The sequence below is a fragment of the Protomyctophum parallelum genome (genome assembly GCF_964188405.1).
Source record: "Protomyctophum parallelum genome assembly, chromosome: 6".
NCBI classification, from domain to species: Eukaryota; Metazoa; Chordata; class Actinopteri; order Myctophiformes; family Myctophidae; genus Protomyctophum; species Protomyctophum parallelum.
Window position 1 is genome coordinate 53112861 of NC_139701.1, and position 144179 is coordinate 53257039.

Below are 144179 nucleotides of genomic sequence, written 5' to 3' on the forward strand. Positions count from 1 at the left end.
TAATTAAAATATATCATAAATGAATACTAAAACCAGATATAATCATTAAGGAAAGTTTATGCATGCACTACATGTAAACTCTTCATTTCCATTTTTCCAGCCATAAAGTTGCAAAAAGCAAAGTTTTTTTTTAATCATTTGGGGGCCCCGACAAAACGATTTGGCGACCCCCAGAGGGGCAGGGCCGGATTAACACCTCTGAGGGCCCCTGGGCACTGAAGCTCGAAGGGCCCCCCCTTCACCCGTGTGAAACATTTGCAACTGTTTTTTGGAGCCGTTTTATGCCGTTATAGTGGCCTATTTCCGGTCGCCTACCCCCCCCCCCCCCCAGAGTGACAGCCAATCTAGCGCATTGTTGCTGCTTTACACACACAATTTGCACTTTTCAGCTGCCCTTCTCACCAACAAATGCAACAATAAAACAATATTTTTAGACACCATTTATTTCATTCGGATTAGCAGGGACATTCTCTGTGAAAAAAATAAAAAAAATTACCCTTTTCTTTTCTTTTTTAGGGGCCCCTGGTGCCCAAGGGCCCCTGGGCACGTGCCCAAAGTGCCCATATGGTAGATCCGGCCCTGCAGAGGGGTCACGAGTACGACCCACAGGTTGAGAACCCCTGTCATAGGGCACAGAGATGTATATTAAAAAGATGATCGTAATGTACTGGAAATAAGGTTACATAATAAGAAAAACATAATTTCTTCCCCTTAGGCCAAGTAAAGAGTCCTGCAGATTATTTCAATTACATGGTTTATTGCAAATTTTGTACAGTATACATCCATTTTAAGTTATATTTTGTCCAGGGTTTGTCGAGTGGGCTGGAGTTAAGATGGCTGGCCCAAGACAGTAACGGCTCCAGCCGATTGGACTGCACCATGTCCCCTTTGCATATGGCAGGGGTTTATTATAATGTGAATGTATTTTTCGTATTAGAGTGTGAAGAAAAGTATTTTTATATTTCAGTTTCATTGCATTTTCTTTAGTCAATATGAGTCAGTGTAGTGGATTATATTGTAGTGATTTGACTTGATTTTTGTCAAGAGTGCCAATGCAGCTATAGTGACTCCTGACCAAATACCCACGAGTCATGACGCATTGAATATCATGATCCAAACTAAACTCACTCCACGACAGATCGGACTCGAGGTCCCACTTCGTAGGCTGCCGGCGAATGGCCTAATTTCATGTAGTGTTAAAAAGGTTCAGATTAGCGATAGTCAGGATTGGGTATGCCTAGTGTGGTCAAGTTTCTAAATCTACAGGTGATTTAGTCGACTAAAATTTATTTTGGCGGGCCTTGTTGCCGTCATAATTACTTATTTTACACTTGCTGAAAATAGCCGATCTACAAACTCACAACGCGCCACGCTGCGAGCTTTTAGATCTGCTATTTTCAGCATGCAACCAAATGACTTATACTGGATCTGTACCACTAGTCCCTTCCTAACATTTTAGTCTAGTTTTTGTTGACGAAATTGTCAGTATATTTAGTCTTAGTTTTAGTCACCATAGCATAGTTTTCATTTAGTTCTCTTCAGTGGAAAAAGGTAGTCGACGAACATTTTTCATCTTAGTTTTAGTCGACAAGTGTGCACTTCAGTACACTCACTTGGATGTTCTGGTGACCTCCACAGCTGAAAAGCCAAAACAGGAGTAAAATATTAGGCATTCTTAACTTTTTAAAGAATGACTAATGTGTACACTTTGAACAATCTAGATCAGTTAATAAAATAATATCCTCAAATGGATCAGAGACCTGATTCGGAATCATCACATCAAGATTGTCAAAGAAAACTGTCAAACAGTCAAAGAAAACAGAAACCATTTAAATGGCCATTCCTACCAAAACTGAAAACACCACCTCTGTGGGTGAGTTGCAAATCACATTTCACCAGCATCCTATGAAATACATTTGCCATTAAACATGGTGCAGTTTCAAGTTCATATGTATTCATTTATATGGACAGGATACCATCAGCTAGGAGCGAAAGACTTTAGCAAGTTGTTCATCACAATGATCAGCTGAACTATGCGATCATCATCGTATCAAGAAACAAGTTTCCAAGCGCTTGAAAGTGATAATACCTACCAAAAGGCAACCTCTGGGGACCTTCAGAATCCTGCAACAGATTTCTACAATCAATACAGTGCAGTGATCATCGACTGGCTAATATAGACAGGATTGATACATCAGCTAGGAGCGAAAGACTTAAGCCAATTGTTCATCACAGATATCAGCTGAACTATGCGATCATCATCGTATCATGCAGCAACACCCTACAGTTGAAAATTCGAAACTGACCTTCATATAAAGGAGTCCCGGCCTTCTAACTGGGGAGACAGTCACCATTCTATAGAAGAAATAAAATTAGCTTTGCATCCAATTAACCATGTACTGCATGCTTGTTTTAGTACAGGCTATCAGAATGGTTGGCGTTTCCTCAACAATGGTCAGATGTCCCTACCAACACTTATATTCATCATTTAAGCATGGATAATCATTGCAATGGTTGTTGTATGGGCCTTAGCTTGTTGGCTAGTTATGTCTATTGGGTGAGGCCTGCAATTAAGACAGTGAGTCGTCTAAAAGCAAGAATCAGCAATAGGAAAGTTAGCACTACCCGGGGAAATTACCTGCTAAGATTCACTTCACAAGTCATTCCTAGACCGTCGTCTGCAAAATGAAACCAAAATGTTTGGTAAGAATTAGACTACACCTAAAGTAACATGCAAGAGTTGTGTAGCATCTACTGCCATCAGGAAAACAAACATCTTTCATAATTTTCAGAGAGATTCCCATTGTTTTAACAAAATCATTGACAGGTTAAGTACAGGCCAAATTAAATATCCTCATAATTACCTGTTTTGGATGCTTCAGCACTTCTGGTTAGATTCTGTAAAAATGCATAATAGGTTAACTGAATAACACCTTACTCAGTGATCACTCAATTACAAGTCACAAGTGCCTCAGAATCTGAGAAATTGCATGGTGGTAAAAATTCATCATCTTTGTCAAGAGTAGCAAATAATTGCCATCATTGTAGCACAGACCATTTTTAGCCTATTGTGACCATCAAGTAATACATACCATCAACCATGAGTCTCCTCACATCTTCAATACCTAAGGAAACTTGTTTAGTAAACAATCATGGATAATGGTAAGTTAAAGGGACACTTCAACCCTTTTGCAACCAGATGTTATTTTAATGTTTGGGAGACAAGAAACACTTCCCTGGGGTTTTTATTTGGGAACTACGTGTTAATAATTTTTATACACTACTACTTTTTATATAAAGTAAATCAAACATAAAACAATTATGCTGATATTCAAATAACAGAAAATACATCACAACCATGGTTATAAAAGGACAAATCAAAACATCACCTCCTCAGACACTGGCACCTTCTTGACCAACAACAGTAGACTGACTGAGTCAATTCTCTGCAGCTATATATACCCCCCATGGCCCCTCCCACCAGACAGGACCAATTCATAGGGGTTAACATGATCCACAACAGGTCAAATCATGTCAAAAACACTTTTTCATGAATTTCAATTCATTTGAGCTTGTAAATCTTCTCTTTCTCAAGTCTCTAGTTTTCCAACGTCCTTTTTTAGAGTTCAGTGTCCCTCATTGACAAATAATCCTCCCTATCCACAGACACAAGTTGGTTTGGCCCAAATTGGCCCAATTAGTGTCCAGCTGTGCTTCTCCCTATTTAAAGTCACAGAACCCAAAATGAACATGTTTGATGGCTGAACAGTGAACATAAATGGTACATTTATATAGCGCCTTTATCCAAGGCGCTTTACAGAGATTGTGCATTACATTCACCCATTCACACACACATTCATACACAGATGGCAGCGGAAACCATGCAAGGCACCAACTAGCACATCGGGAGCAATTAGGGGTTCAGTGTCTTGCTCAAGGACACTTCGACAGTAACTCTGGGGGAGTCCGGGTTCGAACTGGCAACCTTACGGTTACCATCCAGGCACTCTACCCCTGAGCCACCGCCGCCCCTACATAGATGCCCTGTTTCCAGACCTAAGCGCAAAACAGTTTTGAGCCGTGGACAGAAGAAGCTGTGCGGCGTGTGCGCAGCTGGTTTTTAGACTGGTGGATGGGAATTAAGCTCCACCTCCGCGGACGATTGACGCGGAGGAGAGCGCTTCCGGGAATCTGGCCGTCGCGCAAGTCGTCTGCGGAAGTGGAGCTTCTTTTCCATCCACCATCTGTCTTAAAAACCCGGCTTTGAAGCTGTGTGCAGCCGAAAACGTGCGCGGCTCTTTTGATAGTGTGGCAGCACCCATATGGTGTTTTAGTTTGTCCATACCCTGACAGGCATGTAGGGAACACATTTCCAAGAAGAATATACAGCCAGTAGAATATTAAAGTAAAACTATAGTGGCTATAGGCTATTATGGGTAATGTACACTACAATTTCACAATTTACAATTTAGGCATTTAGCAGACGCTCTTAATCCAGAGCGACTTACATTAAGCAAGAACAAAAAAGCATGGGAAAAATCACATAAAAAGCATTTATCATGAAACATGCGTAAGCTATAAGAACGTAACAGTGGAATATCTATATAATGAAACTATACATATAAACTATACATATATACTATACTATGCTATACATATGTACTATGATGTGCTATGACTATAGCATATGGTCGAATATGACATCAAGGCATTTAATAGCAACGCAAGCAGTAAGTTGCTAACCCGGTACTCCAGTATCGCTTGTGTCCCTCAAATGAACAGTTTGGATCTGGTCGCCCTATGAATACACCAATAGAGCGTCGCAGTCCCGCCCCCTACCAGGGCCCAGGAAATGAACAGTTTGGATCTGGTCGCCCTATGTGGTGGAAAAAAGTACTCAATTGTTTTACTTAAGTAAAATTACCCATACTGCAATTTAGAACTACTAAAAGTACGGAATTTAACATGAGTACTTGAGTAAAAGTACAAAAGTATCTGCATCAAAATGTATTTAAAGTACTAAAGGTAAAGGTATACCCATTGTGCAGAATGTGCCATTTGACAAAATCTATTGAAAATAGCAGATCTACAAGCTCACCAATGCGCCACAACGCTATTTTCAAAATGTCCGAAATGGGTGGAAGTGGTAACTAGTAACTAAAAGTTTTCAAATAATTGCAGTGGAGTAAAAGTACAAATTCTGGCTCTGAGATGTAGTGGAGTAGAAGTAAAAGTACTGATGAAAAGTATAAATACCTCGAGAGGAACCCCGAGAAGATAAGAGTCCAGCTGGACTACGAGGGAGGACGGGTGTCCTTCCACGACTCTGAGGACATGACTCACATCTACAGCCACAGACATGTGACGTTCAGCGAGAAGATCTTCCCCTACTTCGCCGTGGGAGAAGCCGCCGACGCTAAAAGCACTGGCCTCAGCGTGTGTCCACAGGACAGCCGGAGGGCGCTAGAGAGCCTCTACCACTCTAAGGGCCTCTTCAGACGGGCACCCACCACCCAGCGTCGGCGGCTACCTTCCCGGGCCGCGCCTCGCATACCTATCCCATCTATGACCTCCCCACCTATCCGCTCTCGTCTCATTGAATATTAATGACCTCCCCACCTATCCGGTCTCCTCTCATTGAATATTGATGACCTCCCCACCTATATCCGCTCCCCTCTCGTTGAATATTAAGCACCTGAATATGGAGCACCTGCTCCATGGATTACACTTCAGTAATGGCCGCGCCCAGGGCACCCCTCTGTGGATTTGTCTATACGTTGACTGTCATATTTAAACTTTTTATGTTTTTTTACCTTAAATTGATAATTCCCCAATTTATCATACAAGAACGTTGCACCAAAGGAGTGAAAATAGCAGATCTACAAGCTCGTAGCGCATTGTGAGCTATTTGTAATAGCTGTGTGTCACTATTTATTAAAAAAGAGCCCCAATCACATCCCACCATACCAACGCCATGGACTCTGTTTTGGGCAGTTTTTAGTCTAGGTTGTCTTAGGTCTTCTCTGCAGGTCTGGATCAGACTGCAATTTACAATTTAGGCATTTAGTAGACGCTCTTAATCCAGAGCGACTTACATTAAGCAAGAACAAAAAAGCATGGGAATACATCACATAAAAACATTTATAAAGAAACATGCGTAAGCTAAGAAAGTAACAGTGGAATATCTATATAATGAAGCTATACATATAAACTATACATCTATACTACTATGCTATACATATGTACTATGACGTGCTATGACTACATACAATGCAATTATAGTGCCGTCTACATAACATGCTATAAGTCTGTATCAAATGCTATCTAAGTCTACAGAAATGCTATCTAAGGGGGTGGGGGAAGTGCTCTGGGCACCGATGAAACGTCACAATGAAACACCATGTGATGTGGACAACATCTAATGACCCAAAGCTCACAATACAAACTGAGTTAGTGCTCTGTGTTGAGTATTCTGTTGCTGCTTTTGTTCATTCCATTAAATTAAACAAACAAACAACTGTCATTCCTTCGACCGGGTCAAACCACACAGCTTCCATCAGTGGAATTGCATTTCTTACCAAACGTGCATAGTATTACATTTTATGGGGGTTTTTTTTCTGTCATATGGCGAAGCATTGTAGTGAAGGTCATTGCAACAACCACCGATTTAAATGTGAAATTTTTAAACGAGGCCGCCAAATATTCTAAACTTTCTGCCGGGTCAAACAAGGGTTATCACATGACGTTGATCCCTCTCCCCTATTCGCTCAGACTGGAACAATGACGTATGTGACGTGTAGGCAGAAGAAGAATAGACTGCATTGGTTTCAGGTGTGTGTGAGTGCATGGGCAGTCCAATGCTGTTTTATGTAAAAAAAAATAACAATAAAACAGTCAGTTGGACTTTGGCAGTTTGGCACGGGATCAGAGCACCACGTCTTTAAGATATAGACACTCTTGGATCGTTGCAGCTATAGTGCCATATAATCTGCTTCACGAGTGGACAGTGCAACAGACGGCTGCTTTTTGGTTTTTTCAATAAATCAATGTGCCATTTTTGGATAGGCTAATACAATAACCAGTAGTAATTTGTCTGTCATTATCAGCCACCCAATCTGCATCACTGTATGCTTGAATACCCAGTGTTTCACACTTTCTGTAACACAACTCAACTCTGTCGACTGTACCTTTAAGATACCTCAGAACATGTTTGACTGTAACCCATTTCTCATCAGTTTTGTAGTCTTGTGATAGTTTGCTTACAATAAAACTCAAATCGGGTATTGTACAAACGGTCAAATAAATGAGGCTACCGACTGCCTCTCTGTATAATCTGACATCAGTCATCATGTCGGCATTATGAGTATAGTTTATGTTCACTAGGTGTTGATCTAGGCTTGCAATCCTGCATTTGAAACCTATGATTTTTTTCACATACTTGGCTTGAGACATTTTCACAGTTATCTGGTTAAAATAAATACCTAGAAAATGTCTAAGTTTGCCCAAATCCTTCATTTTTAACCTTGATGCAAGCTTGTTCTTCACATCTCAGAGCATTTATCACTCAAATCAAATCCATCATGATCAACCTACATTACCTTTAACAGTCACCTGTGTTGTGAACAGTGGTACATAATTGTTATAATTATATCTACTGGTCACTCTGTTTTGACCTGTCATTCAGATTTTACAGAGGCCAGTTTCGAATTGCAGCCATCCGTAGGTGCCCTTTGAGAGCGGTTTTGAAGGAGTCAAGGTATTCACATGTCTTAATGACTGTTGGTAGGGCGTTCCACATTTTGGTGGCATAGGAGCGAAAATAATTTAGTCCCTTGTTTGTGCCGAATCTGGGTTGTACATGGTTTGTTGCACTCGCTCTGGTGTTGTGGGTGTGGACTTCGTTTACATTAAGGAAGTATTTAAACAGGTACATGGGTATCTTGGTGGTGTATCGAATCTTGTGGACCAGACCATTGCAAGATGCTGTACTCTGTCGTCGACCCTAAGCCATCCCAGCCTGTCAAAGTGGGCAGGGGTGAGGTGGGTTCGGGGGGTGAGGCCAAGTAGGAGCCTGACCAGTTTGTTTTGGGAGGTTTGGAGCCTTGTTTTAAGGGCCTTTGAGGTGCTGTGGTACCAAGAGGTGGATGCATAGTCAAAGAAACCTTGTACGAGGGCTCCTGTTAAGGTCTTCAAGGTGTTTTTGCTGACCAGTGAGGAGATCCTGTAAAGGAATCTTGTTCTTTGATTGACTTTTTTGATTACGTTGGTGGCCATTTTATCACCGGAAAGATTGGCCTCCAGGATGGACACTAGCTATACAAGATATAAAGGCATTAAATTGCCTGTTCAAAGCCGAGTCTAGGACAAAAAGATCTCCGACTTAGGTATAAGACACCGGGATTTAAGGTGAGAAATTACAGTGAAGCTGGAAAGGAAACACTGCAAAACAAGGCTTTACTGTAGGTGGGTTAGGTGCACACACAGTACTATACAAACTTACAGGCTGCATGCAGTGGATAGGAGGTATTGGAATTCATGGTCAATGAGTAATGGGAAATAAAAGGGTCAGAGGTATTACGAAGATGTTCGGTGCTTGGTGGACATTAACCCATTCTGAGCGGGAACCCCTTGGTGTTTTAAGCATTATAATTTAGCCATTGAAAAATAGCAGATCAACAAGATCGAAGCGCAGCACCGAGTGACCCGCTACAAGCTTGTAGGTCTGCTATTTTTCAATAATTGTGACAATGTGGCACAAATCTTTGAATAATATCCTTCCACAGCGAACATTTTTAACTCAAATCTTTGATTCTGGGGGGGGTCCCTGGAACATCAATTGGGCAGGGGTTCTCAACGTTTTTGGCTGGGGACCCCGGAAATGCTTTGGCCATGTCTCTCACCGCCCATCCCGCCAAATACAAAATGACTAAAAATGTATTAGATAATTAAAATATATCATAAATGAATACTAAAACCAGATATAATCATTAAGGAAAGTTTATGCATGCACTACATGTAAACTCTTCATTTCCATTTTTCCAGCCATAAAGTTGCAAAAAGCAAAGTTTTTTTTTAATAATTTGGGGGCCCCGACAAAACGATTTGGCGACCCCCAGAGGGGCAGGGCCGGATTAACACCTCTGAGGGCCCCTGGGCACTGAAGCTCGAAGGGCCCCCCCTTCACCCGTGTGAAACATTTGCAACTGTTTTTTGGAGCCGTTTTATGCCGTTATAGTGGCCTATTTCCGGTCGCCTAACCCCCCCCCCCCCCCCCCCAGAGTGACAGCCAATCTAGCGCATTGTTGCTGCTTTACACACACAACTTGCACTTTTCAGCTGCCCTTCTCACCAACAAATGCAACAATAAAACAATATTTTTAGACACCATTTATTTCATTCTGATTAGCAGGGACATTTTCTGTGAAAAAAAAAAAAAAAAAAAAAACCCTTTTCTTTTCTTTTTTAGGGGCCCCTGGGCACATGCCCAAAGTGCCCATATGGTAGATCCGGCCCTGCAGAGGGGTCACGAGTACGACCCACAGGTTGAGAACCCCTGTCATAGGGCACAGAGATGTATATTAAAAAGATGATCGTAATGTACTGGAAATAAGGTTACATAATAAGAAAAACATAATTTCTTCCCCTTAGGCCAAGTAAAGAGTCCTGCAGATTATTTCAATTACATGGTTTATTGCAAGTTTTGTACAGTATACATCCATTTTAAGTTATATTTTGTCCAGGGTTTGTCGAGTGGGCTGGAGTTAAGATGGCTGGCCCAAGACAGTAACGGCTCCAGCCGATTGGACTGCACCATGTCCCCTTTGCATATGGCAGGGGTTTATTATAATGTGAATGTATTTTTCGTATTAGAGTGTGAAGAAAAGTATTTTTATATTTCAGTTTCATTGCATTTTCTTTAGTCAATATGAGTCAGTGTAGTGGATTATATTGTAGTGATTTGACTTGATTTTTGTCAAGAGTGCCAATGCAGCTATAGTGACTCCTGACCAAATACCCACGAGTCATGACGCATTGAATATCATGATCCAAACTAAACTCACTCCACGACAGATCGGACTCGAGGTCCCACTTCGTAGGCTGCCGGCGAATGGCCTAATTTCATGTAGTGTTAAAAAGGTTCAGATTAGCGATAGTCAGGATTGGGTATGCCTAGTGTGGTCAAGTTTCTAAATCTACAGGTGATTTAGTCGACTAAAATTTATTTTGGCGGGCCTTGTTGCCGTCATAATTACTTATTTTACACTTGCTGAAAATAGCCGATCTACAAACTCACAACGCGCCACGCTGCGACACGTTGTGAGCTTTTAGATCTGCTATTTTCAGCATGCAACCAAATGACTTATACTGGATCTGTACCACTAGTCCCTTCCTAACATTTTAGTCTAGTTTTTGTTGACGAAATTGTCAGTATATTTAGTCTTAGTTTTAGTCACCATAGCATAGTTTTCATTTAGTTTCGATTTAGTTCTCTTCAGTGGAAAAAGGTAGTCGACGAACATTTTTCATCTTAGTTTTAGTCGACAAGTGTGCACTTCAGTACACTCACTTGGATGTTCTGGTGACCTCCACAGCTGAAAAGCCAAAACAGGAGTAAAATATTAGGCATTCTTAACTTTTTAAAGAATGACTAATGTGTACACTTGAACAATCTAGATCAGTTAATAAAATAATATCCTCAAATGGATCAGACCTGATTCGGAATCATCACATCAAGATTGTCAAAGAAAACTGTCAAACACTCAAAGAAAACAGAAACCGTTTAAATGGCCATACCTACCAAAACTGAAAACACCACCTCTGTGGGTGAGTTGCAAATCACATTTCACCAGCATCCTATGAAATACATTTGCCATTAAACATGGTGCAGTTTCAAGTTCATATGTATTCATTTCTATGGACAGGATAGGCTACCATCAGCTAGGAGCGAAAGACTTTAGCAAGTTGTTCATCACAATGATCAGCTGAACTATGCGATCATCATCGTATCAAGAAACAAGTTTACAAGCGCTTGAAAGTGATAATACCTACCAAAAGGCAACCTCTGGGGACCTTCAGAATCCTGCAACAGATTTTTACAATCAATACAGTGCAGTGTTCATCGACTGGCTAATATAGACAGGATTGATACATCAGCTATAGGAGCGAAAGACTTAAGCTAATTGGTCATCACAGATATCAGCTGAACTATGCGATCATCATCGTATCATGCAGCAACACCCTACAGTTGAAAATTCGAAACTGACCTTCATATAAAGGAGTCCCGGCCTTCTAACTGGGGAGACAGTCACCATTCTAAAGAAGAAATAAAATTAGCTTTGCATCCAATTAACCATGTACTGCATGCTTGTTTTAGTACAGGCTATCAGAATGGTTGGCATTTCCTCAACAATAGTCAGATGTCCCTACCAACACTTATATTCATCATTTAAGCATGGATAATCATTGCAATGGTTGTTGTATGGGCCTTAGCTTGTTGGCTAGTTCTGTTTATTGGGAGAGGCCTGCAATTAAGACAGTGAGTCATCTAAAAGCAAGAATCAGCAATAGGAAAGTTAGCACTACCCGGGGAAATTACCTGCTAAGATTCACTTCACAAGTCATTCCTAGACCGTCGTCTGCAAAATGAAACCAAAATGTTTGGTAAGAATTAGCCTACACCTAAAGTAACATGCAAGAGTTGTGTAGCATCTACTGCCATCAGGAAAACAAACATCTTTCATAATTTTCAGAGAGATTCCCATTGTTTTAACAAATCATCATTGACAGGTTAAGTACAGGCCAAATTAAATATCCTCATACTTACCTGTTTTGGATGCTTCAGCACTTCTGGTTAGATTCTGTAAAAATGCATAATAGGTTAACTGAATAACACCTTACTCAGTGATCACTCAATTACAAGTCACAAGTGCCTCAGAATCTGAGAAATTGGTGGTAAAAATTCATCATCTTTGTCAAGAGTAGCAAATAATTGCCATCATTGTAGCACAGACTATTTTTAGCCTATTGTGACCATCAAGTAATACATAGCCTACCATCAACCATGAGTCTCCTCACATCTTCAATACCTAATATTAAGGAAACTTGTTTAGTAAACAATCATGGATAATGGTAAGTTAAAGGGACAATTCAACCCTTTTGCAAACCAGTTATTTTAATGTTTGGGAGACAAGAAACACTTCCCTGGGGTTTTTATTTGGGAACTACGTGTTTATAATTTTTATACACTACTACTTTTTATATAAAGTAAATCAAACATAAAACAATTATGCTGATATTAAAATAACAGAAAATACATTGCAACCATGGTTATAAAAGGACAAATCAAAACATCACCTCCTCAGACACTGGCACCTTCTTGACCAACAACAGTAGACTGACTGACTGAGTCAATTCTCTGCAGCTATATATACCCCCCATGGCCCCTCCCACCAGACAGGACCAATTCATAGGGGTTAACATGATCCACAACATGTGGACATCAAATCATGTCAAAAACACTTTTTCATGAATTTCAATTAATTTGAGCTTGTAAATCTTCTCTTTCTCAAGTCTCTAGTTTTCCAACGTCCTTTTTTAGAGTTCAGTGTCCCTCATTGACAAATAATCCTCCCTATCCACAGACACGAGTTGGTTTGGCCCAAATTGGCCCAATTAGTGTTCAGCTGTGCTTCTCCCCATTTAAAGTCACAGAACCCAAAATGAACATGTTTGATGGCTGAACAGTGAACATAAATGGTACATTTATATAGCGCCTTTATTCAAGGCGCTTTACAGAGATTGTGCATTACATTCACCCATTCACACACACATTCACACACAGATGGCAGCGGAAACCATGCAAGGCACCAACTAGCACATCGGGAGCAATTAGGGGTTCAGTGTCTTGCTCAAGGACACTTCGACAGTAACTCTGGGGGAGCCCGGGTTCGAACTGGCAACCTTACGGTTACCATCCAGGCACTCTACCCCTGAGCCACCGCCGCCCCTACATAGATGCCCCGTTTCCAGACCTAAGCGCAAAACAGTTTTGCGCCGCGGACAGAAGAAGCTGTGCGGCGTGTGCGCAGCTGGTTTTTAGACAGCTGGTGGATGGGAATTAAGCTCCACCTCCGCGGACGATTGACGCGGAGGAGAGCGCTTCCGGGAATCTGGGCCGTCGCGCAAGTCGTCCGCGGAAGTGGAGCTTCTTTTCCATCCACCATCTGTCTTAAAAACCCGGTTTTGAAGCTGTGCGCAGCCGAAAACGTGCGCGGCTCTTTTGATAGTGTGGCAGCACCCATATGGTGTTTTAGTTTGTCCATACCCTGACAGGCATGTAGGGAACACATTTACAAGAAGAATATACAGCCAGTAGAATATTAAAGTAAAACTATAGTGGCTATAGGCTATTATGGGTAATGTACACTAACATTTCACAATTTACAATTTAGGCATTTAGCAGACGCTCTTAATCCAGAGCGATTTACATTAAGCAAGAACAAAAAAGCATGGGAAAAATCACATAAAAAGCATTTATCATGAAACATGCTTAAGCTATAAGAACGTAACAGTGGAATATCTATATAATGAAACTATACATATAAACTATACATATATACTATACTATGCTATACATATGTACTATGACGTGCTATGACTATAGCATTATGGTCGAATATGACATCAAGGCATTTAATAGCAACGCAAGCAGTAAGTTGCTAACCCGGTACTCCAGTATCGCTTGTGTCCCTCAAATGAACAGTTTGGATCTGGTCGCCCTATGAATACACCAATAGAGCGTCGCAGTCCCGCCCCCTACCAGGGCCCAGGAAATGAACAGTTTGGATCTGGTCGCCCTATGTGGTGGAAAAAAGTACTCAATTGTTTTACTTAAGTAAAAGTACCCATACTGCAATTTAGAACTACTAAAAGTACGGAATTGAACATGAGTACTTGAGTAAAAGTACAAAAGTATCTGCATCAAAATGTATTTAAAGTACTAAAGGTAAAGGTATACCCATTGTGCAGAATGTGCCATTTGACAAAATCTATTGAAAATAGCAGATCTACAGGCTCACCAATGCGCCACAACGCTATTTTCAAAATGTCCGAAATGGGTTGAAGTGGTAACTAGTAACTAAAAGTTTTCAAATAATTGCAGTGGAGTAAAAGTACAAATTCTGGCTCTGAGATGTAGTGGAGTAGAAGTAAAAGTACTGATGAAAAGTACAAATACCTCAAAATTGTACTTAAGTACAGTACTTTGTTACTTTCCACCACTGGTATCCTAACAGCAGCCAGTGTTGTTTTTGTCTAAAACTATGACTAAATATACTGACATCAACAAATAAAAACTAGACTAAAATGTAAAAACAGTCATCACGATAAGCATCAACGCCCACCAAAATACATTTTAATCGACTAAATCAAATGTAACCCATCACGCATTGAAAAGTCATCAGCTCCGTTGTGCTAGAAAGCTGTGTGTGTGTGTGTGTGTGTGTGTGTGTGTGTGTGTGTGTGTGTGTGTGTGTGTGTGTGTGTGTGTGTGTGTGTGTGTGTGTGTGTGTGTGTGTGTGTGTGTGTGTGTGTGCGTGCGTGCGTGTGTGTGTGTCAGTGTTGTTTTTGGCAGCACATTTTTATTTTAGTTTTAGTCATAGTCTCTTGAATAGTTTTCCAGGTCATATTTTATTCACCTGAAAAAAAACCTATAGCTAAAAACCTAGCTAAAACCGGTACTTTCAATGCGTCAACACCGCCCCTCCTCGTCTAAATACCTCCTAAATATAATCTGCATGCTGTAGTGTTTAGATGGTTCTGTTATCACTTCTCCTCTGCATGTTGTAGTGTTTAGATGGTTCTGTTATGACTTCTCCTCTGCATGTTGTAGTGTTTAGATGGTTCTGTTATGACTTCTCCTCTGCATGTTGTAGTGTTTAGATGGTTCTGTTATGACTTCTCCTCTTCATGCTGTAGTATTTGGTTCTGTTATGACTTCTTCTCTGCATGTTGTAGTATTTAGATGGTTCTGTTATGACTTCTCCTCTGCATGTTGTAGTGTTTAGATGGTTCTGTTATGACTTCTCCTCTGCATGTTGTAGTGTTTAGAAACTTTAGATGGTTCTGTTATGACTTCTCCTCTGCATGTTGTAGTGTTTAGATGGTTCTGTTATGACTTCTCCTCTTCATGCTGTAGTATTTGGTTCTGTTATGACTTCTCCTCTGCATGTTGTAGTATTTAGATGGTTCTGTTATGACTTCTCCTCTGCATGTTGTAGTGTTTAGATGGTTCTGTTATGACTGCATGCTGTAGTGTTTAGATGGTTCTGTTTTGACTTCTCCTCTGCATGTTGTAGTATTTAGATGGTTCTGTTATGACTTCTCCTCTGCATGTTGTAGTGTTTAGATGGTTCTGTTATGACTTCTCCTCTTAATGCTGTAGTATTTGGTTCTGTTATGACTTCTCCTCTGCATGTTGTAGTATTTAGATGGTTCTGTTATGACTTCTCCTCTGCATGTTGTAGTGTTTAGATGGTTCTGTTATGACTGCATGCTGTAGTTTTTAGATGGTTCTGTTATGACTGCATGCTGTAGTGTTTAGATGGTTCTGTTATGACTTCTCCTCTGCATGTTGTAGTATTTAGATGGTTCTGTTATGACTGCATGCTGTAGTGTTTAGATGGTTCTGTTATGACTTCTCTACATGCTGTAGTGTTTATATGGTTCTGTTATGACTTCTCCTCTGCATGTTGTAGTGTTTAGATGGTTCTGTTATGACTGCATGCTGTAGTGTTAGATGGATCTGTTATGACTTCTCCTCTGCATGCTGTAGTGTTTAGATGGTTCTGTTATGACTGCATGCTGTAGTGTTTAGATAATTCTGTTATGACTGCATGTTGTAGTGTTTAGATGGTTCTGTTATGACTTCTCCTCTGCATGTTGTAGTGTTTAGATGGTTCTGTTATGACTGCATGCTGTAGTGTTTCTGTAATCTAATCTAATCTTGTGAACATTCAGGTGTACACTTGCAGCAGGCAATCACACTATTTGATTGCTTGCAAGTTCTCCACATGATCACAGAGTGGGTTGCCCAATTAACTTCCATGAGTCAATCTCCTCAACCCTGCTATTTCCCTCTGCCCATGCTGCATATACTGAGAACAATACTCTGAACAATTTCTGTGACTAATGACAGGCTCCTGAGGTGACCTCATCTTGGACCCTTTTCATTTCACGGTCCATAATGTATTCACATTTGAGCCACGGACCACCATTTGATGGGATTTAGCCTCTCAGACCCAAAACTAAAGAATATTTTGTTGTCGTTGGATAATTCCCTTCCATGCCGTATTGAAAATGTTATTTTCCTAAATCGTATGAATGATATTGCTTATTCAAAGTGGGGTCCGGGGACCCCAGCAGTCTTTCAGGGGGTTGCAGGGGGTCCCCAGCAACATTTACAAATATCATAAAAAATCTAGCCTATTTAACCACTACAAGCACACAACATGTCACTATAATGGCACAGATCAGCGTTACCCCCCGAACCCACCTCACCCCTGGCCACTTTGACAGGCTGGAATGGCTTAGGGTCGATGACAGAGTACAGCATCTTGCAATGGGTCTGGTCCACAAGATTCGATACATGCACCAAGATACCCATCTGGTGGTGGGGGGTATTGACGACGTTTCGAGCCAAGGCTCTTCATCTGGTCAAAAAAATAGTTTTGACCAGATGAAGAGACTTAATTGGTTCGAAACGTCGTCAATAAATTTATCTTTTGGAGCATATGAGTGTGCGGGTTCCCTAACTCTTTTCACGTTTATAATCAATACAGAATGGAAATGTGGACAAAAACGTATATCCAACGATAACTAAATATTCAAATGTTGTGCCTTGGACTGGGAGTCTAAATCTCATCAAATGGTACTATAGTCTGTGGCTCAAATGCCCAATAAATAATGGGCCTTGAAAGGGTTGAAAACCACCATGGTAACCATGAATCCATGGAGCGGTGCATGCTCTGTAGGCCAGGACAGTGTCTAGCTGCATGCTTAATGTGACACCTCATCTATGGCTGCGCCCAGGGCACCCCCTCCGTGGATTGGTCTATAAATGGTGCATTTATATAGCAGCTTTATCCAAGGCGCTTTCATTAGTGAATTACATTCACACACACATTCATACACCGATTGCGGCGGAAGCCATGCTATATAGGCACCAGCCAGCACATCAGGAGCAATTTGGGGTTCAGTGTCTTGCCCATGAAGGACACTTCTACATGTAGACAGGAGGAGGAGGAGCCGGGATTCGAACCACCGATCCAGGGATCATTGGACGACCCGCTGTACCTCCTGAGCCACAGTCGCCCGTCTATAGGTCACATGATGACCTGCACACCTGTTTGTGTCATTCCTACAGGCTCATACGACGTGTTCAGAAATTGATTGATTGATTGATTGATTGATTGATTGATTGATTTATTAACAGTTTTCAGTACATTTCAAGTACAACTCAATAAAAAAAAAACTATTAAAGGAGAATTCTAAAAGATAGACATACTAAAAGGCTTTCTTACCTTTCTTTGTAGTTGTTACGTCCCCACCAAAGAGGTCCAGGTGTTATTTTGTGCAAAAGCTCCTTATTGGCTATTTCCCCTACCATAAGCCCTAAATGAATTGCATTGAATTGATGGGTGTTGTGCTAATTCGCTTATTTCCATTGCTCAAAATTATAATTTCTTTGTATATACCATCTCTTCATAATGTAAATAATATCCCAAGTGGCACACTTTACTACTTCTTTCGATGGAAATAAGCGAACTAGCATAACACCACATAGCCCCATTCAATTCCCATTCAATGCAATGCAATTCATTGAGGGCTTATGGTAGGGAAAATAGCCAATAAGGAGTTTTTGCACAAAAAAAAACCTGGACCTCTTTGGTGGGGACGTAACAACTACAAAGAAAGGTAAGAAAGATAAGAAAGCATTCTAGCATGGAATTCTCCTTTAACTGTGAGTGGACGACACCATAAAGCATTACACTTGTTTACAATAGGGCCAACCATTTTCAATTCATAAATTAAAAGAAATACCGCACCGGAGCGCACTCGCCTATTAGTTTGCATTTCACAGTGCGCTCAGTGCGCTATTTCCGAACGCGCCCATAGTCATGTGTGTGTCTGACTGGAAACACTGCTCATCCTGCACTGTAGCAACGCCTCGGCACAGTAACTTAAAGCTGCTATAAGCAATGATATGTCAACATTTTAATGACCTCAGGTCCGTTCTTGTTTAGGGGTTTCAGTTCATAAAGTTCCACGTTTGAATGCTCCAGGTGTTTCCTATCAGCCAATCAAGTGATTACTAGCAGCTTTGTGCTTGGTTCAGCCACAGTAAAAGAAGGCAGCTTCTTTTCAGTTTGATGTCCATCCTGGTTCTTTATGTCCTTGAGAAGCAACTGTTTTTGTTTAGTTTTGTTTTTGTTTAGAGGACTGTTTATTTTTTTTTACAGCTGCTGTTGCTAGTCATGGCTGCCAGTTCCTACCTGATGATGTGTGGGAGTTCAGACTGCTCCAGACCGTACTGAATAACTGCTAGCTTACATAACATGTACATTTTTGCTGTATGCGGGGGATGGGGGGTCTGTCGAAACACTGCCGAAAGCCGTACTACCATGCAGCAAGGCACCAACCTGCTCAATGCTCATCAGGAGCAATTTGGTGGTGTGGAGTTTGGTGTCTTGCTCAAGGACACTTCGACACCAACTCATGGGTTTCGAACTGGGAACCTTCCGTTTCCCAAGCAGTCACTCGGCCCCCGAGCCACTTCTCAATCTGTTCAACAATTATAATGAGGGTCACGGAAAATGTGCCACAATCTGTACAATTATACCCTTTCTCACAAGTGTTTTATGAATGCTAATATGCTCGTTCTGTATGAAATATAAATGTATAAAGTCAGCTCGGGAGACATGAGAGATAATGCTACTCTAATAGATCTCTAGATAATGCTAGATTGTTCTCCTTTATGAACCCTCATCATGTGTCTCTTTAGAACATAATTTACAGTGAAACATTTGCCACAAAGTATACAACTGTAGGGCTTTTCCCCTGTATGGGTCCTCATGTGTCTCTTCAGATCAATATTCTGAGTAAAGTTTTTTCCACACACTGTACAAGTATAAGGTTTTTCCCCTGTATGGGTCCTCATGTGTATTGACTGGTGACTAATTTGCCGGAAAACTTTCCCACAAACTGGACAACTGAATCGCTTTTCCCCTGTATGGATATTCATGTGTCTTTTCAGACTTCCCTTCGTATTAAAACATCTGCCACAATCTGTGCACTTGAACCCATTCTCCCCGATGCGACTTCTTGTGGATGAAGTTTGTTTTACTGATTTCGGGCCCTGGGACCGCTTGTTCCTCAACGCCGTTTGTCCTTTCTCGTCTTGCGTCTTCGGTTCTTGTAAATCAGCAGGAGCCTTGCCGCTTTCCTCCCACTCATCGCTGTGGCGTGGAATGGGGAGGTGGACGCCACAAGATGATTGTGGCGCTCCATGGTCCATGTGTTCAGTTGAGGTGCTGGCTACAGGCTGATCTGTCTCTCCGTTTTCAACACCATCTTCACATTTCACTGCCATCAATGACAATGTTGACACGTCAGCAGCCTCTAGCCTTCGAAGCAGCTCATCTTCACGTTTCACTGCTGCTATTGTCAACGTTGCCCCGTCAGCCTCCTCTGGTCTTTGAAGTAGTTCCTCGTGTTCCTCTTTCACCCGTGGAGGCTCCGCTTCCTCCTGGACCAGACTGGAGGTCGTCGCCTGACCTTCAGGTGAAACCTCTTTACACACAGGGAGGTGCAGGGAGTCTGCACAAAAGAGACAATGGGAGAAAAACACGACATGATTAATTTGGAGTGGTTCCACAATTGTCGTTTGGTTCTATAGCGTTCAAATGTACTGTTATATCAAGATAAATGCTTGATTTCTCATCCCAGAAATAAGGTAGGAAGTCTGCACGCCGTTCTTTAAGCTCCCAGTAGTTTACATCAGGAATCAACGTTTCGACCCCTCCGGGTCTGCACCCGTCAACATTTTTTAGATGTGCGTGCTTCCCGTTTTGGATGTTCTCTCTGATTTTTCATCAAAAAGGAAAGGAAAGGTACTATGTTTACCCAGGGTAACTGGACTAAGGAAAGGAAAGGTACTATGTTTACCCAGGGTAACTGGACTAAGGAAAGGAAAGGTACTATGTTTACCCAGGGTAACTGGACTAAGGAAAGGAAAGGTACTATGTTTACCCAGGGTAACTGGACTAAGCTCAAGAACTTGTTTACAGCCAGGCCCTGCTCATAGAACATTTCATGGTAGAGGTTCAATGCCTTGTCCAAGGGCACTTCAGCGGTGGTAATTTTAAACGTGCCGGTCCGGGGATACGAACTATAGCGACCTTCCGGTATCAAGACCGCTCCGCAAACCGTTCGGCCACCGCTGCCACATCACCACACACCCACCCAAATGTTGGTTGACAAAATCGTCCACTATAAAACTTTCACAGTCGTAGATTTTTCTATGAGCTTGTAGATCTGCTATTTTTTAATAGCTAAAGCATAACATAGTGCTAACACCAAAAGGGGTTTTGCCCAAAATGGATTAAACAAAGTTTTCTAATAGGCAGTTTGTCTGATGAATAAGTATACTCCCATAAAGAAATTACAACTACAACGTCATTTCAGCAAAGTAACATTTAAAACCCACTGTTAACCCATATTGTTGTTGTTGCTTGACAGTGTTTAAATGTATAGCCTTTAAGAACCATTTTAGACTGTTTTCAAAATAACCTCATAGCTATGTGAAACTAACTTTTTGCAGTGTGTTGCATTTACCAACCTGCTCCTCCGTGCAATTGCACGGGTGGTTTTAAAACCATTTCCAGTAGTCTGCGTTGGTGCTCATTCTCCTGCCTGGAATGAAGCGCTTTGTCCTCGACGTACTCCGTTACAATTCTTCCGACAATCCCAAATATCTCTTCAGCAGCTGCAGATAGTCGCTCGTTGACCAACGACTTCAGTGTTTGTAGTAAATCCATGTCTTAATTAAAGCTCTCTATGTCTTTAACCCTTCAAACTCACTATAAGTAATACAATGAAACAACTATTAAAAAAGGTTCTATAAGTATCTTCAGAAGCTGTTCAGACTGAGGAAGATTTTGAAAACCTATACTAGGCTATTTCTAACCCAGAAGACATTTAGCTCTTAACAAGCTTGAGAACAAGTTAAAGTGTCACCACATTCACACGGACCGCCCTGCTACTTACAGATGTGGTCTGATGGCCAATCAAGAGTGAGGGATACTGTACAATGAACATCTGCCACCCCCCCCCCCCCCCCCACACACACACACTTTAAATCAATCTGGGCCGTCGCGCAAGTCGTCCGCGGAAGTGGAGCTTCTTTTCCATCCACCATCTGTCTTAAAAACCCGGTTTTGAAGCTGTGCGCAGCCGAAAACGTGCGCGGCTCTTTTGATAGTGTGGCAGCACCCATATGGTGTTTTAGTTTGTCCATACCCTGACAGGCATGTAGGGAACACATTTACAAGAAGAATATACAGCCAGTAGAATATTAAAGTAAAACTATAGTGGCTATAGGCTATTATGGGTAATGTACACTAACATTTCACAATTTACAATTTAGGCATTTAGCAGACGCTCTTAATCCAGAGCGATTTACATTAAGCAAGAACAAAAAAGCATGGGAAAAATCACATAAAAAGCATTTATCATGAAACATGCTTAAGCTATAAGAACGTAACAGTGGAATATCTATATAATGAAACTATACATATAAACTATACATATATACTATACTATGCTATACATATGTACTATGACGTGCTATGACTATAGCATTATGGTCGAATATGACATCAAGGCATTTAATAGCAACGCAAGCAGTAAGTTGCTAACCCGGTACTCCAGTATCGCTTGTGTCCCTCAAATGAACAGTTTGGATCTGGTCGCCCTATGAATACACCAATAGAGCGTCGCAGTCCCGCCCCCTACCAGGGCCCAGGAAATGAACAGTTTGGATCTGGTCGCCCTATGTGGTGGAAAAAAGTACTCAATTGTTTTACTTAAGTAAAAGTACCCATACTGCAATTTAGAACTACTAAAAGTACGGAATTGAACATGAGTACTTGAGTAAAAGTACAAAAGTATCTGCATCAAAATGTATTTAAAGTACTAAAGGTAAAGGTATACCCATTGTGCAGAATGTGCCATTTGACAAAATCTATTGAAAATAGCAGATCTACAGGCTCACCAATGCGCCACAACGCTATTTTCAAAATGTCCGAAATGGGTTGAAGTGGTAACTAGTAACTAAAAGTTTTCAAATAATTGCAGTGGAGTAAAAGTACAAATTCTGGCTCTGAGATGTAGTGGAGTAGAAGTAAAAGTACTGATGAAAAGTACAAATACCTCAAAATTGTACTTAAGTACAGTACTTTGTTACTTTCCACCACTGGTATCCTAACAGCAGCCAGTGTTGTTTTTGTCTAAAACTATGACTAAATATACTGACATCAACAAATAAAAACTAGACTAAAATGTAAAAACAGTCATCACGATAAGCATCAACGCCCACCAAAATACATTTTAATCGACTAAATCAAATGTAACCCATCACGCATTGAAAAGTCATCAGCTCCGTTGTGCTAGAAAGCTGTGTGTGTGTGTGTGTGTGTGTGTGTGTGTGTGTGTGTGTGTGTGTGTGTGTGTGTGTGTGTGTGTGTGTGTGTGTGTGTGTGTGTGTGTGTGTGTGTGTGTGTGTGTGTGTGTGTGTGTGTGTGTGTGTGCGTGCGTGTGCGTGCGTGCGTGTGTGTGTGTCAGTGTTGTTTTTGGCAGCACATTTTTATTTTAGTTTTAGTCATAGTCTCTTGAATAGTTTTCCAGGTCATATTTTATTCACCTGAAAAAAAACCTATAGCTAAAAACCTAGCTAAAACCGGTACTTTCAATGCGTCAACACCGCCCCTCCTCGTCTAAATACCTCCTAAATATAATCTGCATGCTGTAGTGTTTAGATGGTTCTGTTATCACTTCTCCTCTGCATGTTGTAGTGTTTAGATGGTTCTGTTATGACTTCTCCTCTGCATGTTGTAGTGTTTAGATGGTTCTGTTATGACTTCTCCTCTGCATGTTGTAGTGTTTAGATGGTTCTGTTATGACTTCTCCTCTTCATGCTGTAGTATTTGGTTCTGTTATGACTTCTTCTCTGCATGTTGTAGTATTTAGATGGTTCTGTTATGACTTCTCCTCTGCATGTTGTAGTGTTTAGATGGTTCTGTTATGACTTCTCCTCTGCATGTTGTAGTGTTTAGAAACTTTAGATGGTTCTGTTATGACTTCTCCTCTGCATGTTGTAGTGTTTAGATGGTTCTGTTATGACTTCTCCTCTTCATGCTGTAGTATTTGGTTCTGTTATGACTTCTCCTCTGCATGTTGTAGTATTTAGATGGTTCTGTTATGACTTCTCCTCTGCATGTTGTAGTGTTTAGATGGTTCTGTTATGACTGCATGCTGTAGTGTTTAGATGGTTCTGTTTTGACTTCTCCTCTGCATGTTGTAGTATTTAGATGGTTCTGTTATGACTTCTCCTCTGCATGTTGTAGTGTTTAGATGGTTCTGTTATGACTTCTCCTCTTAATGCTGTAGTATTTGGTTCTGTTATGACTTCTCCTCTGCATGTTGTAGTATTTAGATGGTTCTGTTATGACTTCTCCTCTGCATGTTGTAGTGTTTAGATGGTTCTGTTATGACTGCATGCTGTAGTTTTTAGATGGTTCTGTTATGACTGCATGCTGTAGTGTTTAGATGGTTCTGTTATGACTTCTCCTCTGCATGTTGTAGTATTTAGATGGTTCTGTTATGACTGCATGCTGTAGTGTTTAGATGGTTCTGTTATGACTTCTCTACATGCTGTAGTGTTTATATGGTTCTGTTATGACTTCTCCTCTGCATGTTGTAGTGTTTAGATGGTTCTGTTATGACTGCATGCTGTAGTGTTAGATGGATCTGTTATGACTTCTCCTCTGCATGCTGTAGTGTTTAGATGGTTCTGTTATGACTGCATGCTGTAGTGTTTAGATAATTCTGTTATGACTGCATGTTGTAGTGTTTAGATGGTTCTGTTATGACTTCTCCTCTGCATGTTGTAGTGTTTAGATGGTTCTGTTATGACTGCATGCTGTAGTGTTTCTGTAATCTAATCTAATCTTGTGAACATTCAGGTGTACACTTGCAGCAGGCAATCACACTATTTGATTGCTTGCAAGTTCTCCACATGATCACAGAGTGGGTTGCCCAATTAACTTCCATGAGTCAATCTCCTCAACCCTGCTATTTCCCTCTGCCCATGCTGCATATACTGAGAACAATACTCTGAACAATTTCTGTGACTAATGACAGGCTCCTGAGGTGACCTCATCTTGGACCCTTTTCATTTCACGGTCCATAATGTATTCACATTTGAGCCACGGACCACCATTTGATGGGATTTAGCCTCTCAGACCCAAAACTAAAGAATATTTTGTTGTCGTTGGATAATTCCCTTCCATGCCGTATTGAAAATGTTATTTTCCTAAATCGTATGAATGATATTGCTTATTCAAAGTGGGGTCCGGGGACCCCAGCAGTCTTTCAGGGGGTTGCAGGGGATCCCCAGCAACATTTACAAATATCATAAAAAATCTAGCCTATTTAACCACTACAAGCACACAACATGTCACTATAATGGCACAGATCAGCGTTACCCCCCGAACCCACCTCACCCCTGGCCACTTTGACAGGCTGGAATGGCTTAGGGTCGATGACAGAGTACAGCATCTTGCAATGGGTCTGGTCCACAAGATTCGATACATGCACCAAGATACCCATCTGGTGGTGGGGGGTATTGACGACGTTTCGAGCCAAGGCTCTTCATCTGGTCAAAAAAATAGTTTTGACCAGATGAAGAGACTTAATTGGTTCGAAACGTCGTCAATAAATTTATCTTTTGGAGCATATGAGTGTGCGGGTTCCCTAACTCTTTTCACGTTTATAATCAATACAGAATGGAAATGTGGACAAAAACGTATATCCAACGATAACTAAATATTCAAATGTTGTGCCTTGGACTGGGAGTCTAAATCTCATCAAATGGTACTATAGTCTGTGGCTCAAATGCCCAATAAATAATGGGCCTTGAAAGGGTTGAAAACCACCATGGTAACCATGAATCCATGGAGCGGTGCATGCTCTGTAGGCCAGGACAGTGTCTAGCTGCATGCTTAATGTGACACCTCATCTATGGCTGCGCCCAGGGCACCCCCTCCGTGGATTGGTCTATAAATGGTGCATTTATATAGCAGCTTTATCCAAGGCGCTTTCATTAGTGAATTACATTCACACACACATTCATACACCGATTGCGGCGGAAGCCATGCTATATAGGCACCAGCCAGCACATCAGGAGCAATTTGGGGTTCAGTGTCTTGCCCATGAAGGACACTTCTACATGTAGACAGGAGGAGGAGGAGCCGGGATTCGAACCACCGATCCAGGGATCATTGGACGACCCGCTGTACCTCCTGAGCCACAGTCGCCCGTCTATAGGTCACATGATGACCTGCACACCTGTTTGTGTCATTCCTACAGGCTCATACGACGTGTTCAGAAATTGATTGATTGATTGATTGATTGATTGATTGATTGATTTATTAACAGTTTTCAGTACATTTCAAGTACAACTCAATAAAAAAAAAACTATTAAAGGAGAATTCTAAAAGATAGACATACTAAAAGGCTTTCTTACCTTTCTTTGTAGTTGTTACGTCCCCACCAAAGAGGTCCAGGTGTTATTTTGTGCAAAAGCTCCTTATTGGCTATTTCCCCTACCATAAGCCCTAAATGAATTGCATTGAATTGATGGGTGTTGTGCTAATTCGCTTATTTCCATTGCTCAAAATTATAATTTCTTTGTATATACCATCTCTTCATAATGTAAATAATATCCCAAGTGGCACACTTTACTACTTCTTTCGATGGAAATAAGCGAACTAGCATAACACCACATAGCCCCATTCAATTCCCATTCAATGCAATGCAATTCATTGAGGGCTTATGGTAGGGAAAATAGCCAATAAGGAGTTTTTGCACAAAAAAAAACCTGGACCTCTTTGGTGGGGACGTAACAACTACAAAGAAAGGTAAGAAAGATAAGAAAGCATTCTAGCATGGAATTCTCCTTTAACTGTGAGTGGACGACACCATAAAGCATTACACTTGTTTACAATAGGGCCAACCATTTTCAATTCATAAATTAAAAGAAATACCGCACCGGAGCGCACTCGCCTATTAGTTTGCATTTCACAGTGCGCTCAGTGCGCTATTTCCGAACGCGCCCATAGTCATGTGTGTGTCTGACTGGAAACACTGCTCATCCTGCACTGTAGCAACGCCTCGGCACAGTAACTTAAAGCTGCTATAAGCAATGATATGTCAACATTTTAATGACCTCAGGTCCGTTCTTGTTTAGGGGTTTCAGTTCATAAAGTTCCACGTTTGAATGCTCCAGGTGTTTCCTATCAGCCAATCAAGTGATTACTAGCAGCTTTGTGCTTGGTTCAGCCACAGTAAAAGAAGGCAGCTTCTTTTCAGTTTGATGTCCATCCTGGTTCTTTATGTCCTTGAGAAGCAACTGTTTTTGTTTAGTTTTGTTTTTGTTTAGAGGACTGTTTATTTTTTTTTACAGCTGCTGTTGCTAGTCATGGCTGCCAGTTCCTACCTGATGATGTGTGGGAGTTCAGACTGCTCCAGACCGTACTGAATAACTGCTAGCTTACATAACATGTACATTTTTGCTGTATGCGGGGGATGGGGGGTCTGTCGAAACACTGCCGAAAGCCGTACTACCATGCAGCAAGGCACCAACCTGCTCAATGCTCATCAGGAGCAATTTGGTGGTGTGGAGTTTGGTGTCTTGCTCAAGGACACTTCGACACCAACTCATGGGTTTCGAACTGGGAACCTTCCGTTTCCCAAGCAGTCACTCGGCCCCCGAGCCACTTCTCAATCTGTTCAACAATTATAATGAGGGTCACGGAAAATGTGCCACAATCTGTACAATTATACCCTTTCTCACAAGTGTTTTATGAATGCTAATATGCTCGTTCTGTATGAAATATAAATGTATAAAGTCAGCTCGGGAGACATGAGAGATAATGCTACTCTAATAGATCTCTAGATAATGCTAGATTGTTCTCCTTTATGAACCCTCATCATGTGTCTCTTTAGAACATAATTTACAGTGAAACATTTGCCACAAAGTATACAACTGTAGGGCTTTTCCCCTGTATGGGTCCTCATGTGTCTCTTCAGATCAATATTCTGAGTAAAGTTTTTTCCACACACTGTACAAGTATAAGGTTTTTCCCCTGTATGGGTCCTCATGTGTATTGACTGGTGACTAATTTGCCGGAAAACTTTCCCACAAACTGGACAACTGAATCGCTTTTCCCCTGTATGGATATTCATGTGTCTTTTCAGACTTCCCTTCGTATTAAAACATCTGCCACAATCTGTGCACTTGAACCCATTCTCCCCGATGCGACTTCTTGTGGATGAAGTTTGTTTTACTGATTTCGGGCCCTGGGACCGCTTGTTCCTCAACGCCGTTTGTCCTTTCTCGTCTTGCGTCTTCGGTTCTTGTAAATCAGCAGGAGCCTTGCCGCTTTCCTCCCACTCATCGCTGTGGCGTGGAATGGGGAGGTGGACGCCACAAGATGATTGTGGCGCTCCATGGTCCATGTGTTCAGTTGAGGTGCTGGCTACAGGCTGATCTGTCTCTCCGTTTTCAACACCATCTTCACATTTCACTGCCATCAATGACAATGTTGACACGTCAGCAGCCTCTAGCCTTCGAAGCAGCTCATCTTCACGTTTCACTGCTGCTATTGTCAACGTTGCCCCGTCAGCCTCCTCTGGTCTTTGAAGTAGTTCCTCGTGTTCCTCTTTCACCCGTGGAGGCTCCGCTTCCTCCTGGACCAGACTGGAGGTCGTCGCCTGACCTTCAGGTGAAACCTCTTTACACACAGGGAGGTGCAGGGAGTCTGCACAAAAGAGACAATGGGAGAAAAACACGACATGATTAATTTGGAGTGGTTCCACAATTGTCGTTTGGTTCTATAGCGTTCAAATGTACTGTTATATCAAGATAAATGCTTGATTTCTCATCCCAGAAATAAGGTAGGAAGTCTGCACGCCGTTCTTTAAGCTCCCAGTAGTTTACATCAGGAATCAACGTTTCGACCCCTCCGGGTCTGCACCCGTCAACATTTTTTAGATGTGCGTGCTTCCCGTTTTGGATGTTCTCTCTGATTTTTCATCAAAAAGGAAAGGAAAGGTACTATGTTTACCCAGGGTAACTGGACTAAGGAAAGGAAAGGTACTATGTTTACCCAGGGTAACTGGACTAAGGAAAGGAAAGGTACTATGTTTACCCAGGGTAACTGGACTAAGGAAAGGAAAGGTACTATGTTTACCCAGGGTAACTGGACTAAGCTCAAGAACTTGTTTACAGCCAGGCCCTGCTCATAGAACATTTCATGGTAGAGGTTCAATGCCTTGTCCAAGGGCACTTCAGCGGTGGTAATTTTAAACGTGCCGGTCCGGGGATACGAACTATAGCGACCTTCCGGTATCAAGACCGCTCCGCAAACCGTTCGGCCACCGCTGCCACATCACCACACACCCACCCAAATGTTGGTTGACAAAATCGTCCACTATAAAACTTTCACAGTCGTAGATTTTTCTATGAGCTTGTAGATCTGCTATTTTTTAATAGCTAAAGCATAACATAGTGCTAACACCAAAAGGGGTTTTGCCCAAAATGGATTAAACAAAGTTTTCTAATAGGCAGTTTGTCTGATGAATAAGTATACTCCCATAAAGAAATTACAACTACAACGTCATTTCAGCAAAGTAACATTTAAAACCCACTGTTAACCCATATTGTTGTTGTTGCTTGACAGTGTTTAAATGTATAGCCTTTAAGAACCATTTTAGACTGTTTTCAAAATAACCTCATAGCTATGTGAAACTAACTTTTTGCAGTGTGTTGCATTTACCAACCTGCTCCTCCGTGCAATTGCACGGGTGGTTTTAAAACCATTTCCAGTAGTCTGCGTTGGTGCTCATTCTCCTGCCTGGAATGAAGCGCTTTGTCCTCGACGTACTCCGTTACAATTCTTCCGACAATCCCAAATATCTCTTCAGCAGCTGCAGATAGTCGCTCGTTGACCAACGACTTCAGTGTTTGTAGTAAATCCATGTCTTAATTAAAGCTCTCTATGTCTTTAACCCTTCAAACTCACTATAAGTAATACAATGAAACAACTATTAAAAAAGGTTCTATAAGTATCTTCAGAAGCTGTTCAGACTGAGGAAGATTTTGAAAACCTATACTAGGCTATTTCTAACCCAGAAGACATTTAGCTCTTAACAAGCTTGAGAACAAGTTAAAGTGTCACCACATTCACACGGACCGCCCTGCTACTTACAGATGTGGTCTGATGGCCAATCAAGAGTGAGGGATACTGTACAATGAACATCTGCCACCCCCCCCCCCCCCCCCCCCCCACACACACACACTTTAAATCACTGCAATTCAAATGTAAATGAATCATTCCCAAATGGTATCAAGTACCGTTTAACAATCAATAGGGGGAAAAACTACCTCGCCTTGTCCAATGTTTAATTGTAATGTGACTGCAGAACAGTGTGAGTGTGTGTGCGTGTGTGTGTGTGCGTGTGTTAACTAAGCTTTAGTTAACCTTTCAAATGTTTAGTTACTAAACAAAACAACTGTTGTCCAATAGAGCGTCGCAGTCCCGCCCCCTACCAGGGCCCAGGAAATGATTCTCCGTTAATTTTCCGAACAAATAATAAGAAAGAAGAAAAAAACACTTTTTTTGTTGTTTTTCTTCTTTGTAATTATTTGTTTGGTCTACAATATTGTGTTTGTTGTCATGAGTTGTCACGACTCGAGTTGGCTTTGTCCGCGGCGTAACCGTCTTTAAATAAATACCTTTTGAAATGTCTATGGGAGAAATGCATTGGGAATCATTGGGCCCTGGTTGGGGGTGGGACTGCGACGCTCTATTGTTTGTCTAGTGTGCGAGCACACCCTCTGATTGGCCCATCAGACACACCCTCTGATTGGCTCATCAGACACACCCTCTGTGAGTATTTAGCAGGGCTCTGTTGAGCTGATGTGCTATTGCGCTTAATTGAGCTGATTAAGATCTAAACATCCCTTTCCTAGAATAGTCAGATATAGATTTTGCTTTGACATATACATTACTTGATGTACTAGATTATTAGAAGACATTGTGTTTTTACTTTTAGTGATTTGAAAGTTTGGTGTACAGTCAGACAACAATTGCGGAGGTCTTTCTTAATCGAGCAACTCCACAAAGCCCACCACCTGCATCTGCGGAAGAGATATTTGGTCACAGCAGAGAACGAGGACGAAGCTTTGCACTCCCAAGAATGCAGGAATTTGACCGACAACGCAGACTACCGGGTATGGTTTTAAAAACAATGTGTGCATTGTGATACAGATGTGCAGAAGCTGGTTGCTGCATAGTGCATACAGTCCAAAACTGAGTGTTTTCATGTATACCACAGTCTATGTATAGTGATATATTACAATGGATGTAGATGATAAAAAATCAGTTTGAAACATATTTAACACATAACATGTGGTTTGTCATACTATGATGTTACTTTAAAGTACCATGTTGATACTCTTCATTATGCATGATGACAATGGTACTTTGACATGAACAAATCACAGATGAAGTTAATGCAACATATAGGCCTAATGACTTTCTCTCATTTTATCCTTTCCCTAGACTCTCTGCAGGCTTCCTTTGAACCTCTGGGCCAACACCTCCCTGTGTGTAAAGAGGAGGTTTCTTCTGAGAGGAACCTGATCGGTCTGGCCCAGGAGGAACCACGGGGTCCACAGGTCAAAGATGAAGAAGACGGAGAGGAAGATGCAGATGTGGAGGACCGTGGAGCATCACAACCGACTAGAGATGAACAACTCCTCTTCTCAGGGAATATAACGAACCACAACAAGTGGGAGGAGACCAAGGGAGTTCAGGCAGCTTTAAACGCTCTCAAATCATGCAAAAGAAGGAACGCGAAGCCTTTGAGCAACAAACTGTCCTACTTCCAGGAAGTGAAATCGTCAATCAAACGATCCAAATCCACGAGGGGTCAAAAACATGTGAAGAAAAGCAAGAGATGCAAGACGCCAGTTAGTTGTAGAGTTGGTGGTGAATCTGTGCGTGCTATGAACACCCACATGGAGATTCATACGGGGAGAAAATCTACTGCGACATCTAGCCGATACAGATGCAGGATTTGTTTTCAGGCATTTAAACACAGGGCAGAATACTTCCCCCACTTATTAAAGTGCATCCACTGCCTCCACGGCAAACTCTACACCGGCGTATGAATGAAGAGATGCTCATACATTGTTACGTTATTATAATATTCCATATCATTTACATTGGAATATTGGGTTGACAATACTATAGTGTCCAGCTCCCAAAACATGCTGTAACACATTATCTTTTTCTGGTTTTGTGAGCTAGTTTTGCAACGTTTTGATTACTTTATTCTCTTAATTGTACATACATTTGATTTTGTTTATTTGTTTATTTTCTTATGTCAATACGCCAATTAAATAGATTTAATGAAAATTGAGAATTAATTTGTGGGCTAGTTTTGCTAGTTTGACATAGCTCTCTTTACACATTAGCCTACTTTATTCTCTTAATTTTTTTATTATGTCAATACGCCAATTGAATTGATTTAATGATAATTGAGAATGAATCTAGTATATTATGCATAGTGATACTATAGTAGTGATATGGAAACACAGGTTTGGACTGTATGCAGCAATATATTACATAGTTCCATGTTTTAACCAGACTATGCCTAAAGTGCCCCACGCCATTGAGAAAGTGTGTTCAGTTGATGTCCATTACAAACTGTACAATATGAATAAATTGATTTTTATTAATTGTTTTATACTGTATTATTACATTCCCATACCATTACATTAGAATATTGTGTTAATCGTATTAGCAGGAAACCATGGAAAATGTATATTTCCATGGCAAATAGATTGCAAAAAACACATGCATTTAACAGCTATTTCTTCAGTGTTTGACTCTCAGTTACTCTCATTAATTGCTGGGTGTGCTTGACACCTTGTATTTAATTACATCTGAATAGCAAAGCTATATAGACCAAGCACTCAGACAATCAACACGTAAAAGTGTTGTCTGCATGTAATGATGGTGGATCATTTGCAATTGCTTGGTCAAATAAACCAGTGGAGCTGAGTTTTTCATACCAGTGTTGCAGACACTATTTTTCCTCTGGTCTATAGGTTTACCATTGAGTTTCACAGAATGATGGGTCATTGCAGTCTGATAGCAGTACCAGACAATACAATAATTTTCCTATTTGCATGGCATGGTAAACAAGTGGTGTCATTTTAAACAGCAACAAACATGAGAGCATTCAGTTCCAAACATTTGCAATCTGCATTATCTGAGATAATAAACCCTGTTTTTTTTTTTTAGCTGTTTCTGTATACTATGAAATGCACTTTGTGTATTTTAAGATTAATACACAGATGGATGAAACCATGCAAGGCACCAACCTGCTCATCAGGAGCAATTAGGGGTTCAGCGTCTTGCTCAAGGACACTTCGACACCAACTCTGGTTCGAACTGGGAACCTTCCGTTTACCAAGCAGTCACTGTGCCACAATCCGTACAATTATACCCTTTCTCACAAATGTGACTTATTGTGGATGGAGTTTGTTTAATAAAGTGTTTAATGAATGCTAATATGCTCGTTCTGTATGAAATATAAATTGTCAGCTCGGAAGACATAAAAGATAATGCTACTCTTCAACTAATAGATTGTTCTCCTTTATGAACCCTCATGTGTCTCTTTAGAACATAATTTACAGTGAAACATCTGCCACATAGTATACAACTATAGGGCTTTTCCCCTGTATGGGTCCTCATGTGTCTCTTCAGATCAATTTTCTGAGTAAAGTTTTTTCCACACACTGTACAACTAAAAGGTTTTTCCCCTGTATGAGTTCTCATATGTACTGTCTGGTAAAACTTTTCCCGGAAAACTTTCCCACAAACTGGACAACTGAATCGCTTTCCCCCTGTATGGATAGTCATGTGTCTTTTCAGACTTCCCTTCGTATTAAAACATCTGCCACAATCTGTGCACTTGAACCCATTCTCCCCGATGCGACTTCTTGTGGATGAAGTTTGTTTTACTGATTTCGGGCCCTGGGACCGCTTGTTCCTCAAAGCCGTTTGTCCTTTCTCGTCTTGCGTCTTCGGTTCTTGTAAATCTGCATGAGCCTTGCCGCTTTCCTCCCACTCATCGCTGTGGCGTGGAATGGGGAGGTGGACGCCACAAGATGATTGTGGCGCTCCATGGTCCATGTGTTCAGTTGAGGTGCTGGCTACAGGCTGATCTGTCTCTCCGTTTTCAATACCATCTTCACATTTCACTGCCATCAATGACAATGTTGACACGTCAGCAGCCTCTAGCCTTCGAAGCAGCTCATCTTCACGTTTCACTGCTGCTATTGTCAACGTTGCCCCGTCAGCCTCCTCTGGTCTTTGAAGTAGTTCCTTGTGTTCCTCCTTCACCCGTGGAGGCTCCGCTTCCTCCTGGACCAGACTGGAGGTCGAAACCTCTTTACACACAGGGAGGTGCAGGGAGTCTGCACAAAAGATAAAATGGGTGACATGAATTAGGCCTATTTGGAGTGGTTCCACAATTGTCGTTTGATTCTATAGTGTTCAAATGTAATGTTATATCAAGATAAATGCTTGATTTCTCATCACAGAAAGAAGGTAGGAAGTCTGCACGCCGTTCTTTAAGCTCCCAGTAGTTTATTCGGAAATGAGGAATCAACGTTTCGACCCCTCCAGGTTTTCATCAGGGAGACCCTTCCTGATGAAAACCTGGAGGGTCTGCACCCGTCAACATTTTTGAGATGTGCGTGCTTCCCGTTTGATGTTTTCTCTGATACATTGTTATGTTATTATAATATATTCCATATAATTACATTGGAATATTGTGTCCAGCTCCCAAAACATGCCGTAACACACAGATGCTTATATTATCTTTTTCTGGTTTTGTGAGCTAGTTTTGCTAGTTTGACATAGGCTATAGCTCTGTTTACACATTACTTTATTATCTTAATTGTACATGTTTTTGTACTTGTTTTTTTTTTAGTTTTTTTTCTAATGTCAATACGCCCATTGAATAGATTTAATTAAAATTGAGAATGAATCTAGTATATTATGCATAGTGATACTATAGTAGTGATATGGATATGGTTTGGACTGTATGCAGCAATATATTACATAGTTCCATGTTTTAACCAGACTATGCCTAAAGTGCCCCACGCCATTGAGAAAGTGTGTTCAGTTGATGTCTATTACAAACTGTACTCAATATGAATACATTGATTTTCATTAATTGTTTTAGCCTCTATTATTATTACATTCCCATATAATTAGAATATTGTGTTAATCATATTAGCAGAAATACAATACAAAATTATTACACCACAACATAACTTGACAGTGCATTCCACCCAAAAGTCATCTTGCTTCATTCCCAGTAGATGAAGGGTTTGGGTACCAAAGGTATGGCTCCCCCATATCTTGCAAGTACGATTGAACCCTAGAAACCCTCCCGCGCACTCAGATCAGCCAACGCAGGGAAGCTGGAAGTACCCTCACTAAAAACGCCGGGACAACGCTCCACACGTCCCAAACTCTTCTCCCTTCTGGCTCCAAAACTGTGGAATGCACTTCCCATTGCAGTCAGAACTGCAGCATCACTCCCAATCTTCCGCCGTAGTCTGAAAACCCACCTTTTTAGACTCCATCATGGCCCATAGCACTTACCCTACCCCCTTAGATAGCATTTCTGTAGACTTAGATAGCATCTGATACAGACTTATAGCATGTTATGTAGACGGCACTATAATTGCATTGTATATAGTCATAGCACGCCATAGTACATGTACTGTATAGCATAGTAGTATATATATAGCTTATATGTATAGTCTCATAATATAGATATTCCACTGTTACTTTCTTAGCTTACGCATGTTTTATGATAAATGCTTTTGTGATGTATTCCCATGCTTTTGTTCCTGATTATTGTAAGTCGCTCTGGATTAAGAGCGTCTGCTAAATGCCTAAATTGTACATTGTAAATTGTGTAGGTATTTCATCAAATCACCATGAGATATTCATATTTCCATGGCAAATAGATGTGAGAAAGAACAAAACACATGTATTTGCATACACAGCTATTTCTTCAGTGTTTTACTCTCATTCATTGCTGGGTGTGCTCAGACAGCACTCATTGTTTTATCTGCATGTAATGATGGTGGCTCATTTGCAATTGCTTGGTCATGGTGAACAAGTGGTCAGTACAAGTACAAGTGGTACAGTATCGGGACATCTCTTGTTACAATTAACAAGAGATGTCCCGATACTGTATCGGGTCATATCGGTATCGGCAAATATGCCAGAATGACCACTGATCCGACACAGGGATAAGGGATGTGGAGTTTGCTTTTGAGTTGCCCAAACTGCAAGTGTACATTTGAGTGAGGAGTCTGCTATAAACACAACACGAGATATATAGCTAGATAGCTATAAACACTATTCCCGGTCGGTGGACTTCAAAATAAGACCTTCATTGTTTTTCTATTAATATAAATATTATTCTCTTATCGGTATTCTGTATCTGCTAACACAGAAATTGTGGTATTGGGATCGGAAACGAAAAAAGTTAATTGAGACATCGCTAATTTAACCCTTGTAATAAATGCATAAATACATTTTTTAGCCGGTTTGTGTACTATGAAATGCACTTTGTGTATTTTAAGATGGGATACTTTTGATATAGTTAGCATATATTAAAGAGGGAATCTTGAAAATACAATAAAGTGGTAGCACACGCTAATAGCCAAAGTGCCTATATTTTATTAGGTAGCAGCGTAACTGAGTAAGACATGAATAGCTCTATAGGTGAAGTTAACTTTTACCAGTCACTTTAAAGTGAGATATCTGTACTTTTAATCAAGTATGCAGAAGATGCTGTTTCATGTGTTTGTTTGCTTGATTAGATGTTTTAGTACGTTACAATGTTTTCTGTAGAGATGTCCCGATACTGTATCGGAAAAGTATCGGTATCGGCACTTATTTGTCATATCGGGTAGGGATGCACCGATCCGGCTTTTTGGCATTCGATACCGATTTCGATACATGGGGGTCCAGTATCTGCCGATACAGAGTACCGATCCGATACCCCCCACAAAGAAACGTAATAACCTATTAAGCTGTATGCCTCACTGTGTGGAGTCTGGAATCATTATTTCGTGTAAGGCAACATCAAGGCTTGACTTAAACATTACTTTCCCAACTTTGTAAAACAAAATGTAACAAACACAGATATGCACTGAATTATTTATTAAATAACTGTGCAACAATTAGACCAGGTTAATGTGGGCGCAGGCTAGCCTGGCTGCATTCCACATGTTATACTGTCAATACTACACTGCTGTGTCACAGAGGAGGTAGAGTTGTTTTCATACTGTAATTACACATAATTATCGGATCGGATCGGATCGGATAATGGATCGGCCACCGATCCGATACCCGATCTAGAATTTTAGCCTGGATCGGCGCCGATCTCCGATACGAGTATCGGATCGGTGCATCCCTAATATCGGGTCAATATCGGTATCGGCGAATATGCCAGTCTGCACCGATCCGACAACAGGGGTAAGGGGTTGACACTATGGCAGGTAAAATAAAATGTTGGTGCATGTGGAGCTTGCTTTCAAATTGCCCAAACTGCAAGTGCACATTTGAGTGAGGAGTCTGCTATAAACAGAACACGAGATACATAGCTATATAGCTATAAAAAAAACACGAGATCACAACACTGGTATCGGTACTCAGTATCGTATAGGCTAATACAGAAATCGGGACATCCCTAGTTTTTAGCAACAATTACATCAGCATGGGACAAGGTGAGATGACATAGTCAGATGTTTAGTTTTTAAGTTGATAATAATGTTGTACTTGGTTTGAGTAGTGAGAGCTAAATGATAATTTAAATTTGCAGTGATCTGGAGGGTTAAGTGGGGGGCAGTTAAACAACTCGTCCAGTTTTTCTCTCTGATTGGCCCACCAGACCACCCTGTGTGAGTATTTAGCAGGGCTGTGTTGAGTGGTGATAGTTAGTGCAGCAGAGGATAACACAGCGAGAGGAACCACATCATTTTCTGCTGTACTGGTTATTGGCTAGATTTAAAATATGGATTTACTCCGGACACTGGAGTCCTTCTTAGAGAGACAGCGCCCTGCCTTCTTGATCGAGCAACTCCACAAGCCACTATCTACGGCTGCTGCTGAAGAGATACTTGGCATCGCTAGATTAATCACAGCAGAGTACGAGGAGGAAGCGCTGAGCTCCAAGCAGGAAATTGACCGCCAACGCAGACTACCGGATATGGGTTTAAAACCGAACATCACATTTCACAGAGCAGGTTGGTACTTTTATATGATTTGAAGATGCAACCAAGTAGTTAATATTTTGTGTACAGCTGCAAAGGATTGCTAACTTGAAGTTAGTTTTACAGATCCACAACAGTCTATATTACAGTGGATGCTTTGAGAAACAACAGAAAAACTATCCCAGTATTTGACTGGGATATATACATAGTTTTTCTGTTATGTTATGTTACTTTGCCCAAAATGAGGAAAGATGTGGTAACAAATAATATAGGCATATTAAGTTGTAATGAAACATGTAATAACTTTCTCTCATTTCATCTTTTGTCTAGGATCTCTGCAGATTTGTCAGAACTTGTCAGAACTACTGTCAGAACTATCTCCAGACCAACACCCCCCTGTGTGTAAAGAGGTTTCTTCTGAGGAACCGGAGAGGAACCCCGGTCTGGCCCAGGAGGAACCACAGGTCAAAGATGAAGAAATCAAAGAGACAGAGTCTCTAGTCGTCACCACCTCAACTGAAATGGAAAAACAAGCCAATGCAGATGACTGGGATCGAGTATCACAACCGAGGACTGATGACCAGTTCCTCTTCTCACGAAATAATATAATGAGCTGTGACGAGTGGGAAGAGAACAGACAAGTTCAGGTAGCTTTGAACGCACTGAAATCACGCAAACGAAAGAATTTGAACGGACAAATATTGCCTTTGAGCAAAAAGTCAAAATCCCAAACCATGAAGATTTAAATTGTGAAGAAAAGCAAGAAGAGATACAAGATAAGCATGATACCAGTTAGTTGTACCATTTGTGACAAATCAGTTTACGATATGAACTCCCACATGGAGATTCATACAGGGAGAAAATACTTTCGTTATAGATGTCGGATCTGTGCCGAAGGATTTCAACACAAGGCAGATTACTGGCCCCACTTGTTAAAGTGCATTCACTGCTTTCACGGTGCACTGTACACCGGCATGTGAATGAAGATCATGGAATATTGGTCTTGCTTCATAAACACAACTCAACATTTACCACGCAATGCATGTACTTATGTTTATATTATGAAATCATACTACAATTCGTATGCATACATGGGGAAATGTTTTAGTTGTTCATATTCTGATGAAGTATCAAGTATGTACTATTTCAAACACCTGTACTTTACCCCCAAAATGCTATAGGCCTATTGCAAGTGACTGCAAAATGCATAATTGCTACTTTTTCTAATAATTGTACATATTTTTTTTGTTTTTTTACATTTATTGTAGTTTTTCTCGTGTCAATACAGTTGATTTGAACAAAAACAGGCTGTTCAATTTCATATTGCAGCTCATATAGCTAGTGTTTTTGTCTGTTGTTACAAACTACTCAGGAATATGAATAAAGAGATTTTAAATTAACTGTTATTGTTTTGTTATTACATTACATTTGAGTCTAACCTTATTAGCACACAACAATACAGATTGTATTATCACACTACAATATTAATTTTTCAGGGAATAGCTAGAATGCTTCATTTGTAATTGCTTGCTCGTTATCCTAGGTTTACCATTGAGTTTTAGAGAATGATTGACCATCGTTTTAGTGCATTATAATCTCCCTGGATACATGGCGTGGCAAACAACCATGTGATAACTCTAAATCAAACTTCACTATGATTGGAAATCCATTATGTGATCAAACACTGGTTTACAGCTCAAATAATATGCAGGAGATGCATTTTAACTGATTTTCATATCATTCAAAATGGCATGTGATCTAGAGGCCAAAAGTCAGAGCACAAAACTTGTTCTGTATGAGACGAGGTTTCATTGCCGACGGTCAAACGGTTCATGAGCTATGCACGTTCAAAGTTTGCATTTTCAATTGAGTGCTATAGCGCCACCCTTTTGCCAATGGTTGTGGGCTTCGCATCCTAGCTCACCTCTACCATATTCCAAGTTTCGCGAAAACCGACTGCACGGTTCAGCCAGAAGTGCTATTTTTGGCGGAAGGAGAAGGACTGCTTGGTCCTTTAATTATTACACAACAACATAACTTGACAGTGCATTCCACCCAAAAGTCATCTTCCTTCATTCCCATGTAGATGAATAGGGTTTGTGTTTCTGTAGGTATTTCATCAAATCACCATGGACTATTTATATTTCCATGGCAAATAGATGTGAGAAAGAACAAAATGTATTTGCATAAACAGCTATTTCTTCAGTGTTTGACTTTACGTTGAATTACATCTGAATAGCAAAGCTATAGACCAAGCACTCAGACAATCAACACGTAAAAGTGATGACTCGTTGTCATTGTTTTGTCTGCATGTAATGATGGTGTCTCATTTGCAATTGCTTGGTCTATAGGTTTACCATTGAGTTTCACAGAATGATGGGTCATTGTTGTAGTGTGATTGCAGTAGCCTATCATACATTACAATACTTGTCCTATTTACATGGCATGGTAAACAAGTGGTCATTTAAAGTTGCAACCAGAGATGTTCCCGGTCGGTGGACTTCAAAATAAGACCTTCATTGTTTTTCTATTAATATAAATATTATTCTCTTATCGGTATTCTGTATCTGCTAACACAGAAATTGTGGTATTGGGATCGGAAACGAAAAAAGTTAATTGAGACATCGCTAATTTAACCCTTGTAATAAATGCATAAATACATTTTTTTGCCGGTTTGTGTACTATGAAATGCACTTCAACTCTTAACGAGCTTACACTTAAGACGGAGGGTGGAGGTTGGAGGTGAGATTTATTGCAGATGAATTGATTACAGTATGGAGCTGGGATTGAGTGAATGGACAAAGAAGTGACTGACAGTATGATACAGAATGATAACAGAATGATGACAGTATGAGGAGGAGACAGTGGAGGAGCTTTGGCGTGGGCCCCCTGGGGACGGACCAGAGCCTCGGTTCGGATCCTGCCTGGCGGAGGCAGGGGGGGCTCTTGAGCCTGCCCCCCTGGGGCCGACCTGGTGGAGCCTGCTGCTGGGCGGTCGTCGGGGAGGTGGCGGGTACCTGAACGGAAGCACAGATGAGCGAAGGGAAGTGAGGACCGTTTATAAAGGGGTGCGGACAAGGTAACGCAGATCTGATTGGAGCGGACGGATGATGGAGCATTACAGCTCTAAGTTGAACTAACGTTAACAACTAAAACTTCAACTCTTAACGAGCTTACACTTAAGACGGAGGGTGGAGGTTGGAGGTGAGATTTATTGCAGATGAATTGATTACAGTATGGAGCTGGGATTGAGTGAATGGACAAAGAAGTGACTGACAGTATGATACAGAATGATAACAGAATGATGACAGTATGAGGAGGAGACAGTGGAGGAGCTTTGGCGTGGGCCCCCTGGGGACGGACCAGAGCCTCGGTTCGGATCCTGCCTGGCGGAGGCAGGGGGGGCTCTTGAGCCTGCCCCCCAAAAGGAATTAAATAGTGCGCGCCTGGAGGAATGGTGCAAACGTCTGGAGGAAGGAGTAAATTAAGGTTTACCTGGAAGGGACTATACAAACGATGTTGGAGAGATTCCCTCGACGAGCCGGGGCCTTTAGCGAGAAGGGATCCGTGGGAGAGTCAGGAAGGCCCCGCGCCATTGGAGCCTCACGACGGCTGGTGCCGCCGACATGGGAGCCTTTGCGGAAGGGGCTTGTGGGAGAATGGTTAGTAGGTATGGTTGGTAGGCGAACAGCCCGATGGTTAGCGAGCCTCTGGATGGTTGGCCGGAAATCGTTTGCCGGCGGAGTCTGTTTGGGATGAGAGTAAGGTTGGTTAGCATGGCATGAATGAAATGTGAATGGAATGATTGTTTAGCAGGCGTCCTCTCGACAGAGGGCAGTGAGTGAGAATTTGATTAGCAGGCGTCCTCTCGACAGAGGGCAGTGAGTGAGAATTTGATTCGCCTGGCGGGACAGGGAGACTCCCGACGGAGGAGGCCTGCGTGGCCGGAGGACGGGTCGACCGTCGTTTTGGAGGAAGTGAGTGGGCGTCCTGGAGAGGGAGAACATGTTTAGAAGTGGGCAGAGGAGGAGGTACCCGCCACCCGACACATCCACCAGTCAATGTAGGTACCGCGCTGGAAGACACCATGGACTTCTGGGCATCGAGCACGGAGGCGGAGGAAGGTCTGACGTAGGAGGAGAAGGCGGAGGACGACCAGTGGCCCGAGGCTTGCAGGATCAGGACGGAGACGCCGCTGGCAGCAGCGGTGGTGGCGGCTCCGATTCTCAGGGAGTGGCTGGAGTATAGCGGTCAGGAGGGAGACCACATCTTAGGAGCAGCGAGCGGAGATGGGAGGCGAACTCTCTACGACGACCTCAGACGAGCCCTCCAACGACGACTCCGGTCATCTCGGTCCTTCGTACATCTGGCCAGCTCCTTTGTGCTTCCGCACCGGTATCTTTCTTTAGTGCGTCTGCCTAGGAAGGTGTGGGACGTCCTCTCGATCGACGCCCAGCGTTGGTTCCCGCGGTGCGGCCTTGGCCGGGAGTTCTCGATGGCGGTGGCAGTGACCAGCTAGTCTCCTCACTGCTATCTTCTCTGTTATACTTGGTAATGGCCCGTACGGATGCTCGTTGGTGATGTGCTCATCCTGGTTGATGTCAAGTACCACGGAGACATCCTGGTGCAGCACCCGTCCAGGGATTTCCGTGGGGCGGAAGTGTCCGGCATTCACGGCCGAGGAGGAGGACGGTCTCCGCAGTAGCAGGGAAGAAACTGGTCTTAACGTGGAGGGGGAGGAGCACGGAGGAGAGGTACCTGACCACGGTGCCGGACTAGTAGACGCCATGGATCTCTGGGCATCGAGCGAAAACTGGGCGTCGTGATGTTTGACGAACGCGGCAGACCCGAGGGGAAAGGTTTGACGAACATAGGTTCTTGGGCTATGGCTGACGCAGTGGACGTGGAACCGAAATTATTAATAGTGATATGGCCGACTGCGGGAAACTATTCCGCTTGGAATTCCCCCCCAAAACTGAAGTGGGAGCGTAGCACGATGGCCTGAGCTCTCCGAGCAACGGAGGCTGTGAATAGGTTATGGCTTAATCCATTTAGGCCTAAGGCGGATTCTAAAAACGCCTCTGAATCCTGACCTAAGGTTTCTGAAAAACTTCAAATATTTATAAAGCAGCATCGAAATTTTACATTTGAATACTGTACGTACTGTATGGGTTCCCGGCCTGAGGGGGTAAGATACCGATAGGGGTTCCCGCCCGGAAATGGGTTGAGGTGAGTGGTTTGAGACGTTGAGTGGGTGGTTACCTATGAGTTTAGACATTACGGCGCAGTTGAGACGTTGCGGTGCGTGGCTGTCGAGCTTAGCTGGTGCAGTGCATGGCTGCCAGAGAGATTAGCTGTTGCAGTGCGTGGCTGCCGACTGAGTTTAGCTGTTGCAGTGCATGGCTGCCGACTGAGTTTAGCTGTCGCGGTGCGTGGCTGCCGGCTGGGTTTGGCTGCTGCAGTGCGTGGCTGCTGATGGGATTAGGCTGCGTTGGATGGCTGACGAGTTCAGCTCGGTGGGGGTCCGTGTTGAGGCCTAGCCGGGAACCTGGCCTTCCAGGCATGCGTGAACAGTGCTCGTTTCCCTGATGATCGCCGAGCAGGTAGCTGGACAGGAGGGGCACAAGCATGGAGTTAGTATGGTCGGACCGACGTGGCAGTTGGAGTGAGAGTAGAATATTAAGACTTAATTGACGGGAGAAACAATGCAGTTGACGGGTGAGTAACAGAGAAAATCTTAATTAGGTACGGCTCGGTGAGCACGGTCTCGCCATCGAGAAGGTCGACATAGGCGGACCTGAATCCTGAGAGAAGACAGACTATGCGCCCACTGCGCGTGAATGAAGTGGAAAGCGAGCTACGCTTTCTAACCATGTGTTGAACCGAGACATCAGAGACACGTACTTCCCACGGATTACAACTGGAGATTGAGAACGTGACCCGTGGCGAAAAACTCCCATATCTGCTGGGCGAGGTACGACAATGTGCAAACGCGGCAGCAGATTTGAGATTTGCTGTGAAAGGAGAGGAATACCAGATGGAACACGGCCGCCCTGAAGACAAGCCATTTGTGTGTTTGCACTATACCTGCGTCGAGTTAGCGTGACTGACGCGTGCTCAAGTTAACTAGGTGGTGAAAGGTCAAGTGAACGAGCGGTGCCGGCATGAACATTAAATGCCGTGAATGATAGGAACAGAGTGGCGTAAAGAGGGACAATATGGCAAGCATTTTCCCTTCATTGACAATGTAATAATGGAGCGTTCTTGAGGGTCTAACGTCGATCAGGGGGTTAGACATGGAATGAAAACCCGGGAATAAACCACGTAAAATGTGACTTATTGAGCTGATAGTGGGAGCTCCGACCTGTAAAGCTCACGGCTTGTAGATCAGCTATTTGAACGTGTTCACACTGACACACGCCTCTCTTTTCTCTCTTCTTCTCCTCTTTTTACTTTGTTTCTTTTCCTCCTCCTTCTCTTTTTTCTCTTTCTCCCTTTCTCTCTTCTCTCTTTTTCTTTTTCCTACGATTACGCTCAACATCTCATCACGATCCACATGATTGAAGAAAGAATCTGGAGCACTAGTAGATTGCCAGGGCATGAATGAATGGGGCACCGAGTTGCCATGTTGGAGGAGACAAGCGCCAGGTCCGCAAAAACAAGTCACGAAAACTAACTTGAATCATTATGAAAACGATCCGACAGCGTCAGATAATTTACCAACATGTAACACTGAGGGTGCTTCGAATGAACCGTGGGTTTAAACAACGGCGTCCACCTGGTAAGTGATTAAATAAAACAAGCCTGAGACGCTTATAATGAGCGGACGTGGCAACCTGACGGCACCGGACATGCTCAGAGTAGTCTAGGAGTCTAAGATACGATAGTGGTGACGCTAGTGTAGCGCCGGCCGCAGCTAGAAGAAAATGCAGGCTTTAGACTCTCTTTATAAGGATAGATGACGAGGAGTTTATCATTGGAACGCCACCGGTCGCTCCGTTTATTATTATTCCATCCAACAGCTCATCACAGCCAACACTGGCGCATCACAACACTGCGTCATCAAAGCACGCCAGCCTTCAGGCAAAAGCAAACGATCCTCGAGCCTACACTAGAGTTGACTCTCGTGGCAACAATGGAATGCGGAAGTGCTCGTTCTATCTCGGGGGAAAGTTCCGCCAAGGAACAAAAAGTTTGGAACTAGACAAAGCGTGTCGCCACTCTACACTGTGGACGAACTAAAACGCCGTGTATGATTTTAGACCTGCAGCCTGATCTATGCTACGTTCACAGGATGACCAGTAGCTTACTGCCGTGAAAGCAACGTTTAATGCATGATCGCCCAGACGCCACCTGAAGCAGTGCGAGACTGGTGGCATGAGGCATTAGCAGCAGTATACACTATACAGCATAAGCAGCCTTGTAACGGCAACGCACGACATACAAAGCACTGAGCAGCAGCAAGCAAGCAGGGTAAAAAGTGGCTAGTGCGGAGGCAGCATCGGAACGGAATCGAGATTAGGCTGTTAGCAGTTACGTTTGTTTTGAAGGTTGAACCATTCAGGTGGATAAATAGCAGTGACGAGCAATTAGAATGATACTGTATCTGATGGAGGCATGCAGGGCCTGGGACGCTGGCGAAACACCCGACGGTGAGTCCTGGGATGAAAGCTGCGGCCGTGGAGGAGTTTGTTGACTCTTGAACTTGGATGGAAATGACGAATGAAGAAGGTGAGCTGTGAGCTCTCGAACGTGTCTGTGTGCTACCTGAACGGAAGCACAGATGAGCGAAGGGAAGTGAGGACCGTTTATAAAGGGGTGCGGACAAGGTAACGCAGATCTGATTGGAGCGGACGGATGATGGAGCATTACAGCTCTAAGTTGAACTAACGTTAACAACTAAAACTTTGTGTATTTTAAGATGGGATACTTTTGATATAGTTAGCATATATTAAAGAGGGAATCTTGAAAATACAATAAAGTGGTAGCACACGCTAATAGCCAAAGTGCCTATATTTTATTAGGTAGCAGCGTAACTGAGTAAGACATGAATAGCTCTATAGGTGAAGTTAACTTTTACCAGTCACTTTAAAGTGAGATATCTGTACTTTTAATCAAGTATGCAGAAGATGCTGTTTCATGTGTTTGTTTGCTTGATTAGATGTTTTAGTACGTTACAATGTTTTCTGTAGAGATGTCCCGATACTGTATCGGAAAAGTATCGGTATCGGCACTTATTTGTCATATTATCGGGTCAATATCGGTATCGGCGAATATGCCAGTCTGCACCGATCCGACAACAGGGGTAAGGGGTTGACACTATGGCAGGTAAAATAAAATGTTGGTGCATGTGGAGCTTGCTTTCAAATTGCCCAAACTGCAAGTGCACATTTGAGTGAGGAGTCTGCTATAAACAGAACACGAGATACATAGCTATATAGCTATAAAAAAAACACGAGATCACAACACTGGTATCGGTACTCAGTATCGTATAGGCTAATACAGAAATCGGGACATCCCTAGTTTTTAGCAACAATTACATCAGCATGGGACAAGGTGAGATGACATAGTCAGATGTTTAGTTTTGAAGTTGATAATAATGTTGTACTTGGTTTGAGTAGTGAGAGCTAAATGATAATTTAAATTTGCAGTGATCTGGAGGGTTAAGTGGGGGGCAGTTAAACAACTCGTCCAGTTTTTCTCTCTGATTGGCCCACCAGACCACCCTCTGTGAGTATTTAGCAGGGCTGTGTTGAGTGGTGATAGTTAGTGCAGCAGAGGATAACACAGCGAGAGGAACCACATCATTTTCTGCTGTACTGGTTATTGGCTAGATTTAAAATATGGATTTACTCCGGACACTGGAGTCCTTCTTAGAGAGACAGCGCCCTGCCTTCTTGATCGAGCAACTCCACAAGCCACTATCTACGGCTGCTGCTGAAGAGATACTTGGCATCGCTAGATTAATCACAGCAGAGTACGAGGAGGAAGCGCTGAGCTCCAAGCAGGAAATTGACCGCCAACGCAGACTACCGGATATGGGTTTAAAACCGAACATCACATTTCACAGAGCAGGTTGGTACTTTTATATGATTTGAAGATGCAACCAAGTAGTTAATATTTTGTGTACAGCTGCAAAGGATTGCTAACTTGAAGTTTTAGTTGTTAACGTTAGTTCAACTTAGAGCTGTAATGCTCCATCATCCGTCTGCTCCAATCAGATCTGCGTTACCTTGTCCGCACCCCTTTATAAACGGTCCTCACTTCCCTTCGCTCATCTGTGCTTCCGTTCAGGTAGCACACAGACACGTTCGAGAGCTCACAGCTCACCTTCTTCATTCGTCATTTCCATCCAAGTTCAAGAGTCAACAAACTCCTCCACGGCCGCAGCTTTCATCCCAGGACACACCGTCGGGTGTTTCGCCAGCGTCCCAGGCCCTGCATGCCTCCATCAGATACAGTATCATTCTAATTGCTCGTCACTGCTATTTATCCACCTGAATGGTTCAACCTTCAAAACAAACGTAACTGCTAACAGCCTAATTTCGATTCCGTTCCGATGCTGCCTCCGCACTAGCCACTTTTTACCCTGCTTGCTTGCTGCTGCTCAGTGCTTTGTATGTCGTGCGTTGCCGTTACAAAGCTGCTTATGCTGTATAGTGTATACTGCTGCTAATGCCTCATGCCACCAGTCTCGCACTGCTTCAGGTGGCGTCTGGGCGATCATGCATTAAACGTTGCTTTCACGGCAGTAAGCTACTGGTCATCCTGTGAACGTAGCATAGATCAGGCTGCAGGTCTAAAATCATACACGGCGTTTTAGTTCGTCCACAGTGTAGAGTGGCGACATGCTTTGTCTAGTTCCAAACTTTTTGTTCCTTGGCGGAACTTTCCCCCGAGATAGAACGAGCACTTCCGCATTCCATTGTTGCCACGAGAGTCAACACTAGTGTAGGCTCGAGGATCGTTTGCTTTTGCCTGAAGGCTGGCGTGCTTTGATGACGCAGTGTTGTGATGCGCCAGTGTTGGCTGTGATGAGCTGTTGGATGGAATAATAATAAACGGAGCGACCGGTGGCGTTCCAATGTTAAACTCCTCGTCATCTATCCTTATAAAGAGAGTCTAAAGCCTGCATTTTCTTCTAGCTGCGGCCGGCGCTACACTAGCGTCACCACTATCGTATCTTAGACTCCTAGACTACTCTGAGCATGTCCGGTGCCGTCAGGTTGCCACGTCCGCTCATTATAAGCGTCTCAGGCTTGTTTTATTTAATCACTTACCAGGTGGACGCCGTTGTTTAAACCCACGGTTCATTCGAAGCACCCTCAGTGTTACATGTTGGTAAATTATCTGACGCTGTCGGATCGTTTTCATAATGATTCAAGTTAGTTTTCGTGACTTGTTTTTGCGGACCTGGCGCTTGTCTCCTCCAACATGGCAACTCGGTGCCCCATTCATTCATGCCCTGGCAATCTACTAGTGCTCCAGATTCTTTCTTCAATCATGTGGATTGTGATGAGATGTTGAGCGTAATCGTAGGAAAAAGAAAAAGAAAGAAGAGAGAAAGGGAGAAAGAGAAAAAAGAGAAGGAGGAGGAAAAGAAACAAAGTAAAAAGAGGAGAAGAAGAGAGAAAAGAGAGGCGTGTGTCAGTGTGAACACGTTCAAATAGCTGATCTACAAGCCGTGAGCTTTACAGGTCGGAGCTCCCACTATCAGCTCAATAAGTCACATTTTGCTGTGGTTTATTCCCGGGTTTTCATTCCATGTCTAACCCCCTGATCGACGTTAGACCCTCAAGAACGCTCCATTATTACATTGTCAATGAAGGGAAAATGCTTGCCATATTGTCCCTCTTTACGCCACTCTGTTCCTATCATTCACGGCATTTAATGTTCATGCCGGCACCGCTCGTTCACTTGACCTTTCACCACCTAGTTAACTTTCAACGCGTCAGTCACGCTAACTCGACGCAGGTATAGTGCAAACATACAAATGGCTTGTCTTCAGGGCGGCCGTGTTCCATCTGGTATTCCTCTCCTTTCACAGCAAATCTCAAATCTGCTGCCGCGTTTGCACATTGTCGTACCTCGCCCAGCAGATATGGGAGTTTTTCGCCACGGGTCACGTTCTCAATCTCCAGTTGTAATCCGTGGGAAGTACGTGTCTCTGATGTCTCGGTTCAACACATGGTTAGAAAGCGTAGCTCGCTTTCCACTTCATTCACGCGCAGTGGGCGCATAGTCCGTCTTCTCTCAGGATTCAGGTCCGCCTATGTCGACCTTCTCGATGGCGAGACCGTGCTCACCGAGCCGTACCTAATTAAGATTTTCTCTGTTACTCACCCGTCAACTGCATTGTTTCTCCCGTCAATTAAGTCTTAATATTCTACTCTCACTCCAACTGCCACGTCGGTCCGACCATACTAACTCCATGCTTGTGCCCCTCCTGTCCAGCTACCTGCTCGGCGATCATCAGGGAAACGAGCACTGTTCACACATGCCTGGAAGGCCAGGTTCCCGGCTAGGCCTCAACACGGACCCCCACCGAGCTGAACTCGTCAGCCATCCAACGCAGCCTAATCCCATCAGCAGCCACGCACTGCAGCAGCCAAACCCAGCCGGCAGCCACGCACCGCGACAGCTAAACTCAGTCGGCAGCCATGCACTGCAACAGCTAAACTCAGTCGGCAGCCACGCACTGCAACAGCTAAACTCTCTGGCAGCCATGCACTGCACCAGCTAAGCTCGACAGCCACGCACCGCAACGTCTCAACTGCGCCGTAATGTCTAAACTCATAGGTAACCACCCACTCAACGTCTCAAACCACTCACCTCAACCCATTTCCGGGCGGGAACCCCTATCGGTATCTTACCCCCTCAGGCCGGGAACCCATACAGTACGTACAGTATTCAAATGTAAAATTTCGATGCTGCTTTATAAATATTTGAAGTTTTTCAGAAACCTTAGGTCAGGATTCAGAGGCGTTTTTAGAATCCGCCTTAGGCTAAATGGATTAAGCCATAACCTATTCACAGCCTCCGTTGCTCGGAGAGCTCAGGCCACCGTGCTACGCTCCCACTTCAGTTTTGGGGGGGGAATTCCAAGCGGAATAGTTTCCCGCAGTCGGCCATATCACTATTAATAATTTCGGTTCCACGTCCACTGCGTCAGCCATAGCCCAAGAACCTATGTTCGTCAAACCTTTCCCCTCGGGTCTGCCGCGTTCGTCAAACATCACGACGCCCAGTTTTCGCTCGATGCCCAGAGATCCATGGCGTCTACTAGTCCGGCACCGTGGTCAGGTACCTCTCCTCCGTGCTCCTCCCCCTCCACGTTAAGACCAGTTTCTTCCCTGCTACTGCGGAGACCGTCCTCCTCCTCGGCCGTGAATGCCGGACACTTCCGCCCCACGGAAATCCCTGGACGGGTGCTGCACCAGGATGTCTCCGTGGTACTTGACATCAACCAGGATGAGCACATCACCAACGAGCATCCGTACGGGCCATTACCAAGTATAACAGAGAAGATAGCAGTGAGGAGACTAGCTGGTCACTGCCACCGCCATCGAGAACTCCCGGCCAAGGCCGCACCGCGGGAACCAACGCTGGGCGTCGATCGAGAGGACGTCCCACACCTTCCTAGGCAGACGCACTAAAGAAAGATACCGGTGCGGAAGCACAAAGGAGCTGGCCAGATGTACGAAGGACCGAGATGACCGGAGTCGTCGTTGGAGGGCTCGTCTGAGGTCGTCGTAGAGAGTTCGCCTCCCATCTCCGCTCGCTGCTCCTAAGATGTGGTCTCCCTCCTGACCGCTATACTCCAGCCACTCCCTGAGAATCGGAGCCGCCACCACCGCTGCTGCCAGCGGCGTCTCCGTCCTGATCCTGCAAGCCTCGGGCCACTGGTCGTCCTCCGCCTTCTCCTCCTACGTCAGACCTTCCTCCGCCTCCGTGCTCGATGCCCAGAAGTCCATGGTGTCTTCCAGCGCGGTACCTACATTGACTGGTGGATGTGTCGGGTGGCGGGTACCTCCTCCTCTGCCCACTTCTAAACATGTTCTCCCTCTCCAGGACGCCCACTCACTTCCTCCAAAACGACGGTCGACCCGTCCTCCGGCCACGCAGGCCTCCTCCGTCGGGAGTCTCCCTGTCCCGCCAGGCGAATCAAATTCTCACTCACTGCCCTCTGTCGAGAGGACGCCTGCTAATCAAATTCTCACTCACTGCCCTCTGTCGAGAGGACGCCTGCTAAACAATCATTCCATTCACGTTTCATTCATGCCATGCTAACCAACCTTACTCTCATCCCAAACAGACTCCGCCGGCAAACGATTTCCGGCCAACCATCCAGAGGCTCGCTAACCATCGGGCTGTTCGCCTACCAACCATACCTACTAACCATTCTCCCACAAGCCCCTTCCGCAAAGGCTCCCATGTCGGCGGCACCAGCCGTCGTGAGGCTCCAATGGCGCGGGGCCTTCCTGACTCTCCCACGGATCCCTTCTCGCTAAAGGCCCCGGCTCGTCGAGGGAATCTCTCCAACATCGTTTGTATAGTCCCTTCCAGGTAAACCTTAATTTACTCCTTCCTCCAGACGTTTGCACCATTCCTCCAGGCGCGCACTATTTAATTCCTTTTGGGGGGCAGGCTCAAGAGCCCCCCCTGCCTCCGCCAGGCAGGATCCGAACCGAGGCTCTGGTCCGTCCCCAGGGGGCCCACGCCAAAGCTCCTCCACTGTCTCCTCCTCATACTGTCATCATTCTGTTATCATTCTGTTATCATACTGTCAGTCACTTCTCTGTCCATTCACTCAATCCCAGCTCCATACTGTAATCAATTCATCTGCAATAAATCTCACCTCCAACCTCCACCCTCCGTCTTAAGTGTAAGCTCGTTAAGAGTTGAAGTTTTAGTTGTTAACGTTAGTTCAACTTAGAGCTGTAATGCTCCATCATCCGTCTGCTCCAATCAGATCTGCGTTACCTTGTCCGCACCCCTTTATAAACGGTCCTCACTTCCCTTCGCTCATCTGTGCTTCCGTTCAGGTACCCGCCACCTCCCCGACGACCGCCCAGCAGCAGGCTCCACCAGGTCGGCCCCAGGGGGGCAGGCTCAAGAGCCCCCCCTGCCTCCGCCAGGCAGGATCCGAACCGAGGCTCTGGTCCGTCCCCAGGGGGCCCACGCCAAAGCTCCTCCACTGTCTCCTCCTCATACTGTCATCATTCTGTTATCATTCTGTTATCATACTGTCAGTCACTTCTCTGTCCATTCACTCAATCCCAGCTCCATACTGTAATCAATTCATCTGCAATAAATCTCACCTCCAACCTCCACCCTCCGTCTTAAGTGTAAGCTCGTTAAGAGTTGAAGTTAGTTTTACAGATCCACAACAGTCTATATTACAGTGGATGCTTTGAGAAACAACAGAAAAACTATGTATATATCCCAGTATTTGACTGGGATATATACATAGTTTTTCTGTTATGTTATGTTACTTTGCCCAAAATGAGGAAAGATGTGGTAACAAATAATATAGGCATATTAAGTTGTAATGAAACATGTAATAACTTTCTCTCATTTCATCTTTTGTCTAGAATCTCTGCAGATTTGTCAGAACTTGTCAGAACTACTGTCAGAACTATCTCCAGACCAACACCCCCCTGTGTGTAAAGAGGTTTCTTCTGAGGAACCGGAGAGGAACCCCGGTCTGGCCCAGGAGGAACCACAGGTCAAAGATGAAGAAATCAAAGAGACAGAGTCTCTAGTCGTCACCACCTCAACTGAAATGGAAAAACAAGCCAATGCAGATGACTGGGATCGAGTATCACAACCGAGGACTGATGACCAGTTCCTCTTCTCACGAAATAATATAATGAGCTGTGACGAGTGGGAAGAGAACAGACAAGTTCAGGTAGCTTTGAACGCACTGAAATCACGCAAACGAAAGAATTTGAACGGACAAATATTGCCTTTGAGCAAAAAGTCAAAATCCCAAACCATGAAGATTCAAATTGTGAAGAAAAGCAAGAAGAGATACAAGATAAGCATGATACCAGTTAGTTGTACCATTTGTGACAAATCAGTTTACGATATGAACTCCCACATGGAGATTCATACAGGGAGAAAATACTTTCGTTATAGATGTCGGATCTGTGCCGAAGGATTTCAACACAAGGCAGATTACTGGCCCCACTTGTTAAAGTGCATTCACTGCTTTCACGGTGCACTGTACACCGGCATGTGAATGAAGATCATGGAATATTGGTCTTGCTTCATAAACACAACTCAACATTTACCACGCAATGCATGTACTTATGTTTATATTATGAAATCATACTACAATTCGTATGCATACATGGGGAAATGTTTTAGTTGTTCATATTCTGATGAAGTATCAAGTATGTACTATTTCAAACACCTGTACTTTACCCCCAAAATGCTATAGGCCTATTGCAAGTGACTGCAAAATGCATAATTGCTACTTTTTCTAATAATTGTACATATTTTTTTAGTTTTTTTTTTACATTTATTGTAGTTTTTCTCGTGTCAATACAGTTGATTTGAACAAAAACAGGCTGTTCAATTTCATATTGCAGCTCATATAGCTAGTGTTTTTGTCTGTTGTTACAAACTACTCAGGAATATGAATAAAGAGATTTTAAATTAACTGTTATTGTTTTGTTATTACATTACATTTGAGTCTAACCTTATTAGCACACAACAATACAGATTGTATTATCACACTACAATATTAATTTTTCAGGGAATAGCTAGAATGCTTCATTTGTAATTGCTTGCTCGTTATCCAAGGTTTACCATTGAGTTTTAGAGAATGATTGACCATCGTTTTAGTGCATTATAATCTCCCTGGATACATGGCGTGGCAAACAACCATGTGATAACTCTAAATCAAACTTCACTATGATTGGAAATCCATTATGTGATCAAACACTGGTTTACAGCTCAAATAATATGCAGGAGATGCATTTTAACTGATTTTCATATCATTCAAAATGGCATGTGATCTAGAGGCCAAAAGTCAGAGCACAAAACTTGTTCTGTATGAGACGAGGTTTCATTGCCGACGGTCAAACGGTTCATGAGCTATGCACGTTCAAAGTTTGCATTTTCAATTGAGTGCTACAGCGCCACCCTTTTGCCAATGGTTGTGGGCTTCGCATCCTACCTCACCTCTACCATATTCCAAGTTTCGCGAAAACCGACTGCACGGTTCAGCCAGAAGTGCTATTTTTGGCGGAAGGAGAAGGACTGCTTGGTCCTTTAATTATTACACAACAACATAACTTGACAGTGCATTCCACCCAAAAGTCATCTTCCTTCATTCCCATGTAGATGAATAGGGTTTGTGTTTCTGTAGGTATTTCATCAAATCACCATGGACTATTTATATTTCCATGGCAAATAGATGTGAGAAAGAACAAAATGTATTTGCATAAACAGCTATTTCTTCAGTGTTTGACTTTACGTTGAATTACATCTGAATAGCAAAGCTATAGACCAAGCACTCAGACAATCAACACGTAAAAGTGATGACTCGTTGTCATTGTTTTGTCTGCATGTAATGATGGTGTCTCATTTGCAATTGCTTGGTCTATAGGTTTACCATTGAGTTTCACAGAATGATGGGTCATTGTTGTAGTGTGATTGCAGTAGCCTATCATACATTACAATAATTGTCCTATTTACATGGCATGGTAAACAAGTGGTCATTTAAAGTTGCAACCAGAGATGTTCCCGGTCGGTGGACTTCAAAATAAGACCTTCATAAGACCTTCATTGTTTTTCTATTAATATAAATATTATTCTCTTATCGGTATTCTGTATCTGCTAACACAGAAATTGTGGTATTGGGATCGGAAACGAAAAAAGTTAATTGAGACATCGCTAATTTAACCCTTGTAATAAATGCATAAATACATTTTTTAGCCGGTTTGTGTACTATGAAATGCACTTTGTGTATTTTAAGATGGGATACTTTTGATATAGTTAGCATATATTAAAGAGGGAATCTTGAAAATACAATAAAGTGGTAGCACACGCTAATAGCCAAAGTGCCTATATTTTATTAGGTAGCAGCGTAACTGAGTAAGACATGAATAGCTCTATAGGTGAAGTTAACTTTTACCAGTCACTTTAAAGTGAGATATCTGTACTTTTAATCAAGTATGCAGAAGATGCTGTTTCATGTGTTTGTTTGCTTGATTAGATGTTTTAGTACGTTACAATGTTTTCTGTAGAGATGTCCCGATACTGTATCGGAAAAGTATCGGTATCGGCACTTATTTGTCATATCGGGTAGGGATGCACCGATCCGGCTTTTTGGCATTCGATACCGATTTCGATACATGGGGGTCCAGTATCTGCCGATACAGAGTACCGATCCGATACCCCCCACAAAGAAACGTAATAACCTATTAAGCTGTATGCCTCACTGTGTGGAGTCTGGAATCATTATTTTGTGTAAGGCAACATCAAGGCTTGACTTAAACATTACTTTCCCAACTTTGTAAAACAAAATGTAACAAACACAGATATAAATGCACTGAATTATTTATAAATAATTCAGTGCATTTATATCTTACCACTTTATTGTATTTTCAAGATTCCCTCTTTAATATATGCTAACTATATCAAAAGTATCCCATCTTAAAATACACAAAGTGCATTTCATAGTACACAAACCGGCTAAAAAATGTATTTATGCATTTATTACAAGGGTTAAATTAGCAATGTCTCAATTAACTTTTTTCGTTTCCGATCCCAATACCACAATTTCTGTGTTAGCAGATACAGAATACCGATAAGAGAATAATATTTATATTAATAGAAAAACAATGAAGGTCTTATTTTGAAGTCCACCGACCGGGAACATCTCTGGTTGCAACTTTAAATGACCACTTGTTTACCATGCCATGTAAATAGGACAATTATTGTAATGTATGATAGGCTACTGCAATCACACTACAACAATGACCCATCATTCTGTGAAACTCAATGGTAAACCTATAGACCAAGCAATTGCAAATGAGACACCATCATTACATGCAGACAAAACAATGACAACGAGTCATCACTTTTACGTGTTGATTGTCTGAGTGCTTGGTCTATAGCTTTGCTATTCAGATGTAATTCAACGTAAAGTCAAACACTGAAGAAATAGCTGTTTATGCAAATACATTTTGTTCTTTCTCACATCTATTTGCCATGGAAATATAAATAGTCCATGGTGATTTGATGAAATACCTACAGAAACACAAACCCTATTCATCTACATGGGAATGAAGGAAGATGACTTTTGGGTGGAATGCACTGTCAAGTTATGTTGTTGTGTAATAATTAAAGGACCAAGCAGTCCTTCTCCTTCCGCCAAAAATAGCACTTCTGGCTGAACCGTGCAGTCGGTTTTCGCGAAACTTGGAATATGGTAGAGGTGAGCTAGGATGCGAAGCCCACAACCATTGGCAAAAGGGTGGCGCTGTAGCACTCAATTGAAAATGCAAACTTTGAACGTGCATAGCTCATGAACCGTTTGACCGTCGGCAATGAAACCTCGTCTCATACAGAACAAGTTTTGTGCTCTGACTTTTGGCCTCTAGATCACATGCCATTTTGAATGATATGAAAATCAGTTAAAATGCATCTCCTGCATATTATTTGAGCTGTAAACCAGTGTTTGATCACATAATGGATTTCCAATCATAGTGAAGTTTGATTTAGAGTTATCACATGGTTGTTTGCCACGCCATGTATCCAGGGAGATTATAATGCACTAAAACGATGGTCAATCATTCTCTAAAACTCAATGGTAAACCTTGGATAACGAGCAAGCAATTACAAATGAAGCATTCTAGCTATTCCCTGAAAAATTAATATTGTAGTGTGATAATACAATCTGTATTGTTGTGTGCTAATAAGGTTAGACTCAAATGTAATGTAATAACAAAACAATAACAGTTAATTTAAAATCTCTTTATTCATATTCCTGAGTAGTTTGTAACAACAGACAAAAACACTAGCTATATGAGCTGCAATATGAAATTGAACAGCCTGTTTTTGTTCAAATCAACTGTATTGACACGAGAAAAACTACAATAAATGTAAAAAAAAAACAAAAAAAATACGTACAATTATTAGAAAAAGTAGCAATTATGCATTTTGCAGTCACTTGCAATAGGCCTATAGCATTTTGGGGGTAAAGTACAGGTGTTTGAAATAGTACATACTTGATACTTCATCAGAATATGAACAACTAAAACATTTCCCCATGTATGCATACGAATTGTAGTATGATTTCATAATATAAACATAAGTACATGCATTGCGTGGTAAATGTTGAGTTGTGTTTATGAAGCAAGACCAATATTCCATGATCTTCATTCACATGCCGGTGTACAGTGCACCGTGAAAGCAGTGAATGCACTTTAACAAGTGGGGCCAGTAATCTGCCTTGTGTTGAAATCCTTCGGCACAGATCCGACATCTATAACGAAAGTATTTTCTCCCTGTATGAATCTCCATGTGGGAGTTCATATCGTAAACTGATTTGTCACAAATGGTACAACTAACTGGTATCATGCTTATCTTGTATCTCTTCTTGCTTTTCTTCACAATTTGAATCTTCATGGTTTGGGATTTTGACTTTTTGCTCAAAGGCAATATTTGTCCGTTCAAATTCTTTCGTTTGCGTGATTTCAGTGCGTTCAAAGCTACCTGAACTTGTCTGTTCTCTTCCCACTCGTCACAGCTCATTATATTATTTCGTGAGAAGAGGAACTGGTCATCAGTCCTCGGTTGTGATACTCGATCCCAGTCATCTGCATTGGCTTGTTTTTCCATTTCAGTTGAGGTGGTGACGACTAGAGACTCTGTCTCTTTGATTTCTTCATCTTTGACCTGTGGTTCCTCCTGGGCCAGACCGGGGTTCCTCTCCGGTTCCTCAGAAGAAACCTCTTTACACACAGGGGGGTGTTGGTCTGGAGATAGTTCTGACAGTAGTTCTGACAAGTTCTGACAAATCTGCAGAGATTCTAGACAAAAGATGAAATGAGAGAAAGTTATTACATGTTTCATTACAACTTAATATGCCTATATTATTTGTTACCACATCTTTCCTCATTTTGGGCAAAGTAACATAACATAACAGAAAAACTATGTATATATCCCAGTCAAATACTGGGATATATACATAGTTTTTCTGTTGTTTCTCAAAGCATCCACTGTAATATAGACTGTTGTGGATCTGTAAAACTAACTTCAAGTTAGCAATCCTTTGCAGCTGTACACAAAATATTAACTACTTGGTTGCATCTTCAAATCATATAAAAGTACCAACCTGCTCTGTGAAATGTGATGTTCGGTTTTAAACCCATATCCGGTAGTCTGCGTTGGCGGTCAATTTCCTGCTTGGAGCTCAGCGCTTCCTCCTCGTACTCTGCTGTGATTAATCTAGCGATGCCAAGTATCTCTTCAGCAGCAGCCGTAGATAGTGGCAAAATCCGCTCCGGTTACACCCCGTGTACAAGAGACACGACGCGACACGCTCGGGAAGAGTATGCGGCGTGTCGTCCTTCGTCTTCAGCGGAGGGTCCGAGGGCCTACGCCGCCAATGTTTTTCCGTGATCACGCGAGTGCTCGTAAGACTTCCGATAAAGAGTCTTGTCTCCGTCCAAGACCTCGGCCTAAACGGCGTGCGCGGATACACCCGCGTCCTGACCTCTTTGGAGCACTTGTCGTCGGTCCTCTGGTCAAATGTACATTTTTTTTATTGTGCTTTTTCCTTTGACAGTGTCAACACAGTGTTTTCTCTTGCCAATAAAGACCATTTGAATTGTGTGTGTGTGTTTGTGTGTGTTATATTTACCTGTTGGCGTGGGACTAACAGATGTAGCCGTTTCCTGTTCGGCCTCTTCGGTTTGCGTCTCCTCTTCGGCACTGTTAGGCAAAGGAAGTTGTTAGGGGGTTCTTTTTTGTCTTATCGGTTCACGCCCGGCAGCTTGCGTTGAGCTGGAACAAAGCCTCTCTCGCTGGGCTAAAGTGACCAAAAATGTCACAGTGTTTGCAGATGCGCAAATGTGAGTTACACACGGGACACGAAAACAGACGGTGAAGATTACAAACCTCAGGGTTTCTAATGATGTGACCGATGACTATTAGTAGTAGTAGTAGTAGTAGTAGTAGTAGTAGCAGTAGTAGCAGCAGCAGTAGTAGTATCATCATCGTCACACCGAAAACATGAACGCGCACTAACCTTTCGGTGGTGAAATCCTCGTCGCTCAACTCGGGGTCCGGTTCGCTTTCGCTGTCTTGTATGAAAACAGACGCTCCGGGATCATTCTCCAACAAGACGAGCACCTCGTCCACCGACAGTGTCTCCCGACCGGCCATCGTGCCGAGTCGCAAATGACGGTGACTTGTGTCGAACGGTTACACCGACTGGTGGAAAAAAAATGACGCTCAGACCCGCTGCTCTCGTGCGTCTCTTCCGGTCGGCTGTTGGAGCGTGTGTGTGTGACTGTGTCAATACTTTTGAAATGTTCATAAGATGCGCTACTGTGTGGATGAGGAAGACGACGCCGGCTGCTTGTGTGAGCTGTAGGTCCGCTGTAGCCGGGTCGACGTTGAAATGTATTTATTTTTGGGTCTATGTGAAATGCTTGGTACGTAATGCAGCCTCTGAGCCTTGGGACCCGCCGGCGGCTCGGATAGGGCTTAACAGGTTAAATACAGTAAGTGCTACTTGTTGGGGTAGTTTTATTTGACCAGTGCACCTAACAAGAACTCAATCATGATGGTTGGATACTCAATGTAACTATGATTGTTTTATGTCACTATTATTACTTTGACTTTAGCACTGACTTGTCCTTTAAATACAGTAAGTGCTACTTGTTGGGGTAGTTTTATTTGACCAGTGCACCTAACAAGAACTCAATCATGGCGGTCATAAAACAAGAAGGATCTGTGTAAACAAATCAAGATTACCTCTAATGGAGACATTGATGATCTTTAAATTCATAAGTGCTTCCCTTGGGGTTATCTTGGTTCTGTGGTATCATCTCTTACATTTTGTCAATAATGTTACTGTGACATTTTGATGTTAAGAGACACATGTATCTTGTGGTAAAACAAACAAATGAAAGCACCAGTCAACTAATAACATGCAAATGGCTTGCATGTAATCTGGTGGTGAGCAATGTGTGAAGTACCATGAAACTATGACCCAGGACACCCCCTATATAAGGTTTTCTATTTCTGCCATTCATAGCATTCCTACAAGCTGGAGGAGGACACAAGGCATAGAGCAGTAGGTAAGAGCCCATTATGGGGGAAACAGTGTTTTAACCTGTGTCACTATTATTACTTTAACTTTAGCACTGACTTGTCTTTTAAATTCAGTAAGTGCTACTTGTTGGGGTAGTTTTAATTGACTGGTGCACATACTCGATTGGTGGAAATAAACACTGATTAACTCATAGCATAGAAGAGTTGACTCATGCACACAAAAATAGCTCCACCTTGATGGAAGCAACAAACTCAGATGTGGTTGAAAGTTGGTGGGCGTAAGCAAACTCAGATTACCTCAAATGGAGGCATTGATGATGTTTAAATTCATAAGTGCATCTCTTTGGGGTTGTCTTGGTTCTGTATATTCATCTACCATATTATCCTCTGTCACTATTATTACTTTGACTTTAGCACTGACTTGTCCTTTAAATACAGTAAGTGCTCCTAGTTGGGGTAGTTTTATTTGACCAGTGCACCTAACAAGAACTAAATCATGATGGTTGGAAACTCAATTTAACTATGGTTGTTTTATGTCACTATTATTACTTTGACTTTAGCACTGACTTGTCCTTTAAATACAGTAAGTGCTACTTGTTGGGGTAGTTTTATTTGACCAGTGCACCTAACAAGAACTCAATCATGGCGGTCATAAAACAAGAAGGATCTGTGTAAACAAATCAAGATTACCTCTAATGGAGACATTGATGATCTTTAAATTCATAAGTGCTTCCCTTTGGGGTTATCTTGGTTCTGTGGTATCATCTACCATATTATCCTCTGTCACTATTATTACTTTGACTTTAGCACTGACTTGTCCTTTAAATACAGTAAGTGCTACTTGTTGGGGTAGTTTTATTTGACCAGTGCACCTAACAAGAACTCAATCATGATGGTTGGAAACTCAATTTAACTATGGTTGTTTTATGTCACTATTATTACTTTGACTTTAGCACTGACTTGTCCTTTAAATACAGTAAGTGCTACTTGTTGTGGTAGTTTTATTTGACCAGTACACCTAACAAGAACTCAATCATGGCGGTCATAAAACAAGAAGGATCTGTGTAAACAAATCAAGATTACCTCTAATGGAGACATTGATGATCTTTAAATTCATAAGTGCTTCCCTTTGGGGTTATCTTGGTTCTGTGGTATCATCTCTTACATTTTGTCAATAATGTTACTGTGACATTTTGATGTTAAGAGACACATGTATCTTGTGGTAAAACAAACAAATGAAAGCACCAGTCAACTAATAACATGCAAATGGCTTGCATGTAATCTGGTGGTGAGCAATGTGTGAAGTACCATGAAACTACGACCCAGGACACCCCCTATATAAGGTTTTCTATTTCTGCCATTCATAGCATTCCTACAAGCTGGAGGAGGACACAAGGCATAGAGCAGTAGGTAAGAGCCCGTTATGGGGGAAACAGTGTTTTAACTTGTGTCACTATTATTACTTTGACTTAAGCACTGACTTGTCCTTTAAATACAGTAAGTGCTACTTGTTGGGGTAGTTTTATTTGACCAGCGCACCTAACAAGAACTCAATCATGGCGGTCATAAAACAAGAAGGATCTGTGTAAACAAATCAAGATTACCTCTAATGGAGACATTGATGATCTTTAAATTCATAAGTGCTTCCCTTTGGGGTTATCTTGGTTCTGTGGTATCATCTACCATATTATCCTCTGTCACTATTATTACTTTGACTTTAGCACTGACTTGTCCTTTAAATACAGTAAGTGCTACTTGTTGGGGTAGTTTTATTTGACCAGTGCACCTAACAAGAACTCAATCATGGCGGTCATAAAACAAGAAGGATCTGTGTAAACAAATCAAGATTACCTCTAATGGAGACATTGATGATCTTTAAATTCATAAGTGCTTCCCTTGGGGTTATCTTGGTTCTGTGGTATCATCTCTTACATTTTGTCAATAATGTTACTGTGACATTTTGATGTTAAGAGACACATGTATCTTGTGGTAAAACAAACAAATGAAAGCACCAGTCAACTAATAACATGCAAATGGCTTGCATGTAATCTGGTGGTGAGCAATGTGTGAAGTACCATGAAACTATGACCCAGGACACCCCCTATATAAGGTTTTCTATTTCTGCCATTCATAGCATTCCTACAAGCTGGAGGAGGACACAAGGCATAGAGCAGTAGGTAAGAGCCCATTATGGGGGAAACAGTGTTTTAACCTGTGTCACTATTATTACTTTAACTTTAGCACTGACTTGTCTTTTAAATTCAGTAAGTGCTACTTGTTGGGGTAGTTTTAATTGACTGGTGCACATACTCGATTGGTGGAAATAAACACTGATTAACTCATAGCATAGAAGAGTTGACTCATGCACACAAAAATAGCTCCACCTTGATGGAAGCAACAAACTCAGATGTGGTTGAAAGTTGGTGGGCGTAAGCAAACTCAGATTACCTCAAATGGAGGCATTGATGATGTTTAAATTCATAAGTGCATCTCTTTGGGGTTGTCTTGGTTCTGTATATTCATCTACCATATTATCCTCTGTCACTATTATTACTTTGACTTTAGCACTGACTTGTCCTTTAAATACAGTAAGTGCTCCTAGTTGGGGTAGTTTTATTTGACCAGTGCACCTAACAAGAACTAAATCATGATGGTTGGAAACTCAATTTAACTATGGTTGTTTTATGTCACTATTATTACTTTGACTTTAGCACTGACTTGTCCTTTAAATACAGTAAGTGCTACTTGTTGGGGTAGTTTTATTTGACCAGTGCACCTAACAAGAACTCAATCATGGCGGTCATAAAACAAGAAGGATCTGTGTAAACAAATCAAGATTACCTCTAATGGAGACATTGATGATCTTTAAATTCATAAGTGCTTCCCTTTGGGGTTATCTTGGTTCTGTGGTATATCATCTACCATATTATCCTCTGTCACTATTATTACTTTGACTTTAGCACTGACTTGTCCTTTAAATACAGTAAGTGCTACTTGTTGGGGTAGTTTTATTTGACCAGTGCAGCTAACAAGAACTCAATCATGGCGGTCATAAAACAAGAAGGATCTGTGTAAACAAATCAAGATTACCTCTAATGGAGACATTGATGATCTTTAAATTCATAAGTGCTTCCCTTTGGGGTTATCTTGGTTCTGTGGTATCATCTACCATATTATCCTCTGTCACTATTATTACTTTGACTTTAGCACTGACTTGTCCTTTAAATACAGTAAGTGCTACTTGTTGGGGTAGTTTTATTTGACCAGTGCACCTAACAAGAACTAAATCATGATGGTTGGATACTCAATGTAACTATGATTGTTTTATGTCACTATTATTACTTTGACTTTAGCACTTATTTGTCATATCGGGTAGGGATGCACCGATCCGGCTTTTTGGCATTCGATACCGATTTCGATACATGGGGGTCCAGTATCTGCCGATACAGAGTACCGATCCGATACCCTCCACAAAGAAACGTAATAACCTATTAAGCTGTATGCCTCACTGTGTGGAGTCTGGAATCATTATTTTGTGTAAGGCAACATCAAGGCTTGACTTAAACATTACTTTCCCAACTTTGTAAAACAAAATGTAACAAACACAGATATAAATGCACTGAATTATTTATTAACCTGTTAAGCCCTATCCGAGCCGCCGGCGGGTCCCAAGGCTCAGAGGCTGCATTACGTACCAAGCATTTCACATAGACCCAAAAATAAATACATTTCAACGTCGACCCGGCTACAGCGGACCTACAGCTCACACAAGCAGCCGGCGTCGTCTTCCTCATCCACACAGTAGCGCATCTTATGAACATTTCAAAAGTATTGACACAGTCACACACACACGCTCCAACAGCCGACCGGAAGAGACGCACGAGAGCAGCGGGTCTGAGCGTCATTTTTTTTCCACCAGTCGGTGTAACCGTTCGACACAAGTCACCGTCATTTGCGACTCGGCACGATGGCCGGTCGGGAGACACTGTCGGTGGACGAGGTGCTCGTCTTGTTGGAGAATGATCCCGGATCGTCTGTTTTCATACAAGACAGCGAAAGCGAACCGGACCCCGAGTTGAGCGACGAGGATTTCACCACCGAAAGGTTAGTGCGCGTTCATGTTTTCGGTGTGACGATGATGATACTACTACTGCTGCTGCTACTACTGCTACTACTACTACTACTACTACTACTAATAGTCATCGGTCACATCATTAGAAACCCTGAGGTTTGTAATCTTCACCGTCTGTTTTCGTGTCCCGTGTGTAACTCACATTTGCGCATCTGCAAACACTGTGACATTTTTGGTCACTTTAGCCCAGCGAGAGAGGCTTTGTTCCAGCTCAACGCAAGCTGCCGGGCGTGAACCGATAAGACAAAAAAGAACCCCCTAACAACTTCCTTTGCCTAACAGTGCCGAAGAGGAGACGCAAACCGAAGAGGCCGAACAGGAAACGGCTACATCTGTTAGTCCCACGCCAACAGGTAAATATAACACACACAAACACACACACACACACACACAATTCAAATGGTCTTTATTGGCAAGAGAAAACACTGTGTTGACACTGTCAAAGGAAAAAGCACAATAAAAAAAATGTACATTTGACCAGAGGACCGACGACAAGTGCTCCAAAGAGGTCAGGACGCGGGTGTATCCGCGCACGCCGTTTAGGCCGAGGTCTTGGACGGAGACAAGACTCTTTATCGGAAGTCTTACGAGCACTCGCGTGATCACGGAAAAACATTGGCGGCGTAGGCCCTCGGACCCTCCGCTGAAGACGAAGGACGACACGCCGCATACTCTTCCCGAGCGTGTCGCGTCGTGTCTCTTGTACACGGGGTGTAACCGGAGCGGATTTTGCCACGTTGTAAAATGTGATAACAAATAAAGCTATTCTGAATTGTGACTATGCGGTTGACCCTGTGGTTTTTGACCGTTTGCAATGTCTGTGGTCTAAAACCATGAGACTCACGGGGTTTGCGGAGTTTGCGCATCGGCGCGTCGCAGTAACGAAAAGCCGGTACACTGTATAGTTTTTATCCTTTCACAACTCGACATTGCACAGCTCACAAAACCGTGAGCGTAAAATCACCGAAGCCGCGTGAGGTGCTCGTGAGTGGTGTGTGGTAACGAGAAGCCGGTACACCGCGTGCAGTCTTTGTCTCTTTGAAACGCACAGGAGAAAGAAAACGGAAAACGGAAAGGCTTTCGGCTCTGAGACTCACAGAGTCTGGGGTTTGTACACAGTTGCGACCACGTTGCGCGGTCGCTCTCTCAAAAGGGAAAAAGCACAATAAAAAAAATGTACATTTGATATTTGATGTCATCGAAACAGATCCTCTGCCCTCCCAACCGCCTCCTGCCTCACGGGAAAGAGGCGCGCGTGGCCGCAGACCGTCTGCACCACCAGGCACGTCCTCTGCGAGTTCACCGGCAACACCGACTGCATCCGCTGTGCCCTCGGCAGGTAAATAGTGATCTCGGCTCCCCACCCGCTCCGACGTCAATCGCGGCTCCGACCCCGCGGCGCCGCGGGTGAAAGTAAAATACATTGGGGCGGACGAGAGGCCGAGATCGCGAAATTCTCACTCAAATTCTAGTGATCTCGGCTCCCCATCCGCTCCAATGTTAATCTAGTGATTCTAGTGATATCGGCTTCCCATTCGCTCCAATGTCAAGCGCGTCTTCGACCCCGCGGCGCCGCGAGTGCCCGGTACTCCCCCCAAGTCATGCTGCCAGCTGAGCTCCAGCCGTCTCATTTCAGGCGAACCCGAACCGCGGAGATCGTCACGTCGCCCCGCACGCAGACGGTCTTCTCCGGCAGCGGCGTCGTCGGAGCCCGAGGACGTCTCCGACGTCGAACCCGAAGGTCCCCCGTCCAAAAAGGTTCCGCCGGCCCCGAGGGGAAAGCGCGGACGCGGCGGCGCCACAACCGGACCCGCCGCAGCCCGACCCGAGAGATGGCACAACAGGGAGAGCGAGGACGAACACTCCGTGACCCCTCCTCGCCCCTTCAGACCGAGGAGAGAGCCCGGCCCCACGTGCGACAAGACCGCGCCGTGGAGTCCCCTGGAACTGTTCCGGCTCTTCTTCAGCGACCGAGTCGTCGGCACTCTGATAAAGAACACCAACCGCAACGCCGTCAAGAGAAAGGAGACGGAAGCCAAGGCGTACACGAAAAAGTGGACGCCTCTCACGCGCGAGGAGTTCTTCGTGTTCCTGGCAATAGTCCTCTTCTCCGGCTTGGTCCGGGTGCCCGAAAGGTCCGACTTCTGGAAGACCGACGTCCCCTACGGGTTCCGTTTCCCCGCCAGCGTGATGTCGAGGGACCGGTGGGAGGCGATCATGTGGTCCCTCCGCCTCAGCGACCCGGACGAGGAAGAGGAAAACGAGAGCAAGAGGGGCACGGACGCCTACGACAGGCTGTTCAAAATCAAGCCCCTGTACACGGACATCGTCGCGGCCTGCCAGTCGCACTATCACCCGTCGCAGAACATTGCGATCGACGAACGGATGGTGAGCAGCAAGGCACGGGTCCACTTCAAACAGTACATGAAGGCCAAGCCGACCAAGTGGGGCTTCAAGCTCTTTGTCCTGGCCGACTCGCTGAGCGCTTACACCTGGAACTTTTTCGTGTACGTCGGGAAGCAGGAGACGGCCCCGGCGAGCGGGAAGGGACTCAGTTACTCGGCCGTGACCGACCTGCTGCCTTTCGACCTGCTCGGCACCGGGTACAGGCTTTACGTGGACAGCTTTTACACCAGCCCTGCCCTGTTCCGTCATCTGGACAGCCGCGAGATCGGGTGCTGTGGGACGGTCCGGAAGGGCCGCGTCGGGTTTCCGAAGACGAAGGAGAACGACCTGACCAGCAAAGCGGAGAGGGGAGACATGCGGTGGATCAGGAACGACATTCTCCTTTTCCTGAAGTGGATGGACACGCGCCAGGTGGCGCTCTGCACGTCCCTCCACAAGGCCTACAGCGGGCAGAGCGTGGACAGGCGTCAGGGAGGCCGGAAAATGGAGCGTCAAGAAGATTCCTGCCCCCGACGCCGTGCTCGATTACAACCGCCACATGGGGGGGGGGTGGACCTGTCCGATGCGTTCATCAAGTACTACAGCGTCCACCACAAGACCATGAAATGGTACAAGACCTTTTTTTTCCATTTCGTCGACATCGCCACGGTGAACAGCTGGTTGCTGCACAAGGAGCTGTGTGAGCACGGACAGACCGCGCACGTCAAACACAAGCAGTTCGTGGAGAGCCTGATCAGAGAAATGGTCGGGCTGTCCGAGAGAGGCCGAGAGGCGACGGCCCCGGTCCCCGGAGTCGCCCGCCCCGACGTCTGCGTTCCGCTTTACCTTCACGAGAGGAGAGGCGGCGGTGGCGTGAAGGACGCCACCGCCCACAGAGGGTACTGCGCGCTTTGCGCGGAAAGGCACAACAAGAGGCAGAAAACCCCAATGTGCTGCGAGAGATGTGATGTCGCCCTCTGCCTGGTGCCGACGAGGAACTGCTTCGCGGACTGGCACAGGATGCGGCGGCGATAGTGTGTCCCCTCTGCTGCCGATGGGCCTTGCGGTCTCAGACACAGTCCACGATGTCACATTTGCAATGTTCTCACGTCAAATGTCCTGCTGTATACATTTCTGTCACTGCGTGTGTTAATTTCATGGTTAGAGAGGTTGGTGGGAGACAACCTGTCTCTGGGCAACCGCTCAGGCTCAAGTACCCTTCGTGCCGAGATCACGAGAAACCCGTCCCGTTCCGGTGATGTCGTAGTGACGGCGCTGGGTGTTCACGAAACGACTGCAACGAAAAGTGGTCGTGCTTGGAGACACGTCGTGTCGGTTCCACGCGTTTCTTTATTTGATTTGTCTTGAACAATAAAAACAAATAAAAGCAAGACGGCTTTCTGTGCGGGCTACCTTTTTTTCACTGGTGAACAACTTTCCTGATCAACACGGACAGGGTCACCCAGACCCCAGCAGCGAGGCCAGCGAGGCCGGCTGCCGCGGCTACTGCCATCGGCTGTAGGTGGGTTTGCTGGAACCGGACCCCCCCGCGGCGGCTCCCCGACGGCACCCGAAAGCACTCCACGAAACCGTCCCACGCGTCGTTCTCGACCAGCCATACCCGTTGGTGTCCGAGGAGGTACGTGGAGATCTCCCGGCCCACCGATTCGACGACGGAAGGCTTCCTGTCCTCCTCCTTGACGCGCCGACACACCACCGCCCCGAAGGCCACGAGGCTGGCGATGCGACCCCAGCTTGTGCTTCCGTCGCTGAAGCAGCTCTCCGCTGCTTCGCCCACAAAGCTCATGTCGTCTTCCCGTCTGTCCGACTGACACTGTGCTGACATTGTACCGATGACATTGTACGCGAATTGATGTTTTTCCATGATCTGCTCCACGACTCGATTCATTGTCGAATGAGCTTTGCTCGGACGTCTGCTTGGCTGAGAGGACGACACACCCGCAAAGTCCATCAGGACGCTGCGGATGAGGTGTCTCGTGTCGTTGTCCAAGCCCCCGCTCCCTGCTGCTGACAAATGCATCGTTGGCGTTGACACTTTGAAAGTTTACTTCGAAAAGAAGGCACGACTGTAAGCTGGTATACGGCCGGTTCTGTGAGCTCTGTCTTTCTGGGTTGTGAGGCCGGATATCTTGACCGGAGTCTCGATGGAGATGGGCCGCTTGCGTGCGTCTAAACCAAAGGGCAATAATCTAGTATTCATATACTGTGCGGTAACTCTGGCGGCCTATCGAATACCCACCCGTGTTATGATGTGAAGGTGAGCGTGGAAATACATCACATACATAAAAGAATAAAAAAAAAGAACAAAAACAAATAAAAGCAAGACGGCTTTCTGTGCAGGCTACCTTTTTTCACAGAGGAAAACTAAATAAAAACTAAGCCGCGATGACTGAGACCGAGACAAAATAAAACAAATAAACTAAAACTTTTAGGAAGGGACCAGTGGACAAGAGATCCGACATAAGTAATTTCCCAAAAAATAAATACATTTCAAAACGTCGGTTCGGCTACAGCGGACCTACAGCTCACGCAATCAGCCGGCGTTGTCTTCCTCATCCGCACACTGGTGTATCTCATGAGCGTTTCAAAAGTATCGACTGTGATTTGCACAATTTGGAAACACGAACGACCGAAACTAAACTTTTTAGGAAGGGACCAGTGGACGAGAGATCCGGCATAAGTCGTTTTCAGTCGCCCGCTGACGATAGCTGACTTACGAGCTCGCGAGGCGTTGCGCTGTGAGCCTGTAGTTTGGCTATTTTCAGCGAGTGTAAAACAGTGATTTTTGCCCGAAAATGCCATAGGGCTTAACAGGTTAAATAACTGTGCAACAATTAGACCAGGTTAATGTGTGCGCAGGCTAGCCTGGCTGCATTCCACATGTTATACTGTCAATACTACACTGCTGTGTCACAGAGGAGGTAGAGTTGTTTTCATACTGTAATTACACATAATTATCGGATCGGATCGGATCGGATCGGATAATGGATCGGCCACCGATCCGATACCCGATCTAGAATTTTAGCCTGGATCGGCGCCGATCTCCGATACGAGTATCGGATCGGTGCATCCCTAATATCGGGTCAATATCGGTATCGGTGAATATGCCAGTCTGCACCGATCCGACAACAGGGGTAAGGGGTTGACACTATGGCAGGTAAAATAAAATGTTGGTGCATGTGGAGCTTGCTTTCAAATTGCCCAAACTGCAAGTGCACATTTGAGTGAGGAGTCTGCTATAAACAGAACACGAGATACATAGCTATATAGCTATAAAAACAACACAAGATCACAACACTGGTATCGGTATTCAGTATCGTATAGGCTAATACAGAAATCGGGACATCCCTAGTTTTAAGCAACAATTACATCAGCATGGGACAAGGTGAGATGACATAGTCAGATGTTTAGTTTTTAAGTTGATAATAATGTTGTGAGGAGAGCGCATGCGCAGGATGTCGGAGTAGACGCACGTTTCACCACTCCCATCAAACACAGTTTATTTTCCTATTTTAGCCCTATATATCGTTCATCAAAAGTTATTTTTTCGTGAGTAAATCGAAGCCTCTAACATAGCCGACATGTCGGGAACGGGGAAAAAGAGAAGCAGACACCCCAACGTGAGTGAGAAGCCGGCGGGTGACGACGACAACACAGCCGCCATGACTACTACGCCGGTTGCGGCCCGTTCAGGTCCTGTGACTATGGCCCAAATAGCTGCATTGCTAGAGTCTAGCCTAGACCAACACAGAGAAGCACTCGCGGGGGACATTAAAGCAGCGTTTACCACCCTGGAGAAGAAAATAGACAGTATGAAAGCCACTGTGGTCGACCAAGGCAAGAGCATAAGGAGTCTCGAAACAAATGCCGAGACGATTGCACAACGTTTTGAGCAGCTTGAAGCGGCTAATGCTAAGCTACTACAGGACAACCAATGGATGAAGACAAAGCTGTCCAGTCTAGAGGGACATAGCAGGAGGTCCAATGTCCGCGTTGTGGGGCTACCAGAATCGTTGGGGGAGGGGACACGTCCAACAACCTTTTTCTCTCAAATGTTTATGGATGTTCTGGGAGCGGATGTGTTGCCAAAACCCCCTGAGCTGTGCAGAGCTCATCGCACCGGTGCTGCTACACCCGGCTCCAAGGATAGGCCTCGCACCGTCCTCGTCTGCTTTCATCATTTCCAACTCAAGGAGCTGGTAATGCGGGAGGCACGTAAGCGTGGCTCCTTGGAATACAACGGCCACAAAATAAGATTCTACGAGGATTTTACAGCGGACGTGCTGCAGCAACGCGGAGAATACAAAACCCAGATGGCTGTTCTCTACAAAATGGGTCTCCGTCCGTCTCTATTATTCCCTGCAAGACTACGCATAAGCCTCCCAGGCGGTGAGAAGAAGTGGCTTCATTCCCCCCTGGTGGCCACAAGCTTCATCCAGAACTACAGAAAGGACTCCGGTCGTGGTGGCTCTGCATCTGACGATTAATCACATATCACTGCCGTTTGTTTGGGACTATCGGGGCGCGCCGGAACACTGGGTCTTGACGTGAGTAGATCGAGAGTATTCTGGTAGACTGATCGCGCATATACATGCGCCCCACCTCTGATGGACATCATATTTGTTAGCCTCTTTATTTCATTGTATTTGTTCTCTCTTTTTCTTTCGTGGACTCTTGTTGTTGCTGTCATATATTATGTATGCATGTGTCCTTGTGTATGCTTGCACTTCTGTGTGTGTGTGTGTGTGTGTGTGTGGCTGTGCGTGTGTGTGACTGTGTGTGTGTGTGCGTGTGTGTGTACAGTATGTGCGTGTGTGTATGTATATGTATATATTTTGTACTGATAGATATTTTTATTTTTACATCATCTTCTCAATCGTTGTGTATTATTATTATTACTATTTTCCCATCTATGAACCTCCTACCATACTGTTTATTTATTTTATTCTCTTCAATGCCAATTGGTCTCCACTGGGCGGCGACATAGATCAATGTTAAAACCTTCACTGAAGATGTTTGACTGAATCGAATTAGGCCTGATGTGTGTGTGCACTGGGTTGTACATGCATGCTGTAATTGTGTCAATATTTTGCTATTCGTTTTATATCTTTTTTTTATATATGTATCTACAAGGTATACTCTATCGAAGGTATGTGTGTGTGTGTGTGTGTTCATCTTTCTTATTTATTTATTTATTTTTATAATTTTATCGTTTATTTCAGGTTAATGATACTATCACTGGCAATTTTGGCAGATAAATGATGCCATTTGTACTTGGGGTTGCTGGTGTGTGGGCTCGGTCGGTCAGATGGCTTTCAACCTAATAACTAAACGCCCTTCTTTTTCTTTTGTTTGTTCTCTGATAGATTAGGTTATCAGTATACTTAATCACTACTTATCTTTATATATTATTATCTATTACCTTAGGATCGAATAGAGCGTTTATTGGAGCTATTGATTGGGCTGATATTATTGCTATCGTGCGTTGGCCCTGTTGTCTGGTTGTCCTGATGGTTCTCAATCATTATTTGATGCCTGTGTCTGTCCTTCGGGCGGGTTCAATTTGCCTCAACTCATTATCGAGTCTGACGAGTTTTGTTGTCAGTATTTTTAGTTTCTTTATTTTGTTACAAGTGACAAACTTATCTCCCTTGCAGGAGGCTTTGATTTGATTTAATTCGTCTCAATTCGTTGATTGACAGACTGACAGGTTTTGCTGTTGGGTGGTTTTGGTTTCTCTTTATTTTATTATTTATTCCTTGCTATCAAGCTTTTGGCTTCCTTATAGGAAGCCTATAGGATTTCGGTTAAACTCATTGATTTATTTGATCTGGATACACTTAATATAGGGATAATATAATGTTTAATGTTTGTGGGTTATGGTGAAAGTAGTTAGGGGGTGGTCTATCCTGAATGGCCTCCACAGGACCGGAAGGGGTCCTTTTGAGTTTGTTTTTTCAGGGGTTTTTGAGTTTGGAAAGGGGTGGGTGGGTGGGAGTGGGTGGCTTTGAGGGGAACGTGGCTGGGCCCAACAACAATGTTTTTTATTTAATGTTTTCTCTTTTTCATGGTATTAGCTTGGCTCCTGTATCGACCTTTACATTGACTTGTAATTTTTCGCACCGTTACTCATTGTGTATGTATGGCACTGTTGAGAGATCTGCACACCCTTATAACACTACACTATGACTGACACAAATTTAAGAGGAAATGCAGTCAGGTTCTTTTCCTGGAATGTTGGAGGTATAAATGGAACTGTTAAACGAGCTAAGGTTTTCGACCACATCAAGAAATTTAAAGCTGACATTACATTTCTACAAGAAACCCATTTACGTACTGCGGATCAAATAAGGCTTTCTAGACCATGGATTGGTCAGATTTTTCATTCCAAATTTGACACCAAAACACGTGGGACAGCTATATTGATTAATAAGAATGTACAGTTTACTTCTACTGACGTTGTCTCAGACTCGTCTGGTCGCTTTGTCATTGTAACCGGCTCATTATATCAGACCCCTGTTGTTCTTGTTAACGTATATGCACCTAATTGGGATGATGTTGTCTTTATGAAAAGATTTCTGTCTAGTCTACCTAATTTGAACACCCACCACCTGATACTGGCCGGTGATCTGAATTGTTTTATAGACAATCTTCTTGACAGGTCTAGTACCAGAGTAGCCGTGCCCTCAAAGATGTCTAAAACCTTTTCTACCTTTATGAACCAGTGTGGCTGCATCGATCCATGGAGATTTCTACACCCAACGGTAAAAAAGTTTTCTTTTTTTAGTCATGTCCACCATTCGTACACACGCATAGACTATTTCTTCCTTGATAGGGTTTTGCTGCCGTCCCTGGTCTCAGCAGACTACTCTGCTATAACCGTCTCTGACCATGCCCCTGTAATCCTCGATCTAACCTTTAGAGTGCTAGCGGGTAGACTGGAAACGGTTCTTCCCACGGTAATATCTGAAGATCAGACGGGCTTCATAAAAAATCGCCACTCTTTTGCTAATGTCCGTAGACTACTGAGCATCGTCAACTCCCCTAGTTCAGAGATCGAACCGGAAGTGGTAATCTCACTGGACGCGGAAAAGGCCTTTGACAGGGTAGAATTAAGGTACTTGTTCCTCACTCTAGAGAGGTTTGGCTTTGGGGAAAGGATCCTGTCATGGATACGCTTGCTTTACACTAACCCGCAGGCCTGTGTCGCAACAAACAACTGTCGATCAACATTTTTTCCACTCACACGTGGGACACGCCAGGGATGCCCCTTATCCCCTTTGCTGTTTGCCGCTGCCATTGAGCCATTGTCCATAGCGTTAAAAGCTGAAACTCTGTTTTCTGGGGTGAGGAGAGGGGGTATTGAGCACAGAGTGTCCCTCTATGCGGACGACTTGTTACTCTACATATCTGACCCTGTTCCCAGTATTCCACACATTTTATCCCTTCTTGACACATTTGGAAGCTTCTCTGGTTACAAACTAAATTTACAAAAAAGTGAGTGTTTCCCGATTAATGAACTGGCCCGTGATGTTTCCCAGTCTCTCCAATCTTTCCATGTGGCAAACAATGGCTTCAAATATTTGGCTCTCTTCTTGAACAAAATTTCACTGCATTGACAACCAGGGTTAAGACTGACCTCCAGAGGTGGAATGCTCTGCCTCTTTCCCTGGCTGGCAGAGTACAGACTGTTAAAATGAACATATTACCTAGGTACTTGTATCTTTTCCAATGTCTCCCAATATTCCTCCCAAAATCGTTTTTTACTAAATTAGACTCTATGCTTTCATCCTTTATTTGGGAAGGTAAAACCCCAAGAATCAGATTGCCTTTACTGCAGAGAATTAGAGCTGAGGGTGGACTGAGCCTTCCAAACTTCAGGTATTATTATTGGGCTGCTAACATTCACAAAATAATTCTCTGGTTGAGTGAGCCTGAAGACTGCTGGTGTAGGCTTGAGGCTGGTTCTTGCATTTCGTCTTCGCTTGAAGCATTGGTGTGTAGTCCTGTACCTTTTGTGCCGTCAAAATACAGTACAAACCCGATTGTTGTCTCAACACTTAAGGTTTGGGGACAGATTAGGAAGGAGTTTGGTTGGTCATTGCTCACCATGTCAGCACCCATCTGCAATAATCATCTTTTTTTACCTGCTAAAATGGACTCTGGGTTTGCTGCATGGGGAAGAGAAGGTCTGATTTACTTCCGAGACTTGTATATAGATGGCCAATTTGCAGAATTCGGAGATTTGTGTGCAACTTATGACCTGCGACAATCTGACCGGTTTAGATATTTTCAGGTTCGACACTTTGTTAAAACCCACTCTCCAACATTCCCGCAGTTACCTATGCGGTCGGGTGTGGAGGTCTTTATGCCTGCAGCAAGCCTAGCTAGAGGTGTTGTTTCTTGTCTCTATGAGACTATTCCCCGCAGAGACCCGGGTTTGGATAAGATCAGGGCAGGCTGGGAGGCCGAATTGGAGATCGCATTTTCAGATGAGTGGTGGGAGCAGGCAACGGAGAGGGTTAATTCTTCTTCTTCCTGTGCTAGGCTTAGCCTCATTCAGTTTAAAGTTCTCCACAGAACTCATTACAGTAAAGCAAGGTTATCTAAAATATATCCGGGCATGACGGATAGTTGCGATAGATGCTCACAATCACCAGGGAATCTGTCCCACATGTTCTGGTCTTGTCCCAAATTGATCCCATTCTGGAAATCTTTCTTTGACATAATTTTTGAAGTGCTGGAGACGACCATTTTGCCTTGCCCCCAAATTGCAATTTTTGGAATCCCGGAGGAGGATGTAGTTTTACCCAGAAAGCAACTTAATGTTATTGCCTTCGCCTCATTAATCGCCCGCAGGAGGATACTTTTACAGTGGAAGGCTAAGTCCCCTCCCTCGGCTAAATCATGGTTGATTGATGTTATGTCCTTTCTGCAACTTGAAAAGATCAAATTCACAATTCGAGGGTCCTCTGACAAATTTTACAACCATTGGCAACCTTTAATATCGTATGTAGGCAGTTTAGAATCACTTTCACCTGACTGAAGACACGTGGTGTGGGTGTGCGGATCTCTACTTGGTGCAGTGTGTATGTATATAGCATAATGTACCGGAAATCATTACACATGAGAGTCGAGAAATGAGCCAATTAAGCTTTTATTTTTCTTGTTTTTTGTTTTTTTATTTTTTATTTTTAATATTACTTTGTTTTATTTGATTTACCTATTTGTGTTATTGTTAATGTTATTTTTACCCCCCATTTGAAATTGTTCACTAATCATAACCATATGATCCCTCTCTTTATATCTTAGTGTCTTGTCTACCTTTTGGTTTTATACCTGTGTATATACTGTTTGTTATGTGTGTTGTTTTGTACTCAACCCATTGATTTTATACCTGTGTTTATATGTTGTTTGTATGTCTGGCCTCGTGGGGAGGGATGGTGGGTGGGGATGACTGGGAGGGGAGTTGTGGGAGAAAATGTAAAAAGAAACAAAGAGTCATATTCTCTGTCTGTGAAACCTGTGAAATCTTTCTCTTTGAATAAAATTTACTTAAAAAAAAAAAAAAAAAAAAAAAAAGATAATAATGTTGTACTTGGTTTGAGTAGTGAGAGCTAAATGATAATTTAAATTTGCAGTGATCTGGAGGGTTAAGTGGGGGGCAGTTAAACAACTCGTCCAGTTTTTCTCTCTGATTGGCCCACCAGACCACCCTCTGTGAGTATTTAGCAGGGCTGTGTTGAGTGGTGATAGTTAGTGCAGCAGAGGATAACACAGCGAGAGAAACCACATCATTTTCTGCCGTACTGGTTATTGGCTAGATTTAAAATATGGATTTACTCCGGACACTGGGGTCCTTCTTAGAGAGACAGCGCCCTGCCTTCTTGATCGAGCAACTCCACAAGCCACTATCTACGGCTGCTGCTGAAGAGATACTTGGCATCGCTAGATTAATCACAGCAGAGTACGAGGAGGAAGCGCTGAGCTCCAAGCAGGAAATTGACCGCCAACGCAGACTACCGGATATGGGTTTAAAACCGAATATCACATTTCACAGAGCAGGTTGGTACTTTTATATGATTTGAAGATGCAACCAAGTAGTTAATATTTTGTGTACAGCTGCAAAGGATTGCTAACTCGAAGTTAGTTTTACAGATCCACAACAGTCTATATTACAGTGGATGCTTTGAGAAACAACAGAAAAACTATGTATATATCCCAGTCAAATATGTTACTTTGCCCAAAATGAGGAAAGATGTGGTAACAAATAATATAGGCATATTAAGTTGTAATGAAACATGTAATAACTTTCTCTCATTTCATCTTTTGTCTAGAATCTCTGCAGATTTGTCAGAACTTGTCAGAACTACTGTCAGAACTATCTCCAGACCAACACCCCCCTGTGTGTAAAGAGGTTTCTTCTGAGGAACCGGAGAGGAACCCCGGTCTGGCCCAGGAGGAACCACAGGTCAAAGATGAAGAAATCAAAGAGACAGAGTCTCTAGTCGTCACCACCTCAACTGAAATGGAAAAACAAGCCAATGCAGATGACTGGGATCGAGTATCACAACCGAGGAGTGATGACCAGTTCCTCTTCTCACGAAATAATATAATGAACTGTGACGAGTGGGAAGAGAACAGACAAGTTCAGGTAGCTTTGAACGCACTGAAATCACGCAAACGAAAGAATTTGAACGGACAAATATTGCCTTTGAGCAAAAAGTCAAAATCCCAAACCATGAAGATTCAAATTGTGAAGAAAAGCAAGAAGAGATACAAGATAAGCATGATACCAGTTAGTTGTACCATTTGTGACAAATCAGTTTACGATATGAGATTCATACAGGGAGAAAATACTTTCGTTATAGATGTCGGATCTGTGCCGAAGGATTTCAACACAAGGCAGATTACTGGCCCCACTTGTTAAAGTGCATGCACTGCTTTCACGGTGCACTGTACACCGGCATGTGCATGAAGAGCATGGAATATCATAAACACACCTCAACATTTACCACGCAATGCATGTACTTATGTTTATATTATGAAATCATACTACAATTCGTATGCATACATGGGGAAATGTTTTAGTTGTTCATATTCTGATGAAGTATCAAGTATGTACTATTTCAAACACCTGTACTTTACCCCCAAAATGCTATAGGCCTATTGCAAGTGACTGCAAAATGCATAATTGCTACTTTTTCTAATAATTGTACATATGTTTGTTTTTTTACATTTATTGTAGTTTTTCTCGTGTCAATACAGTTGATTTGAACAAAAACAGGCTGTTCAATTTCATATAGCAGCTCATATAGCTAGTGTCATATTGTCTGTTGTTACAAACTACTCAGGAATATGAATAAAGAGATTTTAATTAACTGTTATTGTTTTGTTATTACATTACATTTGAGTCTAACCTTATTAGCACACAACAATACAGATTGTATTATCACACTACAATATTAATTTTTCAGGGAATAGCTAGAATGCTTCATTTGTAATTGCTTGCTCGTTATCCAAGGTTTACCATTGAGTTTTACAGAATGATTGACCATTGTTTTAGTGCATTATTATCTTTATTTCCATGGCAAATAGATGTGAGAAAGAACAAAATGTATTTGCATAAACAGCTATTTCTTCAGTGTTTGACTCTCAGTTACTCTCATGCATTGCTGGGTGTGCTTGATACCTTGTAATTGAATTACATCTGAATAGCAAAGCTATAGACAAAGCACTCAGACAATCAACACGTAAAACAGTCCATAGTGGTGCCCGTGGCCAAAATAAAGAACCCTACGGTGCTGAACGATTTCCGACCTGTTGCCCTGACCTCCCTGGTTATGAAACAATTTGAGAAGCTGGTAAAAACTGAGCTCCTGGTCAAAACGGAGTCCATGTTAGACCCTTTTCAGTTTGCTTACAGAACCAGGAGAGGTGTTCAAGATGCCTCATCGACCTTACTTAACCTTCTTTATAAACATTTAGAAGGCAGTAAGAAGCACGCCAGGCTGCTCTTCGTAGATTTCTCATCAGCATTTAATCATTGTTTTGTCTGCATGTAATGATGGTGGCTCATTTGCAATTGCTTGGTCTATAGGTTTACCATTGAGTTTCACAGAATGATGGGTCATTGTTGTAGTGTGATTGCAGTAGCCTATCATACATTACAATAATTGTCCTATTTACATGGCATGGTAAACAAGTGGTAATTTAAACTAGAGATGTCCCAATACTGTATCAGTATCTGAACAGTATCGGATCGGCCCTTATTTGGTCATATCGGGTCATATCTGTATCGGCGACTATGCCAAAATAACCACTGATCCGACACAGGGGTAAGGGTTTTACACTATGGCAGGTAAATACAATGTTGGTGCATGTGGAGTTTACTTTCGAGTTGCCCAAACTGCAAGTGCACATTTGAGTCTGCTATAAACACAACACAAGATATTTAGCTAGATAACTATAAACACTATTCCCGGTCAGTGGACTTAAAAATAAGATCATTATTTTTCTATTATTCTCTGGTATCGGTATTCGGTATCAGCTAACACAGAAATTGTGGGATCGGACCGAAAACGACTAATCACATTATCTGAGATAATAAACCCTGTTTTTTTGCAGTTTCTGTGTAGGCCTACTATAAAATGCACTGTGTATTTTAAGATGGGATACTTTTGATATAGTTAGCATATATTGAAGCGGGAATCTTGAAAATACAATAGTTGCAGCACACACTAATAGCCAAAGTGGCTATATTTTTATTAGGATGCAGAGTAAGACATGAATACTTATAATCAAGTATGCAGAAGATGCTGTTTCATGTGTTTGTTTGCTTGATTGGATGTTTTAGTGTGTTACAATGTTTTCTGTATTATATAATTACAATTATATCGCTTTTGCAGTCATTAGACATGGGACAATTGGTGTGATTACATAGTCAGATGTTTAGTTGTGAAGTTGATAATAATGTACCGGTACTTGGTTTGAGTAAAGAGTGTTAGCAGAGGTGCAATTACAGCGATAAGAAGAATCTAGATAGCTAGAGGAGACTGGTCTGATATACGGAGTAATAAATAAATACACGAGGAGGCAGCAGCTTCCATCACATACACTCGCTCAGCATGTCAACAGCACTACTGAAGCGAGGCGTTTATTTAGCAGATTTATACACTCAGTAATGGGCACTTCCGGGTAGCACTCTGGGCACTTCAGAATAAGAGTTCATTGGTAATAATACAAGCAATAAAGATCACATGTTAACAGAGCTAAATGTTCATTTAGATCTGCAGTAATCTGGAGGGTTAAGTGGCGGCAGTTAAACAACTCGTCCGGTTTCTGCCCCCCCTCTCCCCACCCACACCCTCTCTGATTGGCCCACCAGACCACCCTCTGTGAGTATTTAGCAGGGCTGTGTTGAGTGGTGATAGTTAGTGCAGCAGAGGATAACACAGCGAGAGGAATCATTTTCTGCCGTACTGGTTCCCACCTTGATCTAGATTTGAACTATGGATTTACTCCAAACACTGGGGTCCTTCTTAATCAAGCAACTCCACAAGCCACTGTCTACGGCTGCTGCTGAAGAGATATTTGGCATCGCTAGATTAATCACAGCGGAGTATGAGGAGGAAGCGCTGCGCTCCAAGCAGGAAATTGACCGCCAACGCAGACTACTGGATATGGTTTTACAACCAAACGTCAAATTGCACAGAGCAGGTTGGTAAATGTTCTATGATTTGAAGATACAATGCTCCAAAGGATTGCTAGCTTGGAGTTACATATCCACAACAGTCTAGATTACAGTGGATGCTTTGAGAAATAAGAGGAAAAACAATGTAGGCATATATATATATATCCAAGTCTAATATGTTACTTTACCCCAAAATGGGGAAAGATGTTTAATACAAAATAATTTATGAAGTTGTAATGCAACATGTAATAACTTTCTCTCATTTCATCTTTTCTTTAGAATCTCTGCAGATGTGTGAGACGGTTTCCTTTGAACCTCTAGACCTATCGCTATGTCCAGACCAACACCTCCCTGTGTGTAAAGAGGAGGTTTATTCTGAGCAGCAGGAGAGGAACCCTGGTCTGGCCCAGGAGGAACCACAGGTCAACGATGAAGAAATCAGAGAGACAGAGTCTCTAGTCAGCACCTCAACTGTGGACTGTGGAGCACTGAGGAGTGATGACCAGCTCCTCTTCTCAAGCAATAATATAATGAACTGTGACGAGTGGGTCCGGAGCAGGCAAGTTCAGGTAGCTTTAAACGCACTGAAATCACGCAAACGAAAGAATGTGAACGATGAAATATCATCGAAACAGTCCAAATACCAAACCATGAAGATTCAAATTGTGAAGAAAAGCAAGAAGAGATACAAGATAAGCATGATACCAGTTATTTGTACCATTTGTGACAAATCAGTGTACGATATGAACTCCCACATGGAGATTCATACAGGGAGAAAATACTTTCGTTATAGATGTCGGATCTGTGCTGAAGGATTTCAACACAATGCTGATTACTGGCCTCACTTCTTAAAGTGCATGCACTGCTTTCACGGTGCACTGTACACCGGCATGTGAATGAAGAGCATGGAATATTGGTCTTGCTTCATAAACACACCTGTTTTAGTGTTCATATTGTGATGAAGTGCGTACTATTTTTAATACTTGTGCTTTCCCCAATTATTGCTACTTTTTCTAACAGCAAATTATTCTATTAACTTGCAATTTGACACAGCTCTTTTTCGACATTTCTTCAATCCCTTAGTACATATATAATTTTATTTTATGTTGTTTTTGTGTTTTGGGGAGCATACATATAGTATAATATAGTGATGATATGTTATACAATCACCAGTTGCTGTATTTTTTATCTACAACAGGCCACATAACTAGTGTTATTGTTGTGGTGTTGTTAAAAACTGTACTCTGTCTGTATTACTATATTAATAAAGAGATTTCCATTCATTGTTATTGTTTTGTTATTACATTTGAGTCTAACCTTATTAACCTTATTACACAACAATACAATAGATTGTATTATCACACTACAATATTCATGTGTCAATGAATAGCTAAAATGCTTTGTAATTGCTTGCTCTTTATCCTAGGTTTACCATTGAGTTTTACAGAATGATTGACCATCGTTTTAGTGCATTATAATCTCCCTGGATACATGGCGTGGCAAACTACCATGTGATAACTCTAAATCAAACTTCAATATGATTGGACATCCATTATGTGATACAACACTGGTTTACATTAGATTGTATTAGTAACATACATTTTTAGATAATAACCCTTGGGCAAATTATCTAGACTTTATGGCTTTATTTAAGTACAGTTTATGTGTACTATCACGTACTACATGGTACTTTGTAGTACATGTACTTGGTGTTTAAAGATTAAATACCTTTGCTATAAAGTATATAAAGTTTAATAGGTGGCAATTCAAGTTTGTATATCACATTTCAGGGTTAAAGCCCTTTACCTATAGCCTACATAGTAAGGGTATTTTATCAGGTATTTGACCAATCTGGGAACTAAATCGTTAGCAAGAAATTCCTCCACAAATTAGTTTCTAAACGTGTAATAACATGTAGCCTACAATAGCAGGTGGCAGGTACAATTGTGCAGTCACAATGTTACCATATATGACAGAGAGAGCATTAACATTTAGATTTGCATGTGAGGTTTAACTAGCATAAGACGGTTTAACTAGCATTAGACATGGTACAAGGTGAGTCATGTGTAGGGGGGGGCAGTTAAACAACACACCCCCCTCCCAAGGCAAGGCAAGTTTTTATATCACATTTCAGGAATTAACTGTATATAACTATACAGTTTGTGGTAATGGCTTTGGTCAAAATCATAATCTGCAAAGACACATGGTAACCTGCCTACATGTAAAAAAATGTATATATATAGTTGCATTGTTTGTTGCAAAAGCTATGGTCTAAAAGCACAGCTGCAAACTCAAATTGCGAACTTATTCAAGGGAAACCCTTTGGTTGTACAGTTTGTGGCAAATGCTTTGGTCAAAGTTGTGATCTGAAGAAACACAACACAAAATGTACTTTTAACCAAGTATGCAGAAGATGTTGCTTTTTGTGTGTTTGCTTGATTAGATGTTTGTATGTTACTGTAGTGTTTTAATCACTAATTATATAGGTTTAACTAGCATTGGACATGGTACAAGGTGAGGTAGTCAGATGTATAATTGTTGATTTGATCATTATTTTATAAACTTATAATTTTATAACCATCTTGGTTTGAGTGGAGAGAGCATTGTCATTTAGATTTGCATGTGATCTGAAGGGTTAAGTGGGGCAGTTAAACAACCAGTTTCTGTCCAACCCCTCCCACACACTCTGATTGGCCCACCAGACCACCCTCTGTGAGTATTTAGCAGGGCTGTGTTGAGTGGTGATAGTTAGTGCAGCAGAGGATAACACAGAGAGAGGAATCATTTTCTGCTGTACTGGTTTCCATCTTGAACTATTGGCTAAATTTGAACTATGGATTTACTCCAAACACTGGGGTCCTTCTTAATCGAGCAACTCCACAAGCCACTATCTATGGCTGCTGCTGAAGAGATATTTGGCATCGCTAGATTAATCATATCAGAGTACGAGGAGGAAGCGCTGCGCTCCAAGCAGGAAATTGACCGCCAACGCAGACTACTGGATATGGTTTTGAAACCAAACATCAAATTGCACGGAGCAGGTTAGTAAATCTTCTATGATTTGAAGATGCAACCAAGTAGTTAAGATTTTGAGTATTGTGTACAGCTGCAAAGGATTGCCAACTTGGAGTTAGTTTTACACCACAGTGCTGGTATATTACAGTGGATGTTTTGAGAAACAACAATTTATATCTCCCAATCTGAATATTTGAGAAACATTCCACGTGTCATATTTTATACTGGAATGCATTTAGGAACTCATCAGGAAAGATGTGGTAAAAAATAATACAGTATATGAAGTTGTTATGCAACATCTAATTAATTTCCCTCATTTCATCTTTTCTTTAGAATCTCTGCAGATGTGTGAGAAGGTTTCCTTTGAACCTCTAGACCTATCGCTATGTCCAGACCAACACCTCCCTGTGTGTAAAGAGGAGGTTTATTCTGAGCAGCAGGAGAGGAACCCTGGTTTGGCCCAGGAGGAACCACAGGTCAAAGATGAAGAAATCAGAGAGACAGAGTCTCTAGTCAGCAGCTCAACTGTGGACTGTGGAGCACTGAGGAGTGATGACCAGCTCCTCTTCTCAAGCAATAATACAATGAACTGTGACGAGTGGGAGGAGAGCAGGCAAGTTCAGGTAGCTTTAAACGCACTGAAATCACGCAAACGAAAGAATGTGAACGATGAAATATTGCCTTTGAGCAAAAAGCTGTCCTACTTTGTGGAACTTAAATCACTGCAAAAACCAAAAACCCAAACCATGAAGATTCAAATTGTGAAGAAAAACAAGAAGGGCTACAAGATAAGCATGATGCCAGTTAGTTGTGCCGTTTGTGGCAAATCAGTTTACGATATGAACTCCCACATGGAGATTCATACAGGGAGATATCGTTATAGATGTCGGATCTGTGCCGAAGGATTTCAACACAAGGCAGATTACTGGCCCCATGTGTTAAAGTGCATGCACTGCTTTCACGGTGCACTGTACACCGGCATGTGAATGAAGAGCATGGAATATTGGTCTTGCTTCATAAACACACCTGTTTTAGTTTTCATATTGTGATGAAGTACGTACTATTTTTAAGCGAGAGGAATCATTTTCTGCCGTACTGGTTCCCACCTTGATCTACATTTGAACTATGGATTTACTCCAAACACTGGGGTCCTTCTTAATCAAGCAACTCCACAAGCCACTGTCTACGGCTGCTGCTGAAGAGATATTTGGCATCGCTAGATTAATCACAGCGGAATACGAGGAGGAAGCGCTGCGCTCCAAGCAGGAAATTGACCGCCAACGCAGACTACTGGATATGGTTTTACAACCAAACGTCAAATTGCACAGAGCAGGTTGGTAAATGTTCTATGATTTGAAGATACAATGCTCCAAAGGATTGCTAGCTTGGAGTTACATATCCACAACAGTCTAGATTACAGTGGATGCTTTGAGAAACAAGAGGAAAAACAATGTAGGCATATATATATATATATATATATATATATATATATATATATATATATATATATATATATATATATATATATATCCAAGTCTAATATGTTACTTTACCCCAAAATGGGGAAAGATGTTTAATAAAAAATAATTTATGAAGTTGTAATGCAACATGTAATAACTTTCTCTCATTTAATCTTTTCTTTAGAATCTCTGCAGATGTGTGAGACGGTTTCCTTTGAACCTCTAGACCTATCGCTATGTCCAGACCAACACCTCCCTGTGTGTAAAGAGGATGTTTCTTCTGAGCAGCAGGAGAGGAACCCTGGTTTGGCCCAGGAGGAACCACAGGTCAAAGATGAAGAAATCAGAGAGACAGAGTCTCTAGTCAGCACCTCAACTATGGACTGTGGAGCACTGAGGAGTGATGACCAGCTCCTCTTCTCAAGCAATAATATAATGAACTGTGACGAGTGGGTCCGGAGCAGGCAAGTTCAGGTAGCTTTAAACGCACTGAAATCACGCAAACGAAAGAATGTGAATGATGAAATATCATCGAAACAGTCCAAATACCAAACCATGAAGATTCAAATTGTGAAGAAAAGCAAGAAGAGATACAAGATAAGCATGATACCAGTTATTTGTACCATTTGTGACAAATCAGTGTACGATATGAACTCCCACATGGAGATTCATACAGGGAGAAAATACTTTCGTTATAGATGTCGGATCTGTGCCGAAGGATTTCAACACAATGCTGATTACTGGCCTCACTTAAACAACTCGTCCGGTTTCTGCCCCCCCTCTCCCCACCCACACCCTCTCTGATTGGCCCACCAGACCACCCTCTGTGAGTATTTAGCAGGGCTGTGTTGAGTGGTGATAGTTAGTGCAGCAGAGGATAACACAGCGAGAGGAATCATTTTCTGCCGTACTGGTTCCCACCTTGATCTAGATTTGAACTATGGATTTACTCCAAACACTGGGGTCCTTCTTAATCAAGCAACTCCACAAGCCACTGTCTACGGCTGCTGCTGAAGAGATATTTGGCATCGCTAGATTAATCACAGCGGAGTATGAGGAGGAAGCGCTGCGCTCCAAGCAGGAAATTGACCGCCAACGCAGACTACTGGATATGGTTTTACAACCAAACGTCAAATTGCACAGAGCAGGTTGGTAAATGTTCTATGATTTGAAGATACAATGCTCCAAAGGATTGCTAGCTTGGAGTTACATATCCACAACAGTCTAGATTACAGTGGATGCTTTGAGAAACAAGAGGAAAAACAATGTAGGCATATATATATATATCCAAGTCTAATATGTTACTTTACCCCAAAATGGGGAAAGATGTTTAATACAAAATAATTTATGAAGTTGTAATGCAACATGTAATAACTTTCTCTCATTTCATCTTTTCTTTAGAATCTCTGCAGATGTGTGAGACGGTTTCCTTTGAACCTCTAGACCTATCGCTATGTCCAGACCAACACCTCCCTGTGTGTAAAGAGGAGGTTTATTCTGAGCAGCAGGAGAGGAACCCTGGTCTGGCCCAGGAGGAACCACAGGTCAACGATGAAGAAATCAGAGAGACAGAGTCTCTAGTCAGCACCTCAACTGTGGACTGTGGAGCACTGAGGAGTGATGACCAGCTCCTCTTCTCAAGCAATAATATAATGAACTGTGACGAGTGGGTCCGGAGCAGGCAAGTTCAGGTAGCTTTAAACGCACTGAAATCACGCAAACGAAAGAATGTGAACGATGAAATATCATCGAAACAGTCCAAATACCAAACCATGAAGATTCAAATTGTGAAGAAAAGCAAGAAGAGATACAAGATAAGCATGATACCAGTTATTTGTACCATTTGTGACAAATCAGTGTACGATATGAACTCCCACATGGAGATTCATACAGGGAGAAAATACTTTCGTTATAGATGTCGGATCTGTGCTGAAGGATTTCAACACAATGCTGATTACTGGCCTCACTTCTTAAAGTGCATGCACTGCTTCTCCAAACACTGGGGTCCTTCTTAATCGAGCAACTCCACAAGCCACTATCTATGGCTGCTGCTGAAGAGATATTTGGCATCGCTAGATTAATCATATCAGAGTACGAGGAGGAAGCGCTGCGCTCCAAGCAGGAAATTGACCGCCAACGCAGACTACTGGATATGGTTTTGAAACCAAACATCAAATTGCACGGAGCAGGTTAGTAAATCTTCTATGATTTGAAGATGCAACCAAGTAGTTAAGATTTTGAGTATTGTGTACAGCTGCAAAGGATTGCCAACTTGGAGTTAGTTTTACACCACAGTGCTGGTATATTACAGTGGATGTTTTGAGAAACAACAATTTATATCTCCCAATCTGAATATTTGAGAAACATTCCACGTGTCATATTTTATACTGGAATGCATTTAGGAACTCATCAGGAAAGATGTGGTAAAAAATAATACAGTATATGAAGTTGTTATGCAACATCTAATTAATTTCCCTCATTTCATCTTTTCTTTAGAATCTCTGCAGATGTGTGAGAAGGTTTCCTTTGAACCTCTAGACCTATCGCTATGTCCAGACCAACACCTCCCTGTGTGTAAAGAGGAGGTTTATTCTGAGCAGCAGGAGAGGAACCCTGGTTTGGCCCAGGAGGAACCACAGGTCAAAGATGAAGAAATCAGAGAGACAGAGTCTCTAGTCAGCAGCTCAACTGTGGACTGTGGAGCACTGAGGAGTGATGACCAGCTCCTCTTCTCAAGCAATAATACAATGAACTGTGACGAGTGGGAGGAGAGCAGGCAAGTTCAGGTAGCTTTAAACGCACTGAAATCACGCAAACGAAAGAATGTGAACGATGAAATATTGCCTTTGAGCAAAAAGCTGTCCTACTTTGTGGAACTTAAATCACTGCAAAAACCAAAAACCCAAACCATGAAGATTCAAATTGTGAAGAAAAACAAGAAGGGCTACAAGATAAGCATGATGCCAGTTAGTTGTGCCGTTTGTGGCAAATCAGTTTACGATATGAACTCCCACATGGAGATTCATACAGGGAGATATCGTTATAGATGTCGGATCTGTGCCGAAGGATTTCAACACAAGGCAGATTACTGGCCCCATGTGTTAAAGTGCATGCACTGCTTTCACGGTGCACTGTACACCGGCATGTGAATGAAGAGCATGGAATATTGGTCTTGCTTCATAAACACACCTGTTTTAGTTTTCATATTGTGATGAAGTACGTACTATTTTTAAGCGAGAGGAATCATTTTCTGCCGTACTGGTTCCCACCTTGATCTACATTTGAACTATGGATTTACTCCAAACACTGGGGTCCTTCTTAATCAAGCAACTCCACAAGCCACTGTCTACGGCTGCTGCTGAAGAGATATTTGGCATCGCTAGATTAATCACAGCGGAATACGAGGAGGAAGCGCTGCGCTCCAAGCAGGAAATTGACCGCCAACGCAGACTACTGGATATGGTTTTACAACCAAACGTCAAATTGCACAGAGCAGGTTGGTAAATGTTCTATGATTTGAAGATACAATGCTCCAAAGGATTGCTAGCTTGGAGTTACATATCCACAACAGTCTAGATTACAGTGGATGCTTTGAGAAACAAGAGGAAAAACAATGTAGGCATATATATATATATATATATATATATATATATATATATATATATATATATATATATATCCAAGTCTAATATGTTACTTTACCCCAAAATGGGGAAAGATGTTTAATAAAAAATAATTTATGAAGTTGTAATGCAACATGTAATAACTTTCTCTCATTTAATCTTTTCTTTAGAATCTCTGCAGATGTGTGAGACGGTTTCCTTTGAACCTCTAGACCTATCGCTATGTCCAGACCAACACCTCCCTGTGTGTAAAGAGGATGTTTCTTCTGAGCAGCAGGAGAGGAACCCTGGTTTGGCCCAGGAGGAACCACAGGTCAAAGATGAAGAAATCAGAGAGACAGAGTCTCTAGTCAGCACCTCAACTATGGACTGTGGAGCACTGAGGAGTGATGACCAGCTCCTCTTCTCAAGCAATAATATAATGAACTGTGACGAGTGGGTCCGGAGCAGGCAAGTTCAGGTAGCTTTAAACGCACTGAAATCACGCAAACGAAAGAATGTGAACGATGAAATATCATCGAAACAGTCCAAATACCAAACCATGAAGATTCAAATTGTGAAGAAAAGCAAGAAGAGATACAAGATAAGCATGATACCAGTTATTTGTACCATTTGTGACAAATCAGTGTACGATATGAACTCCCACATGGAGATTCATACAGGGAGAAAATACTTTCGTTATAGATGTCGGATCTGTGCCGAAGGATTTCAACACAATGCTGATTACTGGCCTCACTTAAACAACTCGTCCGGTTTCTGCCCCCCCTCTCCCCACCCACACCCTCTCTGATTGGCCCACCAGACCACCCTCTGTGAGTATTTAGCAGGGCTGTGTTGAGTGGTGATAGTTAGTGCAGCAGAGGATAACACAGCGAGAGGAATCATTTTCTGCCGTACTGGTTCCCACCTTGATCTAGATTTGAACTATGGATTTACTCCAAACACTGGGGTCCTTCTTAATCAAGCAACTCCACAAGCCACTGTCTACGGCTGCTGCTGAAGAGATATTTGGCATCGCTAGATTAATCACAGCGGAGTATGAGGAGGAAGCGCTGCGCTCCAAGCAGGAAATTGACCGCCAACGCAGACTACTGGATATGGTTTTACAACCAAACGTCAAATTGCACAGAGCAGGTTGGTAAATGTTCTATGATTTGAAGATACAATGCTCCAAAGGATTGCTAGCTTGGAGTTACATATCCACAACAGTCTAGATTACAGTGGATGCTTTGAGAAACAAGAGGAAAAACAATGTAGGCATATATATATATATCCAAGTCTAATATGTTACTTTACCCCAAAATGGGGAAAGATGTTTAATACAAAATAATTTATGAAGTTGTAATGCAACATGTAATAACTTTCTCTCATTTCATCTTTTCTTTAGAATCTCTGCAGATGTGTGAGACGGTTTCCTTTGAACCTCTAGACCTATCGCTATGTCCAGACCAACACCTCCCTGTGTGTAAAGAGGAGGTTTATTCTGAGCAGCAGGAGAGGAACCCTGGTCTGGCCCAGGAGGAACCACAGGTCAACGATGAAGAAATCAGAGAGACAGAGTCTCTAGTCAGCACCTCAACTGTGGACTGTGGAGCACTGAGGAGTGATGACCAGCTCCTCTTCTCAAGCAATAATATAATGAACTGTGACGAGTGGGTCCGGAGCAGGCAAGTTCAGGTAGCTTTAAACGCACTGAAATCACGCAAACGAAAGAATGTGAACGATGAAATATCATCGAAACAGTCCAAATACCAAACCATGAAGATTCAAATTGTGAAGAAAAGCAAGAAGAGATACAAGATAAGCATGATACCAGTTATTTGTACCATTTGTGACAAATCAGTGTACGATATGAACTCCCACATGGAGATTCATACAGGGAGAAAATACTTTCGTTATAGATGTCGGATCTGTGCTGAAGGATTTCAACACAATGCTGATTACTGGCCTCACTTCTTAAAGTGCATGCACTGCTTCTCCAAACACTGGGGTCCTTCTTAATCGAGCAACTCCACAAGCCACTATCTATGGCTGCTGCTGAAGAGATATTTGGCATCGCTAGATTAATCATATCAGAGTACGAGGAGGAAGCGCTGCGCTCCAAGCAGGAAATTGACCGCCAACGCAGACTACTGGATATGGTTTTGAAACCAAACATCAAATTGCACGGAGCAGGTTAGTAAATCTTCTATGATTTGAAGATGCAACCAAGTAGTTAAGATTTTGAGTATTGTGTACAGCTGCAAAGGATTGCCAACTTGGAGTTAGTTTTACACCACAGTGCTGGTATATTACAGTGGATGTTTTGAGAAACAACAATTTATATCTCCCAATCTGAATATTTGAGAAACATTCCACGTGTCATATTTTATACTGGAATGCATTTAGGAACTCATCAGGAAAGATGTGGTAAAAAATAATACAGTATATGAAGTTGTTATGCAACATCTAATTAATTTCCCTCATTTCATCTTTTCTTTAGAATCTCTGCAGATGTGTGAGAAGGTTTCCTTTGAACCTCTAGACCTATCGCTATGTCCAGACCAACACCTCCCTGTGTGTAAAGAGGAGGTTTATTCTGAGCAGCAGGAGAGGAACCCTGGTTTGGCCCAGGAGGAACCACAGGTCAAAGATGAAGAAATCAGAGAGACAGAGTCTCTAGTCAGCAGCTCAACTGTGGACTGTGGAGCACTGAGGAGTGATGACCAGCTCCTCTTCTCAAGCAATAATACAATGAACTGTGACGAGTGGGAGGAGAGCAGGCAAGTTCAGGTAGCTTTAAACGCACTGAAATCACGCAAACGAAAGAATGTGAACGATGAAATATTGCCTTTGAGCAAAAAGCTGTCCTACTTTGTGGAACTTAAATCACTGCAAAAACCAAAAACCCAAACCATGAAGATTCAAATTGTGAAGAAAAACAAGAAGGGCTACAAGATAAGCATGATGCCAGTTAGTTGTGCCGTTTGTGGCAAATCAGTTTACGATATGAACTCCCACATGGAGATTCATACAGGGAGATATCGTTATAGATGTCGGATCTGTGCCGAAGGATTTCAACACAAGGCAGATTACTGGCCCCATGTGTTAAAGTGCATGCACTGCTTTCACGGTGCACTGTACACCGGCATGTGAATGAAGAGCATGGAATATTGGTCTTGCTTCATAAACACACCTGTTTTAGTTTTCATATTGTGATGAAGTACGTACTATTTTTAAGCGAGAGGAATCATTTTCTGCCGTACTGGTTCCCACCTTGATCTACATTTGAACTATGGATTTACTCCAAACACTGGGGTCCTTCTTAATCAAGCAACTCCACAAGCCACTGTCTACGGCTGCTGCTGAAGAGATATTTGGCATCGCTAGATTAATCACAGCGGAATACGAGGAGGAAGCGCTGCGCTCCAAGCAGGAAATTGACCGCCAACGCAGACTACTGGATATGGTTTTACAACCAAACGTCAAATTGCACAGAGCAGGTTGGTAAATGTTCTATGATTTGAAGATACAATGCTCCAAAGGATTGCTAGCTTGGAGTTACATATCCACAACAGTCTAGATTACAGTGGATGCTTTGAGAAACAAGAGGAAAAACAATGTAGGCATATATATATATATATATATATATATATATATATATATATATATATATATATATATATATATATATATATATATATCCAAGTCTAATATGTTACTTTACCCCAAAATGGGGAAAGATGTTTAATAAAAAATAATTTATGAAGTTGTAATGCAACATGTAATAACTTTCTCTCATTTAATCTTTTCTTTAGAATCTCTGCAGATGTGTGAGACGGTTTCCTTTGAACCTCTAGACCTATCGCTATGTCCAGACCAACACCTCCCTGTGTGTAAAGAGGATGTTTCTTCTGAGCAGCAGGAGAGGAACCCTGGTTTGGCCCAGGAGGAACCACAGGTCAAAGATGAAGAAATCAGAGAGACAGAGTCTCTAGTCAGCACCTCAACTATGGACTGTGGAGCACTGAGGAGTGATGACCAGCTCCTCTTCTCAAGCAATAATATAATGAACTGTGACGAGTGGGTCCGGAGCAGGCAAGTTCAGGTAGCTTTAAACGCACTGAAATCACGCAAACGAAAGAATGTGAACGATGAAATATCATCGAAACAGTCCAAATACCAAACCATGAAGATTCAAATTGTGAAGAAAAGCAAGAAGAGATACAAGATAAGCATGATACCAGTTATTTGTACCATTTGTGACAAATCAGTGTACGATATGAACTCCCACATGGAGATTCATACAGGGAGAAAATACTTTCGTTATAGATGTCGGATCTGTGCTGAAGGATTTCAACACAATGCTGATTACTGGCCTCACTTCTTAAAGTGCATGCACTGCTTTCACGGTGCACTGTACACCGGCATGTGAATGAAGAGCATGGAATATTGGTCTTGCTTCATAAACACACCTGTTTTAGTATTGTGATGAAGTGCGTACTATTTTTAATACTTGTGCTTTCCCCAATTATTGCTACTTTTTCTAACAGCAAATTATTCTATTAACTTGCAATTTGACACAGCTCTTTTTCGACATTTCTTCAATCCCTTAGTACATATATAATTTTATTTTATGTTGTTTTTGTGTTTTGGGGAGCATACATATAGTATAATAATAGTGATGATATGTTATACAATCACAGTTGCTGTATTTTCTATCTACAACAGGCCACATAACTAGTGTTATTGTTGTGGTGTTGTTAAAAACTGTATTCAGGAATATTAATAAAGAGATTTCCATTCATTGTTATTGTTTTGTTATTACATTTGAGTCTAACCTTATTAGCACACAACAATACAATAGATTGTATTATCACACTACAATATTCATTTGTCAATGAATAGCTAAAATGCTTTGTAATTGCTTGCTCTTTATCCTAGGTTTACCATTGAGTTTTACAGAATGATTGACCATCGTTTTAGTGCATTATAATCTCCCTGGATACATGGCGTGGCAAACTACCATGTGATAACTCTAAATCAAACTTCAATATGATTGGACATCCAGTATGTGATACAACACTGGTTTACATTAGATTGTATTAGTAACATACATGTTTAGATAATAACCCTTGGGCAAATTATCTAGACTTTATGACTTTATTTAAGTACAGTTTATGTGTACTATCACGTACTACATGGTACTTTGTAGTACATGTACTTGGTGTTTAAAGATTAAATACCTTTGCTATAAAGTATATAAAGTTTTTTTTTTTAATAGGTGGCAATTCAAGTTTGTATATCACATTTCATGGTTAAAGCCCTTTACCTATAGCCTACATGAAAACTCATTTTCAGGGCAAGACCCCATTTGAAAAGGATGCCCAGTTTGACATGCATAGGCTACTGACCCCCATTTAATGCCATTTATATCTGGGACCCTTTTTTTTTTTAATTCTTTCATGGGCCACAAGGGGGCGCTCTGTGGGCCGCAAATGGCCCGCGGGCCGCCTATTGGGGTACCCGAGCCTACATAGTAAGGGTATTTTATCAGGTATTTGACCAATCTGGGAACTAAATCGTTAGCAAAAATTCCTCCACAAATTAGTTTCTAAACGTGTATTAACATGTAGCCTACTAAAAGTTTGAAATTCTAAAATAATCGAAAAAGACACTTGGTAACGTAAAAAGAAAAAACTATCAAAGTTGTGATCTGAAGAATGCATTATAAAACGCTGACGTCATGCAAATGTAGAACTCGATTTCTGTCATCGTAACAAGCATGCAGCCAAGCCCTGTCGTCTCCATATATGGAGCTTGTCCAAATGTGGGTTTTGTGATGTCAGTAACATATGTCTGGTATATCTCCATATATGGCGTACAAGTCCGATATTCAGTGAGTATTCAGCCTGGTGGTATATGGAATACCCATATGACGTGAAGGGGAGCTATATTAGTGCTGTCCAATGATTAAATATTTGAGTTGTGATTAATCGCATAATTGATCACACCATTAATCGCAAATAAGTCATCAGTTTGTATCTGTTCACATTCACAATGTACCAAAGAGGGTAGTATTTTATACCCATATTAACATGGGAGTGGAAAATAAATGCTCAAAGTATGTTCATTTTTTATTTTAACTAAATACAAAGAAGAAACCATAAAGGTAACGCATTAAGCCATATATCCTGTATACACTTATACTGTATGTCGGTTTGTTTACCGTTGAGTGAGAAAACAATGTTGCACATAGGCCTAATCAACCGCAAAAATAATTTGAGGATGTTGAAAACCACTGTTCTAAAGTAAACTACGGGTAGGCAAAACGGCTCAAATACTATGCACGATTCATTTAGTGTTGTGTTTCTTCAGATCACAACTTTGGCCAAAGCATTTGCCACAAACTGTTCAACCGGTTTTTCCCTTGAATGAGTACGCAATTTAGGCCTGTAGGCAGGTTACCATGTATCTTTTCAGATTATTCTTTTGACCAAAGCCTTTATTAGTTAGTTATAGGGCTTTAACCCGGAAATGTAATAAAAAGTATTTCATCTTAAAACACCCAATGACAAAGTGTTATTGGCTTATTGTACACAAGATAGTACGCACACACTGCTTAAATAAAGCCATAATGCCTGTATAATAATGTAATGATAAGTGAATGTAATAATACATTAAACAATTCATGACAATGAATGAATGGAAATCTCTTTATTCATATTCCTGAGTACAGTTTGTAACACCACCACAACAATAACACTATATAGCTATGTGGCCTGTTGTAGATAAAAATACAGCAACTGGTGATTGTATAACATATCATCACTATATTATACTATATGTATGCTCCACAAAACACACACACAAAAACAACATAAAATAAAATAAATATATATGTACTAAGGTATTGAAGAAATGTCTAAAAAGAGCTGTGTCAAATTGCAAGTTAATAGAATCATTTGCCGTTAGTAAAAGTAGCAATAATTGGGGAAAGCACAAGCATTAAAAATAGTACGCACTTCATCACAATATGAAAACTAAAACAGGTGTGTTTATGAAGCAAGACCAATATTCCATGCTCTTCATTCACATGCCGGTGTACAGTGCACCGTGAAAGCAGTGCATGCACTTTAACACGTGGGGCCAGTAATCTGCCTTGTGTTGAAATCCTTCGGCACAGATCCGACATCTATAACGATATCTCCCTGTATGGATCTCCATGTGGGAGTTCATATCGTAAACTGATTTGCCACAAACGGCACAACTAACTGGCATCATGCTTATCTTGTAGCCCTTCTTGTTTTTCTTCACAATTTGAATCTTCATGGTTTGGGTTTTTGGTTTTTGCAGTGATTTAAGTTCCACAAAGTAGGACAGCTTTTTGCTCAAAGGCAATATTTCATCGTTCACATTCTTCCGTTTGCGTGATTTCAGTGCGTTTAAAACTACCTGAACTTGCCTGCTCTCCTCCCACTCGTCACAGTTCATTGTAGTATTGCTTGAGAAGAGGAGCTGGTCATCACTCCTCAGTGCTCCACAGTCCATAGTTGAGCTGCTGACTAGAGACTCTGTCTCTCTGATTTCTTCATCTTTGACCTGTGGTTCCTCCTGGGCCAGACCAGGGTTCCTCTCCTGCTGCTCAGAATAAACCTCCTCTTTACACACAGGGAGGTGTTGGTCTGGACATAGCGATAGGTCTAGAGCTTCAAAGGAAACCTTCTCACACATCTGCAGAGATTCTAAAGAAAAGATGAAATGAGGGAAATTAATTAGATGTTGCATAACAACTTCATTTACTGTATTATTTTTTACCACATCTTTCCTGATGATGAGTTCCTAAATGCATTCCAGTATAAAATATGACACGTGGAATGTTTCTCAAATATTCAGATTGGGAGATATAAATTGTTGTTTCTCAAAACATCCACTGTAATATACCAGCACTGTGGTGTAAAACTAACTCCAAGTTGGCAATCCTTTGCAGCTGTACACAATACTCAAAATCTTAACTACTTGGTTGCATCTTCAAATCATAGAACATTTACTAACCTGCTCCGTGCAATTTGATGTTTGGTTTCAAAACCATATCCAGTAGTCTGCATTGGCGGTCAATTTCCTGCTTGGAGCGCAGCGCTTCCTCCTCGTACTCTGATGTGATTAATCTAGCGATGCCAAATATCTCTTCAGCAGCAGCCATAGATAGTGGCTTGTGGAGTTGCTCGATTAAGAAGGACCCCAGTGTTTGGAGTAAATCCATAGTTCAAATTTAGCCAATAGTTCAAGATGGAAACCAGTACAGCAGAAAATGATTCCTCTCTCTGTGTTATCCTCTGCTGCACTAACTATCACCACTCAACACAGCCCTGCTAAATACTCACAGAGGGTGGTCTGGTGGGCCAATCAGAGTGTGTGGGAGGGGTTGGACAGAAATTGGTTGTTTAACTGCCCCCACTTAACCCTTCAGATCACATGCAAATCTAAATGACAATTACAATTTACAATTACAATTTAGGCATTTGGCAGACGCTCTCTCCACTCAAACCAAGATGGTTATAAAATTATAAGTTTATAAAATAATGATCAAATCAACAATTATACATCTGACTACCTCACCTTGTACCATGTCTAATGCTAGTTAAACCTATATAATTAGTGATTAAAACACTACAGTAACATACAAACATCTAATCAAGCAAACACACAAAAAGCAACATCTTCTGCATACTTGGTTAAAAGTACATTTTGTGTTGTGTTTCTTCAGATCACAACTTTGACCAAAGCATTTGCCACAAACTGTACAACCAAAGGGTTTTCCTTGAATAAGTTCGCAATTTGAGTTTGCAGCTGTGCTTTTAGACCATAGCTTTTGCAACAAACAATGCAACTATATATATACACATTATTTTTTTTTTTACATGTAGGCAGGTTACCATGTGTCTTTTCAGATTATTATTTTGACCAAAGCCATTACCACAAACTGTATAGTTATATACAGTTTATTCCTGAAATGTGATATAAAAACTTGCCTTGCCTTGGGAGGGGGGTGTGTTGTTTAACTGCCCCCCCTACACATGACTCACCTTGTACCATGTCTAATGCTAGTTAAACCGTCTTATGCTAGTTAAACCTCACATGCAAATCTAAATGTTAATGCTCTCTCCACTCAAACCAAGATGATTACAAAATTATAAGTTTATAATAGCCTATTTATTTGTTTGTAAAAATGTCAATGATGATTCAAGTTTCTTTATTAGGCATTCAATTAAATTCCATTTCAAAGAAGTAAGGATGCATCATTAATTTCATGCCATGATCTATAGATGGGCAGGGGTGCTAATGTCATTGTGCTGGGTGTGGTCAGGGTGCTTAAGTGGGCAGCTTATAGCTACTGTAACTAGCCTGTTTATTTGTTTGTAAAAATGTCAATAATAAAATGTAATTTTACTTTCTGTTCTGAATTGGTTTTATAATTTGGCAATTTTGGCAGTGCCATTTATTGATAGCCGATTGTCTGACTACATCTTAATAGCAAAGCTATAGACCAATCAATGATAGGGTGCCACGCCCACCCAACATGGGTGCCCACCCAACATTATTGGCTTATTGTACACAAGATAGTACGCACACACTGCTTAAATAAAGCCACAATGCCTGTATAATAATGTAATGATAAGTGAATGTAATAATACATTAAACAATTCATGACAATGAATGAATGGAAATCTCTTTATTCATATTCCTGAGTACAGTTTGTAACACCACCACAACAATAACACTATATAGCTATGTGGCCTGTTGTAGATAGAAATACAGCAACTGGTGATTGTATAACATATCATCACTATATTATACTATATGTATGCTCCACAAAACACACACACAAAAACAAGTTTTTGCAGTGATTTAAGTTCCACAAAGTAGGACAGCTTTTTGCTCAAAGGCAATATTTCATCGTTCACATTCTTCCGTTTGCGTGATTTCAGTGCGTTTAAAGCTACCTGAACTTGCCTGCTCTCCTCCCACTCGTCACAGTTCATTGTAGTATTGCTTGAGAAGAGGAGCTGGTCATCACTCCTCAGTGCTCCACAGTCCATAGTTGAGCTGCTGACTAGAGACTCTGTCTCTCTGATTTCTTCATCTTTGACCTGTGGACCCTGTGGTTCCTCCTGGGCCAAACCAGGGTTCTCTATCGTATCAGAGACTATCTCTCCACCCAACATATTTCATATGTATGGGGAATGTCCCCACCTCACTTGTGACGTGGATACCTCTTTAAGACACACCAGTGCACTGGCACGCACGGGTATATAAGGCCCCGGTGGTGCGTGATTACACTGCTTTTTTGATCTCCACCGAGCAGTCCAAGACGTGGTCTCCTCAACGGAAGTGCAGAGCAAGTTATCAACAATAACTGCATTTTTTAGACTTTTTGAAAAGCAACTACTCACGAGTTCTGGCAGCCGGATTAATCCACTGCTGGAGGCAGGTTAGAGAGCTGGCGTGGATCGCTCCTCTCTGGATTGCTGTCACACAGCTCGTTTGTAGGTATAGCAAACAAAAACAGGGTAACACCAGCCAAAACACCGTTACAGGCGTATTGCTGACATAGTGTTAGTTTACGCGTCCTGTGGTGTAGCCTGTCTGTCGACCTGTGGGCAGGGACACAGACAGGACCATTGGCTCTGTAATCCTGTAAAGCAGCGGAATAATCGCACTATACGTTTGTATCACTGGCTTGGTGTCAGTTAACGCATCCGTGATGCATATTCCGTGGGCTGGAGTGGACCTGCGGTTGGCGCAGCGAAACATCAGCCCCGCTATAGGATCATTGGCTCTGTAATCCTGTAAAGCAGTGGAATAATCGCACTATACGTTTGTATCACTGGCTTGGTGTCAGTTAACGCATCCGTGATGCATATTCCGTGGGCTGGAGTGGACCTGCGTTTGGCGCAGCGAAACATCAGCCCCGCTATAGGCTTATCATTTAACACAGCACACTATACACTAGTGTATAGTATACAGGCGTATTGTCGCTGGGGCGGCTTCCGCGTCTTTGGTGCTGTGTTCTTTTGCTTCGCCTCGTGAGAGACAGAGCTCCCTGGGGTGTATTGCGGCTAAAGCCGTTCACACACCCTGGTGTAGACTGCGTGGTAGAACCCGTACGGACGGGGGAAGCCACGGAGCAAGCTTATCCTCCGAACCGTGGGTCCTGTCAGTCATAGACAGGACGAGCTAATTCCACAACAAACAAAGTTTGGTCTCCAGTGCACGGTGATATATCGTAGGGTAAATTGTTGCCTGGAAAGTCGAGGGAGACTCTCATAAATCCCTGTTCTAGTGGACCAAACAGTGGAAATTGGTATACGTATATACACTATATAATGCAAAACGTTTGGAGCAGAGTGTTTGTCTCCAACTCAAACACTCTGTGTCTCAGTGCAGCTAGGAATTCAGGTGCAACCTCCTCCAGAGAGAGAGAGAGAGAGAGACTATAGAACTCAGCTGGCTGTTGTTTAGTTATTTTTCTATTTGGAAAGATCCCCATTAGCTGATGCCATGGCAGTCAGCTAGTCTTTGGGGTCCACATGAAACATGTTACCGAGAAAAAAAACAACAACACATGAATATCAATATGTGACTGAGAGACAGCAGTGTAAATTGCACATAGGGTAAATTGTGCCCTCACTTCTCAAGCACATTACTATACTCCCCGTTTTTTGAGCATGTTTAAGCAATTAAATTTGTATATATTTAATATAACATATTAAAATAATAGTGTATATAGGTATTGAATTAAATGGAAACAGCAGGGGTTTCTCTGGGGCTGCGTGGGGCACATATGCCCACAGAGGATGGCCATGACCAGTGGGTGACCTGTGGGTTCCCTGGTCATGCTGATAGCAGCTCATGAAGATCCTGACTCCTGTATGTTTTTCTTCCTCTTGCCAGTTGAGGCTAGGAGGAATGAAGGAATCCGACGGCCATATAACACACTATACAGGGGTATTGCTGGCGGGGCGCCAGTTTACGCTCCTGTGGTGTAGCCTGTCTGTCGATCTGAGTGCAGTGACACAGACAGGACCAGTGGCCCGGTAATCCTTAAAGGCAGTGGAATACAACGCACTATATGGGTGTATTATTGGCATGGCGTCAATTCACGCATCCATGCTGCATATTCTGTGGGCTGGAGTGGACCTGCGAGTGCGCAGTGAATATAGTTGTGTATATTCGTACGTCTCTAAATGTTTTGATGAATTGAAGATGGTGGGCCCTATTGTAAACAAGTGTAATGCTTTATGGTATCGCCCACTCTCTGTTAACAGTATTTGTATTGAGTTGTACTCGAAATGTACTGTAATTCTGCAAGCTGTTAGTAAATCAGTAAATCAATCAATCAAAACAACAGCCCGGCCAGGCTATAGCATTAAAACGCACTATACAGGCGTATTGTCGCTGGGGCGACTTCCGCATCTGTAGTGCCGTGTTTTTGCCTCGCCTCGTGAGAGAGAGCTCACTTGAGTGTATTGCGGCTAAAGCCGTTCACGCACTCCGGTGTAGACTGCGTGGTAGAACCCGTGCGACGGGGGACGCCACGGAGCAAGCTCATCCTCCGAACCGTGGGTTCTGTCATAGACAGGATGAGCGTATGGCTGCCGTGGCAGTCAGCTTTCCGCGTTCAGGTGTAGTAGCGCACTATACAGTGTATAGGACGTGCTGAGTCTGCCAGGAGCAAGCCCTGAAATCACAGCCATTTGCACACTACTGTATATACGGCGTATTGCTGACCGTGTCAGCTCACGCGTCCGTGATGTAGTTTCGCCAATGTTGGCAACTCGAGTGTGCCGCGGCTGTCGGGCGGAATACTCTGTACGGTGTATCACGGCAAGGCCGTTCACGCACCTATAGGTGTAAACTTGCATGGTATAATCCGGTTACCGGTTCGAAACCACAAAGTAAGCTCCTTCTCATCCCGAGAATGCACTATGGCTATCTAGGCACAGCTAGTCAACACAGGGTTATTCTGTCACTGCTTCAGCACCGGCTTATATGTGGCACTTATGTGACCATTAGGGCCCGGACCTTATTGAGGAGCTGCAGCGACTGGCTTTCAGGCTCCCCAGGCAGTGGCAGCAGGCATGCTATGGATGCCCTTTGGTGAGGTGCCGTCTGTGGCAGCCCCAGGCCAAGCTGCGATAGGAGGACAAGCTCCCCCACGCTGCCTATTGAGCCACCGGCCATGTTTGGCCAAAAGGCCAGTGCTTTGCTACAGCATCCTAAGGAGGCTGTGGAGGTGCACAGGAGGTGCAGGAATGCTCCGGCAAGGCCATGAGTAGCCTGCCTCGGTCACCCCTCAGGCTGTGCAACCCCAGTCAGGTTTGGCAGTTCCAGGGACCTACGGGTCCGGTTACAGGCCAACCGGCAGGGTATGGCTAAAATGTGCTCGGCGGGCTAAGCCCATACCTCAGTCCTGACAGTTAAGGCCCCAGACCCCACCCGCTGTCTCTCGGGACAGCGGTTGTCCTGGAAGACAATTCAGGTGGACCCCTGGGTGGGTTCCACTATGTCTTCGGGAGGGTGGGGTGCTGCTTACAGCACTCCCGGCAAGGAAGGGCTGAGGGTCTTACAGGCCATCCTCCAAGGCGACTGGCTTGCCATGCTCGACCGGGGATGCTTATTCTCAGATCCCGGGTCTGACGCACTGACCGGCTTGTCTTAGATGACAGAACCTTCGAGTCCCGTGTCCTCCCATTCGGCATATGTCTAGCCCCCCGATTGGACATAGTCCTTGGCGGGAGGGCCTTTGCATCCTAAATTGGATAACTGAATGGTGTGTGCTCGCTCAGAGGTGCAGTGCCACAACAACGTGGCCAGGCACCTGCAGCACTTTGGGCACCTAGGCCGGCACCTCAACAAGAGGCCTTGCAGGCGTCAACTCTCACAGTCCGCAGCGCTCCTCGGCATGTGTTAGAGGGCAAAGCAGGGACTCTGTCCCTTGCTCTAGTGAGTCGGGCCACCCTCAGGTTGTGCCTCCGCCCCTTAGGGCTGAGGGCAATCATGGTGCACTTTGTGCCTCCGGCTCTTCTGAACATGCAGCCAGTGCATTATCTGTCATTCACAGTCATGCACTACGTGGGCGTATCGTTGACAGCGTCAGTTTACACGTTCCACGTTGTTCCAGCGAATTCACACTGCTGTTCACACAGCAGAATGTGACGAGACTGTCAGGGGTGAGCAGAACCACCATAAGGTTGTATTACGGCATGGCCGTTTAAACACCTGGGTGTAATTCTGTGTGTTGGAGACCGGTTGAGCTCCCTCCTCATCCAGAGGTAATCGTGTGGCTAGGCCAGGGATCTGGCAACATGGCGGGCCGCTGTCCCACACAAGGGCGACACAATAGTCACCCAGTTGGTCCTCATACCGTTCATCCCTCACACAATAGGCCAGCAGTCCCTCCTCGGGGAGTGGTATTGTCTGCCTTACGGCATGAGCCAATTAAGCCCGTGGAGACTTGGGCTGCAATGGCTTCTCACAGGACAGCATTCTTGCTGTTAGCACTGCAGTGTCAGCCACAAGAATGTCTCTGTCAGTGAGGGGTGCTGCCGCTTCCTACATGGCAATGCTTAGGTGTTGTCGCCATCAATCCCTGCATTTTGCCTACGGCCTGATCAGAGTGTGAGCCAGTCAGTCTATTGATTTTCACCCTTCCCACCCTCCTATAAGCAGGGTGGTGGAGCAGGGTAAATGGGCCTAACTGTCTTAGGCAGATAGTCTCCAAGACTGGACTTCACTCATTGGCTTGTGAAACAATCCAGCAGGCATATAGGTGGGCAGGCAGGCCAGCCCCAACGGGAACATGTGCACATTCCACACAAGGCCTCGCTGCCGCATGGGTTTACGGCGAGATGCCCTCCAATCTGAGTTTTGTGGGACAGCCTCTTGATCGATGCTGTCAGCATTTATCAGGTTCTACCATTATGTGGTATCAGTGTGGCATCCAGCACCCTTCTCACTGGGTGTGTGCTTAGCTCCGCAGCATAAACGCGATGGGAACTATGCACAAAAACGAAGGCCATCCACTTTTTACTTGTAAAACCGTGATGTGACATAAGGATCATTCCGGTTCAGAGAACAGGGCTTCAACAGTCAGCTGACCGAGTGTTCGGCAGGCTGACTTGAGCGGGAGCGCAGGCCCTGCAGACTGCAGTAACCTCGTTACAAAGAAAGGAAGAGCATTTCCTGAAGGGTGCCCTGAGGCCCAGAGGAGCTCAGGTTAGGGACCCAATCAGGCCCATCTGGGGTTAGCTCCGGAGGCTCTACGACCTTTAGTCAGTGAGCGTGACATGCTCAAGACAGCAGTCTTGTCGGTGTCACATCTGCAAGGAGAAATGGGGGAGTTGCGAGCTCTGTCAATCCATAATGAGCTCTGCAGGCCTATGCCGGATGATGGTATAGTCTTGCCCCAAACCGGCCTTTCTCCCCAATGTTTTCAAAAGGGCACGTCTCAATCAGGTGATTGAGCTCTGTCCTACCATCGTCATACAGACAGTAGACATACAGAGACGGAGTCGGTCCTCACTCTGCCCTATTGGAGCATTAGATTCGTATGCCAGGGCCACACAAGGCCCACAGAGTAACGAACCAGCTCTTTGAGTGCTTCAAGTGAGAGTGCATGGATCACAGAGGTTATCCAGCACACAAACAGGTAGGAGTACCAGTGCCGCCTGGAGGGCAGGCACACTCCACCTGGGGACGCTGTGGAAAGGTGCGTCTCTGACAGACCTGCACAGCGGCGACATAGTCTACTCCGTCTAATGTACATTCACCCGGTTATACCGGCTGAACATGCAGCATTCGCTCCCTTCGGGGAGTTGGTCTCGCATGCTACTCAGCGGTGGGTGTCATTGTCACCTTCACCAGTCAAGCCAGGCTTGCGTCTAGTGGGCTGGCTTGGGCGGCCCTTCACCCCTGTGGTCTCTGGCCTTAGCGTCTTGCAGGGCCGGGCTCTGGGTGGCGCCTAGCGCCTGAGCATTTGGCGGCGGATGGCGTCTGGCTGTCCGGCCGTTCCAGGGGTTGTAAATACATTACATTGAACATACATGATGAATCATTCCAAATTCAGTATGTGCTGGGTCGAAGCCCACTGGTGTTGTCTTTGGGGTTCTGGGACTGCTTCGCTTCCTCACGAGGTGTCTTACAGAGTTCCCCATACATATGAAATATGTTGGGTGGAGAGATAGTCTCTGATACGATAGAGAACGTGTGGTTACGTGGTAACCTATGTTCTCTGAGTGAAGAGACTATCTCTCCACCTCGATGTCGCTCAGAAGCGGTGTCGATCAAGTAAACCAGTGTAATCACGCACCACCGGGGCCTTATATACCCGTGCGTGCCAGTGCACTGGTGTGTCTTAAAGAGGTATCCACGTCACAAGTGAGGTGGGGACATTCCCCATACATATGAAATATGTTGGGTGGAGAGATAGTCTCTTCACTCAGAGAACATAGGTTACCACGTAACCACACGTTCCTCTCCTGCTGCTCAGAAGAAACCTCCTCTTTACACACAGGGAGGTGTTGGTTTGGACATAGCGATAGGTCTAGAGGTTCAAAGGAAACCTTCTCACACATCTGCAGAGATTCTAAAGAAACGATGAAATGAGGGAAATTAATTAGATGTTGCATAACAACTTCATATATTATTTTTACCACATCTTTGGGCAAAGTAACATTATCATTGTGCATGAAGAAAGTACACCATAATGCAGGAGTCCTAAGGCAGGCTATGGTGGACAGAAACAGAACTGAAGGGAGAAGCAGGAGGGCAAAAGCCTTTCAGATGATGAGTTCCTAAATGCATTCCAGTATAAAATATGACACGTGGAATGTTTCTCAAATATTCAGATTGGGAGATATAAATTGTTGTTTCTCAAAACATCCACTGTAATATACCAGCACTGTGGTGTAAAACTAACTCCAAGTTGGCAATCCTTTGCAGCTGTACACAATACTCAAAATCTTAACTACTTGGTTGCATCTTCAAATCATAGAACATTTACTAACCTGCTCCGTGCAATTTGATGTTTGGTTTCAAAACCATATCCAGTAGTCTGTGTTGGCGGTCAATTTCCTGCTTGGAGCGCAGCGCTTCCTCCTCGTACTCTGATGTGATTAATCTAGCGATGCCAAATATCTCTTCAGCAGCAGCCATAGATAGTGGCTTGTGGAGTTGCTCGATTAAGAAGGACCCCAGTGTTTGGAGTAAATCCATAGTTCAAATTTAGCCAATAGTTCAAGATGGAAACCAGTACAGCAGAAAATGATTCCTCTCTCTGTGTTATCCTCTGCTGCACTAACTATCACCACTCAACACAGCCCTGCTAAATACTCACAGAGGGTGGTCTGGTGGGCCAATCAGAGTGTGTGGGAGGGGTTGGACAGAAATTGGTTGTTTAACTGCCCCCACTTAACCCTTCAGATCACATGCAAATCTAAATGACAATTACAATTTACAATTACAATTTAGGCATTTGGCAGACGCTCTCTCCACTCAAACCAAGATGGTTATAAAATTATAAGTTTATAAAATAATGATCAAATCAACAATTATACATCTGACTACCTCACCTTGTACCATGTCTAATGCTAGTTAAACCTATATAATTAGTGATTAAAACACTACAGTAACATACAAACATCTAATCAAGCAAACACACAAAAAGCAACATCTTCTGCATACTTGGTTAAAAGTACATTTTGTGTTGTGTTTCTTCAGATCACAACTTTGACCAAAGCATTTGCCACAAACTGTACAACCAAAGGGTTTTCCTTGAATAAGTTCGCAATTTGAGTTTGCAGCTGTGCTTTTAGACCATAGCTTTTGCAACAAACAATGCAACTATATATATACACATTTTTTTTTTTTTTTACATGTAGGCAGGTTACCATGTGTCTTTTCAGATTATTATTTTGACCAAAGCCATTACCACAAACTGTATAGTTATATACAGTTTATTCCTGAAATGTGATATAAAAACTTGCCTTGCCTTGGGAGGGGGGTGTGTTGTTTAACTGCCCCCCCTACACATGACTCACCTTGTACCATGTCTAATGCTAGTTAAACCGTCTTATGCTAGTTAAACCTCACATGCAAATCTAAATGTTAATGCTCTCTCCACTCAAACCAAGATGATTACAAAATTATAAGTTTATAATAGCCTATTTATTTGTTTGTAAAAATGTCAATGATGATTCAAGTTTCTTTATTAGGCATTCAATTAAATTCCATTTCAAAGAAGTAAGGATGCATCATTAATTTCATGCCATGATCTATAGATGGGCAGGGGTGCTAATGTCATTGTGCTGGGTGTGGTCAGGGTGCTTAAGTGGGCAGCTTATAGCTACTGTAACTAGCCTGTTTATTTGTTTGTAAAAATGTCAATAATAAAATGTAATTTTACTTTCTGTTCTGAATTGGTTTTATAATTTGGCAATTTTGGCAGTGCCATTTATTGATAGCCGATTGTCTGACTACATCTTAATAGCAAAGCTATAGACCAATCAATGATAGGGTGCCACGCCCACCCAACATGGGTGCCCACCCAACATTATTGGCTTATTGTACACAAGATAGTACGCACACACTGCTTAAATAAAGCCACAATGCCTGTATAATAATGTAATGATAAGTGAATGTAATAATACATTAAACAATTCATGACAATGAATGAATGGAAATCTCTTTATTCATATTCCTGAGTACAGTTTGTAACACCACCACAACAATAACACTATATAGCTATGTGGCCTGTTGTAGATAGAAATACAGCAACTGGTGATTGTATAACATATCATCACTATATTATACTATATGTATGCTCCACAAAACACACACACAAAAACAACATAAAATAAAAAAATATATATGTACTAAGGTATTGAAGAAATGTCTAAAAAGAGCTGTGTCAAATTGCAAGTTAATAGAATAATTTGCCGTTAGTAAAAGTAGCAATAATTGGGGAAAGCACAAGCATTAAAAATAGTACGCACTTCATCACAATATGAAAACTAAAACAGGTGTGTTTATGAAGCAAGACCAATATTCCATGCTCTTCATTCACATGCCGGTGTACAGTGCACCGTGAAAGCAGTGCATGCACTTTAACACGTGGGGCCAGTAATCTGCCTTGTGTTGAAATCCTTCGGCACAGATCCGACATCTATAACGATATCTCCCTGTATGGATCTCCATGTGGGAGTTCATATCGTAAACTGATTTGCCACAAACGGCACAACTAACTGGCATCATGCTTATCTTGTAGCCCTTCTTGTTTTTCTTCACAATTTGAATCTTCATGGTTTGGGTTTTTGGTTTTTGCAGTGATTTAAGTTCCACAAAGTAGGACAGCTTTTTGCTCAAAGGCAATATTTCATCGTTCACATTCTTCCGTTTGCGTGATTTCAGTGCGTTTAAAGCTACCTGAACTTGCCTGCTCTCCTCCCACTCGTCACAGTTCATTGTAGTATTGCTTGAGAAGAGGAGCTGGTCATCACTCCTCAGTGCTCCACAGTCCATAGTTGAGCTGCTGACTAGAGACTCTGTCTCTCTGATTTCTTCATCTTTGACCTGTGGACCCTGTGGTTCCTCCTGGGCCAAACCAGGGTTCCTCTCCTGCTGCTCAGAAGAAACCTCCTCTTTACACACAGGGAGGTGTTGGTTTGGACATAGCGATAGGTCTAGAGGTTCAAAGGAAACCTTCTCACACATCTGCAGAGATTCTAAAGAAACGATGAAATGAGGGAAATTAATTAGATGTTGCATAACAACTTCATATATTATTTTTACCACATCTTTGGGCAAAGTAACATTATCATTGTGCATGAAGAAAGTACACCATAATGCAGGAGTCCTAAGGCAGGCTATGGTGGACAGAAACAGAACTGAAGGGAGAAGCAGGAGGGCAAAAGCCTTTCAGATGATGAGTTCCTAAATGCATTATAGTATAACATTATGACACATGGAATGTTTCTCAAATCTTCAGATTGGGAGATATAAATTGTTGTTTCTCAAAACATCCACTGTAATATACCAGCACTGTGGTGTAAAACTAACTCCAAGTTGGCAATCCTTTGCAGCTGTACACAATACTCAAAATCTTAACTACTTGGTTGCATCTTCAAATCATAGAACATTTACTAACCTGCTCCGTGCAATTTGATGTTTGGTTTCAAAACCATATCCAGTAGTCTGTGTTGGCGGTCAATTTCCTGCTTGGAGCGCAGCGCTTCCTCCTCGTACTCTGATGTGATTAATCTAGCGATGCCAAATATCTCTTCAGCAGCAGCCATAGATAGTGGCTTGTGGAGTTGCTCGATTAAGAAGGACCCCAGTGTTTGGAGTAAATCCATAGTTCAAATTTAGCCAATAGTTCAAGATGGAAACCAGTACAGCAGAAAATGATTCCTCTCTCTGTGTTATCCTCTGCTGCACTAACTATCACCACTCAACACAGCCCTGCTAAATACTCACAGAGGGTGGTCTGGTGGGCCAATCAGAGTGTGTGGGAGGGGTTGGACAGAAATTGGTTGTTTAACTGCCCCCACTTAACCCTTCAGATCACATGCAAATCTAAATGACAATGCTCTCTCCACTCAAACCAAGATGGTTATAAAATTATAAGTTTATAAAATAATGATTAAATCAACAATTATACATCTGACTACCTCACCTTGTACCATGTCTAATGCTAGTTAAACCTATATAATTAGTGATTAAAACACTACAGTAACATACAAACATCTAATCAAGCAAACACACAAAAAGCAACATATTCTGCATACTTGGTTAAAAGTACATTTTGTGTTGTGTTTCTTCAGATCACAACTTTGACCAAAGCATTTGCCACAAACTGTACAACCAAAGGGTTTTCCCTTGAATAAGTTCGCAATTTGAGTTTGCAGCTGTGCTTTTAGACCATAGCTTTTGCAACAAACAATGCGACTATATATATATATATATTCTTTTTTACATGTAGGCAGGTTACCATGTGTCTTTTCAGATTATTATTTTGACCAAAGCCATTACCACAAACTGTATAGTTATATACAGTTTATTCCTGAAATGTGATATAAAAACTTGCCTTGCCTTGGGAGGGGGGTGTGTTGTTTAACTGCCCCCCCTACACATGACTCACCTTGTACCATGTCTAATGCTAGTTAAACCGTCTTATGCTAGTTAAACCTCACATAAAAGTAAAATTACATTTTATTATTGACATTTTTACAAACAAATAAACAGGCTAGTTACAGTAGCTATAAGCTGCCCACTTAAGCACCCTGACCACACCCAGCACAATGACATTAGCACCCCTGCCCATCTATAGATCATGGCATGAAATTAATGATGCATCCTTACTTCTTTGAAATGGAATTTAATTGAATGCCTAATAAAGAAACTTGAATCATCATTGACATTTTTACAAACAAATAAATAGGCTATTATAAACTTATAATTTTGTAATCATCTTGGTTTGAGTGGAGAGAGCATTAACATTTAGATTTGCATGTGAGGTTTAACTAGCATAAGACGGTTTAACTAGCATTAGACATGGTACAAGGTGAGTCATGTGTAGGGGGGGCAGTTAAACAACACACCCCCCTCCCAAGGCAAGGCAAGTTTTTATATCACATTTCAGGAATAAACTGTATATAACTATACAGTTTGTGGTATTAGCTTTGGTCAAAATAATAATCTGAAAAGACACATGGTAACCTGCCTACATGTAAAAAAGAAAAAAAAAAAGTATAGGGAGGATGGGGGAAGATGAACCACTTTTTACTTAAGTTGTCCTGGAAGCAAGGCAAAATGAGATGGCAGTCAAATCTAATGATCTACACATATTTCAGGATGTCAGTAAGCAGCTATGACAAAGGGCCATGAAAATATGACCTTTCAAAAAAAAAAAAAAAAGTGGCTCAATTTGTAAAGAGCTTAAACTTGAACAGATAATGTATTCACGTATTGAAAATAATTTAATAACAGTTTTCCCTTTTGCAAATAGTCTTATTTATCTGTTTATTTATTATTTAAACAATATAAAGACAATTAAATAAAGTTTGTTATTCAGAACCTTATAATATTTGCAATATTGTTAATACAATATAGCAAATTTGCAAACATTTGCAAACATCCAAATTAAAGGTCATTCAGTATAATTTGAGTAGCTAATACTTAATACAAAAATATGAATGGTGATTCACATTAAGAAAATTGGCTCAATTTACCCCAAGGAATTGGTTCAACTTGCCCCATGGCCACTTTTTGACTAAACATGGCTAGCTTAATGCTCCAGGCTAATGTTTAGCTAAATGATTCACATGGGTTTTATACATTGGTATATCACCAACATGCATGATATATACGTTTAGACCTGGGTGCTTTTGCTTTAATATAAAAATGATTATTCCAGAAAAGTTTTTTTTTTTACTTTGACCAGCAAAAAACACTTTTTTGTGTATAAATGTACTTTCCACTTTGTCCATGTGTCTCTCATCTTCACAGTCAGGTTGAAATGGTGCGTGTGTCCTGATTTTGAGGTCACATGACAACTCATGTGTGTAGTTTTAAAGATACAGGGGGTGGTTCAACTTACCCGACGGTTCATCTTCCCCCATCCTCCCCTATATATAGTTGCATTGTTTGTTGCAAAAGCTATGGTCTAAAAGCACAGCTGAAAACTCAAATTGCGAACTTATTCAAGGAAAACCCTTTGGATGTACAGTTTGTGGCAAATGCTTTGGTCAAAGTTGTGATCTGAAGAAACACAACACAAAATGTACTTTTAACCAAGTATGCAGAAGATGTTGCTTTTTGTGTGTTTGCTTGATTAGATGTTTGTATGTTACTGTAGTCATTACCACAAACTGTATAGTTATATACAGTTTATTCCTGAAATGTGATATAAAAACTTGCCTTGCCTTGAGAGGGGGGTGTGTTGTTTAACTGCCCCCCCCTACACATGACTCACCTTGTACCATGTCTAATGCTAGTTAAACCGTCTTATGCTAGTTAAACCTCACATGCAAATCTAAATGTTAATGCTCTCTCCACTCAAACCAAGATGATTACAAAATTATAAGTTTATAATAGCCTATTTATTTGTTTGTAAAAATGTCAATGATGATTCAAGTTTCTTTATTAGGCATTCAATTAAATTCCATTTCAAAGAAGTAAGGATGCATCATTAATTTCATGCCATGATCTATAGATGGGGAGGGGTGCTAATGTCATTGTGCTGGGTGTGGTCAGGGTGCTTAAGTGGGCAGCTTATAGCTACTGTAACTAGCCTGTTTATTTGTTTGTAAAAATGTCAATAATAAAATGTAATTTTACTTTCTGTTCTGAATTGGTTTTATAATTTGGCAATTTTGGCAGTGCCATTTATTGATAGCCGATTGTCTGACTACATCTTAATAGCAAAGATATAGACCAATCAATGATAGGGTGCCACGCCCACCCAACATGGGTGCCCACCCAACATTATTGGCTTATTGTACACAAGATAGTACGCACACACTGCTTAAATAAAGCCATAATGCCTGTATAATAATGTAATGATAAGTGAATGTAATAATACATTAAACAATTCATGACAATGAATGAATGGAAATATCTTTATTCATATTCCTGAGTACAGTTTGTAACACCACCACAACAATAACACTATATAGCTATGTGGCCTGTTGTAGATAAAAATACAGCAACTGGTGATTGTATAACATATCATCACTATATTATACTATATGTATGCTCCACAAAACACACACACAAAAACAACATAAAATAAAAAATATATATGTACTAAGGTATTGAAGAAAAGTCTAAAAAGAGCTGTGTCAAATTGCAAGTTAATAGAATAATTTGCCGTTAGTAAAAGTAGCAATAATTGGGGAAAGCACAAGCATTAAAAATAGTATGCACTTCATCACAATATGAAAACTAAAACAGGTGTGTTTATGAAGCAAGACCAATATTCCATGCTCTTCATTCACATGCCGGTGTACAGTGCACCGTGAAAGCAGTGCATGCACTTTAACACGTGGGGCCAGTAATCTGCCTTGTGTTGAAATCCTTCGGCACAGATCCGACATCTATAACGATATCTCCCTGTATGGATCTCCATGTGGGAGTTCATATCGTGAACTGATTTGCCACAAACGGCACAACTAACTGGCATCATGCTTATCTTGTAGCCCTTCTTGTTTTTCTTCACAATTTGAATCTTCATGGTTTGGGTTTTTGTTTTTTGCAGTGATTTAAGTTCCACAAAGTAGGACAGCTTTTTGCTCAAAGGCAATATTTCATCATTCACATTCTACGTTTGGGCAAAGTAACATTATCATTGTGCATGAAGAAAGTACACCATAATGCAGGAGTCCTAAGGCAGGCTATGGTGGACAGAAACAGAACTGAAGGGAGAAGCAGGAGGGCAAAAGCCTTTCAGATGATGAGTTCCTAAATGCATTCTAGTATAACATTATGACACATGGAATGTTTCTCAAATCTTCAGATTGGGAGATATAAATTGTTGTTTCTCAAAACATCCACTGTAATATACCAGCACTGTGGTGTAAAACTAACTCCAAGTTGGCAATCCTTTGCAGCTGTACACAATACTCAAAATCTTAACTACTTGGTTGCATCTTCAAATCATAGAACATTTACTAACCTGCTCCGTGCAATTTGATGTTTGGTTTCAAAACCATATCCAGTAGTCTGTGTTGGCGGTCAATTTCCTGCTTGGAGCGCAGCGCTTCCTCCTCGTACTCTGATGTGATTAATCTAGCGATGCCAAATATCTCTTCAGCAGCAGCCATAGATAGTGGCTTGTGGAGTTGCTCGATTAAGAAGGACCCCAGTGTTTGGAGTAAATCCATAGTTCAAATTTAGCCAATAGTTCAAGATGGAAACCAGTACAGCAGAAAATGATTCCTCTCTCTGTGTTATCCTCTGCTGCACTAACTATCACCACTCAACACAGCCCTGCTAAATACTCACAGAGGGTGGTCTGGTGGGCCAATCAGAGTGTGTGGGAGGGGTTGGACAGAAATTGGTTGTTTAACTGCCCCCACTTAACCCTTCAGATCACATGCAAATCTAAATGACAATGCTCTCTCCACTCAAACCAAGATGGTTATAAAATTATAAGTTTATAAAATAATGATCAAATCAACAATTATACATCTGTCTACCTCACCTTGTACCATGTCTAATGCTAGTTAAACCTATATAATTAGTGATTAAAACACTACAGTAACATACAAACATCTAATCAAGCAAACACACAAAAAGCAACATATTCTGCATACTTGGTTAAAAGTACATTTTGTGTTGTGTTTCTTCAGATCACAACTTTGACCAAAGCATTTGCCACAAACTGTACAACCAAAGGGTTTTCCCTTGAATAAGTTCGCAATTTGAGTTTGCAGCTGTGCTTTTAGACCATAGCTTTTGCAACAAACAATTCGACTATATATATATATATATATATTTTTTTTTTTACATGTAGGCAGGTTACCATGTGTCTTTTCAGATTATTATTTTGACCAAAGCCATTACCACAAACTGTATAGTTATATACAGTTTATTCCTGAAATGTGATATAAAAACTTGCCTTGCCTTGGGAGGGGGGTGTGTTGTTTAACTGCCCCCCCTACACATGACTCACCTTGTACCATGTCTAATGCTAGTTAAACCGTCTTATGCTAGTTAAACCTCACATAAAAGTAAAATTACATTTTATTATTGACATTTTTACAAACAAATAAACAGGCTAGTTACAGTAGCTATAAGCTGCCCACTTAAGCACCCTGACCACACCCAGCACAATGACATTAGCACCCCTGCCCATCTATAGATCATGGCATGAAATTAATGATGCATCCTTACTTCTTTGAAATGGAATTTAATTGAATGCCTAATAAAGAAACTTGAATCATCATTGACATTTTTACAAACAAATAAATAGGCTATTATAAACTTATAATTTTGTAATCATCTTGGTTTGAGTGGAGAGAGCATTAACATTTAGATTTGCATGTGAGGTTTAACTAGCATAAGACGGTTTAACTAGCATTAGACATGGTACAAGGTGAGTCATGTGTAGGGGGGGGAGTTAAACAACACACCCCCCTCCCAAGGCAAGGCAAGTTTTTATATCACATTTCAGGAATAAACTGTATATAACTATACAGTTTGTGGTATTAGCTTTGGTCAAAATAATAATCTGAAAAGACACATGGTAACCTGCCTACATGTAAAAAAGAAAAAAAAAAGTATATATATAGTTGCATTGTTTGTTGCAAAAGCTATGGTCTAAAGGCACAGCTGAAAACTCAAATTGCGAACTTATTCAAGGAAAACCCTTTGGTTGTACAGTTTGTGGCAAATGCTTTGGTCAAAGTTGTGATCTGAAGAAACACAACACAAAATGTACTTTTAACCAAGTATGCAGAAGATGTTGCTTTTTGTGTGTTTGCTTGATTAGATGTTTGTATGTTACTGTAGTCATTACCACAAACTGTATAGTTATATACAGTTTATTCCTGAAATGTGATATAAAAACTTGCCTTGCCTTGGGAGGGGGGTGTGTTGTTTAACTGCCCCCCCCTACACATGACTCACCTTGTACCATGTCTAATGCTAGTTAAACCGTCTTATGCTAGTTAAACATCACATGCAAATCTAAATGTTAATGCTCTCTCCACTCAAACCAAGATGATTACAAAATTATAAGTTTATAATAGCCTATTTATTTGTTTGTAAAAATGTCAATGATGATTCAAGTTTCTTTATTAGGCATTCAATTAAATTCCATTTCAAAGAAGTAAGGATGCATCATTAATTTCATGCCATGATCTATAGATGGGGAGGGGTGCTAATGTCATTGTGCTGGGTGTGGTCAGGGTGCTTAATTGGGCAGCTTATAGCTACTGTAACTAGCCTGTTTATTTGTTTGTAAAAATGTCAATAATAAAATGTAATTTTACTTTCTGTTCTGAATTGGTTTTATAATTTGGCAATTTTGGCAGTGCCATTTATTGATAGCCGATTGTCTGACTACATCTTAATAGCAAAGCTATAGACCAATCAATGATAGGGTGCCACGCCCACCCAACATGGGTGCCCACCCAACATTATTGGCTTATTGTACACAAGATAGTACGCACACACTGCTTAAATAAAGCCATAATGCCTGTATAATAATGTAATGATAAGTGAATGTAATAATACATTAAACAATTCATGACAATGAATGAATGGAAATATCTTTATTCATATTCCTGAGTACAGTTTGTAACACCACCACAACAATAACACTATATAGCTATGTGGCCTGTTGTAGATAAAAATACAGCAACTGGTGATTGTATAACATATCATCACTATATTATACTATATGTATGCTCCACAAAACACACACACACAAAAACAACATAAAATAAAAAATATATATGTACTAAGGTATTGAAGAAAAGTCTAAAAAGAGCTGTGTCAAATTGCAAGTTAATAGAATAATTTGCCGTTAGTAAAAGTAGCAATAATTGGGGAAAGCACAAGCATTAAAAATAGTACGCACTTCATCACAATATGAAAACTAAAACAGGTGTGTTTATGAAGCAAGACCAATATTCCATGCTCTTCATTCACATGCCGGTGTACAGTGCACCGTGAAAGCAGTGCATGCACTTTAACACGTGGGGCCAGTAATCTGCCTTGTGTTGAAATCCTTCGGCACAGATCCGACATCTATAACGATATCTCCCTGTATGGATCTCCATGTGGGAGTTCATATCGTAAACTGATTTGCCACAAACGGCACAACTAACTGGCATCATGCTTATCTTGTAGCCCTTCTTGTTTTTCTTCACAATTTGAATCTTCATGGTTTGGGTTTTTGTTTTTTGCAGTGATTTAAGTTCCACAAAGTAGGACAGCTTTTTGCTCAAAGGCAATATTTCATCATTCACATTCTTCCGTTTGCGTGATTTCAGTGCGTTTAAAGCTACCTGAACTTGCCTGCTCTCCTCCCACTCGTCACAGTTCATTGTAGTATTGCTTGAGAAGAGGAGCTGGTCATCACTCCTCAGTGCTCCACAGTCCATAGTTGAGCTGCTGACTAGAGACTCTGTCTCTCTGATTTCTTCATATTTGACCTGTGGACCCTGTGGTTCCTCCTGGGCCAAACCAAGGTTCCTCTCCTGCTGCTCAGAAGAAACCTCATCTTTACACACAGGGAGGTGTTGGTCTGGACATAGCGATAGGTCTAGAGGTTCAAAGGAAACCTTCTCACACATCTGCAGAGATTCTAAAGAAAAGATGAAATGAGGGAAATTAATTAGATGTTGCATAACAACTTCATATATTATTTTTACCACATCTTTGGGCAAAGTAACATTATCATTGTGCATGAAGAAAGTACACCATAATGCAGGAGTCCTAAGGCAGGCTATGGTGGACAGAAACAGAACTGAAGGGAGAAGCAGGAGGGCAAAAGCCTTTCAGATGATGAGTTCCTAAATGCATTCTAGTATAACATTATGACACATGGAATGTTTCTCAAATCTTCAGATTGGGAGATATAAATTGTTGTTTCTCAAAACATCCACTGTAATATACCAGCACTGTGGTGTAAAACTAACTCCAAGTTGGCAATCCTTTGCAGCTGTACACAATACTCAAAATCTTAACTACTTGGTTGCATCTTCAAATCATAGAACATTTACTAACCTGCTCCGTGCAATTTGATGTTTGGTTTCAAAACCATATCCAGTAGTCTGTGTTGGCGGTCAATTTCCTGCTTGGAGCGCAGCGCTTCCTCCTCGTACTCTGATGTGATTAATCTAGCGATGCCAAATATCTCTTCAGCAGCAGCCATAGATAGTGGCTTGTGGAGTTGCTCGATTAAGAAGGACCCCAGTGTTTGGAGTAAATCCATAGTTCAAATTTAGCCAATAGTTCAAGATGGAAACCAGTACAGCAGAAAATGATTCCTCTCTCTGTGTTATCCTCTGCTGCACTAACTATCACCACTCAACACAGCCCTGCTAAATACTCACAGAGGGTGGTCTGGTGGGCCAATCAGAGTGTGTGGGAGGGGTTGGACAGAAATTGGTTGTTTAACTGCCCCCACTTAACCCTTCAGATCACATGCAAATCTAAATGACAATGCTCTCTCCACTCAAACCAAGATGGTTATAAAATTATAAGTTTATAAAATAATGATCAAATCAACAATTATACATCTGTCTACCTCACCTTGTACCATGTCTAATGCTAGTTAAACCTATATAATTAGTGATTAAAACACTACAGTAACATACAAACATCTAATCAAGCAAACACACAAAAAGCAACATATTCTGCATACTTGGTTAAAAGTACATTTTGTGTTGTGTTTCTTCAGATCACAACTTTGACCAAAGCATTTGCCACAAACTGTACAACCAAAGGGTTTTCCCTTGAATAAGTTCGCAATTTGAGTTTGCAGCTGTGCTTTTAGACCATAGCTTTTGCAACAAACAATTCGACTATATATATATATATATATATATTTTTTTTTTACATGTAGGCAGGTTACCATGTGTCTTTTCAGATTATTATTTTGACCAAAGCCATTACCACAAACTGTATAGTTATATACAGTTTATTCCTGAAATGTGATATAAAAACTTGCCTTGCCTTGGGAGGGGGGTGTGTTGTTTAACTGCCCCCCCTACACATGACTCACCTTGTACCATGTCTAATGCTAGTTAAACCGTCTTATGCTAGTTAAACCTCACATAAAAGTAAAATTACATTTTATTATTGACATTTTTACAAACAAATAAACAGGCTAGTTACAGTAGCTATAAGCTGCCCACTTAAGCACCCTGACCACACCCAGCACAATGACATTAGCACCCCTGCCCATCTATAGATCATGGCATGAAATTAATGATGCATCCTTACTTCTTTGAAATGGAATTTAATTGAATGCCTAATAAAGAAACTTGAATCATCATTGACATTTTTACAATCAAATAAATAGGCTATTATAAACTTATAATTTTGTAATCATCTTGGTTTGAGTGGAGAGAGCATTAACATTTAGATTTGCATGTGAGGTTTAACTAGCATAAGACGGTTTAACTAGCATTAGACATGGTACAAGGTGAGTCATGTGTAGGGGGGGGGCAGTTAAACAACACACCCACCTCCCAAGGCAAGGCAAGTTTTTATATCACATTTCAGGAATAAACTGTATATAACTATACAGTTTGTGGTATTAGCTTTGGTCAAAATAATAATCTGAAAAGACACATGGTAACCTGCCTACATGTAAAAAAGAAGAAAAAAAAGTATATATATAGTTGCATTGTTTGTTGCAAAAGCTATGGTCTAAAAGCACAGCTGAAAACTCAAATTGCGAACTTATTCAAGGAAAACCCTTTGGTTGTACAGTTTGTGGCAAATGCTTTGGTCAAAGTTGTGATCTGAAGAAACACAACACAAAATGTACTTTTAACCAAGTATGCAGAAGATGTTGCTTTTTGTGTGTTTGCTTGATTAGATGTTTGTATGTTACTGTAGTCATTACCACAAACTGTATAGTTATATACAGTTTATTCCTGAAATGTGATATAAAAACTTGCCTTGCCTTGGGAGGGGGGTGTGTTGTTTAACTGCCCCCCCCTACACATGACTCACCTTGTACCATGTCTAATGCTAGTTAAACCGTCTTATGCTAGTTAAACCTACACACTGCTTAAATAAAGCCATAATGCCTGTATAATAATGTAATGATAAGTGAATGTAATAATACATTAAACAATTCATGACAATGAATGAATGGAAATATCTTTATTCATATTCCTGAGTACAGTTTGTAACACCACCACAACAATAACACTATATAGCTATGTGGCCTGTTGTAGATAAAAATACAGCAACTGGTGATTGTATAACATATCATCACTATATTATACTATATGTATGCTCCACAAAACACACACACACAAAAACAACATAAAATAAAAAATATATATGTACTAAGGTATTGAAGAAAAGTCTAAAAAGAGCTGTGTCAAATTGCAAGTTAATAGAATAATTTGCCGTTAGTAAAAGTAGCAATAATTGGGGAAAGCACAAGCATTAAAAATAGTACGCACTTCATCACAATATGAAAACTAAAACAGGTGTGTTTATGAAGCAAGACCAATATTCCATGCTCTTCATTCACATGCCGGTGTACAGTGCACCGTGAAAGCAGTGCATGCACTTTAACACGTGGGGCCAGTAATCTGCCTTGTGTTGAAATCCTTCGGCACAGATCCGACATCTATAACGATATCTCCCTGTATGGATCTCCATGTGGGAGTTCATATCGTAAACTGATTTGCCACAAACGGCACAACTAACTGGCATCATGCTTATCTTGTAGCCCTTCTTGTTTTTCTTCACAATTTGAATCTTCATGGTTTGGGTTTTTGTTTTTTGCAGTGATTTAAGTTCCACAAAGTAGGACAGCTTTTTGCTCAAAGGCAATATTTCATCGTTCACATTCTTCCGTTTGCGTGATTTCAGTGCGTTTAAAGCTACCTGAACTTGCCTGCTCTCCTCCCACTCGTCACAGTTCATTGTAGTATTGCTTGAGAAGAGGAGCTGGTCATCACTCCTCAGTGCTCCACAGTCCATAGTTGAGCTGCTGACTAGAGACTCTGTCTCTCTGATTTCTTCATCTTTGACCTGTGGACCCTGTGGTTCCTCCTGGGCCAAACCAGGGTTCCTCTCCTGCTGCTCAGAAGAAACCTCCTCTTTACACACAGGGAGGTGTTGGTCTGGACATAGCGATAGGTCTAGAGGTTCAAAGGAAACCTTCTCACACATCTGCAGAGATTCTAAAGAAAAGATGAAATGAGGGAAATTAATTAGATGTTGCATAACAACTTCATATATTATTTTTACCACATCTTTGGGCAAAGTAACATTATCATTGTGCATGAAGAAAGTACACCATAATGCAGGAGTCCTAAGGCAGGCTATGGTGGACAGAAACAGAACTGAAGGGAGAAGCAGGAGGGCAAAAAGCCTTTCAGATGATGAGTTCCTAAATGCATTCTAGTATAACATTATGACACATGGAATGTTTCTCAAATCTTCAGATTGGGAGATATAAATTGTTGTTTCTCAAAACATCCACTGTAATATACCAGCACTGTGGTGTAAAACTAACTCCAAGTTGGCAATCCTTTGCAGCTGTACACAATACTCAAAATCTTAACTACTTGGTTGCATCTTCAAATCATAGAACATTTACTAACCTGCTCCGTGCAATTTGATGTTTGGTTTCAAAACCATATCCAGTAGTCTGCGTTGGCGGTCAATTTCCTGCTTGGAGCGCAGCAAATCTAAATGACAATGCTCTCTCCACTCAAACCAAGATGGTTATAAAATTATAAGTTTATAAAATAATGATCAAATCAACAATTATACATCTGACTACCTCACCTTGTACCATGTCTAATGCTAGTTAAACCTATATAATTAGTGATTAAAACACTACAGTAACATACAAACATCTAATCAAGCAAACACACAAAAAGCAACATCTTCTGCATACTTGGTTAAAAGTACATTTTGTGTTGTGACCCACATCGGACCCTATAGAGCGTTGACATGCAGTCATTTATAATCAGACAAAATGAAACCCTCTTTTATAGTTGTCGTCCACCGCCCCCATCTTTTTGTACTGGTATGTAGCCTAGGGTTTCCTCAACGCTCTATAGGTAGCCCATTATAGAGCTGTATTACGCACGTTTACGCACAGGTTTATGTATAATGAAAAACTACTACTAACTGCTACCAATGTCCCAGCACGTTAAAAATTTAACTCCTTGACATTTTTCAATTTGCCACAGCCAATGAGTTTGAGGTATTCGTACAATGTATTGGAATCAGGTGTTAATCAATCAAGTTAACGGGTATAAAAGAGCGTCCCATGGTGATATATATTCTCTTACATCATGGACGCTGAAGCATATTCAAATTGCGAACAGTCGCGGAGGGAAAGCCCTAATAATTAATAATTTTCGTTACCTCAGGAATAAAACCAAGCCTGACAAAATATATTGGCGTTGCGCCCGTCGGGGGTGCAATGTGTTTCTACACACGAGGTGGCTAGATGTGGAGGCCGACGATCCAGCCATCGTCGTTACAAGTCCTCCAGGGAACCGCGGCCGAAGAGGACCTCGTCGCCACCACTGCTGTAATTGAGCAGATGCTCGAGCAGGTGGCTGCAGACCCAACCCTCCCCGTCAAGCGGGTCTATGACCGAGTCGTGGCCCAAACGGCTGACGTGCAACACTGCCCCCCCTTTCATGCCGTGACGTCGCGCCTGGAGAGACAGCGGGCCAGCTTCATGCCTCCCATCCCGCAGACTCTGCAGGAGGTCGAAGTGGAGGGCGAGTGGGCACTCACCTGGGGAGGGGATGAGTTCCTCTCCAAAAATAACCGGCAGCATGGCTTCGTAGTCTTTGGAACGGAGGCCAATTTCACGAAATTGAGCCAGTGTGACCAGGTTAGTACCCCTCTCCCATAATAATTACATTTATAGCAATGCTTGATCGAGTAAAAGGTGCTGGGGCCGAATATTTTTTTAATAAGGGTTTTCCGCAATAATATATAGGCCTATGTCTAATTTATATCAGTATGCATATAATGACATAAATTTTGTTTTAGATCTATATGGACGGGACGTTCAAGACGTGCCCAAGGCCGTTCTACCAATTTTTTTGCATCCACGGCCTCTACCTGGGCAGGGTGGTGGCTTTCGCAATGGTCTTGATGAGCGGCAAGACGGAGGAAATGTACAGAGCTGTCCTCCGTCACGTTAAGAGGAGGGTCGAGCGGGTTACACAACAACAGTAAGTGTGTGTGTGTGTGTGTGTGTGTGTGTGTGTGTGTGTGTGTGTGTGTAATATTTTATTTAAAACTGTTTTTCTTTTTTAACTTATTTTATACCATGTCTGTCCCTGCGTCCACCCACCCCTCCGTTACATCTAGATGGAGGCCTGAACAAGTCCTGATGGACTTCGAGATGGCCCTCATGAACGCTGTCCGAGCTGAGCTGCCAGCAACCCGCATCACGGGTTGCTTTTTTCACTTGTGTCAGAGCCTTTGGCGCAAGATACAAGATCTTGGCTTGGCGGGTGAGTGATTATACTTATAAATTGTTCATTTGTTATAATACATTTCATTCATGGCTAGAAGCTTTTTTGTTCTTTTGTAAAATATATTATTAAAGATTGTTGAGGCTTATGGATTTGTAGGCCATAGGTCTATTTTTGTGACTTAAATTGTACTTCTTCACTCAACTTTTGCAGGTCCATACAGGCGGGACAGGCACCTGAAGGCATGGGTCAGGAAGGCCATGGCCACAGGCTACCTCCCAACTGCCCATCTGAGGCGCGCCTTTACGGTCCCAGGACGGGGTCATACCTATGTTCCCTCAGCCCTATGTTCCCTCAGCCCCGAGGTGCGCTGCGGGTCGGGAGAGGGTTGCGGTTAGGTTTAGGTGTCTGCCCCGGGGGTGCGCTGCGGGTCGGGAGAGGGTTGCGGTTAGGTTTAGGTGTCTGCCCCGGGGGAGGTTAGGGTGAGGGAGGAGGTAGGTTGTCGTAGGCTGAGGGAACATAGAGCTGAGGGAACATAGGTACGGTCCCTTTAGGACCTTCTGCACGAGCAGACAGACACGCCGGCTGCTCCGTGACTACCCTGCGTTGGATGACTTCATCCAGTATATGGAGAACATGTACGTAGGGGAGCACGTGACCTTCTTGCCACGTGTGTGGAGCGTCTATCGCCGCCGCGGCGACAACCGCAGCAACAACGCGGTGGAGGGTAACTATTTTATTATTAATATTTTCATTTCTCATTCCAAAGACTATTGCAGGCCTATTTGATTCACGCAAATGTATCCTAGTTCTTATAGATCTCTGATTATTTCAGGTTGGCATCACAGATGGAACGCGCGGGTGGACAGGCGCCACCCTTCAATTTGGCTGTTCATCCGCCGTCTAAAGGACGAGCAGAAGCTGCTGGAGACGGTCTGTGCCATCGCTGAGCGCGGTTCTCCAGCACCCCCCCAGCGACGGAAATGGCGAGAGCTGGATAGAAGGTTTGAGAGTTTCTTGATGCTAAGCATAATTAAATAATAAAAGGCTTGTTGGGGGAGTGACAATCTGAGGCTGAAATGCGATGGACTGGCGTGGGCTTGTTATTAGCATATATAACTTTTTGTGCACAACAAAATGTGTTCACTATAGAACATTACTATTGCAGTGACTAAAATTAATTATCTAATGATTTTCTCCAACAGGCTGCGGAGGCTCGTTCGGCAGTTCCGCCATGGACCCAGGACCCTGGAGCAATATTGGGATGCAGTCCAGCGCTGCATCCATAACTTTGTTTAATTTAAATTTAGCTTTTTTTTTTTTTTAAGTATTTTTTTTTTGTAAACAATTTTTTTTCTTCAGAAAAAGCCTATATATTGTATAGCCTAGCATACTGTTTGTGTGCCCAAAGTAAGCTATAAGGCCCTTTTTTTATTTAATCCAATAAATGTTTATTACCGGACTTACTTGTAATGTAACAGAGTATTTCTTGAAGTAAGTGGTTCTGTGTATGGGTCTATTGAATGGGTTTAATGAATCCACTAATATTGAGATTTATCAGAGCAGCTTGTTTGGGTTGTTCCTTCCTGCGGCCTGCCAACGCATTTTGACATTTTGAACTTTGAACAACAATCTAAGGTGATTCCTGCGCTCCAGACAGTGTTTATGAGGAACGCACAATATGCCTACGTGCAATCAATCTAACTGAGGCCTTGTGGATTGATTAGAGTAGGCCTACACATGAATAATATAGGCCTAAATCCAGCTAATCATCATCATTGTGCAATATGGGGTTCCCAGCTGCGCGCTGCTTTGCATGTTCATTCTAAAAATACAGTTAAGTATGCAAAACAATATAGGCTACAGAAAACAGCATGGGGCATGCGTGCATGTGTCCCGTGACTCCCGTCCGTCAGAGGGGAAGAGTGCGTCTGAAGTGAGACGCCAGGGGCTGCACATTGGATAGCCTCTAATAATAATAATAATATGTTGATGAATATAACTAACGTGCACAGACATATCATATAGGCTATGTCTTCCCGACCGTGTAAGGTTATTAAAATGGACATAATCAGATATAGACACCCTTTGACTTTGAGACACACACACACACACACACACACACACACACACAGAGAGACCGTGTTTGCTGACAATAACAGGCGAGGCAGATGTAGGCTACATCTTTATTTAATTTAATAAAATGATGGGATTAATGACAGATTAATATGCTTTGACGAAGGTGCAAATATGTCATCCCTACGACACACACACACACACACACACACACACACACACACATACACACATACACATACACACACACATACACACACACACACAGCTGAGCAGAGACGACAAGTTCTTATAAGTGCAAGAGGGGAAGAGTGCGTCTAATAATAATATGTTGATGAATATACAACTTGACGCGGACGCACACGCACAGTGATTTGCATTTTGACAAATACCAACTCAAATATTTTACAATAAAACATGCTAAGCTTGTTTAATGAATGGGAGCGCTGACGGGAGTGACAGTGGCTGGAATATTCAGTGGTTGCTCTGTGCTGCTTTTTGCTTTCCATGTCGGGCGGAGTGGCGGGGTCTTTACCAAAGTCGAAATAGCGGTTCGGAATAGCGGTGTGTTTTAATCGTCGGAGTGGCGGGGTCTTTACCAAAGTGGAGAAACCCCGCCATTCCGATCAATAGAAGTCAATGGTCGGAATGGCGATGCGTCGGAATGCCGCTCTGTTCCCCTGAGGTAGAGCAGGTCGTCCAATGATCCCTGGGTTGGCGGTTCGAATCTGTCCACATGTTGAAGTGTCCTTGGGCAAGACACTGAACCCTACATTGCCTCCAATGAGTTGGTCGTGTGAGCTTTCCACCATTGGTGTGTGAATGTGGGAAGTGAGGACGCTGGCGTCGACTGTTCGCTGCTTCACCTCACAATGTATGAATAAATGAACCATTGTAAAGCACTTGGAAAAGCGCTATAAAAATGCAATTCATTATTTAATACATGGGACTTTGTGACAATGAGCTGTTGTACACATAATATGCGACTGTAATGAAGATTTACATTTTGATTAAACAATTTGTATTTACAGTATCTAGAATGTTCCTGTCATGCTTGTAATGTATCCATTAGTCCTGCATTGTGTTCATGCTTGTATCTACCACTGTATTGTTGCACATGTGTACACCACCAGAGAACATGTTTATCTACAAAGTATACGTACTAGGTACCCGTTAAGGTTTCCCTGTGGGTTAGTGTTGTACATTAAGATATTGTTATTGAAACATGGAGCTCAACATAATGTCATCAACAAAAAATAAAATTACAATTATTTTAACTACAGCCTATTTTCAACTGACACTGTGACATAGGCCTACACCCAATCTGGGAACCAGCTGCAAAAGAAAAATCACACCTGTGTGCAGCGAGGCGTGCTTACGTTATATATAAATGTCTAACTCATATTGCTATGATTAGGTGATGGTAATGGTGATGTAAAACAAACCGGACAAAACAAACATTAGGTCTACATTCTCTGTATTGTTAATGGCATTTAATGTTTGTTAGGGACAATATGATGTGAATTTCCCTTCATTGTCAATGGTGTTTTTAATGTTTGTTTAACTAAAAACAAACATTAAACCTGGGGCTAGCGCCCCTCAAAGAAGAATTCAGACTCAGCTGGCTCTGAGCCACTACTGCTACAGTACAGGCTATGTAGGCTACATGAGGTTTAGACATGAAAGGTGCATGAGTATAGCAGCGGTAGGCCTATACTGATTATAATATAGACTTAAGTACAAGAAGAGTATCAGCGTGAGGTCGCCTACATCAGCGGTTCCCAAAGTGGGCCGGGTCTTGGGGACCCCCAGGGGTCCTTGAGGCAGTAAGATAAATCTTCTCTTATGGGGGTCCCTGTTAGGCCTATACCTTTTCTAATGGGGGTCCGCGGGCTAATGAGTATCAATTTGCGGGTCTTTGACATGAAAAGGTTTGGGAACAACCACTGGCCTACATAACGTGACTGTACAGTAGTGGAAGAGAAGGATGGAATACAAACCGTTGACTGTGAAAAGAGTACCTTGATATGTTGTTACATAGCGACACTCACTGGCCATCTAGGGAAATTACGTCTTGTTTTTTACCCTAAATAGGAGACTCACTCAGGCTGTGTGGATTGGAACATACAGTTTCCACTTTATGGTTATTTTATGTACATTTGGAATACGTATCCGAACACAAACAAAAAAAATCCAGCTGTTGACAAGTTCGCACTGTAATAATAAAAGGTTTAGAACCACCGGCATAAAAAGACTAGGTCTCGCTGTATTGCTCAGGCTGCACTGCAGTGTCTATTCACGGGCGCGAACCCACTACTGAGCGGCACGGGGGCTTTGACCTGCTCCGTTTCCGGCCTGGGCCGGTTCACCCCTCCTTAGACAACCTGGTGGTCCCGGGCTCCCCCGGGAGCTCCATATCGATACCGAACTTAGTGCGGACACCTGATCGACATAGTCCACTGCAATATTACTTTACATTACTATATATTGTCTATAGACAATATATAGTCTATGTATGTATAGCCTTCTATGGCACATGCATTTACCGATGGGAATCAATAAAGGAACAGACAGACAAGACAAGACAGACAGACAGACAGACAGCTTGTCTTATGCATGCTTGTGAGATTGCAGATCGGCTATTTTTGAAGAAACCACTAGAGTAGCCTATTTCAGCACCATGGACAGCTAATACACCGGATTTAGCAAAACAATTATGGATAATCTCTTATTGTCAGAATGAGGTATAGTCATTCCAGATTGTTTGGCTGCCATTGCCATACTATAGATTTTCTTTCTTTTTTCTGACAGGTTTTGGCATGCAAACTTTGTTCTCTCAGATCACTGCATCAAACTCAGCACAGAAAGCAATGTTTCATTATACAAGACGACAGACATATACTAGCATGTCTTTGAATCTTATTATAATGTATATGAATATATATCTAATACTACTATGTTAACGATTCATTGCGATCTCAAGCATGTCTATAACTTGGCCAGTTATCCAAGACAGCTGGTGTGCATTTGACAGACTCGTCTGATTATTTTTTTGAATGGCATGTAACTTAGAAAATGATCGGATGAGTAGAGAGAGAGAGAGAGAGAGAGAGAGAGAGAGAGAGAGACCACATGCAGGCAGCACTCAAGACCATGCGTTGGCAGAGGGCAGTACGATCCGTTCCATTTTATATATAGACAATATATAGCCTATGTATGTATAGCCTTCTATGGCACATGAATTTACCGACGGGAATCAATAAAGAGACAGACAGACAGACAGACAGACAGACAGCAATTGTCTTATGCATGCTTGTGAGATTGCAGATCGGCTATTTTTCGGTGCGCACATTCTGAACACATGCACAGTGCGTAGCCTAAATCAAATCCGGATGTAATGTCAGGTGGCCTATGCGCTATTGATTAGCTGCTTTAATGCGCTCTGAAAAAGCAGCTTTGAACGGTTCTGATATCTCCGCACAAGACATGTACATGACATTACAAGACATTTAATGCGCTCTGAAAAAGCTGTTTTGACAGTGGCCGGAATATCGGGAGGTCGAACCAAGACTACGTGAATCACTGAAACTCTTGTAACATGTATTACATTGGAAAGGCTTTTCTCCAGTGTGGGTACGCATGTGCAACTTCAGGCTACGTGAATCACTGAAACCCTTGTCACATGTATTACAGTGGAAAGGTGTTTCTCCAGTGTGGGTACGTAAGTGTCTCTCCAGGTGATATGAAGACCTGAAAATCTTGTCACAATGGTTACACTGTAAAAGATTTTCTCCAGTGTGGTGGACACGCTCGTGTGTCTTCAGGGCACTTGTATGACTGAAACTCTTGTCACACTGGTTACAGTGGAAAGGTCTTTCTCCGGTGTGCACACGCATGTGTGTTTTCAGGTGACCTGACAAAGTGAACCCCTTGTTACACATGTTACAAGTGAAAGGTTTTTCTCCAGTGTGGAAAAGCTTGTGTGTCTTCAGGGCACTTGTTTGACTGAAACACTTAACACACTGTTGACAGTGGAAGGGTCTTTCTCCAGTGTGGATACGGATGTGCATCTTCAGAACACCTAACCTACTGAAGGTCTTGTCACATGTATTACAGGGGAAAGGTTTTTCTCCAGTGTGAACACGCATGTGTATCTCCAGGGTAGATAATGATAAGCAAGTCTTGCCACAGTGTTTACATGTGAGTGGTTTCTTTCTTGTACAAGGCGGCGGATGTGTTTTTACTTGTCCTGGTTGAGTTAAAGTCTCGGTAAACTTGTCTGTGTCTACTTGTTTCTGGCTGGTTACAGAGCTGGTGATCTGTCCTTCCCTCAGCATTCGGCGGTAGAGATCGTTGTGGCTCCTCTTGAGGTGTTTATCGAGTAAGACTTGAGACGTGAAGTCATTTGGACATTCAGAACAGGAAGAGAGCGGAGAAAGAGAGAGAGAGAGAGAGAGAGAGAGAGAGAGAGAGAGAGAGAGAGAGAGTTAGTCATATTTATACATTGAGATTGAGATACAGTTTCAGACAGGAACATAATGCTGAATGTAACACCGTCCTCATTTTCACATTTGTTTTATGTTCTGGTCCACCTCAACCCTCGAAAGATCACATTGTTGCATGAAAATTAAGCCAAGTTAAGCCAAGTCAGGGGGAGCACAAATACTGCGTGTATTTGTGCTCATGTATTACAGGGGCAAACATTGCACAAATACTGTGTGTATTTGTGCTCCCCTTGACTTAGCTTAACTTGGCTTAATGTTTCAAATATACTAAAAAACTATATTTGGACTAGACTATAGACTATTTTAATTTTTAGATCTTATAACCCTACGCACGTTCGCAGATGATCGTTAGATGAATGTTAATATAATGTAATGACACTTTGAGATTACATCTTCGTACAGGTATTGTTCGGCTTCCTTCAGACAATGCAGCAGTGATAATAATAACTAAATAATGACGGCAGCTTTATAAAAAAAAATACGCCCATTTCAAAACATGTGATATGAAAATCATTGTAGTTGATTATAGAAACATTACAAAATAAATTAATTTTCATTATAGCCTATAGAACATTTTTAAAATACATTATTTTCTTTATAAAGAACCAGATTTGGTCTTAAATGTGTTTTCCACAAATTAGTCTTAAAAATGGGGGTCGTCTTAACCAGAATCGTCTTATATTCAGCACAATATGATATATGCCTGCCTAGAAGCTTCTCCAGAACAGTGTGAGGCGTTCCTGCAACACTTCGTTGGCAAGATTGAAGTGATTAGACAGCAGCTGCCTGCAGTACGGACAGTTTCTGAAGTCTGCCCGGTACCGCCCTCCCAATTAACTTCATTCAACCCAATAACATTAACTACACTCTTGGAAACTATCACACATATGAATTCTTCATCATGCCCCCTTGATATAATTCCCACCAAATTTCTGAATGAGAACATAATGACTGTGGCCCCCGCTATCATGTCTATTATTAATTGTTCTCTGTCAACTGGCATATTCCCCTCGAATTTTAAAAATGCGTTGGTCCAACCTCTTCTAAAAAAAAACTCATTGGACCCCTTAGTTTTAAACAATTTTAGACCAATCTCTAAACTACCATTTTTATCAAAGATTTTAGAAAAAAACGGTATCTACTCAATTGATCAATTTTATGAATCTTAATTCTGCGTTCGAAACGTTTCAGTCTGGCTTTAGGGCCTTGCACGGCACGGAAACAGCACTTTTAAAAGTTACGAACGACCTCCTTTTAAATGCAGACTCCGGTGACTGCTCAATTTTATTCCTTTTAGACCTGAGCTCTGCCTTTGACACTGTCGATCACGCCATTTTAATCGAACGCCTGAAGAAACTGGTCGGCATAAACAACGTTGCTTTAGAGTGGTTCCGATCATACTTAGCAAACAGAAGCTTCTCAATCGTGATTGGGGAGGCCTCCTCATCACGAGCTCCTTTTAAATGTGGCGTTCCACAAGGTTCTATCCTTGGTCCACTACTTTTCACAATTTACATGCTGCCAATTGGAAACATTATTAGGAACCATGGAATTAATTTCCATAGTTATGCGGACGATACGCAGCTGTATATCCCTCTTAAACCTGGTGTTGCAGGAAACGTACCACGCCTTCTTTGCGTGTCTCTCTGACATAAAGAGTTGGATGTCTCATAACTTTCTGCAATTGAATGAGTCCAAATCAGAAATTATCATATTTGGCCCCCCAAACTCAACCCAATCATTTAATTCTGAACTTGGCACCCTATCCGCAAACATCACACACTCAGCCCGCAACCTAGGTGTTTTCTTCGATCCCGATATTTCCTTCAACACCCAAATCACCAAAGTAGTCCAGTCATGTTACCATCAAATCAGAAATATCGCTAAAATTAAACCTTTTTTGTCATTTGCAGACCTGGAAACCGTCATACATTCATTCATATCTTCACGACTGGATTACTGTAACTCACTGTACTCTGGTATGAGCAAAAAAAATATATCTCGCCTCCAGATGGTGCAGAACTCTGCGGCTCGCCTTCTTACTAACACGAGAAAACGTGAACATATCACACCGATTTTAGTCTTCACTGGCTCCCTGTAAGCTACAGAATTGATTTTAAGATTTTATTAATTACTTTTAAAGCTCTACATGGCCTAGCTCCCATTTATTTAAAGGTATATTCAGTGATTTCACTCAAAAAACCTTAGGTTTCGTTTTTGGCTGTGGGACCCAGCCTTTCGTCCAATCAGGATAGAGTCAAAAACGAAACCTAAGGTTTTTTGACCCCCAGGGGTTAACTGGGGACAGGGAGGAACTCCTTATATGGCCAGCACACTCTATAGTAGGGAGGATTATCACAACAAAACAAAAAAATAAGTGATATTTGAATTAAGTGAAATCACTGAATATACCTTTAAGAGATTTGCTGAATCCCCATAACCCTGTGCGCTCCCTTAGGTCATCGGGGAGGGCCCTCCTAGTTCCTCCTGCAACGCGTCTGGTCACTCGGGGTGGCCGGGCCTTTGCGGCTCGGGCACCTTTGCTCTGGAACTCCCTGCCTTTGGCTCTTAGATTAGCAGAATCAGTGCCTTCTTTTAAAACGCTTTTAAAAACACATCTGTATGCCAAGTGTTTTTCCTAATATTGTTTTTTATTGTTTTATTGACCTGTTATTTTCTTCATGCTTTATTATATCTGATGTCCTGATGTTTTGTTGTTTTTATGATTACTGTTTTTATAACCTGTCTGTAAAGCACTTTGTAACTATACGTTTGGAAAGGTGCTATACAAATAAAATTCATTCATTCATTCATATACTGTAGTGTACAGTATGTCACTGTTTTGAATGAGATATCATGTGTCACCTCAAATTGCTTCTACACTAAAAATATGAATTTGACTGTATGAGTCCCCATGGCTGAACTTGGTTCATGTGCATCTCAGATGAGCCTTTTGAGTGAAGTTTATTTTACAAACTGTAGGCTAGATGTACTGTAAATAGTTATTTATGTATTTACCTGCATCAGCCTTCATGTTTTGTTTCACATAACTCCCTGTGTGACTCCTCACGGATGTAGTTTGTTCTGATGATTTCAGGTCCTGGGACAGCTTGTTGCTCAAAGGCAATCGTCGTCCTTCCACATTTGGCATCTTGTGTGAATTCCGTTTGTTTAAAGCTGAATGACTTTCCCCGGTCTCCTCCCAGTCACTGTCTTCAATGTCAAATTCAGAACAGGGTGAAGTCCACTCATCACTGTCTTCAGTGTCAGATTCAGAACTGTGCGAAGAGAGGAGCTGGTCATCTCTGGTTGGCTGTGATGCTCCACAGTCCTGGACATCAGCTTGTGATTTCATGTGATCAGTTGAGGTGCTGGCTACAGGCTTTGTCTCGTTGTTATCATCTTCACTTTGCACTGTCAATGTTGACCCATCAAGTCTTAACAGTAGCTCCTCCACCTATTCCTCTTTAAACTGTGGAGGTTCTAGTTTCACCTGGACCAGACTGGAGCTGCTCTCCTGCTGTTCATCTTTAATCTGTGGAGGCTCTAGTTTCACCTTGACCAGACTGGGGCTGCTCTCCTGCTGTCCCTCTTTAAAATGTGGACGTTCTAGTTTCACCTGGACCAGACTGGGGCTGCTCTCCTGCTGTTCATCTTTAATCTGTGGAGGTTCTAGTTTCACCGGGACCAGACTGGGGCTGCTATCCTCAGTCTCCTGCTGTTCAGGTGAAACCTCGTCTTTAAACACAGGAAGGAGTGAGAGATCTAGAATGAGGAGAGAGGGAGAACATCAGAAGAGAGCAACTCAGTAGCCCAACCTTAACTCACCCGTCGCCAATTGTAACTTTTGACGACTATTTTCGTATGTACTACCGATGACGCCATTTGATTACGTCCAGTATGCCCTCATAACAATCCGGTAAAAAATATATGAAAACCTATTAAGGGTCCTAGCTTTGGGCCAAGCCCCTAGGGGGCTTGTTTTCAAATTATGCTCTGTATAATATCGGAATCGGTCAGAAGCGGTATCTGCAAATATGACCCTGCAAATAATCGGAGATCGGATATCGGTCATACTTTCATAATCGTGCACCCTACTATAAGCAATATGCGAGGCGCAATTCCAGTGCTGGGAGGGGCTGTCGCTCGGCTGCTCAACGCGTCCAAAGGGCCACCCTTCTTGGGTACCAGATGGGCTTACTGATTTTTTGGGAAGTGAAAGTGAAGGTTTTCAAAATAAAATAATTGTGCACTTGGGCGGCAGTAAAGGGACTAGTGCTGGATTTTTTGTGGCAGTAGTGTCACTACGACCACACACCGGATTGTTTTTAATGAGAGAGCCGTTCGTTGTACGTTCGTGAAAAAAAGGGGGAAGAAATTGAAAAATTACCATGTTTTAATTTATGTTGGACTGAACTGAAGTGGAAGCCAAAAGTGGATTATAAGTTTTTTGGCCTTTACACTAGATGGCTCTAGCTCTTGGCTAAATGATGATGCATCCCTGACCACGCACCCCCTCTCTGTGTAGGAGAGAACATGGACAGCACATGGTCACAAAAATGTCCTCTCATGTCTCCCACAGGCAGAGATATTCTCTTCCTGGTAATTATGCTGCTGTGTTGTTCCAGTTTTCGGCATGGCCACTTTCAATGTTTGATGGCCTCTAACTACTGTGATGATGCGGTGTTACCATAGGTAAGCCAAGAGCGCCATCAACCGTAAAAACAAAAAAGAAAAACCTCATCGGCAAAGCATTGGTAAAAAAAGACGACAAAGACATCAAACTCAGTAAGTGAGTTAAAGTACAGAGGGAAGCTTGACGTTATGCTGATATACATACTTCCAAGAGCAGCACATGTTTAACTGCCTGTAAATGAAACGGTACGTACCTATCCTGTACAACTTTACTATGGGTTGCATCTGTGGAGGTTCTAGTTTCACCTGGACCAGATTATAACCAGGACTGGTTGTATCAGAGTGGTCATTGAGGCTCAAACCATTAGAAATAACTTTGAGGGACAATGTGCTATTAAATATTTAAAAATGCATGTTATTTGTGCTTTCATATATATATATTTTGCAAAATGTGTCCCTTTAAGTAAAACATTACTTTTTCCACCACTGTCAACTAGTTGGTGCATGGAGTTGAGAGATAGAGAGAGAGAGAGAGAGAGAGAGAGAGAGAGAGAGAGAGAGAGGGGGTGTGGGGGAAACTGACCAATCCAGACCCTGTCTAGTCTAAAACTCAGTGCTTATTTAACACAGTAAACGGTGCTGTACTTTATAAACACAACACAGACATTTCTGCATACTTTCTTCATCATTGACGGTTGGAAAATCACATCTAAGGTAAGAAGTGTGTGGCCAGTGCTGACATGTTGGCTTATTTCCTGCAAATGTATTAATTATTTTGTATTTATTCATATTTATTTTATTCTATTACTAGCCCACCCTAGCCCAATCCAGGCCTGACCATGACTGATTTCAGTCATTTGGTTTAAGATTAAAGAATATTTGAAGTGGCCAAACTAACAATAGAATACATAAAAGATAATTCAAAATCATCATCAAATGCTAGAATGCTCACCCTGAAGTAGACCAGTTATGGTCGAAACATTTTAATTATTTATTACTTTGAGTGCCCGGATCGGCTGTCATTTTTAAAGGCTAGAATGATTTTGCTTTTGAAAATGATTTAAAATATGTTGTTAACATAGCCAATCTACAACTTCTCAACAGTCCCGTAGCGGGCTTGTAGATTGGCTACTTTCAAATAGCCGATGTGGGCTTGTTACTAAAGTGTAGTTGATTATTTGGGCTTGTTTTTGAAGTGTAGATAATCATTTGGTTGTGTTTACGATGTGTAGTTGATTAATTGGTCTTGTTTATGAAGTGTAGTTGATTATTTGGTCTTGTTTATGAAATGTAGTTGATTATTTGGTCTTGTTTATGAAGTGTAGTTGATTATTTGGTCTTGTTTATGAAATTTAGTTGATTATTTGGTCTTGTTTATGAAGTGTAGTTGATTATTTGGTCTTGTTTATGAAAACTGTGCACTGCTCGATTGTTCTGCTCATCCAGCTTTGCTTGTTTCTCTGGCACAATCTGCCAACATATAGGCGAGAAATAGCTGTTTTCAATACATGATAGTTCAGTTGGTGATAAAAGCATGAAATTCGGCACAGATGACCTTCATATGACCCTAATCGATAATCAACCTCGGGCCACGCAGAATTTCACATTTTTCAAGGTGGCCGGCGAGTTTCAAAAATGGCTGCAACTGGACATACGTTTTGGACTATATCACTTCGCTTGGGCTGTAAATATCTTTATTCCCACTCATTTTGATGTAAGATAATATGTTCTGGAGGTATTTCTACCAAGTACGATATAAAAAGTAACATTAAGTTCCAATATGGCGGCATGTTTTCCAATATGGCTGCCAATAAACTGTATAAATGTACATCTGCTCATGGTTAATGCACAGTTGGTGACGCAAAAATGGCACAGATCACCTTTATGACACCTTAATTCATAATCAACCTTGGGCCATGCAAATTCCTAAATTTTCAAGATGGCCGCCAGTTTTCAAAATCGCTGCAACTGGACCTACGTTTTGGACAATATCACTTTGCTGGGGCTGAATCTTTGATATAAGAGAATATGTTCTGGAGGTATTTCTACCAGGTAAGATACAAAAATAACATTAAGTTCCAATATGGTGGCATGTTTTCCAATATGGCTGCCGATAAATTGCATAACTGTACTACTCATGTTTCGGCTCATGGTTAATCCACAGTTGGTGATACAAGCATAACATTTGGCACAGATCACCTTTATACTACCATAATTGGTAATCAACCTCGGGCCATGCATAATTCCCGCTCGGGGCGCTGTGGGTGCTGGCGGCGTGTTTCCTCCTCCGCGTCATCAGTGCCCATACCTGAAGGCGGGGTTGGCGAAAGGGCCTTTCTGTGTGGAGTTTGCATGTTTGTTTGCAAAAAAAAGATGTACAGCCCTAGCAAAGTGATATAGTCCAAAACGTATAGGTCCAATTGCAAACTGGCGGCCATCTTGAATTGTTTTGGAATTCTGCGTGACGCGAGGTTGATTATCAATTAGGGTCATATGAAGGTCATCTGTGCCAAATTTCATGCTATTATCACCAACTGAACTATCATGTCAATTTCCTGCCTAGCTTTTTGATTGATTGAAATATTTATTAACAGTTTGTAGAATTTACAGTACATTTTAAGCACAAACTCAATACAAAGACTGTCAATTGTTAGTGGACGACCCAATTAAGCATTACACTTGTTTACAACAGGGTCCACATTGTTCAATTCATCAAAACATTTAAAGACATACAGACATTTAGAGACATACAAATAGACATTTCTATGTAGCTAAAGTACAGAACAGGAATTCATCATATGGGAAGCAAAAAAGGGAAAAGATACAATATACAGTGAGGGAAAATGGGGGGGGGGGGGGGGGGGGGAAGATTCAGATTTTACAGAGGCCAGTTTCGAATTGCAGCCATCCGTAGGTGCCCTTTGAGAGCGGTTTTGAAGGAGTCAAGGGATTCACATGTCTTAATGACTGTTGGTAGGGCGTTCCACATTTTGGTGGCATAGGAGCGAAAATAATTTAGTCCCTTGTTTGTGCCGAATCTGGGTTGTACATGGTTTGTTGCACTCCCTCTGGTGTTGTGGGTGTGGACTTCGTTTACATTAAGGAAGTATTTAGACAGGTACATGGGTATCTTGGTGGTGTATCGAATCTTGTGGACCAGACCCTTTGCAAGATGCTGTACTCTGTCGTCGACCCTAAGCCATCCCAGCCTGTCAAAGTGGGCAGGGGTGAGGTGGGTTCGGGGGGTGAGGCCAAGTAGGAGCCTGACCAGTTTGTTTTGGGAGGTCTGGAGCCTTGTTTTAAGGGCCTTTGAGGTGCTGTGGTACCAAGAGGTGGATGCATAGTCAAAGAAACCTTGTACGAGGGCTCCTGTTAAGGTCTTCAAGGTGTTTTTGCTGACCAGTGAGGAGATCCAACACCGGTTCCTCGTATGGAATGAATGGAATGACACCACGTAGTTGCTCACTGTGCCTGTCCCGAGCTGCCCTGTGTGTGTTGTTCAGCAGTGCTGTGCTGGTTTCTGTCAAAGTCCACGTTTGCTTGTTTTGTGCGGAGCAGTTTGAACTCGTTGGCTGACTCCGTAGGTCGTTGCGGATCACCACGGGTGCCGCGTGTTCCCTCGATGAACTTCGAAATGACCTCCTGATATGCAGTCAAATGTTTTACTTAAGTAAAAGTAACAATACTGCAATGTAGGCCTATATGTACTCAGTTACAAGCAGGGGTGAAAGTGGGCCGGGATGGTCCGGAGCTCCGACCCGGTAAAACCTGACGCCCCGGAGTGCACCGGAGCTATCAAAATACTATATTAAATAACCTGCCACTGCGCCCACAAACGCATGTCCAAGAGGAAAACAATCAAAACATGATATACTAACATCAGAATCGGGCAGATTAACACACACAGTGTTATTAGTTGAGTTTTCTTAATGAGGTGCTTCTGAATTGTAACAGTGTGTTTATGTGAGACAGCGATGCGATCCGTTGTTATTAATCCACCACTGCACCATAACGCACGGACTGGAGAGACGAGAGTGTTGCGTTCAATGTGCAGGGAGTACCAGTTCACTTTGCAGGTTGAAAATCTGGTATAGAGCGGATACGGAAACGGACATTCATCATGCCTATGGCCGGATATAGTAGGCGGGCTATACGACGAATTAAATTCCACCAACGTTCAGAACAGTTTCTGGTTGGCTGACAGACAATAACGCCGGCAACTTTTGTTGAATGAGAAGCCACTCAGAAGAATGTGATTCAACAAATAATTTAAGCAAAATGTCAAACAACGAACAATAGCTCAATTGTTTAAGAGAGAAGATAGAGTTGAACAACCTGATAATTTAGTTATAGAAAAAGTTAGAAAAACAACACCAGGGGATGAAGATACAGAGCAAATTGAGACCATAGAGTTGCTTGAGACAGTGAGACAGATGGGGATGAGGCAGAGACCTAGCCTGGATAATAAGCCAGCAGAGACCCTGCAAGTACTGGCAGGAGCAGATCCAGTAGTAAGCACAGGTAATAATAATAATAATAACTAGATAAAGTGCCAATCGGCACAGGTCTCCACCAGGTCATAACAGGCCGTTGAGGAATATTTGGGGCAGAGGTTTGTCGTTGGAGGGATGCAAGGACAATGTTTTTCCATGTGCGCATACATAAGTTGTATACAGATCGATGCAGTTACAGCTAAAAACAGGAATTGACCTGTTATAGCGCCACCGTGAGGCTGATTTTGGGTAAATATTTGTGGCATGTCGTCCTCGGCCTAGTGGAAATGTGCGTGTATAATTTCACGGAAATTGCACACTGTGTTTGTGATTTGTGGCATTTCTTCAAAACGGACCAATCGTGTGAGCTTTGGAAGCTAATCTTAGCCAATCAGGATGGAAGATGGGAAATGGTGCCGCTCCGTGTTGATCACATGACTATGGAGATAGTGTATACCAAATTGTGTGATGTATGGATAAAATGTGTACGAGTAGGCTAATCTACAGAAATGTGTTTTGCCTAAATCGGCCTCATGGTGGCGCTATAACAGGCCGTTGAGGAATATTTGGGGCAGAGGTTCGTTGTTGGCATCCAGGGAGTGTGTGTGCAAAGTTTGGCATGGATAACGGACGGACGGAAGGACGGACAATATGAAACTTCAAATCGAAAATGCAATTGCCTATATGTGAAAACCCAATAACCTAAAACACAAATCTAAAATGGAAAGGAGTTGCGACTATAGTTGCATTGGTGTGGTTTGAGCAAACTTGTAGCCCTGAGGAGTGTGTGTGGGTATTTGTCAGAGATTTGCTGACTGTACATCTTTTACAACACTGTGACATTTGTGTCCTTGTATTGTACCTCTTAAAAGACAACTTTAGTTTTTTCCAACCAAGGTTGATGTTTTAGGTTGTTATTAGAGAAAGTAAAAGATGAGTGTTAATTTTCTTTCATTTGCTGCTTTCTTTCGTTTTAGGGATTTTAGCTCTTTTTGACAGGGGGGGCGGGGGCATTCGAGCATGGGGCTAAATATGTATTTTATTACCAAATTTGATGGTGATTTATTTTTGTATTATTTACTATAGTCCTAATAAACCCCAGGAAATTACATCTGGCCACAGAAGATCACAGGATCTACTGAATGTGAAGGTAGCCTACTGGGGGAAGGCTTATACTGTGTGTATAGGCTGAATATGTCAGTTTGTCACATTCAATAGATCCTGTGATCTTCTGTGGCCAGATGTAATTTCCTGGGGGTTATTAGGACTATAGTAAATAATAAAAAAAGAAATCACCATAATATTTTGTAAAAAAATAAATATTTAGCCCCATGCTCGAATGCCCCCGCCCCCCTGTCAAAAACTGCTAAAATCCCTAAAACGAAAGAAAGCAGCAAATGAAAGAAAATGAACACTCACCTTTTAGTTTCTCTAATAACATCCTAAAACATGAACCTTGGTTGAAAAAAACTAAAGTTGTCCTTTAAGTGGATATACATTCATTATTAAGTGTGTGTGTGTGTGTGTGTGTGTGTGTGTGTGTGTGTGTGTGTGTGTGTGTGTGTGTGTGTGTGTGTGTGTGTGTGTGTGTGTGTGTGTGTGTGCGTGTGCGTGCATGTGGCAGGATGAAGATTTCCCTCCTGTGGTTTATCACCACGTCTCTTCTACTTCTTCTTCTTCTTCATGGTGAGTATATTTAATCATGGACATAAAAAGGTAGATGCCTTCTCCGACTCTGGGCCGTGTTTGTCCAGTTTTCAGTACTTTCTTTTCCCCATGATTTTTTAACCCATTTTTCACCCCTGTGTCAATTATCAAATGTGATCATGGGCTCTACACACCCTCCGCCAACCTAGTCCCCAATATATGGGGGACAAGGGGAGAGCAACGGACTTGAACTCATGCTTCCTTCATGCATGAGGGTCCATGTTGCTTCTTTACACCTGACAGGGGGGAGTTTCCCTGGTTGGACGTAGCGTGTGGAAGGAACACGTTATTCCAATTCCTTTCCCCTCCATCAGGTGCCCCGGCTGGCCAGGGGGGAGGCAGATTTCAGTACTTTTACTTCTACTCTGATGTATCTTTCTTACAGGGTTCTTGTGGATTAATTTACCTAATTCCTTGATGTAGCAGTTGACATTGGAGATCCAATCAGGCACATATCCTTCTTTTCATTTATTGGTCAGCTTTACATCAGGTTACAGATATCATCGTTCCATACAGTTACAGCATATTGAGGCCTTCGTCCCAGGTAGAGCGCCTAGGTTCCCCCTTGTCTCTCTGCTGTCTCTCACACCTTTGTGTGTGTGTGTGTGTGTGTGTGTGTGTGTGTGTGTGTGTGTGTGTGTGTGTGTGTGTGTGTGTGTGTGTGTGTGTGCGTGTGTGTGCGTGCGTGCGTGCGTGTGTGTGTGTGTGTGTGTCGGTTGACAGTAAGGCTCTATTGCCTCAGTCAACAAGTTACCACAGGTGGTCTATTTTGAAAGCATTCTTGAGTGATAAAAGTCACTGTCCACTATATATGACAGGATGAACTCACAGCCGGTGCAAACTGATGCCTATGGCCGTAGACTATCTTAAAGTGTCCCTAGGCTTATTTAGTGACTTGGTATCCTAGCTGACCTCTTCACTCAGGCTTCCCTGCATGTAACCTATAGGCCGAAGTGATATGTGTACAATTATGAGGCATAAGCTATCAAAATATACATCAACTCCACTACATCTCAGAGGCACATTTTGTACTGCATGTGTGTGGAAACTTTAGTTACTATGATGTATCTGATCTGGACACATCAGTAAGTTCGTTTATAGACACAGAAGACCTATTCAGAGCTACGGTATATTGGCTGACAAACATACAGGATCAGGATTTTTGTTGCGGTTCTCTGACTGGTGCTCACAGGAGGTGTAAGTTGAGACAGCCTTTCAGGCCTTGATTAAAGTGCCCCATACTGTTTGGTTGTGGTTACTTGACTGTGAGATCCCTCAAGAAGATATCTTGAGGAATTTACTGTAAAAACACATTTACATATACACCCCAGGGGCCCAGGGTGCATCACCTTATCTAAGAAACCTTAACAGCTGTACTTTAGAATTGACATGAGTATAAATGCATCTGTGCCTATAATTATCTGGAGTTAAGAACAGTGGTGTCATGCTCGTAGAACGCAGTACCATGCCTTGGTACCAGTATTCTTTTGCTGTGCGCGCGCAGGGACGGAACGAAACGGTGCAAGACACTAGAACGCGTCCCCCTAGATTCAAGAAAAGACACACCTAATCAAGTACCCAGTGGTCTAGGTTTACTAGTGCCCCCTCCCCTATTTTCACACTGTGTCAAGTACCGTGCCAAATCAAATGGTTACTACTTTGCATAACAACACAACAGCTTTAACTGTTTATACCTGAGCGCACGGTAAGCATGCACACTTACAGCAGTTCAGTCAAGACAACTCAAGAAGGACGTAATATATATATTTATTGAATATAAGATAAGCAATACAATATATTTATTATGGTTTGGCGATGTATCGGATCTGCTTTTTAGGTACTCAGGTCAAGCGCATCAGTTCTGACCATAGGGACTCCAAATCCCCCAAACAGCGCAAAACATCCGAAACCCCCAAAAAGCGGATCATCACCAACCCTAAGCTATACATGTGTTCAACAGAGCACCTGTTCTAGCATTATGTGATTACTAGGTCAATGTGTTCAACAGAGCACCTGTTCTAGCATTATGTGATGACTAGGTCAATGTGTTCAACAGAGCGCCTGTTGATCCCTGAAATTCAGGAGTCCTAAACGGTGTCCTGGTTGCCACTGCGCAGCAAACCAACATGAACCCAACCCAACCAGGATCACCGAATGGGACATTCTATCATTATCATTAATATCTGAAATCAGTACCCAGTAGTCTACCACCTGAAGCTGCGAATTTAGCGAGCCTGGTCATGCAGAAAAACAGTTTTAAGAATGTATTAAACTTCTGTAGTAAGCAAAGAAAATCAGTGGCAAATAACACACTATTCGCGACTCATTAATAATTGAGCCTGTAAAATATATTTTAAGTCTAGTCTAACATAGCTTTCGTAAGCTGCAGAGGACCACCGGCCTAAGGCTTTGAGGATGGAAGTTGGGACTTTTGATGCCGCTGTAGTAGCTGCGCCGATCCTGAAGGAGTGCGACGTGTAGCGATAGGGGGGCAGCCCACAGCCTTGACACAGGAGACGCAGCTTGTTGCAGAACCAAGGGCTGGACATGACTTTGCCAGAATCCGTCATAAACAGGGGCTCATTGGCAGTTGCAGATGGACGGCATTGCAGATAGCGAGACATAGAGGAGAAAGGGCAAAGATCAGTGTAGGTTTCTGTTATTACCACGGATACTCCTTTACAAAATGAGAAGTCAGAAACAGAAAGATCATGCATAGGATTAAAAGAAAAGGTGCTAGTGCAGAATTCACCGCATCTTAGGAAGGCAGTGAGAAAAGCTGATTCTAATAGAAGATCAATATAGGGGCTAAAAAATCCTTGATGGAGCATGATAATTAAAGTATTAAGTACTGAAACAGTAATAGGAAGGCGTTTATCTTTAGACCCTGGATTTTGTTTTTTAAAACCATTGAGGAGGAGACGAACAGAAGGGTTGCCAAGTAGACTACTCACAGTGGGATCTCTGCAGCGGAGATGGAACTGAATGCCAGCTATAATGCCTTTGATGGAGGCACATAATATATAATATAAGGCGCATATAATAGAGAGGCGCTACGCAGAAAGAGACACAGAAAGATGAAAAGTAGGACCATGCAGAGTCTTAGCTTTTTTATGTAGATTTTGACAAACCTAGTCTCATATAGCTTGCTGCTGCCAGCTCATAATGAGACGTACCCATGGGGGGTGAAATCTCACGGGAGAAAAGATCCTCGAGAATTTGGTGCACAGGCCAATCCTGAATGGACGCCTGCTTCTGGGCGATGCGGCCACTCCGGCGGACTACATCTGCAGCTTGGGCATCTGCAGCCTGTGAGAACGCCAGGGATGACATGTCGGGGTCAGTCAGCATGACGTCTTCGTCCGGGTCCGAGCCGGGCAGAAGACTGCTTGGTGAAGACATGGTGACAACCCCGATTAATAGCAAAAGACGGACAGGCATACATCAGCTGTTCTGTGTGTTCTGTGTTCTGCAATGTGCACATGCACGCGCGTGCATGTGCGTCATTAAAACGCTGTGGTACCAGTAAAAAAAACACCATGACACCACTGTTTAAGAATACATTCTACCTTTAATTTCATTAGGTGTTAAACAATGTTCTGCATACAGTACTTCATATAGTACTGGTATTTCATTTGTCCTATAGAGCGCCCCCTTTCATGACGACGCCAGGCCCAGGAAATAATTCCCAATGCATTTTCCTCATAGACAAGTATTTATTTAAAGTAAATTTTAAGCATCGTACAAAGCCAACTCGAGTTGTGACAAATCATGACAACAATACACAATATTGGCCCAGGCCGTAGCGTAACGGTCTGGGCACCGGACTGGTAATCCAGTCGCAGTGTGCCGCGGGTTCGACTCCCGGACCCGACACGGCCTTTACTGCATGTCATCCCCCATCTCTCTCCTGTTTCCTGTCAGCCTACTGTCTGTCCCTTCAAAAATCAATAAAAGGCGTAAGCCGCAAAAAAAATATCTTTAAAAAAAAAACAATACACAATATTTTGGACTAAACATATAATTACAAAGATGAAAAACAATTATTTGTTCGGCCCAAAACCAATTGTGTTTATTGTCATGATTTTTTAAATAGATAATTTTTGAAAAGTCTATGAGGAAAATGAACGGGGAATTATTTTCCAGGTCTCTCGAGGGGGCGGTACTGCGACGCTCTATAGTTAAAATGGATAATGTGTGTGTACAGTACATAGGTCTCTTGCCA